This window comes from Bombina bombina, chromosome 2, assembly GCF_027579735.1.
Source record: "Bombina bombina isolate aBomBom1 chromosome 2, aBomBom1.pri, whole genome shotgun sequence".
Lineage (NCBI taxonomy): Eukaryota > Metazoa > Chordata > Amphibia > Anura > Bombinatoridae > Bombina > Bombina bombina.
Genome location: NC_069500.1, coordinates 1,376,338,460 through 1,376,482,638, shown reverse-complemented (window position 1 = coordinate 1,376,482,638; position 144,179 = coordinate 1,376,338,460). Strand labels below are relative to the sequence as shown.

Genomic DNA, 144,179 nt, shown 5'->3' with positions numbered 1-144,179 from the left:
GAGGAATGGGTTTCTTCTTCACAGTGTTCATAATGGGGGGAGTAGAATCTAAAGAAATTAAAAAAACAATTTAGAGAAAAATATTGAGATCCATTTCACGATTCATACCCTTTGGGAACATACAATCTAACTTACAGATCCACATAGATTCTCTTTTCTTTAAGATTAACTCTCTATTCCCACCTCTACGAGGAATAGGAACATGGTCTATGATTTGAAACTTCAATTGAGCATTTTGTTTAGATAAGGCTTTTCAAAATGGTATAATTGATGATAAGACTAGGAAATTTCTTTTTATTGAGAATGGGATAATACCTGTTTTCTATATCTTACCCAAGGTGCATAAGCAAATTGAGAGACCACCTGGGAGGCCAATTGTGGCCAGCACAGAATCTATCTTTTCAAATATTTCAATCTATCTAGACAAAATTTTAAGGGGCTATGTAAAACAGTCAACCTCATATGTAAAAGACACTGGAGATTTCCTTGATAAAATTAAGACCATGGAGACACCAGATAGATGCATTCTCTATAGCCTTGATGTGGTTAGTCTATACACCTCAATTGAGCACGAAAGTGGAATTGGTGCAATAAGGAATATATTGATTACAAGCGGTGTATATACTGACTCACAGCAGGACTTTTTATTGAATTTGTTGACCATAATCCTATATTGTAACTATTTCTTGTTCGAGGACAATTATTATATGCAGGTGAAGGGTACGGCGATGGGGTCCAATGTCGCCCCTACCTATGCAAACTTATTTATGTCTGCATTTGAAGAAAAATTTGTCTACCAAAATGAGATGTTCCATCTATATGGCGCCACCTGGTGGCGCTATATAGATGACATCTTTGGTGTCTGGTGGGGCAACATTGGATCCCTTCTCAAATTTGTGGATGATTTAAATAGTGCCACTAGACACATTAAATTCACCCTTACCTGGGATGAACAATCCTTACATTTTCTTGACACTATGGTCTACAAAGAAGGCGGTATGTTAAAAACAGATATATATAGGAAAAGTACTTATAAGAATAGTTTATTGCACTTTACAAGTGCTCATCCACCGGCTTTGATTATATCTCTACCCAGGAGTCAAATGACAAGAGTTAAGAGGATTGTGTCTGATAAAGAACTTGTTACTAAAAGGCTTAAAGAAATGGGTCAGAAATTCAGTCCTAGGGGTTACCCAGCTGATCTTTTGCAAAATGAAGTTGAAAGGGCTAGTGATGAGACGTACCAATACCACTAAAGTAAAAGATAAGAAGGATAGAATCATTTTTGTTTCTGAATACAACAATCAAAGTTCCAAGATAAAAAGGATTATTAATAAATATTGGTTCATGTTGAGAGAGTGTCATCCAGGTGTACAATCATTTTCTAATGGCCCTATGCCTGCTTATAGGAAAGGCTCTAGTATTAAAGATTGATTGGTGAGGGCTGATATAGGCAGAAAAAATTGAAACAGACTTATATTACGGAAAAAAATCTGGGTTGTTACCCTTGTTTGGGCTGTGCGAATTGCAACAACATGATAAAGGGTTCTACCTTTGTACATCCACACACAGGCAAAGTGTATAAAATTAATGCTTTTCTCACATGTAACTCTTGTTATGTGATTTATCTCATTAAGTGCCCATGTGGGTGGATCTACATTGGCGAGACTACCCAGAGGGTAAGGGATAGGATTATCCAGCATAAATCAAATATAAGATGCAAAGATCTAAATGCCCCAGTCTCTAATCATTTTCTATCCAAAGGCCACTCAATAGCTCAATTGAAGTTTCAAATCATAGACCATGTTCCTATTCCTCGTAGAGGTGGGAATAGAGAGTTAATCTTAAAGAAAAGAGAATCTATGTGGATCTATAAGTTAGATTGTATGTTCCCAAAGGGTATGAATCGTGAAATGGATCTCAATATTTTTCTCTAAATTGTTTTTTGAATTTCTTTAGATTCTACTCCCCACATTATGAACACTGTGAAGAAGAAACCCATTCCTCCGGATTTGTAACTATTCTAAAAGATGTTTTTCTGTAAAAAATGTTTTTCTGTAAAAAAATCTGTGAAAAAGTGTTCTTGTATACTTCATTGCATATATGTAGCACTGTTAGACTTTTTTCAAGAAACGTATATTGTATGTTATTTTATATACTGACCACTAGGTGGCATTTACACTTAAGAGTTAAATTTTGATACTGGTTAATTAGTAACACCTGTGGTATAAGGTATTTAAGAGAGGTGTGTAGTATGTTTAAGTCATTTGATTAAGGGCATTTGAGCCCGAAACGTCATGGATTTTTGTGTCTTGGTACAATAAAATTGATAATTTTGTACAAGTGGAGATGTTGCTTGAACTTTTTGTATATTCTGATTTGTTTGGAGCTTTGGCAGGAGCTCCTCAGGCTTGCACTCCCATCACCAGTGCTGGAAGATATTACCTTGTTTTATAACTATGTCCATTGCCGCTACCATTAAGCCGATTACTTCCATGCACTGAGCCACCGAAAGGCGCGGAATGGAATGAAGAACACGGCAGGAATTTAGAAGCTTTGATAACCTGGACTCCGTCAGGTAAATTTTCATTTCTACAGAATCTATCAGAGTCCCTAGGAAGGAAACTCTTGTGAGTGGGGATAGAGAACTCTTTTCCTCGTTCACTTTCCACCCATGCGATCTCAGAAATGCCAGTACTACATCCGTATGAGACTTGGCAATTTGGAAGTTTGACGCCTGTATCAGGATGTCGTCTAAATAAGGGGCCACTGCTATGCCCCGCGGCCTTAGGACCACCAGAAGCGACCCTAGAACCTTCGTAAAGATTCTTGGGGCTGTAGCTAATCCAAAGGGAAGAGCTACAAACTGGTAATGCCTGTCTAGAAAGGCAAACCTGAGAAACCGATGATGATCTTTGTTATCGGAATGTGAAGATAAGCATACTTTAAATCCACTGTAGTGATATATTGACCCTCCTGGATCATAGGTAGGATGGTACGAATAGTTTCCATCTTGAATGATGGAACTCTGAGGAATTTGTTTAAGATTTTTAGATCCAAAATTGGTCTGAAGGTTCCCTCTTTTTTGGGAACCACAAACAGATTTGAGTAAAAACCCTGTCCCTGTTCCTCCTTTGGAACTGGATGGATCACTCCCATAACTAGGAGGTCTCGTACACAGTGTAAGAATGCCTCTCTCTTTATCTGGTTTGAAGATAATTGTGAAAGGTGAAATCTCCCTTTTGGGGGGGAAGCTTTTAAGTCCAGAAGATATCCCTGGGATATAATTTCCAACACCCAGGGATCCTGGACATCTCTTGTCCATGCCTGGGCGAAGAGCGAAAGTCTGCCCCCTACTAGATCCGTTACCGGATAGGGGGCCGTTCCTTCATGCTGTCTTAGAGGCAGCAGCAGGCTTTTTGGCCTGCTTACCTTTGTCCCAGGTCTGGTTTGGTCTCCAGACCGTCTTGGATTGAGCAAAAGTTCCCTCTTGTTTGCATTAGAGGAAGTTGATGCCGCACTTGCCTTGAAGTTTCGAAAGGCACAAAAGTTAGACTGTTTGGCCCTTGATTTGGACCTGTCCTGAGGAAGGGCATGACCTTTTCCTCCAGTGATATCAGCAATAATCTCCTTCAAACCAGGCACGAATAGGGTCTGTCCCTTGAAGGGAATGTTAAGCAGCTTAGATTTTGAAGTCACGTCAGCTGACCATGATTTAAGCCATAGTGCCCTGCGCGCCTGTATAGCAAAACCAGAATTCTTAGCCGTTAGTTTAGTCAAATGAACAATGGCATCAGAAAACAAAGGAATTGGCTAGCTTAAGTGCTCTAAGCTTGCCAAGTATGTCATCCAATGGAGTTGCTACCTGTAAAGCCTCTTCCAGAGACTCAAACCAGAGCAGTGACAGGAGCAATGCATGCAAGGGGCTGTAGGATAAAACCTTATTGAATTAACATTTTCTTAAGGTAACCTTCTAATTTTGTATCCATTGGATCTAAAAAAGCACAACTATCCTCGACAGGGATAGTAGTATACTTTGCTAAAGTAGAAACTGCTCCCTCCACCTTAGGAACTGTCTGTCATAAGTCCCGTGCGGTGGCGTCTATTGGAAACATTTTTCTAAAAATAGGAGGGGAAGAGAACGTCACAACTGGTCTATCCCATTCCTTATTAATAATTTCTGTAAACCTTTTAGGTATTGGAAAAACATCAGTACACACCGGCACTGCATAGTATTTATCCAGTCTACACAATTTCTCTGGCACTGCAATTGTATCACAGTCATTCAGCGCAGCTAAAACCTCCCTGAGAAACACGCGGAGGTGTTCAAGCTTAAATTTAAATGTAGAAATATCAGAATCAGGTTACATCATCTTTCCTGAGTCAGAAACATCACACAAAGACTGAAGCTCTCCTTCCTCAGCTTCTGCATATTGTGAGGCAGTATCAGACATGGTTCTTAAAGCGTCAGTATGCTCTGCATTTCGTCTAACCCCAGAGCTATCTCGCTTACCTCTAAATTCAGGTAGTCTGGCTAATACCGCTGACAGTGTATTATCCATGACTGCCGCCATGTCTTGTAAAGTAATCGCTATGGGCGCCCTAGATGTACTTGGCGCCATTTGAGCGTGAGTCCCTTGAGTGGGAGTCAAAGGATCTGACACGTGGGGAGAGTTAGTCGGCATAACTTCCCCCTCGTCAGATTCCTCTGGTGATAATTTTTTTTAAAGACAGAATATGATCGTTATTGCTTAAAGTGAAATCAGTACATTTGGTACACATTCTAAGAGGGGGTTCCACCATGGCTTTTAAACATAATGAACAAGGAGTTTCCTCTATGTCAGACATGTTTGTACAGACTAGCAATGAGACTAGCAAGCTTGGAAAACACTTTAAATCAAGTTAACAAGCAAATATAAAAAACGGTACTGTGCCTTTAAGAGAAACAAATTTTGTCAAAATTTGAAAAACTGTGAAAAAAGGCAGTAAATCAAATGAAATTTTTACAGTGTATGTAATAAGTTAACAGAGCATTGCACCCACTTGCAAATGGATGATTAACCCCTTAATTAAAAAAACGGATCAAAAAAACGATATAGACGTTTGTTAACAGACACAACAAACTACCACAGCCTGCTGTGGCCCTACCTTCCCCAATAAACGACTTTGGAAAGCCTTTGAGCCCTTTAGAGATGTCCTATAGCATACAGGGGACTCCTGAGGGAAGCTGGATGTCACAGTTTGTAATTTTAACTGCACCAACTGTAACTTTTATACTACAACAGTGGAAAGCCTCAGGAAACTGTTTCTAGGCAAAATTTAAGCCAGCCATGTGGAAAAAACTAGGCCCCAATAAAGTTTTATCACCAAAGCATATATAAAAACGATTAAACATGCCAGCAACGTTTTATATTGCAATTTTATAAGGGTATTACCCCTGAAAGTAAGCATGATACCAGTCGCTATTAAATCACTGTATTCAGGCTTAACTTACATTAATCCGGTATCAGCAGCATTTTCTAGCATTTTCCATTTCTAGAAAAAATTGTAACTGCACATACCTCATAGCAGAGTAACCTGCACGCCATTCTCCCGCTGAAGTTACCTCTCTCCTCAGACATATGTGAGAACAGCAATAGATCTTAGTTACAACCTGCTAAGATCATAGAAAACTCAGGCAGATTCTTCTTCTATTTACTGCCTGGGATAAAATAGTACAACTCCGGTACCATTTAAAATAACAAACTTTTGATTGAAGATAAAAAACTAACTATATTTCACCACTCTCTCTTACTACCTCCATGCGTGTTGAGAGTTGCAAGAGAAATACTGGATATGGCAGTTAGGGGAGGAGCTATATAACAGCTCTGCTGTGGGTGTCCTCTTGCAACTTCCTGTTGGGAATGAGAATATCCCACAAGTAATGGATGATCCGTGGACTGGATACACCTTACAAGAGAAATAGCCTTGGTCCCAAACGGACAGAAAATGGAAAAGTGCTGTGGTCATTAAGGGGTTAATATGTCTTAGCAAGCGTTAAATAATTTGAATTGGGAGATATATGTTTCTTTCATTGTTTTTGCAAATCCTTAATAAACACATTAAACAAATGAACAACCATATAAAACATGTAAAACAATTTTTCGAGTTACAAGTATACTTAACCACTATTTTTATTATTTAATCAAGTAAATAGAGTATTTGACCTTGCATCTGAAAAAGATAACAGTATTTTTGTTGATTAATTGTATTATTATTATCATTTTCCTTTTTTTGTAATATGCATTTTGCTAACAAAAGTATTAATTTAACCTTTGATCAGCAACATTAATCATTTTAACAGAAAATAGAACTAATACAAGAGTTATTCATAGGTTAATTACATCTATTTCCATATTATTTAACTGCTCATTGAATGTTTTTAATTTATTCAGATCCCCAACATGTGATAGGTAAGGGAATTATACAGAGCCAATTTCTCAATGTTTAATCAAAAATTGTTTCGAGCAGTAATTATTTTATATTTTTAATGACTTATCAAGGTTACAGATTGAAGTGAATTGCTTGCTGAATGAAATGTGAACCCACTGAATGAATGTATAATTTATGAGATTTATTGTGTTTTTTTAAATTGTATGATAAAATCTATATTACATTATTTAAAATAAATGTTTTGAACTTATTATGTAAATGGAACCAGCATCACCTTCACAGAATAAATACACCACACACCTGTCATTAACAAGAAGGGGTTCACTTATGTCAAATGAATAAACTTTAAAAGTTAATCTTGTAGTCATTGATTCATATTTTGAAACAGAAATTCTTATCTAATTTTAGAAGACTTGAAAAATGATACCAATTTTTCTATGTTAAAAATGGCTTTAATGTAACATTTAATTTAAGAAAAGCTTCCTATAGCATTTAATATATAAATAATATTTAAACAGCCAAATTAACATCTTTGGCACGTTGAGATATATTTGTTCTATAAAAACATTCAACACAAAAGAAATATTCAAGCAGCCCTCATCCCTCATAGTTTTTGTCAATCCATTGGGAGACACTCAGTGATTCCCAGTGCCGAACTAGCATATCTAAACCTTATTATAGTTATAAGGATATTTTCTCCAAAGATGTGATGGATTATGTATTTCTACTTTAGAGGGCTATACAATTCAAAGATCTACTTCTCAACCATGTGTATTGCACCAAGACCAGGGGCGCGATCCGATATACGGCGCAGGTTTTGGCACAAGCATGGAAACCTGCGCCGCCCGTAGTTTCAGCTCGCAACTCGAGCTATCTTATATACGGCGCCGTCAGATGCTAAAGTGCCGTAAGTCTGACAAACCAGCGATGTCCAGAAATCTGCGTAAGTACAAATTTCTGGAGTCGCCAGTGACTTACGGCACTTTAGAAACTGCCGCCGCATAAAAAAACCTGACTTACGGCTAGATTTAGAGTTTTGTCGGTAACAACCCGCGTATCTAACGCTGGCTTTTTTCTGGCCGCACCTTTAAAATAACTCTGGTATTGAGAGTCCACAGAATGGCTGCGTTAGGCTCCAAAAAAGGAGCGTAGAGCATATTTAACGCAACTGAAACTCTCGATACCAGAGTTGCTTACGGACGCGGCCAGCCTCAAAAACGTGCTCGTGCACGATTCCCCCATAGGAAACAATGGGGCTGTTTGAGCTGAAAAAAAACCTAACACCTGCAAAAAAGCCGCGATCAGCTCCTAACGCAGCACCATTGTTTCCTATGGGGAAACACTTCCTACGTCTGCACCTAACACTCTAACATGTACCCCGAGTCTAAACAACCCTAACCTTACACTTATTAACCCCTATTCTGCCGCCCCCGCTATCGCTGACCCCTGTATATTATTTTTAACCCCTAATCTGCCGCTCCGTAAACCGCCGCTACTTACATTATCCCTATGTACCCCTAATCTGCTGCCCCTAATACCGCCGACCCCTATATTATATTTATTAACCCCTAATCTGCCCCCCACAACGTCGCCTCCACCTGCCTATACTTATTAACCCCTAATCTGCCGAGCGGACCGCACAGCTATTATTATAAAGTTATTAACCCCTAATCCGCCTCACTAACCCTATAATAAATAGTATTAACCCCTAATCTGCCCTCCCTAACATCGCTGACTCCTAACTTCAAATATTAACCCCTAATCTGCCGACTGGAGCGCACCGCTATTCTAATAAATGTATTAACCCCTAAAGCTAAGTCTAACCCTAACACTAACACCCCCCTAAATTAAATATAATTTTAATCTAACAAAATTAATTAACTCTTCTTAAATAAATTATTCCTATTTAAAGCTAAATACTTACCTGTAAAATAAATCCTAATATAGCTACAATATAAATTATAATGATATTATAGCTATTTTAGGATTAATATTTATTTTACAGGTAACTTTGTATTTATTTTAACCAGGTACAATAGCTATTAAATAGTTAAGAACTATTTAATAGCTAAAATAGTTAAAATAATTACAAATTTACCTGTAAAATAAATCCTAACGTAAGTTACAATTAAACCTAACACTACACTATCAATAAATAAATTAAATAAAATACCTATAATTATCTATAATTAAACCTAACACTACACTATCAATAAATAAATTAAATACAATTCCTACAAATAAATACAATGAAATAAACTAACTAAAGTACAAAAAATAAAAAAGAACTAAGTTACAAAAAATAAAAAAATATTTACAAACATTAGAAATATATTACAACAATTTTAAACTAATTACACCTACTCTAAGCCCCCTAATTAAATAACAAAGCCCCCCAAAATAAAAAAATGCCCTACCCTATTCTAAATTACTAAAGTTCAAAGCTCTTTTACCTTACCAGCCCTGAACAGGGCCCTTTGCAGGGCATGCCCCAAGAAGTTCAGCTCTTTTGCCTGTAAAAAAAAACATACAATACCCCCCAAACATTACAACCCACCACCCACATACCCCTAATCTAACCCAAACCCCCCTTAAATAAACCTAACACTAAGCCCCTGAAGATCTCCCTACCTTGAGTCGTCTTCACCCAGCCGAGCCAAATTCTTCATCCAAGCGGAGCAAGAAGAGGTCCTCCATCCGGTAGAAGTATTCATCCAAGCGGGGCAGAAGAGGTCTTCTATCCGATTGAAGTCTTCATCCAAGAGGCATCTTCTATCGTCATCCATCCGGAGCGGAGCAGCAGCATCCTGAAGACCTCTGACGCGGAACATCCATCCTGGCCGACGACTGAACGATGAATGACGGTTCCTTTAAATGACGTCATCCAAGATGGCGTCCCTCGAATTCCGATTGGCTGATAGGATTCTATCAGCCAATCGGAATTAAGGTAGGAATTAAGGTAGGAATCAGCCAATCGGATTGAACTTGATTCTGATTGGCTGATTCCATCAGCCAATCAGAATATTCCTACCTTAATTCCGATTGGCTGATGATCAGCCAATCGGAATTCGAGGGACGCCATCTTGGATGACGTCATTTAAAGGAACCGTCATTCGTCGTTCAGTCGTCGGCCAGGATGGATGTTCCGCGTCGGAGGTCTTCAGGATACTGCCGCTCCGCTCCGGATGGATGACGATAGAAGATGCCTCTTGGATGAAGACTTGTTGGGGGGGGTATTGTAATGTTGGGGGGGGTATTGTATGTTTTTATTTACAGGCAAAAGAGCTGAACTTCTTGGGGCATGCCCCGCAAAGGGCCCTGTTCAGGGCTGGTAAGGTAAAAGAGCTTTCAACTTTAGTAATTTAGAATAGGGTAGGGCATTTTTTTTATTTTGGGGGGCTTTGTTATTCTATTAGGGGGCTTAGAGTAGGTGTAATTAGTTTAAAATTGTTGTAATATATTTCTAATGTTTGTAAATATTTTTTTATTTTTTGTAACTTAGTTCTTTTTTATTTTTTGTACTTTAGTTAGTTGATTTCATTGTATTTATTTGTAGGAATTGTATTTAATTTATTTATTGATAGTGTAGTGTTAGGTTTAATTGTAGATAATTATAGGTATTTTATTTAATTAATTTATTGATAGTGTAGTGTTAGGTTTAATTGTAACTTAGGTTAGGATTTATTTTACAGGTAAATTTGTAATTATTTTAACTATTTTAGCTATTAAATAGTTCTTAACTATTTAATAGCTATTGTACCTGGTTAAAATAAATACAAAGTTACCTGTAAAATAAATATTAATCCTAAAATAGCTATAATATAATTATAATTTTTATTGTAGCTATATTAGGATTTATTTTACAGGTAAGTATTTAGCTTTAAATAGGAATAATTTATTTAATAAGAGTTAATTAATTTCGTTAGATTAAAATTATATTTAACTTAGGGGGGTGTTAGTGTTAGGGTTAGACTTAGCTTTAGGGGTTAATACATTTATTAGAATAGCGGTGAGCTCCAGTCGGCAGATTAGGGGTTAATAATTGAAGTTAGGTGTCGGCGATGTTAGGGAGGGCAGATTTGGGGTTAATACTATTTATTATAGGGTTATTGAAGCGGGAGTGAAGCGGATTAGTGGTTAATAACTTTATTATAGTAGCGGTGAGATCCGCTCGGCAGATTAGGGGTTAATAAGTGTAGGCAGGTGGAGGCGACGTTGAGGGGGGCAGATTAGGGGTTAATAAATATAATATAGGGGTCGGCGGTGTTAGGGGCAGCAGGTTAGGGGTACATAGCTATAATGTAGGTGGCGGCGCTTTGCGGTCGGCAGATTAGGGGTTAATTATTGTAGGTAGCTGGCTGCGACGTTGTGGGGGGCAGGTTAGGGGTTAATAAATATAATATAGGGGTCGGCGGTGTTAGGGGCAGCAGATTATGGGTACATAAGTATAACGTAGGTGGCGGTCGGCAGATTAGGGGTTAAAAAAATTTAATCGAGTGGCGGCGATGTGGGGTGACCTCGGTTTAGGGGTACATAGGTAGTTTATGGGTGTTAGTGTACTTTAGAGTACAGTAGTTAAGAGCTTTATGAACCGGCGTTAGCCCAGAAAGCTCTTAACTACTGACTTTTTTCTGTGGCTGGAGTTTTGTCGTTAGATTTCTAACGCTCACTTCAGACACGACTCTAAATACCGGAGTTAGAAAGATCCCATTGAAAAGATAGGATACGCAATTGACGTAAGGGGATCTGCGGTATGGAAAAGTTGCGGCTGAAAAGTGAGCGTTAGACCCTTTTTTGACTGACTCCAAATACCGGCGGTAGCCTAAAACCAGCGTTAGGAGCCTCTAACGCTGGTTTTCACGGCTACCGCCAAACTCCAAATCTAGGCCTTAGTTATTAAATCACCAGTTACTGTCTAACATGCCTCCCAAACATAGCCCGACACGTATACCCCTCTATCCTCAATCCCCCCTCTCACTCCTAATAATAAATATATTAACCCCTAAACCGCCGCTCCCGGACCCCGCCGCCAGCTACATTATCTATATTACCCCCTAATGTGAGCCCTCTACCCGCCGCTACCTACATTAAATGTTTTACCCCCTAATGTGAGCCCCCTACCCCTCCGCCACCTACATTAACTATGTTACCCCCTAATATGATCCCCCTACACCGCCGCCACCTATTTAAACTATATTAACCCCTATTCTGACCCCCTTACACCGCCGCCACCTATATTAAAATTATTAACCCCTAATCTAATCCCCCTTACACCGCTGCCACCTATATTAAATTTATTAACCTCTAAAATATTAAAATTTCCCTACCACTAAACCTAAGTCTAACCCTACAAATAGCCCTGAAAAGGGCCTTTTGCGTGGCATTGCCCCAAGTAACCAGCTCTATTACCAGCCCTTAAAAGGGCCTTTTGCGGGGCATTGCCCCAAAGTAATCAGCTCTTTTACCAGCCCTTAAAAGGGCTTTTTGCGGGGCATTGTCACAAAGTAATCAGCTCTTTTGCCTGTAATCTAAATCCCCCTACACCGCCGCCACCTATATTAAATATATTAACCCCTAATCTAATCCCCCTACACCGCCGCCACCTATATTAACTATATTAACCCTAATTATATTAGGGTTAATATAGTTAATATAGTTATTATATTATATATATTAACTATATTAACCCTATCTAACTCTAACACCACTAACTTAATTATTATTAAAATAAATCTAAATAATATTAATAATATTAACTAAATTATTCCTATTTAAAACTAAATACTTACCTATAAAATAAACCCTAACGGCTAGATTTAGAGTTTTGTCGGTAACGACCCGAAAAGCTAACGCTGGCTTTTTTCTGGCCGCACCTTTTAAATAACTCTGGTATTGAGAGTCCACAGAATGGCTGCGTTAGGCTCCAAAAAAGGAGCGTAGAGCATATTTAACGCAACTTCAACTCTCGATACCAGAGTTGCTTACGCAAGCGGCCAGCTTCAAAAACGTGCTCGTGCACGATTCCCCCATAGGAAACAATGGGGCTGTTTGAGCTGAAAAAAACCTAACACCTGCAAAAAAGCCGCGTTCAGCTCCTAACGCAGCCCCATTGTTTGCTATGGGGAAACACTTCCTACGTCTGCACCTAACACTCTAACATGTACCCCGAGTCTAAAGACCCCTAACCTTACACTTATTAACCCCTAATCTGCCGCCCCCGCTATCGCTGACCCCTGCATATTATTATTAACCCCTAATCTGCCGCTCTGTAAACAGCCGCTACTTACATTATCCCTATGTACCCCTAATCTGCTGTCCCTAACACCGCCGACCCCTATATTATATTTATTAACCCCTAATCTGCCCCAAACAACGTCGCCTCCACCTGCCTACACTTATTAACCCCTAATCTCCGACCGGACCGCACCGCTATTATAATAAAGTTATTAACCCCTAATCCCCCTCACTAACCCTATAATAAATAGTATTAACCCCTAATCTGCCCTCCCTAACATCGCCGACACCTAACTTCAATTATTAACCCCTAATCTGCCGACTGGAGCTCACCGCTATTCTAATAAATGTATTAACCCCTAAAGCTCAGTCTAACCCTAACACTAACACCCCCCTAACTTAAATATAATTTTAATCTAACGAAATTAATTAACTCTTATTAAATAAATTATTCCTATTTAAAGCTAAATACTTACCTGTAAAATAAATCCTAATATAGCTACAATATAAATTATAATTATATTATAGCTATTTTAGGATTTATATTTATTTTACAGGTAACTTTGTATTTATTTTAACCAGGTACAATAGCTATTAAATAGTTAAGAACTATTTAATAGCTAAAATAGTTAAAATAATTACAAATTTACCTGTAAAATAAATCCTAACCTAAGTTACAATTAAACCTAACACTACACTATCAATAAATAAATTAAATAAAATACCTATAATTATCTACAATTAAACCTAACACTACACTATCAATAAATAAATTAAATACAATTCCTACAAATAAATACAATTAAATAAACTAACTAAAGTACAAAAAATAAAAAAGAACTAAGTTACAAAAAATAAAAAAATATTTACAAACATTAGAAAAATATTACAACAATTTTAAACTAATTACACCTACTCTAAGCCCCCTAATAAAATAACAAAGCCCCCCAAAATAAAAAAATGCCCTACCCTATTCTAAATTACAAAAGTTCAAAGCTCTTTTACCTTACCAGCCCTGAACAGGGCCCTTTGCGGGGCATGCCCCAAGAAATTCAGCTTTTTTGCCTGTAAAAAAAAATGTACAATACCCCCCCCCCAACATTACAACCCCCCACCCAAATACCCCTAATCTAACCCAAACCCCCCTTAAATAAACCTAACACTAAGCCCCTGAAGTTCTTCCTACCTTGTCTTCACCATACCAGGTTCACCGATCGATCCAGAAGAGCTCCTCCGATGTCCTGATCCAAGCCCAAGCAGGGGGCTGAAGAGGTCCATGATCCGGCTGAAGTCATCATCCAAGCGGGAGCTGAAGAGGTCCATGATCCGGCTGAAGTCTTCTATCAACGGCATCTTCAATCTTCTTTCTTCCGGATCCATCTTGCAGACCTCCGACGCGGAACATCCTGCTGGCCCGACGGACTACCGACGAATGAAGGCTCCTTTAAGGGACGTCATCCAAGATGGCGTCCCTCGAATTCCGATTGGCTGATATGATTCTATCAGCCAATCGGAATTAAGGTAGGAAAATTCTGATTGGCTGATGGAATCAGCCAATCAGAATCAAGTTCAATCCGATTCTGATTCCGTGTCGGAGGTCTGCAAGATGGATCCAGAAGAAAGAAGATTGAAGATGCCGTTGATAGAAGACTTCAGCCGGATCATGGACCTCTTCAGCTCCCGCTTGGATGATGACTTCAGCCGGATCATGGACCTCTTCAGCTCCCGCTTGGATGATGACTTCAGCCGGATCATGAACCTCTTCAGCCCCCTGCTTGGGCTTGGATCAGGACATCGGAGGAGCTCTTCTGGATCGATCGGTGAACCTGGTATGGTGAAGACAAGGTAGGAAGATCTTCAGGGGCTTAGTGTTAGGTTTATTTAAGGGGGGTTTGGGTTAGATTAGGGGTATGTTGGTGGTGGGTTGTAATGTTGGGGGGGTATTGTATGTGTTTTTTTTACATGCAAAAGAGCTGAATTCTTTGGGGCATGCCCCGCAAAGGGCCCTGTTCAGGGCTGGTAAGGTAAAAGAGCTTTGAACTTTAGTAATTTAGAATAGGGTAGGGCATTTTTTTATTTTGGGGGTCTTTGTTATTTTATTAGGGGGCTTAGAGTAGGTGTAATTAGTTTAAAATTGTTGTAATATTTTTCTGATGTTTGTAAATATTTTTTTATTTTTTGTAACTTAGTTCTTTTTTATTTTTTGTACTTTAGTTAGTTTATTTCATTGTATTTATTTGTAGATATTGTATTTAATTAATGTATTGATAGTGTAGTGTTAGGTTTAATTGTAGGTAATTGTAGGTATTTTATTTAATTAATTTATTGATAGTGTAGGTTTAATTGTAACTTAGGTTAGGATTTATTTTACAGGTAATTTTGTAATTATTTTAACTATTTTAGCTATTTTACCTGGTTAAAATAAATACAAAGTTACCTGTAAAATAAATATAAATCCTAAAATAGCTATAATTTATATTGTAGCTATATTAGGATTTATTTTACAGGTAAGTTTTTAGCTTTAAATAGGAATAATTTATTTAATAAGAGTTAATTTATTTCGTTAGATTTAAATTATATTTAACTTAGGGGGGTGTTAGTGTTAGGGTTAGACTTAGCTTTAGGGGTTAAAAAATTTATTAGAATAGCGGTGAGCTCCAGTCGGCAGATTAGGGGTTAATGTTTGAAGTTAGGTGTCGGCGATGTTAGGGAGGGCAGATTAGGGGTTAATACTATTTATTATAGGGTTAGAGAGGCTGATTAGGGGTTAATAACTTTATTATAATAGCGGTGCGGTCCGCTCGGCAGATTAGGGGTTAATAAGTGTAGGCGACGTTGTGGGGGGCAGATTAGGGGTAATAAATATAATATAGGGGTCGGCGGTGTTAGGGGCAGCAGATTAGGGGTACATAAGTATAACGTAAGTAGCGGCACTTTGCGGTCGGCAGATTAAGGGTTAATTATTGTAGGTAGCTGGCGGCGACGTTGTGGGGGGCAGGTTAGGGGTTAATAAATATAATACAGGGGTCGGTGGTGTTAGGGGCAGCAGATTAGGGGTACATAAGGATAACGTAGGTGGCGGTCGGCAGATTAGGGGTTAAAAAAATTTAATCGAGTGGCGGCGATGTGGGGGGACCTCGGTTTAGGGGTACATAGGTAGTTTATGGGTGTTAGTGTACTTTAGAGCACAGTAGTTAAGAGCTTTATAAACCGGCGTTAGCCCAGAAAGCTCTTAACTACTGACTTTTTTCCTGCGGCTGGAGTTTTGTCGTTAGATTTCTAACGCTCATTTCAGACACGACTCTAAATACCGGAGTTAGAAAGATCCCATTGAAAAGATAGGATACGCAATTAACGTAAGGGGATCTGCGGTATGGAAAAGTCGCGGCTGAAAAGTGAGCGTTAGACCCTTTCCTGACTGACTCCAAATACCGGCGGTAGCCTAAAACCAGCGTTAGGAGCCTCTAACGCTGGTTTTCACGGCTACCGCCAAACTCTAAATCTAGGCCTAAGATAGCTACAATATAATTAATAATTACATTGTAGCTATTTTAGGGTTTATATTTATTTTACAGGTAACTTGGTATTTATTTTAACTAGGTACAATAGCTATTAAATAGTTAATAACTATTTAATAGCTACCTAGTTAAAATAATTACCAATTTACCTGTAAAATAAATCCTAACCTAAGTTACAAATACACCTACACTATCAAGAAATTAATTAAATAAACTACAAATATCTAAACTAAAATACAATTAAATAAATTAAACCAAATTACAAAAACCCCCCCACTAAATTACAAAAAATAAAAAAAGATTACAAGATTTTTAAGCTAATTACACCTATTCTAAGCCCCCTAATAAAATAACAAAGCCACCCAAAATAAAAAAAAATCCCTACCCTAATCTAAATTACAAAAGTAATCAGCTCTATTACCAGCCCTTAAAAGGGCCTTTTGTGGGGCATTGCCCCAAAGTAATCAGCTCTTTTGCCTGTAAAAAAAACAAACAACCCCTCCATTACAACCCACCACCCACATACCCCTACTCTAACCCACCCAATCCCCCCTTAAAAAAACCCCAAGTGCTCCTTAGTCCTTACCTGTCCTGAAGACCGGCGGAGAAGGTCCTGTTCCAGGCGGCGAAGTCTTCTTCCAGGCAGCGACCTCGTCTTCTTCCAGGATCCAGCCGGCGCGGAGCGGAGGAGTTGAAGACCGATGACCACGGAGCTGAAGACCGTCCATCTGGAACTGAAGACCGGCGATGCTGGAACTGAAGATCGGCGACGCTGGAACTGAAGACCTCTGGAACTGAAGACCGGAGCCGGAGCGTGGAGGATCCTCTTCATACGATCGCCACCGTACACTGAATAGGAATTCAAGGTACGCGATTAAAAATGGCGTCCCTTGAATTCCTATTGGCTGATTTGAGCCTTCAAATTCAAATCAGCCAATCGGATGTGAGCTACTTTAATTCTATTGGCTGATTTGAATAGCCAATAGAATAAGAGCTACTGTAATTCTATTTGCTATTCTAATCAGCCAATAGAATTACAGTAGCTCTTATTCTGTTTTGCTGAACTGACAGTTGTAGTTGCTATGCACCAACTAATGCAGTATCTAAGCGATATTAAATATCTGACAGAAATAGATACTAAGGGCCAGATTACAAGTGGAGTGCTATTTAACCCTACCGTTCAAGTGTTAACTCCGCTAGAAGGAAGCTTTTTTGCACACGTCGGGTTGCACTCGTATTACAAGTTGAAAGTAAACTTGTTGAAAATAGTCGAACTTAAAATATCATGCTATATAATATAATCTATTCCCCCATAGAAGTCAATGGTCAAAAAAAGTGGAAAAAAACCTAACACCCTATACAGGGAGTGCAGAATTATTAGGCAAATGAGTATTTTGACCACATCATCCTCTTTATGCATGTTGTCTTACTCCAAGCTGTATAGGCTCGAAAGCCTACTACCAATTAAGCATATTAGGTGATGTGCATCTCTGTAATGAGAAGGGGTGTGGTCTAATGACATCAACACCCTATATCAGGTGTGCATAATTATTAGGCAACTTCCTTTCCTTTGGCAAAATGGGTCAAAAGAAGGACTTGACAGGCTCAGAAAAGTCAAAAATAGTGAGATATCTTGCAGAGGGATGCAGCACTCTTAAAATTGCAAAGCTTCTGAAGCGTGATCATCGAACAATCAAGCGTTTCATTCAAAATAGTCAACAGGGTCACAAGAAGCGTGTGTAAAAACCAAGGCGCAAAATAACTGCCCATGAACTGAGAAAAGTTAAGCATGCAGCTGCCAAGATGCCACTTGCCACCAGTTTGGCCATATTTCAGAGCTGCAACATCACTGGAGTGCCCAAAAGCACAAGGTGTGCAATACTCAGAGACATGGCCAAGGTAAGAAAGGCTGAAAGACGACCACCACTGAACAAGACACACAAGCTGAAACGTCAAGACTGGGCCAAGAAATATCTCAAGACTGATTTTTCTAAGGTTTTATGGACTGATGAAATGAGAGTGAGTCTTGATGGGCCAGATGGATGGGCCCGTGGCTGGATTGGTAAAGGGCAGAGAGCTCCAGTCCGACTCAGACGCCAGAAAGGTGGAGGTGGAGTACTGGTTTGGGCTGGTATCATCAAAGATGAGCTTGTGGGGCCTTTTTGGGTTGAGGGTGGAGTCAAGCTCAACTCCCAGTCCTACTGCCAGTTTCTGGAAGACACCTTCTTCAAGCAGTGGTACAGGAAGAAGTCTGCATCCTTCAAGAAAAACATGATTTTCATGCAGGACAATGCTCCATCACACACGTCCAAGTACTCCACAGCGTGGCTGGCAAGAAAGGGTATAAAAGAAGAAAATCTAATGACATGGCCTCCTTGTTCACCTGATCTGAACCCCATTGAGAACCTGTGGTCCATCATCAAATGTGAGATTTACAAGGAGGGAAAACAGTACACCTCTCTGAACAGTGTCTGGGAGGCTGTGGTTGCTGCTGCACGCAATGTTGATGGTGAACAGATCAAAACACTGACAGAATCCATGGATGGCAGGCTTTTGAGTGTCCTTGCAAAGAAAGGTGGCTATATTGGTCACTGATTTGTTTTTGTTTTGTTTTTGAATGTCAGAAATGTATATTTGTGAATGTTGAGATGTTATATTGGTTTCACTGGTAAAAATAAATAATTGAAATGGGTATATATTTGTTTTTTGTTAAGTTGCCTAATAATTATGCACAGTAATAGTCACCTGCACACACAGATATCCCCCTAAAATAGCTATAACTAAAAACAAACTAAAAACTACTTCCAAAACTATTCAGCTTTGATATTAATGAGTTTTTTGGGTTCATTGAGAACATGGTTGTTGTTCAATAATAAAATGAATCCTCAAAAATACAACTTGCCTAATAATTCTGCACTCCCTGTAGTTAACCAGAGTTCTTAAGACTGTACTTCGATTCTGCTCAAGCAATCACATTTACTTTCAACTTGTAATGAGCGGAAAAACCCGGCATGCCCAAACACCCACGATACACCTCTTAATACTCACACGTAACTGTTAGCACTCCACTCATTATCTGGCCATAACTAGGTAGCACTAGACATAGCTGTCTAAATAGTCAATAAAAAATAACAAATGTACCTTATATCAGAAATCTAAATTAATATTTAATATTTCAGATCTAATTAAGTAATATAAATAAATAAAAACACTGGTGTTAAAAGTTCATTAACATATAATAAAATGAAGTTCATCAACATATAAAAATAATTGTGATTTAAAGAACTATAGAAGAACTTCTAAAAAGATTAGTATGCACTACTATTTATAAAAGGGGTTATGGGTCCACCTCAAGCTAATCTTAAAAAACAGCCACTGCCTAGGACTTTTTATGTTATCACACAAGCTTGTGTACAATTGTTTATTCAGATACCAGTCCCTAATGGCATTTAGCCAAATGAATACGGTTCTCTGTCTCCACCCACTCACTTGACTTCCATAAGCTAATCGCTAAGTGGAACTGTAGTTCATTCACAATTTTATAATCTTCTGGTTATAGTAATCATTATAATCCAATACATTGGTTCCACTAATCTTGATGCTAATATTATTATGTATGTTTATCACAAACAGTTATAAATAGTAGCTTATTGCACAACCATTCTCCTTATTTCTACTGGTGTCTCACAGGTTACCTCTTTTAGCATCTTATAGTATTATGCTAAGAGCCCAAGATTTTGATGCCAGGTATTTATTATGGAGCATGCTTACTACTTCACTTCTCCTGTTTATGTTTCAGAGTTATGTTCCCAAAATCGGCTCCACAGCAGTTACACTAAATTAACTCCTACATTCCTGGACCGCTCTGCTGGTTTGTTGTATCTCCAGAAAAACAACTATCAGGTTATCTATGCATTTCGGTGTTAAGTCTTTGTCAAAACCATAAGCGATAATAAAGATCATTCTTTGAGCTAGATTGATTTATCGAAACAACATATATGTGACAAAAATTGCTCTTCTGTGCCTGAGTCCACCTACATCCCTTTTCCAAAGTTTAGATAAGTCTCCCATTACTTTCACTTTGGGGATCTGGATGTTTCATAATTACTTGCTAGCAATTAGTGATTCAGTGTTTCCTGATTCAAGAAAAACAAAATGTATGCTTACCTGATAAGTTTCTTTCGTTCCGGATATGGAGAGTCCATAACGTCATTCAATTGCTAGTGGGAATATCACTCCTGGCCAGCAGGAGGAGGCAAAGAGCACCACAGAAAAACTGTTAAGTGTCACTCCCCTACCCATAATCCCCAGTTATTTGACTGAAGGGAAATGGAAAAAGAATAACACAAAGGTGTAGAGGTGCCTGAGGTTTAGTAAAAAATAACTGTCTTAATAAAGGGTGGAGTCGTGGACTCTCCATATCTGGAAAGAAACAAATTTATCAAGTAAGCATAAATTTTGTTTTCTTTCCTAAGATATGGAGAGTCCACAACGTCATTCAATTACTAGTGGGAACTAATACCCAGGCTAGAGGACATAGAATGAACAGGGAGGGAGAACAAGACAGGCAGACCTAAACAGAAGGCACCACCGCTTGAAGAACCTTTCTCCCAAAAGAGGCCTCAGCTGAGGCAAAAGTAACACATTTGGAAAAAGTATGCAGAGAGGACCAAGTTGCAGCCTTGCAAAGCTGTTCCACAGAAGCTTCATCTTTGAAAGCCCAAGAAGAGGAGACAGCCCTAGTGGAATGAGCTGTAATTCTCTCAGAAGGCTGCTGTCCAGCAGTCTCATAAGTAAAACAAATCATACTTCTTAACCAGAGGGAAAGAGAAGTAGAAGTAGCCTTCTGACCCTTACACTTTCCTGAGAAACAAGCAAACAGGGCAGAAGACTGGCAAAAATCATTAGTCGCCTGTAAGTAGAATTTTAGAGCACACACAACATCCAAGTTTTACAACAGACGTTCTTTATGAGAAGAAGGATTGGGACAGAGAGAAGGAACAACAATTTCCTGATTAATATTTCTATCTGAAACAACTTTAGGATGAAAACCCAATTTAGTACGAAGAACCGCCTTATCCGCATAAAATGAAAAGGTAAGATGAATCACACTGCAAAGCCGAGAGTTACAAAACTCTCTGAGACAAAGAGATAGCAATAAGAAACAAAACCTTCCAAGATAGCAACTTAATATCTATGGAATGCATTGGCTCAAACAAAGCCCAATGCAAAACTTTAAGAACAAGATTAAGACTCCAAGGAGGAGCAACAGGTTTCAACACAGGTCTGATTCTGACCAGGGACAGACCTTCCTGGAGAAAAGACAAAATTCTAGGAATCTTGACCCTACTCCAAGAGTAGCCCTTAGATTCACACCAATAAAGGTATTTGCTCCATACCTTATGGTACATTTTTCGAGTAACAGACTTGCGAGCCTGGATCATGGTCTCAATGACCAACTCAGAAAATCCACACTTAGACAGAACTAGGTGTTCAATCTCCAAGCAGTCAGCTTCAGAGAAACGAGATTTGGATGGAGGAATGGACCCTGAGTTAGAAGGTCCTTCCTCAGAGGCAACCTCAAAGGCGGCCGAGAAGACATCTTCACTAGGTATGCATACCAGATCCTGTGAGACCATGCAGGAGCTATTAGAATTACCAATGTTCTCTCTTGTTTGATATAAGCAGAAACTCGTGGAAAGGAGCCCAAACGAAGGAAGCAGGTATGCTAGACCGAAATCCCAAGGAACCGCCAGAGCATCTATCAGAGCAGCCTGAGGATTTCTTGACCTTGAACCATACCTTGGAAGCTTGGTGTTCTGCCAACATGCCATCAGATCCAACTCTGGCACCCCCCATTTGAGGGTTAACCTGGAGAACACCTCCGGGTGGAGAGCCCACTCCCCAGGATAAAATGTCTGTCTGCTCAAGAAATCCGCTTCCCAGTTGTCCACTCCAGGAATGTTGATGGTAGATAGACAACAATTGTGAGCTTCTGCCAACTGAATAATCTGTTCCACCTCCTTCATGGCTAAGGAATTCAGAGTTCCTCCCTGGTGGTTGATGTAAGCAACTGAGGTGATGTTGTCTGACTGGAACCTGAAAAACCGGGCTAAGGACAACTGAGGCCAAGTCATCAGAGCATTGTAAATCGCTCTCAACTCCAAGACGTTTATGGGGAGAGCAGACTCCTCCCGAGTCTATAGACCCTGCGCCTTTAACGAGTCCCAGACTGCTCCCCAGCCTAGCAAGCAGGCGTCCGTGGTCACAATCTCCCAGGAAGGTCTCCGGAAGATTGTACCCTAAAACAGATGTTCCTTAGAAAGCCACCACAGGAGAGAGTCTCTTGTCGACTGGTCTAGATCTATCCTCTGAGACAGATCTGAATGCTCTCTGTTCTATTGACTGATTATGTATAATTGCAGAGCTCTCAAATGGAATTGTTCAAAGGGAATGATGTCCATGGAAGCGACCATCAGACCAATTACCTCCATACATTAAGCCACTGATGGCCGAACAGTAGACTGAAGAGAAAGGCAAGAGGAGAGATGTTTGGATATTCTGACCTCTGTCAGAAACATTTTCATAGATTGAGAATCTTTTATGGTCCCTAAGAAAACTACTCTTATAGCAGGAACAAGGGAACTCTTTTTCCAGATTCACTTTCCAACCATGGGAACATAGAAAAGACAACAAGGTCTCTGTATAAGAGTTTGCTTGTTTAAAAGATGGTGCCTGAACCAATATGTCGCCCAGGTATGGCACCACTGCAATTCCCAAGACCTGATCACTTCCTAGAGAACCCCCAGAACCTTTGAGAAAATTCTGGGAGCTGTGGCAAGGCCAAACGGAAAAGCCACAAACTGAAAGTGTTAGTCTAGAAATTGAATCTCAGGAATTTGTGATGATCCCTGTGGATGGGAACATGAAGATACACGTCCTTCAGGTCTATGGTCATCATGAATGACCCTCTTGGACCAAAGAAAGAATGGAACGAATTGTTTCCATTTTGAAGGACAGTACCCTGAGAAACTTGAAGAGGCCCTTTAGATCTAAAATGGGTTGAAAAGTTCCCTCTTTTTTTGGAACCACAAACAGATTTGAATAGAATCCTAGACCCTGTTCCCTTACTGGAACTAGAACAATCACTCATGAGAGGAAAGGTCCTGAATGCAGTTCAAGAATGCCTCTCTTTTTACCTGGACTGCAGATAAACTTGAGAGATGGAATCTGCCCCTGGGAGGGAAAGTTTTGAATTCTATTTTGTAACCCTGAGATACTATGTCCACAGCCCAAGGATCTTGGACATCTTGTCTCCATGCTTGACAAAACAGGAAAAGTCTTCCCCCCACTTGATCCGGACAGGGGGCCAACCGTTCATGCTGACTTAAACTCAGCTGAGGGTTTCTTTGATTGTTTCCCCTTATTCCAAGACTGATTTGGCTTCCAAGAAGACTTGGACTGCTCCTGCTTGGAAGAGGGAGATGAAGACTTTTGACCTTTGAAGTTACGAAAGGAACAAAAATTACTTTGATATCCTTTGTGTCTGTTCTTCTTGTCTTGCGGTAGAAAAGACCCTTTTCCACCCAAAATATCAGAAATTATTCCTGCCAGACCAGGTCTGAACAAGGTCTTCCCCTTGTAAGGAAGCGCCAGAAGCTTGGACTTAAAGGTAATATCAGCTGACCAAGATTTTTAGTCACAATGCCCTGAGGGCTAGGACAGTGAAGCCAGACATATTGGCTCCCAGTCTAATAACTTGCATGTTAGCATCAGAAATAAAGGAATTTGCTAGTTTGAGAGCCTTAATCCTATCTTGTATCTCCTCCAACGGAGTCTCTACTAAAATTGATTCAGACAGGGAATCGCACCAATAAGATGCTGCACTTGCTACTGTGGCAATACAAACTGCAGATTGCCATTGAAGACCTTGATGAACATACATCGTATTCAAATAAGCTTTCAGCTTTTTGTCAATGGGATCCTTAAAGGAGCAGCTATCCTCTATAGGGATTGTATTTCTCTTAGCCAGAGTAGAAATAGCCCCTTCTACTTTAGGTAACATGCGCCAAGAATCTTTAATGGAGTCAGCAACAGGAAACATATTTTTAAATACAGGAGACGGGGAGAAAGGAATCCCTGGCTTTTCCCATTCCTGTGAAATAATCTCCGTCACACGTTCTGGGACCGGAAAAACTTCCACAGAGGAAGGAACATCATAGTATTTATTAAGTTTACTAGACTTTTTAGGGTTGACAAAGACAGAAGTATCGGAGTCATCCAAAGTAGCCAAAACCTCCTTCAACAGTACACAAAGGTGTTCAAGCTTAAAGGGACATGAAACCCACATTTTTTCTTTCATGATTTAGACAGAGAATGCAATTTTAAACATCTTTCTAATTTACTTGTATTATCTAATTTGTTTTAGTCTCTTGATATGCTTTGCTGAAAAGCATATCTAGATATGCTCAGTAGCTGCTGATTGGTTGCTGCACATAGAAGCCTTGTGTGATTGGCTCACCCATGTGCATTGCTTTTTCTTCAACTAAGGATATCTAAAAAAATAAGCAAAATAAATAATAGAAGTAAATTGTAATGTTGTTTAAATTTGTATTCTCTATCTTAATCATGAAAGAAAGATTTTGTGTTTAGTGGCCCTTTAAATCTAAAGTTTACTTCTTCAGAATCAGATGAAGGAATAATACTGTCCAAATCTGAGATTTCACCTTCAGAGACTGGCGTATACTCCTCATCAGACTTATGAGTGAGGGCAACCTGCGTAGCAGTAGGTGGAAGAGAGACCTTACTATCTGAATGTCTAATTTTACTCTTGCGCTTTTCCAGCATAGGAAAAACAGATAATGCTGCAGATACCACAGAAGATACATGTGCAGCAAAATCTGCAGGCAAATAAACTCCTCCAAGAGTCTGAGAGGAACTGCAGGGCACTGTATGTGACGCCAAAGAGGCTTGGGACGTTTGAGAAGAAAGCTTTGGCATTGCCTGAACAGCATCATCCTGAGAGACATTGGGCTCAGAGGGCAACAATGAATCTTTAAATTGAAGTGTTCTAGCTAAGCATGCAGCACAGAATTGCATAGGCAAAACTATTTGTGCCTCTAGGCATAACAAGCATATGTCAAAAAACACAGTCTTGGTCCATGTCCATAATACTAAATAAAAAATTACCCAAATTGTAGAAATGTTTTAAATACACTGTCACTTTAAAAAAATTTAATACCACAATTTGGCTGCCAGAAGTCTCTAAAATGATTGTATAGATCAACACTGAAGAGACTGAAATTCAATGACGCCACTCTGTTCCGTGAATATCCGACAGCAGAGATAAGTCACATGACCGGCAAAGAGAGGAAACTATGCAGCAAGTAAAAGGTGCGCGTTTCCCTCTGCCTACAACATAAGATGCAAGTAACTGCAGCTGGTTTCAAACTCAAGCAGTTAGCCTGTTATAGCTAAGCACGCAAAGAAAACCAACAGCCAAATTTTACGTTTATACATAAATCCCTGTATAAAACATAAGCCGCACATATACTAATAAAGTATTTTTACAAAATTAACACAAAGAGGAAAAATGTCCCAATAAAGGGAAGATTAATCCCTAGGGGCTGATTTATCAACCCTCTGTCCGACATGATCCGATCAGTGGATCATGTCTGACAGTCATCGCTGAATGCAGAGAGCAATACGTATTCGATCGGGTTGATTTGGTGCGATGTCTGTCCGCCTCCTCAGAGCAGGCAGACAGGTTATGGAGTAGCGGTCTTTAGACCGCTGCTTCATTACTGGTGTCTATGGTGAGCATGAAGACTTGCCAGAAACACTGGCCTTCAAGCTCCATACGGAGCTTGATAAATAGGCCCCTTAGTCTCAGCATACATAATGTGTCTGTTCACTGCCAAAGAAAATCCTGTATAAAGGATTTTAAAATTGTCCCCATCTACTGCATATGACATATTCTTCTGAAGTGCAAGTCTCCAAGACCTAGAAGACAAAAGCACTTACCTGCAGTCTTGCTGTCCAGCAGGAAGACAGCTCACAAGGCGTGAAAGGATACATACTCCTTACAGGGACCTGTAGAAAAAGAAAAAACACGAACTCTAGCTTTCTGTACCATGGGCAGCAATATGTTAGGAAACAAAGCAAGGACTACCTCACAACTTCCTAACTGCTTAAAAGCCACCACTTCTCTACTGAAGAGATTTACGTAGACTCAGCTAAACCCAAATCCTTGCTTGCAGGGAAAAGTACCCGAAAAAGGAATTCATTTTTTAAGACACCAAACTTCAACTCCTTCATTGACAGAGGTAAAGAGAATGACTGGGGATTATGGGTAGGGGAGTGACACGTAACAGCTTTGCTGTGGCGCTCTTTGCCTCCTCTTGCTGGCCAGGAGTTATATTCCCACTAGTAATTGAAGGATGTTGTGGACTCTTCATATCTTAGGAAAGAAACATGCACTGCGTATTCACGACCCTGGAGCAGAAGAGACATATTTATTTTGTATAATGATGTTAGTTTGCAGAGCTCCATAACATGTGGGATATAATTCCCGCCACTAGGAGGATGCCAAGAACCCACCAAGAACTTTAATCCCTCCCAATATTATAGCTTGATGTCATAAATCTTTTAGAGCAACTTGACATAGCTTTCTCTAGCATTCATTGAACAATAACAGGTAGTAAGTTTATTGCCCATGCTCAGCAGAGGAAAAAATGTAACTTGAGAACTTACTCATCTCCCTGAGGGCAGTGGCTACAATGAGAATTTGTGAGTGCTTATTTTGCAAGACAAATAGTTTGCTGTTTTTAACACAACCTGTTTCTTTTTTATGTACTTTGATTAAACATATATTTTACTAAAGGAACACTGTTTCACATCCTTTTTTTCATTTTCATTTTACATTATTTTCTTTTTCCTTTCCATGAGAGGTGAGTCCCTGTCTTCCCTAACCCCCCCCCCCCAAGTCTCGGATGTAGCGACTATGGGCTAGATTACAAGTGAAGTGCTAATTTATTGCGCGCCCATTTATGGGTGCTTGATAAATAACCAGTCATTACAAGTGGCTGGTTATTGCTACCTTGAGCTTGTGGTAGTAATTAGCACTCTGAAAATTAACCAGAGATCAGATCTCTGGTTAATTTTCAAAATGTGCCCCAATTGCCCCCAAACATGTTAGGTTCTTTTTTTAATTAAAAAAAAGTAACATCTTTAATTTTTTTTTAAATAACTGCACACAGTAGTTTTTAGGGGTTAAAATGTGTGCGGTTGTGAGGTATTAGAGAAAAAACAGCACTGGAAAGTGCCTTCACATAGTGGTCTATTGGGAACTGTATGTTCTCTAGAAATATATGTGTTAATATGTGCATGCACACATATAAACACATAAATATATATGTACAGTGCCCTTCACTAATATTGGCACCCTTGGTAAATATGAGCAAAGAAGGCTGTTAAGGCTTTAACCTTTTGATCTTTTGTTCAAAAAATACACAAAAATTTCTGCTCTCATGGATATCAAACAATTGCAAACACAACACAAGATTATAAAAAAAGTTAAATATATGTGTAGCAAAATATATAACAGCTCTTTGTCTTCTCTAATAATGCCTGATGAGGTTGGTGAATGCATGGCAAGGGATCTGAGACCATTCCTCCATACAGAACCTGTCAAGATCCTTAAAATGTTGAGGTTGATGCTGGTGGACTCTCCTCTTTAGTTCATCCCACATGTTTTCTATAGGGCTCAAGTCAGGGGACTGAGATGGTCATGGCAGGACCTTGATTTTGCAGTCAGTAAACCATTTCTGTGTTGATTTTAATGTATGTTTTGGATCATTGTCCTGCTGGAAGATCAAAACACTGCCCATTATAAGATCCCTGTCAGGTGTTCATTTAATATCTGTTGATATTTCATAGAGTATATGATGCCATGTATTATAACAAAATGTCCAGGTCCTCTGGCAGAAAAACAGCCCAAAAATATGTAAGAACCACCACCATATTTAACAGTGGGCATGAGGTACTTTTCCATATGGATATCTCTCTGTGTATGGCAAACCCACCTCTGGTGTTTATTGCTAAAAACCTCTATTTTGGTTTTATCTGACCAAAGAACCCGATCTCATTTGAAGTTCCAGTTGTGTCTAGCAAACTGAAGACACTTGAGTTTGTTTTTGGATGTGAGTAGAGTCTTTTTTCTTGAACCATTCCAAACAATTTGTGGTGATGTAGGTGATGCAGGATTGTAGTTTTGGAGATTTTCTGACCCCAAGATGCAATTTACTTTTGCAATTCTCCAGCTTTGATCATTGGAAATATTTTGGCCACTTGAACCATCCTCTTCACCATACATTGAGACAATTTAGACACACAACCTCTTCCAGATTTATTCATAACATTTCAAGTTGACTGGAGCTTCTTAATTATTGCCCTGAGAGTGGAAATGAGCATTTTCAATAATTTTGCTATTTTTGATAGCCATTTCCAATTTTGTGAAGCTCAACAACCTTTTGCTGCACATCACAGCTATATACCTTGGTCTTACCAATTGTGATGAATGACTATGGGAATTTGGCCTATGTGTTACCTCATATTTGTGAAACAGGAAGTCATGGCTTAAAAATGTGCTGTTTCTAGTCACCCAGGTGTACTAAAAAATGTAAATTATCAATAGGAATGTACTTCAACTATATTTTTTTCATATGAATACATAGTGGCGCCAATAATTGTGGCACACATATATTTAAGAAAGATTTTTTGTTGGCTAAATCTGTGTTTTGTTTGCAAATGTTTGATATCCATGAGAGCAGAGTATTTTTGTGTACTTTTTGAACAAAAGTTCAAAAGGTTTAACAATAAAGACAATTTTTTAAGCCTTCTTTCTTCATATTAACCAAGGGTGCCAATATTAGTGGAGAGCACTGTATATATTCATAGATATATATATTTCAAATTTGCTTCCCATCAATGCGCGACTTACCCGCTGCGCTTAGGTTCTGTGCTGTGTATGACAGCATCAGAACAAGGCTCCAATTGGAGCCTATCGAAGCACACTCTCATGAGTGCAGTGCTTCCATGTCTCACATTCACATTGCAGGTCACCGCTAATACCAGCGTACAATTGCGTGCGCTGGTAATATGAGTGGAGCTCAAATATATTGCTTGTGAAAGCGCAATTTTGCTCTCCATTTGTAATCTGGCCCTATGTGAAAATATGAAAATCAGGAATTCAGTAAAAAAGGAGAACAAAATGTATGTTAAGCCTGAATTGAAATATAGTAGGACCGTAAACATATAAACTTTCTGATTATTGGGTATGGAATGCTACTCATCTTACTTTAACTTATTCTCCTCCAGAGGAAATTAATTCTGACCAGTCTGTGCTAGGTGACTTTCCTTGGCCATTTTCACCTCAAGATACATTATTACTGGTTGGGCCTGATATTGAGCTACCAGAAGTACCACCTGTCTGGACTATGTTATTTAATACTTACTTTAGTATTATCATTATAGAGAAATATTTTCTATGCATTTTATTAATTTAGAAGTTAAAGAAGCAATTAAGTGGTTTTAAAAAAAGGGAGAAATGTGGTCTTTAATCTTGATTTCCAAAAGAATAATAAACTACCAAATGAATACTCACAAAATGATTTGCACTGAGAAGTAGTAAAATCAACGCAGGCCTAACAGTCTTTAGCTGACTGTTAGTTAAGAAGTCTCCCAGGATAAAGGAAAGGTGATGATTTCTGAAGAGGTTTTATTCTGCTCCTTTCATTAGATAAAAGGAGAGGACACCCCATGGTGCAGAAAAAAACAAAAGATATCTCCAACAATGTCACAAATGGGTACTCACATGAGGGTTTGCACTGTGAGATCTCATTTGTGACAATTGTTGTAGATATCTTTTGTCTTTTTTTTCTGCACCATGAGGAGCTCTTCTGCCCAATCCGCCAGAAGAAGAGCAGACTTGTGGGTTTTTATTATTATAAATTTCACCTAAATAATTTCTACACTGAAAGACATTTTCATATTCTTATCTCAACTTACCTATTATTTTACATTTTTAATTTCTCATTTATTATTATTGATTGTATTGCTTATTTGTTTTTCTAATATTAATGCATTTATTTGTCTTAGTATAGCACCCTCTGCCTTTTTCTATTTTAGTAAATTTGCATATTACAGAAAAGTGGTCTTGTTTGTTTTGCTGAGCTGACAGTTGTAGCTGGTATGCACCAGTTTATGTAATAGCTAGAAGATAATAAAGATTAGACATGCGCATTTGTTTTTGTCACAAATGCAAATTCATGACAAAAGAGGGATATCCCTTTCATTTACATAAAATGAATATCTGAATGAATGCACCCGAAATGTAAAGAATATTAATAAATACTGACAAAATTTGTCAGTAGTCATGTTTCCTTTAAACAGTTAAAGGGGCAGTATACACAAATTTTCATATAACTGCATGTAATAGACACTACTATAAATAATAATATGCACAGATGTTGATCTAAAAATCCAGTATAAAATCGTTTAAAAACTTGCTTAGAAGCTCCCAGTTTAGCACTTTTCATTAAGTTGATTGGAACACCCAGTGAAAGCAGACACTCCCCCCTTTCTCTGCATATGAAAAGACCCTTTAAACAAACAGTAGCAAGCTGGAGAAGGTATACATCAGTATTCTCCTAAAACTTTGGGGCTTGGTTATAAGTCTGAAAATCAGCACTATGTTATTTAAAAATAAGCAAAACTATACGTTTTTACAAAAAAAACCAAAAAAAAAACCTGTATGGGTTATTTAAATGTATCATCTACAAACATTTATGCAAAGAAAAATCTAGTGTATAATGTCACTTTAAATACCTTTAGCACTCTGAAGAGCCAGGCTAACCTGGTCCTTAAATGGGAGCGGCCATATGCTAAGCCTCCTAGAAGAGGACTCTCCCGCGCTCTAAAGGTATAAAGTATAAAGCTATAGGTGAACTTTTCCCATGTAGCTTTGGAACATTTCGATTCGTGTAACGAAAACGAATGTAAATGTTCTATGAATATTCAGTATTTGCTTTGCATAAAACAAAATGAATAGTGTAGCGAACAAATTGTCAGGTAAACTAATTTCTATGATTTGGTTTTGAGTTAGACTGAGTTATTGACAAAACGTATAGTTCAATGCTACAACTGATCTCTGTTTCATTCAAGAGCAGCCTCTGATTTGGTGAAATCATCAGAGACCAGAATCATGAATTACAATAGTATTTTTGTTGACTACAGCCATAGAGGCCCATTTATCAAGTTCCGAACGGAGCTTGAGGGCCCGTGTTTCTGGCTTGGAAGTTATGACTCTGAGCAAGCGGATAGAGATCGCCACAATTCAACCCGATCGAGTACGATCGGGTTGATTGACACCCCTCTGCTGGCGGCCGATTGGCCGCGATTCTGCAGGGGGCGGCATTGCACCTGCAGCTCACAAGAGTTGCTGGTGCAATGCTGAATACGGAGAGCGTATTGCTCTCTGCATTCAGCGATGTCTGTCAGACCTGATCCGCACTGTCGGATCAGGTCTGACAGACATTTGATAAATAAGCCTCATAGATTGCTCGGTAATATAAAAGCCCTTAAAAATTAGGCATGGGCCTTTTGTTTGGATTTTGGTTCTGTACGGTGCTACATACAAAGATTTGTTCAATTTTAACCCCCAAAAAATTACCGTGCCTACATCAAATTGTGCTAACAAGACAATAGTTTCAAAGGCTTTTTTGTTTTGAGATTTTTAAGATTTTTTTCAATGAACTGTTTAATTGCATATCTATCATCTATCTATCTATCTATCTATCTATCTATCTATCTATCTATCTATCTATCTATCTATCTATCTATCTTATATCTATCATCTATCATCTGTCTATCTATCTATCTATCTATCTATCTATCTATCTATCTATCTATCTATCTATCTATCTATCTATCTATCTATCTATCTATCTATCTATCTATCTATCTATCTATCTATCTATCTATCTATCTATCTATCTATCTATCTATCTTATATCTATCTATCTATCTATCTATCTATCTATCTATCTATCTATCTATTTATATATCTATCTATTGCACAGGGGTGTACTTACTACTGTTGTATAATGTATACATATATTAAAACAAATTTATTTGAATATCCCTTTAAGAGATCAATATAGCAACCATTTAATCAGTATAATGCCCTCCATGATCACTGTATAAATAGGATTTTATAAAATGATTACATGTTGATACTTAGAATACAGTGAGCATATTTTTAGATTATACATGAGCTTCATATAAAAAAAGCACATGGATAAAGAAGATTATGACATAATATAGGTAAGGCGATTATGAAAATAAGCCACGTTGATCCTATTAACAATGACAAATTGAGAATTATCAAATGTACAAATTATATACTAGGCTATAGTAATACAAATCCTCTGAAAGGCAATTTTTCATTTTTAATCAGATAATTTGCTGAACATTTCATTAAAACAGAACTTAATGCTTCCTTTTTGTTTTTATCCAACTATAATAATTATAATAGAAAATGTGTAATTAAATTTAAAATTCTTTGCCATATTCTGCTGTTTTTTTCAAGTTGATTGATTTATCTTATAAATGTGAAATATGATTTATTTTTACTTGTTTAGTATCTGTTATAAAAGTAGAGGCAGAAAAAATTAACATGTTTGATCTATACATGAGAGAAGGCTTAAAATATTAGTATTTATACTATGTTTATTTGAAGTGCAACTATCTTAAAGGGAGACTGAACCCAAATTTGTTCTTTCATTATTCAGATAGAGCATGCAATTTTAAGCAACTTTCTAATTTACTCCTATTATCAAATTTTCTTCATTCTGTTGGTATCTTTATTTGCAATGCAAGAATATAAGTTTAGATGCCGGCCCATTTTTGGTGAACAACCTGGGTTGTTCTTTCTGATTTTTCAAATAACGATAGCAAGAGAACGAAGAAAAATTGATAATAGGAGTAAATTAGAAAGTTGCTTAAAATTGCATGCTCTATCTGAATCACAAAAGAAAAAAAATTGGATTCAGTGTCCCTTTAAATAATCTACATTATCTAAAATGTGCTGCAACAAATAGCACAAAATAAATGTGTTTGATTTATGCGTGAGAAAGTTCTTAAGAAATATGTGGCTATAGAATATTCATTTGAAATGTAACTATCATTAAAAAATCCACATGGACTAAAATATGCTGCAAAAACTGCTACACAGAAAAAAATAATATCCAGGGGGTCGATCCGATAAAAAAGTCGGCGACGCCAATATTTGCGCGGGTTTGGTATCCTATATACGGCGTAACCTAGAAGTTACGCGTGTATATTTCTGCCGTTGCCCGTAGTTTTTTGGGCCATAGGCAGGTATACCAAACCCGCGCAATTTGGTATGCAATATACAGCATAAGGACTTACGTGGCGAAAATGGAGAAATCTTACTCCATTTTCACCTCGCCACAAAAAGCAGCCGTAAGAAGCCTTACGCTGACTATTGGAGCCCCGTAACTCCCTAAACTGGCTGCTAAAATAAACCTAACACCTAACGCATGCGCAATGTCTATCTCCCTGTCAACCACGATCTTCTAAAATAAACCTAACACCTAACGCATGCGCAATGTCTATCTCCCTGTCAACCGCGATCCCCCGCCGCAATCCCTAATAAAGTATTTAACCCCTAAACCGCCGCCATCAACATAAACTAACCCCCTACTGTGAGCCCCTAAAACCGCCACCATCTAACTGATCTATCCCCTAATGTGAACCCCTAAAACCGCCACCATCTAACTGATCTATCCCCTAATGTGAACCCCTTACACCGCCGCTATCTATATTAAAATTATTAACCCCTAATTTAATCTACCTACCCCGCCGCCAGCTATATTATCTATATTAACCCTAAGTATATTATAGTTAATATAGTTATTACATTATATATATTAACTATATTAACCCTAATTATATTAGGGTTAATATAGTTACTATAGTATTTATATAAACTATATTAACTCTATCTAACCCTAACACCCCTAACTAAATTCTTATTAAATAAATCTAATTCATATTATAAACTAAAATATTCCTATTTAAATCTAAATACTTACCTATAAAATAAACCCTAAGATAGCTACAATGTAATTAATAATTACATTATAGCTATGTTAGGGTTTATATTTATTTAACAGGTAAATTGTTAATTATTTTAACTAGGTATAATAGCTATTAAATAGTTATTAACTATTTAATAGCTACCTAGTTAAAATAATTACACAATTACCTGTAAAATAAATCCTAACCTAAGTTACAAATACACCTACACTATCAATAAATTAAATAAACTACAAATATCTATCTAAAAATACAATTAAATAAACTAAACTAAATTACAAAAAACAAACAAACACTAAATTACAAAAAATAAAAAAAAAAGATTACAAGATTTTTAAGCTAATTACACCTATTCTAAGCCCCTTAATAAAATAATAAAGCCCCCCAAAATAAAAAAATTCCCTACCCTATTCTAAATTAAAACAAGTTCAAAGCTCTTTTACCTTACCAGCCCTTAAAAGGGCCTTTTGTGGGGGCATGCCCCAAAGAAAACTGCTCTTTTGCCTGCAAAAAAAAAAACACAATACCACCCCCCAACATTACAACCCACCACCCACATACCCCTAATCTAACCCAAACCCCCCTTAAATAAACCTAACACTACCCCCCCTGAAGATCTCCCTACCTTGTATTCACCCCGCCGGGCAGAACTCCTCATCCGATCCGGGCGATGTGTTCCAGCAAGCGGCAGTGAAGTCTTCTTCCATCCGGGTGATGTCTTGAAGCAAGCGGCAGAGAGTCTTCTTCCATCGGCGACGTCTTCAAGCAAATCGGCATCTTCAATCTTCTTAATTTGCTCCTCCGCCGCGGAGCATCCTTCCGGCATGACGACTTCCCGACGAATGATGTTCCTTTAAATGACGTCATCCAAGATGGCGTCCGTCGAATTCCGATTGGCTGATAGGATTCTATCAGCCAATCGGAATTAAGGTAGAAAAATCTGATTGGCTGATTGAATCAGTCAATCAGATTCAAGTTCAATCCGATTGGCTGAACCAATCAGCCAATCAGATCCGAAATTCCTTCCTTTCTCAAGTCTTAAGCAATACTGACCAATTCAATTGAATTTACAGATTATATCTTGAAATACAGGCTGGTTAAAAGGACAGACAGTGTTACAGAGGTCTGAGTGCAGGGAGAGGAGGAGGTGTCGTAAAAATCATGAGGGGGGCTTTTGTGACAGAGGCAGACAGTGTCCAGTGTAGAAGAACAGACAGGGGAAATATATAGTTTTACTTTGAGCATATACTGACATAAAGTTATATATCAACATGGAATCAATATGTATAAATATATGAATTTATGTATAGAGGGGGAATATAAAATAGTAAAAAAAAAAGGGAATAATAATAATAGCAAAAGTGTGGACTTACCTGTGCACTTATGCATAAAGAATGTGCAATATACAATGCAATTGACTATATGAAAGTACATTACAACATTTTTTGATAATGTGTTAAGAACCCAGAGTTTTTGAAGTTGCCTCTGAGAATCTTGATTTTGAGGTTTTGGATGAAGTGGTCAGGTTGGATGAAATGGTGACCAACAGGGTACAATAATTAGTTTCACAGTGATTTTTGATTCAGTGTGTGTGTAAGTTCATCCAAATGTGTAGTTTTTGGCTTGTTTCTCCAATATAACATCCCACATCACATACAGTGCAATGTATCATGTATTCCACATGTATTGCAGATATACATGAATAAGCCCCTATAATGTTATATTATTTATTCTGGTGAGTTGCTGTGCTGTTAATGTTAACCTAGTTTGCATAGAGCTTTATTGCAGCGCTTGGTTCCATTCTGAGTGTTCTTTTTCTCAAGGGGTAGCTTTCAGTAGACCAGTTTCTGTTTTAGGTTAGGTGGTTGTCTGAGTGCCAGGACTGGGGGTTGTGTAAAGATTTTTTTGAGAGTGTAATCCTCTATAAGTAGTGGCTGTAAGTATTTTATGATTTTTCATATACTTTCCAGAGCAGGGTTGTATTTGACTACTAATAGGATACATGATATGTTTTTCTTCTCCCTGTATTGTAGGAAGTATTCACGTGGAGTATTGAGGGCAGAGTTAATTTTTTTTATTTATAACCCTTGTTTTTTAACCTTTTTGTTTGAATGATTGGGACAGTGTGATGAGGTGTTATGGTACTTGGTATCTGAACAAATTCTGTGATATCTAGTAGCCTGACTGTAGATTATGGATTTTTTATTGTGATTGGGGTGAGAGCTGGAGCGGTGGATGTAACTGCATCTAGCTGTTGGTTTCCTGTAAACAGATTAATGCAGTTTGCCATTTGTGATGAATATTGTTGTATCCAGGAATATGACACAGTCTTTAGAAAGATTAATTTTAAGTGTGATTGATGAAAGAAAAGGAGTAAATGATTTATGAAAATGTTCTAGGTTTTTTTCTCCTTCTGTCCTTATGATAAAATATCATCTATGTAGCGAAAGCATTTGAAAGGTTTGTGAGGGTGAGTGGCTAGGAATCTCTGTTTTAAGTCAGCCATGAATAGGTCTGTGTACTGTGGTGCCATTTTGATGTTCATGGCAGTTCCCATGTTTTGTAGATAGATGGCATTATTGAAGATGAAATAATTGTGGGTAAGTATAAATTCTGTAAGTTTATTGACTGTAGAAGCACTATATGCTTGGCTATGACTTTCGGAGGAAAGAACGTTTAAGCAGGCATAGATACCATCTTTATGTGGAATATTGCTGTACAGGGATATATATATATATATATATATATATATATATATGCATGAGCTGATTCTGGCATGTAACACAAACACTAGGTACTACTTTAACTTTATTTAAGTTTCTGTCCTGCTGACATAAAGATGTTCCCTATGATGACTTTCCATTAATGTTACCAAATTTTGGCCACACCGAACAACCTTATGAGCAAATCTATGTACAGTAATTTTTTCATAACAAAAAATTATTCCAAACAATTTGTTTTTTGTGTCTGCATATGTCTAATAATTACATACATACAGTGAGATTTTGTATATATTACAAAGTACAGTAACAGTTTTTAAATAATATTCCATTAATTATGATTATATATATATATATATATATATATATAATACAAAAAAGAAAATAAATCTTTCTCATTGATACTTGAACCATTCTGAGCTCAGCTTTTTATTTATTAAGATTTTATTTCTGCTTCATAATTAATTTAACAACATATCCAATTTAATTGAAGGGTCGCAAGGAACTCTATAACTACTTATATATAAAATTTCCTTCACAATAAACTGTAGTACAGCCTGAGTCTGAGAAGTATGATTTGATCTTTCCTATTTTTACAAGGAATTATTGAGGATATTGTTCATTAATATGTATTACTTGGTGATAAAGCACTTGTGGACACAAACCCTTGAGGGCAAAGCTTTATTACATTTTTGATTGCTTGGTTTTTAATATAATATTAAAGAACAAAGATTGGAGATCTGAAACAAATTTTCACCTTGAATCACTACAATACGCATAGAGATACCCATAAACCAAAGACAAATATGTTCTGTGTCATTTCAACTTTTCTACTTCCATTTTCCAATAACATTTTTTTATTTTTTTTATTTCACAGGACACAATTTATTCTTTCTTAGCCAAAAATAAATCATATAACAATAATATTCTACAATAACTTTATATAGGCGCTTTTATACAAATAAATTGTTATTTTTTTTCTGGTAGTATCCTAACTACAAAAAAAACTATTTGACAAGTTTCTAGTGACCAATTATAATGTCTGTGCTTCTCTATTGCATTTTAAAGAGATATATTATTAGTGGGAGTTGCAATATATAAAATAAAAATTAAATAAAAAAATGGATCATTTTGATGCACAAATATTATTTTTAAATACTTTATGCAGTGTTTATTTAATTCTGAGTATGTTTTGATGCTGTTAGGTTTACGTGGGTCAAATGTATCAACAACAGGTAATTGGAGGCCGGAGATGGTATGTGAGGAGCATAGATGATTCGCTTGCTCATTTCTGCAGGGCCAAATATGCCCTAATTGTATTGATTTAATTTTAATTTAAGGAACATTATATTGTGAAATTTTCTTCATTTTAATGAGGTCCCAAAGATCTGTTTAACCTGCTGGAGTGTTTTAAAAAGAGAACAGAGCAAGATTACATGTAGCGCATTATGAGTTTGCTGCACGCGATCTGATCTTTTCGCAATCAATTTCCATTGCGCAGGTATTACAAGTCTTTAAAAATCGTGATTGCGCGTATGCATTCGCCTTTTACGCAAAACAATCCTTTCCGTGCTTGAAGAGCTGTAGTTAAAGGGGCAGTAAACCTAGAAAATAATGTTATATAATTCTGAACATAGTGCAGAATTATATAACATTATCTTAGCCAAACTTTATTCAGCATAATATTTCCAGTGAAATTTGATTAAAAAAAGAGAGTTTTTCAGACCACTGCTCTTGCTCTACTGAGCGAGTCTGGTTTTCCCCCTGAGCGCATCTGGGAAGCTGTCTAGTCACAGCCCGGCCCGATCGCGCCATTACACTCAATGCAGCTCACTATCAAACAGAGCAAAATAAAAATTTCACAAAACACTTCAAAAATGCATTACAAAGTACAGTTACACTCATATTAACACTGTCTAATAAAAATTATTTAAAAAAATATTGCACACAAAAGTAATAAGGGCTCAAAGATACAAAAGCTTGGGTGTTAGAAAAAAAAAGCTGGCGCAGTGAGTTTACATTGACATACATACACATACATAGAGAAACATAGATTTATATGTATAGTGAAATGTTTAACTATGGAGATAATGAATAGATTTTACATTACAATCTTATGCACATTAAACATTATCTCAGATATGTATTTTAAATGTGATATTCGCATATAGATCTTGAGATATCTAGACATTTATATATTTATATACATAGATGGCTATAAATAGATATATCAGTCCAAATATCATCAAATATATAGAGAAATGTATTTATTTTATTTATTTAGAAATAAATAGAACATATTTCGTTGCAAAAACATTTTCGCAATATAAAATATTCGCATTTTCATGAACACTTTTCAAGGAGAATATATCATGGGCTTTTCGCAACATATTTTTTTTTTCTATTTGTCTTCTCCATTGACTTCAATGGCGAATATGTGAATGTGCACGTAATTTCGTGGTTTGCATTAAGCGGCTTTATGTGCACGCAAAATAAGTTATTTTGCAACTTGCAATAGCTGCGCAACCCCAAATGCAAAAAAGCCATAACGCGCGCATTGTTTTCGCAAATGATTTCCCGCCCAACTTGTAATCTTGCTCACAATGTATTGAGGCATGATCCTGAGTTCCTTATATTTATTATGGGCTCTTTCCCCCCACCCCCTGGGAGGTTGATTACTGCTGAAGCTAATATCTCTCTCATTTTTCTGTGAATCTTGGAATCTATAAAGATTTGTACCCACCCTTCTTCACAACAGCAAGTGAAAAGTTCACATTTATCTTGAAAAACTTTTGGCAGGTAGAATGAGTTTTACTGTTAAGGATATGGGCCTCACAAGAATGGCATTCAAAACCTTACAACACAAACAAATGAAAACAGTTCAGGTATCATTGAGCCAGTCACATGCTCGTGCTATGGGGCGGTGGGGCGCTATGGTTTGATTACTTTCTTTTAACTAATATTTAGTTTAGAATTTTCATAAACCAACCACTTTAACAATTTAATTGAATTTTCTAAGTTTTGAAAAATGTATCATTAATAAAATATTATTTAAAAAGAAAAGTTACATACTGACTATAGCAAGGTTGTCTTTGTGACCTTTCAGGTATTGAGAGCATTCTGTAGCATTTAGAATTCATGCACTGAGAGGTTACCATACAGATGCTGTTCTGTTGATTGTAATGGAGAGTCATGCAGCTGGTACAAATCTCATTCAAATGCAACATTTTCACAGTGAGAGTTTCACAAACAGGTCAATAATACCTTAAAGGGACACTCAAGTCAAAATAAACCTTTATAAATCAGATAGAGCAGCAATTTTAAGACACTTTCCAATTTACTTCCATTATTACATTTTGCACAGTCTTTTTATATTCACACTTTCTGGGGAACAAGATCCTACTGAGCATGTGCACAATCTCACAGAGTACACTAGTCTGTGATTGGCTGATGTCTGTCATATGATACAGGGGGCCGGAAAATGGGAGAAAAAATTATTTGTCAGAAAAAAATTGAAATTCAGAGTAAGTACTATTGTATTGTCTTTTCATTAAGCACTTGTTAATTATGTAATTCTAATGCATTGAGTGGTCCTTTAAGGAAGGGGAAATGTTACGCCAATTGCCAATGAACGTGGTATATTTATGTTTTAAACTGTGTGCTCAATGCACCAAACATACAATCTGCTGCTAATAGTAATTATATTTACTACTACTGTTACTATTACTACTGCTAAAAAAATAATAATGAAAAAAATTCCATAAATGAACAAACATTTCTGAAAACGTATGTACGTATGTATACACAGAAACCACATACAGAAACAAATACACACAAACACAAACTTGCACACAGCTAAAAATGTGTCAGAACAACGGTTTTCTGTAACCATTGCATTTCACTGGGCTTGAATTGAAGTTTTATGTTTTTTTAAAGTATCTGTGTCAATCCTGAAATATTCTACATGGAACTTTTATTAAAGTGGATTCAAATCACTTTGTTGTAGCCTGAAATATTCTAAATGGAACTTTTATTCAAGTGGACTCAAGTCACTTTGTTGTATACTTAGATATTCTACATGGAAATTTTATTAAAGTAAATTAAAATAACTTTTTTGTATACTGAAATATTCTAAGTGGGACTTTTATTAAAGTGGAATCAAGTCACTTTGTTTTATCCTGAAATATTGTACATGTAACTTTTACTAAAGTGGATTCAAGTCACTTTGTTGTATCCTGAACTATTCTACATAGGGGCTTTTATTTTTGCGCAGTTTATATGTTTTAAACTTTTATTAAAGATGATTTAAGTCACTTTGTTTTTTTTATTTTTTGAACAATTTTTTTTTAACTTTTTTAAAAAAAATTTCAGACCCCTAATACTTACAATGGCCTAGATTTAGAGTTGGGCGGTAGCCGTCAAAACCAGCGTTAGAGGCTCCTAACGCTGGTTTTTACCGCCCTCTGGTATTTGGAGTCAGTCAGGAAAGGGTCTAACGCTCACTTTTCAGCCGCGACTTTTCCATACCACAGATCCCCTTACGTCAATTGCGTATCCTATCTTTTCAATGGGATCTTTCTAACTCCGGTATTTAGAGTCGTGGCTGAAGTGAGCGTTAGAAATCTAACGACAAAACTCCAGCCGCAGAAAAAAGTCAGTAGTTAAGAGCTTTCTGGGCTAACGCCGGTTTATAAAGCTCTTAACTACTGTGCTCTAAAGTACACTAACACCCATAAACTACCTATGTACCCCTAAACCGAGGTCCCCCCACATTGCCGCCACTCTATTAAATTTTTTTAACCCCTAATCTGCCGACCGCCACCTACGTTATACTTATGTACCCCTAATCTGCTGCCCCTAACACCGCCGACCCCTATATTATATTTATTAACCCCTAACCAGCCCCCCCACAACGTCGCCGCCAGCTACCTACAATAATTAACCCCTAATCTGCCGACCGCAAAGTGCCACTACCTACGTTATCCTTATGTACCCCTAATCTGCTGCCCCTAACACTGCCGACCCCTATATTATATTTATTAACCCCTAATCTTCCCCCCTCAACGTTGCCTCCACCTGCCTACACTTATTAACCAGTAGAAAAAAGGAAAGCTGGAGTCACAGGAATTGTGTCAAACAAAGTGATAGCTTTTATTAATCCATAAAAACAGGATAACAAAGTGTACTGCTCTTCAGATCATTACAAGCTTACGCGTTTCGGCTGTATGCAGTAGTCATAGCTCGCTAGTAACCCTTAATACTGATGAGCTTTAAAAAGGGTGTAAAAACATTTCATTGGCTGAGCGGCAGTTACCATTTTTAACTCCTTACTTACTTTTTAACACTATATAATGTGTAAGTGTAAATGTAAAGTGTCCTGTTTATTATTTTTAAATTGATTAGTTATTGCATATATTTTTTTCATATATTTGTGGCTGTGCAGTTGGAACATAATCATGATATGTAACTTGTCTATAAGTAAATAACAAAGTGTTATATAACAGTAACCTTGTAATTTTGATTACTGATTAATTCACTTTAACACCAAGTATGCAATTTGTAAAGATTTGCAGAAAGGTTATAATTTGCAAAAAGGTTATAATTTGCAAAAAGGTTATAATAGACTGTTACTCATGGATTTGGCCCCACTGATCTGATTAAATGGCTTATGGTACCCAAATGGGAATACCTAGACATTCTTGCTTATAATGTGTTATTCACATAGTAAAGATTCCTAATTTGATTGAGGCCCTCAAATCCTGTTTGTGAACAGGTTAGCTTATAATGGCCCTTCTTGTTCAATACAAACCCTAAATTTCCCCATAACACCATTATTAGGGAATCATATGGCTCAATATTGCCAAATACATAAATTAGTGTATCGAATATAGGGTATAGGGTTACTTTAATATTCCAAACATGAACTTATATAAGATCAGAAAAGTGTTATTGGCTGGGAGTATGCTATACTACATCCAGTGATTGATTAAATCATAAGATGAATTTAATCCTGTGGGGTACCTTGTCCTCAATTTAAAAATCCAGAACACCTCTTTCTTGGCAAGTGCGGATTCTCTGTCCCCCCCTCTTCGTCCTGCTTCAACTGTTTCAATTATGGTCCATTTAAAATGGGCACTGTCTTTATTGTGGACCAGCTTAAAATGTTGGACGAGTGGGGTAGTCAGCGTACCCGCCTTGATATCCAAGAGGTGTTCTCTGATACGTACTCGTGTCTCTCTTGTTGTCATGCCAACATACTGCAATCTGCAGAGTTCACAACTAGCTAGATAAACTGAAAAGTTACTCCTGCAGTTCATGCACCTTTTATGATTAAAAGATTCATTAGTAACACTGCATCTAAAGCCTTCTCCTATCGATAGATGTTCACATGCTTTACAGGTGATGTTACTACACCTATAAACTCCTTTGAATCTAAGCCAGGAGCTGGGTCTTTCCCTTCTGCTATTTTTCAATTGGGTAGGGGCCAATAGGTTCCCCATAGTGACTCCCTTTCTAAACGAATGCTTGCAACCTTGCTTTACTACTTCAGCCAACGCATTGTCAGCTGCTAGTATTTTGAAATGCTTGTTTACTATTTGGCATATTTTGTTATATTGAATACTATAGTCTGTTACAAAGAACACACTGCCACTTTTCGTGGGCTTATTTTCAGCTTTTTCCAATAATTTTCTCCTATTAATGGAAGTGACCTCTTCTCTTGCTTTCTGTATTTCAAATGTCCTGTACCCTCTCACCTTCAAACGTTCTGACAGTTGTTCAGCATGTTTATCAAATTGTTCTGAGTTGCTGCAATTGCGCTTCAATCTAGTAAATTGGCCCTTCACAACTGATTTAAACACTTGTTTCGGATGACTGCTCCTGACGTGGAGTAGAGTATTCCCAGTTATAGGCTTTCTATAGACCTCGGTTTCAACACCGACCTTGGGGATCCCCCTTAGAGTGAGGTCCAAGAAATTTATCTGACTTTTATTTAGTTCAAAAGTGAACTCCAACCCAAAGTCGTTGTTATTTAACCAATTCACAAAGGTCTCAGCACTTTCCACTATTCCCCTCCACATCAGGAGCAAGTCATCTATGTAACGCCGATAGAATTGTATGTTCTCCCTGAAGGGGTTCCCATCCCCATAGATGCGGGACAGTTCCCACTAACCCATGTAAAGGTTGGCGAAAGAGGGCGCAAATTGAGTACGACATTTGAGTACGATCAACAGGGGTCTGTTTTTGTATATGGACTTCATATAAGAAATTTTCTGTTTTTACAGTTTTGGATAGTGTCTGTTTTCTTTGGTTTTCTCTCTTCTCTTTTTCTTTTTCTTTGTTTTAGAACAACAACTTTTTTGAATGAGATTATGTCTGACATTCAAATCACTGAAAGGTTAGAAATTGTGTAGGGGTTAAATGCTTAAATATCCGGCAGTTTGGCCTGTAAACGTATAAACATCCCAATACAAATTAGGTGATAACAGAAGCTGTGATAACTAAAACATCAAGGCCTAAAGTTTTTTGAGCCCATTGCTATTATGGAATCTATGTTTTGAAATGTTATACATTGAAACAGACTGTGTTTGCAATAATAATGAATGTTTATAAGCTGGGACAACAAATGTAAATAGTGGTATAAAGAGAGAAAAATTAAGTTTTAATGCAAGCCCCTTTATATCTTCAGCAGTGAATCACATATTGATGGGAGAGAAAACAGATTAACTGTATGACTGAGCATCAGGCAGTTTGGCCCATAAACATAAATTATATCTTTATATAAATTGGGTGACAGCATTTGCTGTGACAACTGAATACTTATCATTTAAGGTTTACTATTCAAGGTTTAAGTAGTTTACTGTTGCTATTATGGAGTCTAAGTTTTGAATGGTTATACATGGATACAAATCGTATTTACAATAACATTGAATGTCTATAGTTTGGATATCACATGAAAAAAGTGGCACAAAGAGTAAATAATTTTTTGCTAACATCACTTAAACAGTAGGTGCGGCAGTTAACACTTTCATATTAGCCATAGACAGATTAGAGGACACTTAATAGTACACATCAGGAGAATAAACATTAAAGCAAGCCCCCATATACTCTCTGCAGTGAAACACATATAGATTGGAGATAACACAGATAGACCATATCTATAACAAAACCTCATTATGGAATTAGCAGCCACAAATACAGGGGAGAATTATAATTATTTTTCTCTCAAAACATTACAAGAAAGAGATAAGAGTTTTTTGCACAGATAGATCTAAGTTTACCTTAGGTAAACTCTTCGAGGAAATGGAATTTCTATTGTTGAATGAAAGTAAATTAAGATGGGATATTATGACCCTAAATAAATATCAAGAATTGAAAATCATACTGAGAGGCCTTAGGATAAACAAATTCCCTACGTTTCAGACAGAGGACCGTGATTTCATTAATGAATGGAATATTATATTGTCAGATTGTTCCCTTCGATTAATGGTCCTTCTTGTTGAATACAAAACCAAAGCCCTAAATGTAATCACTATACAGATAGAAACGATTCAGGTGGAATTAAATCAGAGGAGAGGGACTTTGGAGTATCCAAAGTATGACAGCATTTTACAAAAAACCCTAATGGAGTCCAAGGTATTGTTGATTACAACAAAACATAACAAGTACCTTAGAGATCAATCAGACTATGATATGAACAGGGTATATGTCTGGAACAGGAAGGATAGGGCCAAAGGTCGTAGAGCATACAATAGGTCATGAGGTAGGGGGAGAGGCAGAGGTTTCTTCAACAATAGAAACACCAGACAGGAAGATAAGAAGGCAATAAAGGAAGGGGAAGCTGGTTACTACAAGGAGAAAAAGGTACAGTTTTCAGAAAGTGAAGCAGAGTCGTATGACGAAAGTTCAGCGTCAGGTGGGGAGGATAGCAATGAAGTAATCCATCCCCTGGAATCATCAGTTTATGATCAGCAGGTGGTTAAACCAAAGGCTTCCAACATACATATGCCCTCTATATTAAAAAAACAGCAAGGAGGGTCTAAATATATTCCAGATTACACATCCCCTGCAGGACCATCTAATGTTGACAGAGGGGCAATTGTTGATCAAAGGGACAAGCAGGATCTAGAACAGGTTTTTTCCCTTCCCCAAAAGAAACCAGAAGGTGGGGGGAGAGGGAGAGGGGGCCAGTCAGGACAGAAAAGTCAAAACCGTCAATCCACAAGACGGGGCAGACGGGGGAGCAAATACCAGTGAGGGATTATTATCTGATTATATCTTAACTGATATAGAAATAAAGGTGTTAAGTTTGGGACTAGGGTTTGTTCCATCACAAAAATTCAATTTATTCAACACCTTGATTGACGTTAATAAATTGATTAGAGGCTTGACAGTACGAAAGTTCTTTTATAGGGAGGCCATCGAGGACATAAATTTGTCCCCTCTACAGCAGAACAGACACATAACTACTAATGATTTTCCCTTTAATGAGGAATGTGATATCCAAAGCTTGGTAACATTGCTGAATGAGGGAGATACAGATGCAACAGTGTCAGGGGCCCAAATGCAAAATTTAGGGAGGCATCCAAGTTTTACCCTATACACTATAGGGGTGACATATTGGAAACTTTCCAGAAGAGAGTGGAAAGAGACCTGACATGGTTGCATTGGGATACACCCAGCAATCAATATAATTTGAATCAGAAAGAGAGAGAAGCATTGAGAAAACTTTAAAATATTGATAACTTGATCATTAGAAATGCGGACAAAGGAGGCTCAGTGGTAGTTATGACAAGAGATCAATTTATCACAGAAGCGGAAAGACAATTACAAGACAGTAGATTCTATCAGGTACTCCTAATAGGGGATCCCACTAACAGATAAAAAAAGGGAGTTGGTACAGATGATGGTAAGGAGTTGGGGATCCTGGATGAGTCTACCTGTGACTTCCTCCTGGTGGACAATCCGGTGACGCCTATCTTTAACCATCTTCCCAAGGTACATAAATCACTGGAGGGGGTCACAGGTAGACCCATTGTTAGTGGTTTAGGATCTCTCCTCGAAAAGGTCTCGCAATGGGTAGACAGTATTCTGCAACCCATGGTGGGGAAATTAACGAGCTTTCTACAAGACACAACACATGTCTTAGATTTGATGGAAAATTTGAATTGGGAGGAGACTAACATGTGGCTCACCATTGATGTTGGAGCCCTTTATACCTCAATACCACATGAGAAAGGTTTAATGGCTATTGAATTCTTTCTAAGCAGAAATACAGGCTTTAATGATGATTCAGTGAATTTCATATTGAGAGTTGTGCGTTATCTTTTGACACACAACTATTTCTCCTTTGAGGGGGTTTTCTATCTCCAGCGGTGCAGGACAGTGATGGGCGCAAAATTTGCGCCCTCTTTCGCCAACCTTTACATGGGTTGGTGGGAACTGTCCCGCATCTATGGGGATGGGAACCCCTTCAGGGAGAACATACAATTCTATCTGCGTTACATAGATCACTTGCTCCTGGTGTGGAGGGGAACAGTGGAAAGTGCTGAGACCTTTGTGAATTGGTTAAATGACAACGACTTTGGGTTGGAGTTCACTTTTGAACTAAATAAAAGTCAGATAAATTTCTTGGACCTCACTCTAAGGGGGATCCCCAAGGTCGGTGTTGAAACCAAGGTCTATAGAAAGCCTATAACTGGGAATACTCTACTCCACGTCAGGAGCAGTCATCCGAAACAAGTGTTTAAATCAGTTGCGAAGGGCCAATTCACTAGATTGAAGCGCAATTGCAGCAACTTAGAACAATTTGATAAACATGCTGAACAACTGTCAGAACGTTTGAAGGTGAGAGGGTACAGGACATTTGAAATACAGAAAGCAAGAGAAGAGGTCACTTCCATTAATAGGAGAAAATTATTGGAAAAAGCTGAAAATAAGCCCACGAAAAGTGGCAGTGTGTTCTTTGTAACAGACTATAGTATTCAATATAACAAAATATGCCAAATAGTAAACAAGCATTTCAAAATACTAGCAGCTGACAATGCGTTGGCTGAAGTAGTAAAGCAAGGTTGCAAGCATTCGTTTAGAAAGGGAGTCACTATGGGGAACCTATTGGCCCCTACCCAATTGAAAAATAGCAGAAGGGAACAACCCAGCTCCTGGCTTAGATTCAAAGGAGTTTATAGGTGTAGTAACATCACCTGTAAAGCATGTGAACATCTATCGATAGGAGAAGGCTTTAGATGCAGTGTTACTAATGAATCTTTTAATCATAAAAGGTGCATGAACTGCAGGAGTAACTTTTCAGTTTATCTAGCTAGTTGTGAACTATGCAGATTACAGTATGTTGGCATGACAACAAGAGAGACACGAGTACGTATCAGAGAACACCTCTTGGATATCAAGGCGGGTACTCTGACCACCCCACTCGTCCAACATTTTAAGTTGGTCCACAATAAAGACAGTGCCCATTTTAAATGGACCATAATTGAAACAGTGGAAGCAGGATGAAGAGGGGGGGGACAGAGAATCCGCACTTGCCAAGAAAGAGGTGTTCTGGATTTTTAAATTGAGGACAAGGTACCCCACAGGATTAAATTCATCTTATGATTTAATCAATCACTGGATGTAGTATAGCATACTCCCAGCCAATAACACTTTTCTGATCTTATATAAGTTCATGTTTGGAATATTAAAGTAACCCTATACCCTAAATTCGATACACTAATTTATGTATTTGGCAATATTGAGCCATATGATTCCCTAATAATGGTGTTATGGGGAAATTTAGGGTTTGTATTGAACAAGAAGGGCCATTATAAGCTAACCTGTTCACAAACAGGATTTGAGGGCCTCAATCAAATTAGGAATCTTTACTATGTGAATAACACATTATAAGCAAGAATGTCTAGGTATTCCCATTTGGGTACCATAAGCCATATAATCAGATCAGTGGGGCCAAATCCATGAGTAACAGTCTATTATAACCTTTTTGCAAATTATAACCTTTTTGCAAATTATAACCTTTCTGCAAATCTTTACAAATTGCATACTTAGTGTTAAAGTGAATTAATCAGTAATCAAAATTACAAGGTTACTGTTATATAACACTTTGTTATTTATTTATAGACAAGTTACATATCATGATTATGTTCCAACTGCACAGCTACAAATATATGCAAAAAATATATGCAATAACTAATCAATTTAAAAATAATAAACAGGACACTTTACATTTACTCTTACACATTATAGAGTGTTAAAAAGTAAGTAAGGAGTTAAAAATGGTAACTGCCGCTCAGCCAATGAAATGTTTTTACACCCTTTTTAAAGCTCGTCAGTATTAAGGGTTACTAGCGAGCTATGACTATGGCATACAACCGAAACGCGTAAGCTTGTAATGATCTGAAGAGCAGTACACTTTGTTATCCTGTTTTTATGGATGAATAAAAGCTATCATTTTGTTTGACACAATTCCTGTGACTCCAGCTTTCCTTTTTTCTACTTGCAAGTAAGCTGTTGATTTGGAGTCAACATTTATCTTAGAAGCAGTGACCGAGTTCAAGCTACAAATTAACCCTACAAGGTGGAGGAGCAAGAACCTTGGGTTGAAGAGTTTCACCGGATAACACTTACCCCCGTAAGCCGGCACCGGTAGGTGACGTCAGACCTGTGAGCCGGTTGAGTCACTGAGGCTGCGACAAACAGAGAGGCTCATTGAGCGTGGAGGCTCTGAGCGCAGCAAACTGATCGATGTCCACCTAAAGTGGAAATATACTCACGGCTGCTTTGAGGCATAGGCATCACCCAGGACCAGGAGCCGTGAAGAGGGGGTAAGTATGAGATAAACAAGCATTATTTCCACCTTGTCTCTAACTTTTGCTGGAAGGGTATTACCGGTGTCATTATTAAGGGGTACGTTTCTTTCCCTGCATTGGGAATTGGACTATTGCATACACTTATTAACCCCTAATCTGCCGAGCGGACCACACCGCTACTATAATAAAGTTATTAACCCCTAATCCGCCTCACTCCCGCCTCAATAACCCTGTAATAAATAGTATTAACCCCTAATCTTCCCTCCCTAACATCGTCAACACCTAACTTCAATTATTAACCCCTAATCTGCCGACCGAATCTCGCCGCTACTGTAATAAATGGATTAACCCCTAAAGCTAAGTCTAACCCTAACCCTAACATCCCCCTAAGTTAAATATAATTTAAATCTAACGAAATAAATTAACTCTTATTAAATAAATTATTCCTATTTAAAGCTAAATACTTACCTGTAAAATAAACCCTAATATAGCTACAATATAAATTATAATTATATTATAGCTATTTTAGGATTTATATTTATTTTACAGGTAACTTTGTATTTATTTTAACCAGGTACAATAGCTATTAAATAGTTAAGAACTATTTAATAGCTAAAATATTTAAAATAATTACAAAATTACCTGTAAAATAAATCCTAACCTAAGTTACAATTAAACCTAACACTACACTATCAATAAATAAATTAAATAAAATACCTACAATTACCTAAAATTAAACCTAACACTACACTATCAATAAATTAATTAAATACAATACCTACAAATAACTACAATTAAATAACCTAACTAAAGTACAAAAAATAAAAAAGAACTAAGTTACAAAAAATAATAAAATATTTACAAACATTAGAAAAATATTACAACAATTTTAAACTAATTACACCTACTCTAAGCCCCCTAATAAAATTACAAAGCCCCCCAAAATAAAAAAATGCCCTACCCTATTCTAAATTAAAAAAGTTCAAAGCTCTTTTACCTTACCAGCCCTGAACAGGGCCCTTTGCGGGGCATGCCCCAAGAAATTCAGCTCTTTTGCCTGTAAAAAAACACATACAATACCCCCCCCAACATTACAACCCACCACCCACATACCCCTAATCTAACCCAAACCCCCCTTAAATAAACCTAACACTAAGCCCCTGAAGATCTCCCTACCTTGTCTTCACAACACCGGGTCCCGATCTGTCCAGAAGAGCCTCCGAAATCTTCATCCAAGCCCAAGCAGGGGCTGAAGAGTGACGTCCATCCTCCGGCTGAAGTCTGGATCCAAGCGGCAAATGAAGAAGTCCATCTTCGGGAAGAAATCTTCATCCTATCCGGGCAGAAGAGGACATCCGGACCGGCAAACATCTTCATCCAAGCCGCATCTTCTATGTTGTTCTATCGGATGACGAGCGGCTGATCTTGAAGACCTCTGGCGCGGATCCATCCTCTTCGTTCGACGTCCAACTGAAGAATGAAGGTTCCTTTAAATGACGTCATCCAAGATGGCGTCCCTCGAATTCCGATTGGCTGATAGGATTCTATCAGCCAATCGGAATTAAGGTAGGAATATTCTGATTGGCTGATGGAATCAGCCAATCAGAATCAAGTTTAATCCGATTGGCTGATCCGATCAGCCAATCAGACTGAGCTCGCATTCTATTGGCTATTCCGATCAGCCAATAGAATGCGAGCTCAATCTGATTGGTTCCATCAGCCAATCAGAATTTTCCTAACAAAAGTCAATTATTGAAGTTTGGGAGCGCTAAAAAAGCTTTAAAGACAATATGGAGATTTAAAATTTGCACAATATTTATTGCTGGTGGACAATCTAAAAACATATATAAATCAAAAAATCATAAAAAACAATAATATAAACAATATAATCAGTCTAGGGTAGGATGAAGTAGTGCTAATATATTAAAGTATGGGACGTCTCCCTTTTAAACTTTATATTTTTGGGTTTCTCTGTATCTTAACCTTTACGTCTAGATTATTGCAACACTCTAGTTAAACAATGGCTATGTAACCACCTTAATCCACCTTATATTTGCATCTGAAAATGTAGTGTCTTTAAAAAGATATTTTCTTGACTAATTGTCAGAAATAAAATGTTCATAAAAATTGCTTTGATGTTTAAAAGTCTTTTTCCAGTATAAAAATATATTTGTAGTCCAATAAATTTCCGCTATTTCTTAGAGGGGTAACCTTGTAACACTTCAGTCTTTTTTATGCAATTTGTAACAAGTGTTTCTAATGAGCTTACTGGGTCTTCTGACACCTGCTGTGTCTGGCGGTTTGTTTGTTTATCTTACCAGGAAGATGTTTATGCCTTTTCTCTCTCCAATCTTGTACGATACAAGACTAGCCTGTAAGCTTGGTTCTTTGGAGCCTATTTCAGTCTGTGTGGCTCTGATGGTTCAGCACCTTCTGTTCAAAATATCTCTGGCTGTCAGTATTTGGCAGCAGGCTTTCGAGTCAGGTGAATACTTCCGCTACACGCTCCGGCGTGTTTGGCGGTTCCTCCGATACTTAGTGTACAAACGGCCGTTTGTTTCTTTTCTTCTTCCCCTGTACTCAAATTGTGATTGAGATCCTGCAGGGTATATGTGAGCTGTAATGGTTGCGTCTACGCGTTTCGCCGGTTGGCTTTATCAAGACGGATCTTTTTGCTGTAATGGTTGCGTCTACGCGTTTCGCCGGTTGGCTTTATCAAGACGGATATAAGGTGGATTAAGGTGGTTAACAAATATAAGGTGGATTAAGGTGGTTAACAAATATAAGGTGGATTAAGGTGGTTAACAAATATAAGGTGGATTAAGGTGGTTACATAGCCATTGTTTAACTAGAGTGTTGCAATAATCTAGACGTATAGGTTAAGATACAGAGAAACCCAAAAATATAAAGTTTAAAAGGGAGACGTCCCATACTTTAATATATTAGCACTACTTCATCCTACCCTAGACTGATTATATTGTTTATATTATTGTTTTTTATGATTTTTTGATTTATATATGTTTTTAGATTGTCCACCAGCAATAAATATTGTGCAAATTTTAAATCTCCATATTGTCTTTAAAGCTTTTTTAGCGCTCCCAAACTTCAATAATTGACTTTTGTTTGGTTTATACTAAAAATTGGTAATCATAGGGAAGATTACCTGTGAGGGAGCTTAAGGATAATAACTTGGCGCTTATCTTAAATTAACCCACGCAACTAATCAGAATTTTCCTACCTTAATTATGATTGGCTGATAGAATCCTATCAGCCAATCGGAATTCGAGGGACGCCATCTTGGATGACATCCCTTAAAGGAACCGTCATTCTTCAGTTGGACGTCGTTGGAAGAAGATTGGTCCGCGCTGGAGGTCTTCACGATGGAGCCGTTCCTCATCGGATGAAGATAGAAGATGCCGCTTGGATCAAGATGGTTGCCGGTCTGGATCGCCTCTTCTTCCCGGATAGGATGAAGACTTTGGAGCCTCTTCTGGACCTCTTCAGCCGCAGGATTATGGATCGCCAGCCCCCGCTTGGGTTGGATGAAGATTTTGGAGCCAGGACCGATCGGTGATACCCGGTGAGGTGAAGATAAGGTAGGAAGATCTTCAGGGGCTTAGTGTTAGGTTTATTTAAGGGGGGTTTGGTTAGATTAGGGGTATGTGGGTGGTGGGTTGTAATGTTGGGGGGGGGGTATTGTATGTGTTTTTTTACAGGCAAAAGAGCTGAATTTCTTGGGGCATGCCCCGCAAAGGGCCCTGTTCAGGGCTGGTAAGGTAAAAGAGCTTTGAACTTTTTTAATTTAGAATAGGGTAGGGCATTTTTTTATTTTGGGGGTCTTTGTTATTTTATTAGGGGGCTTAGAGTAGGTGTAATTAGTTTAAAATTGTTGTAATATTTTTCTAATGTTTGTAAATATTTTATTATTTTTTGTAACTTAGTTCTTTTTTATTTTTTGTACTTTAGTTAGTTTATTTCATTGTATTTATTTGTAGGTATTGTATTTAATTCATTTATTGATAGTGTAGTGTTAGGTTTAATTGTAGATAATTGTAGGTATTTTATTAATTTATTTATTGATAGTGTAGTGTTAGGTTTAATTGTAACTTAGGTTAGGATTTATTTTACAGGTAAATTTGTAATTATTTTAACTATTTTAGCTATTAAATAGTTCTTAACTATTTAATAGCTATTGTACCTGGTTAAAATAAATACAGAGTTACCTGTAAAATAAATATAAATCCTAAAATAGCTATAATATAATTATAATTTATATTGTAGCTATATTAGGATTTATTTTACAGGTAAGTATTTAGCTTTAAATAGGAATCATTTATTTAATAAGAGTTAATTAATTTCGTTAGATTTAAATTATATTTAATTTAGGGGGGTGTTAGTGTTAGGGTTAGACTTAGCTTTAGGGGTTAATACATTTATTAGAATAGCGGTGAGCTCCAGTCGGCAGATTAGGGGTTAATGTTTGAAGTTAGGTGTCAGCGATGTTAGGGAGGGCAGATTAGGGGTTAATACTATTTATTACAGGGTTATTGAGGCAGGAGTGAGGCGGATTAGGGGTTAATAACTTTATTATAATAGCGGTGCGGTCCGGTCGGCAGATTAGGGGTTAATAAGTGTAGGCAGGTGGAGGCGACGTTGTGGGGGCAGATTAGGGGTTAATAAATATAATATAGGGGTCGGCGGTGTTAGGGGCAGCAGATTAGGGGTACATAGGGATAATGTAAGTAGCGGCGGTTTACGGAGCGGCAGATTAGGGGTTAAAAAAAATATGCAGGTGTCAGCGATAGCGGGGGCAGCAGAATAGGGGTTAATAAGTGTAAGGTTAGGGGTGTTTAGACTCGGGGTACATGTTAGAGTGTTAGGTGCAGGCGTAGGAAGTGTTTCCCCATAGCAAACAATGGGGCTACGTTAGGAGCTGAACGCGGCTTTTTTGCAGGTGTTAGGTTTTTTTTCAGCTCAAACAGCCCCATTGTTTTCTATGGGGGAATCGTGCACGAGCACGTTTTTTAAGCTGGCCGCGTCCGTAAGCACCGCTGGTATCGAGAGTTGAAGTTGCGTTAAATATGCTCTACGCTCCTTTTTTGGAGCCTAACGCAGCCATTCTGTGAACTCTCAATACCAGCGGTATTTAAAAGGTGCGGCCAGAAAAAAGCACGCGTAGCTAACGCACCCCTTTGGCCGCAGAACTCTAAATCTAGGCAAATGTTTGTTATTACCTTTCCAATGGTGGGTCTTGGGGGTCTGTAGCTTTTTAGATGCCTGAGATACAGGCTTCTAAGCAGCATGCCCCCTGCTCCTATACTTAACATTGTTAAGTATAAATAAAATTGCGCGGTGACATCATCACGTTATTGCGTGGTGACGTCATCGCGTTATTGCGCGTGATGTCACCACACAAAATGGGAAGCCGGGGTAGGAGCGGGTGGGAGCCGCCAGATCTCCCTCAAGGTGGGAGAGTGCTAGTGATGGCTCTTAGCACCAGAGTGGGAAACTCTGTGATGGCTCAGAGCCGTCATTAGCACTCAAAGGGTTAAGTGACTGACCGAGCCATGCCAATGCTATGAATAGAGACATCGACTCAACACCAGACATGCCCAAGCCACATCCATAATCCTTTTATCCAGGAGTGAGTGACCCCCCATCCTTGACATGGTCCCACACACAAAATACCTGTGAGTCAGTGTCCACAACTACTTTAACCTCCAACATCCCAGATAGCATCTGGCAAATGTTCTGAGATATGGTGCAGGGAGGAAATAAATAGTGCTGTCCAGAAGCACTAAAACTATCCAGATGTAGAATGCTTGTTTCTATTGCTCACCTTGCAGCTTGTGTAACTCATAACTGTGCAGAAAATATGGCTATGGTGTCACCCCATATGAAGTGAGGGGACTTGTGGATGTTGGCCTACAAGTGTTTCAATGATGAAGCTGAGGGGCTGGACTATGGGTGTAGTTTGGGCAGGGGTGGGTGTGGCATGGCCAAGGTGGGACTAAGTTGAGCTGTATTCTGAGGGAGCAGGGCCAGTCCCTAGGACATTTTCCCTGATGGAGGAAGTTTTGGATAGGAAGAGCTTCCAACCTGTGACATTCCAGCAAGATCTAAGATGTTATATCACATTACTAAGGGATAGAAATATAGCATCAATTGCATTATGTAAGTCTTGTCATTTTCATACAATATAGAAGCTCAGATTGGCACATTCACTGATTACCTAATAAATCTTTTATTGACTACTATTAGAGAAAGAAGTAATTCTGTGTCCGACTGATATAGAAAGTTAACCTAATTTAGGCAGATGTGTTGTGTAAAGTCTTGTGTAAGGCAATATCTGTGGCACTATGCATTCATTTAGAATTATTTTGCAGAATCAATTCTGTTAAAGGAACAATTAAGTCAACATTCAAACTGCTCATTAAAATGTTTAATGAAGGGGGGGGGGGCGGAGCAAGCCTGGAAACTGAACGGTCGCACATTACTTCAGCTCTGCTGAAATAGTATATAATTTTATTCAGCAGACCGTTCAGCCCAGCTTAAATTCACATCACAAGCACACCTAGTTCCTGAGATCACGACAGCGCTTCCTAAGATGTCGAATGGTGACTATAAGAATGAGATGGTTACTGTTTTATGTGCCAACTAACGTACAGCCAACTAGGGGCGGCCATTTTCTCACCCACATGGAAGCTCCCTAATGCTGCGGCTAATCTAGAGAACATATTGTGCAAAGAGCTAGACCAAAGACATCGGGCAAAAGAGGCATGATTACTACTCAACATAGGCTATACTTGTTTGGCCTACCCACGGAGGACCTGTATTACTGCTCTGGAAGTATAACGCCTAAGTGACTAACTCCTATTTGCACCCTGATCACCACAGTGTACTGACAGAGCAGCCCTCGACGATCTACCAGTTGTGACCGGGACTATCCTCATAAGGAAGATGGCTGCTATAGATGACTGGGAATCAATCACTCTTAGCCTCATCGAGACCTCCTTTCAACTCTTTAGGGCGCAGCTGATCAGCGTCCTTATGGAGACAGCACCGCATCGCACCCCGACTCCTCAAGCCATGCAGAGTACAAAAGTTTATGGAAGAATAGAGGATGGATCGAACATAGCTACTATTTACACCGCCAGAGTGGAAACATCACCGCGCAACGCAAAGAGGTACTGGTTACCGAGTGAAGGGAAATGGCAGATGATAGAGCAGCAGACTTTATAGTTACCATCTGTTTCTGAGATCCCTTGTCCACTAAGTTTTAGCAGCGGCTCTGAGGCAGCCCCAGAGTGCACCGGGGGGAGTGAGGCCTTACAACACCGTTCGTGCACCCTGGCCAACACCCTATTTGAGCCTCGGCACTCTTGCAGCAGAGAGATTCTATGTCTGGCTGCATACTCTGATCTTGAGGTAGCTAACATGAGACTGGTAAGACTGGCCTGCTTCACCCTGGGACTGGTGCGCTTGACCCGTAGAGGACTTGGGACATTGTCGATGTCCTCCCTCGCGCTACAGAGGTGTAATTTGCTCAGTCCCCTTGGGGGGACGTCGATAACTCTAACTAAGCCCCAGAGATGCGGAGTGGGCTAGGGCACACAGGTTTTATAAGTCCCATGGGTTATATGCTGGAAGCAGCTTTTGAGATTATCATGGGGGAGATAGACTACTTGAAAGTTGTTATTTTTTCTTTACTTGGGCTACATATACAAAAGCTAGGGGAGCCTCCTTATACCTGTTAGTACCGCTAAAAACCATTTGGCTCAATTTACCATTTATTCATGAAACTACTGCCTTGGGACTGTAATATTTTATACAGACTTTAAAGCCCCTTTCCCCACACCCCTCTTAGAGCTAAGATTGTACTGTCATCTTTATTTTGCCATTATCAATGTGACTGATACTTGGGGGTATAGTGTTTATATCTGTTTAATATGCTCCTTGACTTACATGTCTAGCTATACTATAGTCCAATGCTACTGTACATGTACCTCTGGGTACTATAGACCAATGTTGAGTGTCAATGTTTTGTTATAATCCCATGTATTTTGTTTTATGTTCTCTTCAAGAGTATACTATTTAATTGTGTACCTTTGCTGTTTGTGGAGGACTATCTGACATGCCTATGTGGCTACAATTCTATAGGATTTGCTAGGTTTGGGACTCTTGGCTCACCTAAAGTATTTTAAACATCCTGTGTATCCATATACTATCATGACCCCAGAAAAAGAGAATGTGCAGGTTTACGATATATTTGACAGGGTCCTTATACAATATATAAAATGAGATATCTAGGGAATTTATATTATTACTGCGTTGTCAGCGGCCGAGACAACGCAGTCTAGAGTTTATTTAGATCTAGACTTAGGAATCTCTATAACGTGAAGTATCCTAACCTGCCTTTGACTATACCCTTATATCTACTAACCACTAAGTTAACCCCAATAGTCCTGATGGAGAACAGACCATAAGGTCTAATGTAAATTGATATAAAATTTACATAAATATGTTGGTGACAATGAGCTGCAGTTCCATGATGGTACTTAATCTGGGGTCTTCATTTTTTTTTATCACAGGAGACTAGAGCTTGGGCAATTTATGTGGGGTATGGGTCCTTAGCTTATTTAGTAGTCCACCCTATGTACTTAACTAGCGGCAAAATGGCAGAGATAAACTTTCAATATCTCTCTTAGGAGTTTTGTGAAAACCTTTTCACAGTAATCCCCATTTAGTTTAATTATATATTACCTCCTGCAATTATATTCTCCCTACTGTAAGAATAATTCGAAATCTCAATAACACAGGACAGATGGGTAAAGTATCTCCCCTCACCCTTTCCCACTCTGTGATTCAGAGTGGGTCATATCCAATATCCCTTTTCCGTCTTCGTCCAGTGGTGACATCAACCCCCGAGGGGAGATACAGCATATATCAAGTACAAATATTAGGTTAAAGAGGCCAAAATTCTAGAGGGGTGATATGTCTAACAGAACAATGTAGGGGGTTGAAAATTTATAACTGCATATATAGTCCTTGGTCCAATACTCCAATTATTTGATGCTAATCCCACCCTGGAAAATAGTTTATTTTGGCTTTGCCCTCTACCCTTTCTCCCCCTCTTTCCCATTTCTCCTCTACCCGACATCATCAACATTTTTACTGAGCATTTCCCCCTTCCCCTATATGCTCTCACATTTTATTTATACTTCTCAGACATCCCAAGGGCCCATGCCCGGATGATACAATTTGTTGCTAAATATTATCAATCACTAGTTGGTTTACACTAATACAGGGAGTGCAGAATTATTAGGCAAATGAGTATTTTGACTACATCATCCTCTTTATGCATGTTGTCTTACTCCAAGCTGTATAGGCTCGAAAGCCTACTACCAATTAAGCATATTAGGTGATGTGAATCTCTGTAATGAGAAGGGGTGTGGTCTAATGACATCAACACCCTATATCAGGTGTGCATAATTATTAGGCAACTTCCTTTCCTTTGGCAAAATGGGTCAAAAGAAGGACTTGACAGGCTCAGAAAAGTCAAAAATAGTGAGATATCTTGCAGAGGGATGCAGCACTCTTAAAATTGCAAAGCTTCTGAAGCGTGATCATCAAACAATCAAGCGTTTCATTCAAAATAGTCAACAGGGTTGCAAGAAGCGTGTGGAAAAACCAAGGCGCAAAATAACTGCCCATGAACTGAGAAAAGTCAAGCGTGCAGCTGCCAAGATGCCACTTGCCACCAGTTTGGCCATATTTCAGAGCTGCAACATCACTGGAGTGCCCAAAAGCACAAGGTGTGCAATACTCAGAGACATGGCCAAGGTAAGAAAGGCTGAAAGACGACCACCACTAAACAAGACACACAAGCTGAAACGTCAAGACTGGGCCAAGAAAAATCTCAAGACTGATTTTTCTAAGGTTTAATGGACTGATGAAATGAGAGTGAGTCTTGATGGGCCAGATGGATGGGCCCGTGGCTGGATTGGTAAAGGCAGAGAGCTCCAGTCCGACTCAGACGCCAGCAAGGTGGAGGTGGAGTACTGGTTTGGGCTGGTATCATCAAAGATGAGCTTGTGGGACCTTTTCGGATTGAGGATGGAGTCAAGCTCAACTCCCAGTCCTACTGCCAGTTTCTGGAAGACACCTTCTTCAAGCAGTGGTACAGGAAGAAGTCTGCATCCTTCAAGAAAAACATGATTTTCATGCAGGACAATGCTCCATCACACGCGTCCAAGTACTCCACAGCGTGGCTGGCAAGAAAGGGTATAAAAGAAGAAAATCTAAAACATGGCCTCCTTGTTCACCTGATCTGAGCCCCATTGAGAACCTGTGGTCCATCATCAAATGTGAGATTTACAAGGAGGGAAAACAGTACACCTCTCTGAACAGTGTCTGGGAGGCTGTGGTTGCTGCTGCACACAATGTTGATGGTGAACAGATCAAAACACTGACAGAATCCATGGATGGCAGGCTTTTGAGTGTCCTTGCAAAGAAAGGTGGCTATATTGGTCACTGATTTGTTTTTGTTTTGTTTTTGAATATCAGAAATGTATATTTGTGAATGTTGAGATGTTATATTGGTTTCACTGGTAAAAATAAATAATTGAAATGGGTATATATTTGTTTTTTGTTAAGTTGCCTAATAATTATGCACAGTAATAGTCACCTGCACACACAGATATCCCGCTAAAATAGCTATAACTAAAAACAAACTAAAAACTACTTCCAAAACTATTCAGCTTTGATATTAATGAGTTTTTTGGGTTCATTGAGAACATGGTTGTTGTTCAATAATAAAATGAATCCTCAAAAATACAACTTGCCTAATAATTCTGCACTCCCTGTATCTGTGCGAAAAGGGAGGCAGAGATTACATATCGTACCCTGTGCTGGATAATTTACATTAATAATATCCCCCAAGAGCCATATGATTTACCCGGTGACAAAGTGTAGTTTTATATTTTCGCCGCTAGAGGGGCGTAAAGATTCCCCCTAGAACTTTCTCAACTCCATACTATGAACATTGCCCCAGGCGCATTGTCTGCCCTATAGTCATGAGCTCAGAGGTATTGAAGCTCTGGCTCCGCCCTCCCCCCCCCCCCCCCGGGGTTAGTTTACCAAGTAAACAAAGGAACACAGATTCCCTAGTAATTTTCCCTATTATTTTTTATCTATCTGTTGTAATATAGCGGCTAAAGATGTCCCCCATCCTCCACCACTCTCTATGACATATCTGATCTAGACAATACTATTCTTAAGTTTCTATATTCCCCATATTTCTTTCTGCTTGTCCATGAGTTTCAACCTATTGGTTTGGGAAATAATGTAATAGTTATAAAAGAGGTTAGTATTCCAATATACAGGACCTGTTTATATATCTCCAACCACATGAGTTTATCTTTGAAAATGTTTTTCTCCTCTGTGTGTCAGATGTGAATTATGTACTTTGTTTATTACTCATATTATTGTCGAGACATATGTTTATGTCTGTTATTGTCCTGTAAGCTTGTTTATGTTCAAAGCTGTATGACCTCAATAAAAATGGAAAAAAAAAAAAAATGTTTAATGAAGGAAAATAAAACAATAATATACTTTCATTATTTATTTTGCCTATATTTGCTGTAAAAAAAAGTCAGTTTGTTTCACTTCCTCTCAGAGAGGCTGGAGAAATGTCATTATACTGAAACATGGGGAGTTTACCTGAGGCTGCATCATTCTCTAAAGCGGTTGGTTATTTTAGATCACATGTTCATTTCTGTCCCTAATTGGCCACAGCGAAGGTTCCACCTGGATTATTAAGAAAGATATACATGAACTATTCTTGATTTCAAAAACCTTGTTAAGTGCTAGATAACAAGTGGTGCACTATCGTTAGCGGGGCGTGATATTACAAATTATACATTTAAATAGGAACATAGGAATGTAAAATATGCGTAATGCGATTTGTGTTTCTTGATTCAGCTCTAACGCAGTGTCGAGTTAGCGCACATGAATTATTACTAGTCTTGCATAATGTTATTGAAATATTTCATAACAAAATATTAAAAATAAACAATTATTAAAAATTATTATAGGTACTGTAAACAATATATATATATATATATATATATTTTCCCTATGGCTTTTAGAATGTTTTACAGTATATATGATTATTTTTAATAATTATTATTTTTTGTTAATATTTTATATGTAATATCTCAATAATGCAATGTAAGGTTAGTAATCCTTCATGTTGCAAAAACCTGATATTGCTTGTGCGCAACAGTTAGCGTGCCACTTGTAAATTAGCCCTTTATGGCCGATTACATTCTGAGTTTAATATCCCTTTAATTAAAGAACATATACCTAAATTTACTTAACATAAGAATCTATTTGCAAGCTAACGGTATCACTTAAACCATATATATATATTAATCACTTCCCAATGAAAATGACAGGATATGACATTGTATGAATTATGTAACATGCAACTGGGCAGCATAATCTAGTAACAGAGTCATTTGCAGATTACATAAAACGCTCTAACTTTGCAATTATAATTTCCTGTAGATTTTTTTTTTTTAAGCCCTCATTCAATTTGTGTTCTTCTTCTGTCAAGGCAGAAACTATTGCTGTGCAATTTTACCATTAAAGCATGTGATGTAAAATATTCTTTAATACCTTATTTTTTGTATAATTTATTTTTATTTACTTTTCAGGTTGACAACACATCAAATAATCAATAGAGGAAAAAGTCAAAAGAGGAAAAAAAAAACTGAAAATAATTCATCATCATTATATAACAACTCATACAGTACCAAATGTGATAGCTCAATAGACTTAAAGGGACATAAAACACAATGTTTTTTTCTTTCATGATTCAAATAGAGCGTGTGATTTCAAACAACTTTCCAATTCTCTTCTATTATCTTATTTGGTTTGTTCTCTTGATATCTTGTGTTTAATGGGATACCTAGGTAACCCCAGGAGCTGCTGATCGGTGGCTTAAATCATGTAGATAAAACATGAAATTGAATTATCTGAATCATGAAAGAAAAATGTTGGGTTTCATGTCCCTTTTAAATCTGACTGTGACGAACCAAGGTTATCCAACCCTGCGCCAGTCACTTATTTGGCACAGAAAGGGTTATCAGCCCCCTTTTACTGTCACAAATAGGTCACAATCTAGCCACACCAGGCAAGCTTGTGATTCAGTTTAGTGGGTTCAAGGGTTAACCACACTCCCTAGTCTGTACTAGACATAATAGAAATGCCCAAAACTCCCTTTTAATGCCACCCACAGTAAACCAACAATCCTATAGCTCAAAATACTGCCACCGCTTAAAATTTATTAAAGGGAAAATCCTAAGAAAAAACCCAGACTTTACACATTAACTCTCTAAATACAATTTAGCAGAAAATAACCTAAATTATACAGTTCTAATATTTCAGTCTCTTTCAGTAACGTGGTTCAATTATTAGACAAAGGCCAAACTTAATAAAGGAATTATTTATTATGCCAAAAATATTATGCACAATGCATTATTAATAAAAAGTTGTTACAAATAAAATTACACACGCAAACAGTGTTTTAAAATAAAAAGGAGAAAAACAGAATTGAATACTTTCCTAGTTTCAAGATCTGTGCCAGGGGCTGGCATGAAAATGATGGCTCCTTACTTCTGTAGAACAGCTCCCCTTGTAAGAATGACAATCTTATTGTTAAGAAATAAGATTCTTATACCTATTTCCCATAGATCAGATTGCCTGACCACACCCTCCTGGGCGGGCTAAGAAACCCCCCTGTCTTTATGACCTTCAATAGACTAAGTTCTTGCCTGAAATTATACAATCCATTATAATTTCTGCTAGGTAACTCCACTTCCATATATACCTATCAGGAATCTCCTAGTTTCATTGGGAGAATCACTTTGATACCAGATATGACAGATTTCCCTTCATTTAATGTCATAACAGTTTTAAACACATATATACATAATATGCCAATGTCCTTTTATTGACCTGGTCAGTTTTTGTGATTGAGGCCCTGTTTTGCATCATGCATTCTATTGACAGCCTAAGCCATAAACTCTATCCTGTGTATCTCTGGAACTAAGAGCTTGAGTGGCTTTATGACTCAATGCATACACAATAACATTTGGTGGAGCTATTTAGGAGGCTCCTGGAACTTCAAAGAAAACACGTCACAATTCTTCTTGAAAAACAAGTAACTGTTTTGAGTTCAAGCTACACAGAATTAACCCCTTCTTAGCTAAATCCTGAGGTTTTCGTGACACTGACTAATAAAGCTTATATATTAGTCCAGCGGTCACCAACCAGTGGTCCATAATCATAAGTAGTTTTGAATAATTCCTAACTGGGGAGGTAACTTGGAAGTCTTATGGTGCTTTTAAACATAATTATTTTCCCCCCACTTTCTGCCTCTCTGTTTCCAGCTCAAAAGTCGGCACTCACCCTCCATCTATCATTTGGAAATATTCTCTCAGTTCTGTCATTCAGTTAGTTAATTCCAAAAAAAATTCTTAAAAATGTCTAAATATATACATAATGTAAACTTAGCTATGGTTGTACTAGTTATGTACATTATGTGTGTGTGTGTATATATATATATATATATATATATATATATATATATATACACACACATACATACATTATAGAGGTTTGTACATTTAAAAAATAAAATAAAATCATGTTAGTGGTCCACGGGATTCAAAATTATGAGTTTAGTGGTCCCTGAGGTCCGAAAGGTTGGCGACCCCTGTATTAGTTTATATCTTCCCACTCTCCTCTTATATTTTGATTAAATGAAATATATTAAAGGTCAAGTAAAGGTACAGCATTTGTTTATGTAATCCCAGTCCTTATACTTCAATGAAAAGTTTCCATTTCCCTAGAATAGTTTAAAGGGATACTAAACCCACGTTTCTTCTTTTATGATTCAGCATGCAATTTTAAGCAACTTTCTAATTTACTCCTATTATCAATTTGTATTTGTACTCTTTGTATTTTTATTTGAAAAGCAGGATTGTAACCTTAGGAGCAGGCCCATTTTTGGTTCAGCACCTGGGTAGCGCGTGCTGATTGGTGGCTAAATGTAGTGAAACAGCTTTGCAATACACTTTCATTTAAAATTAACCTTGCTGAAGTATCAAGGCAAACCTTGCTACATATATTTCCCTGATGCATTTATACCATCGCTATGGGCATGGCTAACCTTGTTGTCTGCAGAGTCAACTCTGTATTGGCTCCTCCAAATAAGGCACATGGTGGGTGGAGTTTGGCCACTGATAAAAAAAGTGCAGCAATCAAGATGTTAAATTGTTTTTAAAATGTTTAGACTTGGCTGGTATGTTATTTTATAGAAACACTCCAGATGTGTTGTAATTACAAGGGGATTCATGTCCCTTTAAACATATTCACAGATACATTATTGTTTATTGTTGCATCAATCCTGTTGGTTTTAAACTAAAAACGCAAAATATATGCAAAATGCACAAACTTTAAAATAATTTCCTTTTATAATTATTAAGGGAAAGAAAATATTATATAATAAACAAACATAACCCTCTCTTTCAAAGTGCTACAATTCAAAGGTCACAAAAACGGATGCTGACCTTTCAGCTTACTGCATGTTATAGCGTGAGAAATATTTGTAACCCAGCAAAAGTCTGTATAGGTTGGGAGGATTCTAAATATTTGCATAACATATGATTCCAAAGAGTTTAATGCACTAAGGGACAGACATACTACAGTGAAATGTAGTTATTCGTTATCCCCAAAAATATTGCCACCGATTTGCAAACGTTTCTCTTTTAAACTCTTTATTTTCCTGCTGTTATCAGAGGATTTGTGCTCTAAGTGGAATGCACCACTGCATTAAATATGTCACAGTTTGAGCAGTGACAGATTTAAAAACTGTTATTTAAACAAATACCAGACGTTTTTGTAGTCTTTAGTATGTGTGTCAGAGGATCTTAGAAAAAAATGTTGTAAAAGCATAGTTGAAACATATATATAAAAAACACGGAAATGGATTGCATTTTTAAATCAGAGTGAGTACATATCACAAGCTACTGCACTCATAAACAACTGCATTTAATCCCAGTGACTGAGGAAGATAACTCACTGCAAATTTGGGTGCAAAGTCCATAGGAAAAAATATTTTAAAATATATGTGTCGCTATAGGTTAAGAACCTAGGGAGGAAGAGTTCTTGATGTGGTTCTGAGCCTGTTACCATTTGCATGAAACAATATATCAATCCTGCTGCAAACAGGTCATTTTAATAATATGTTTGGTACAGAACAATTGCAATATTAGAAATAAAACAAATTAAAGGGTCAGTCACAAGTTACTTCTAATATTGAGGCTGCACTGTAACAAACATGCTATTAATATATAACATGAAAACCACAATCGACATCCTCACACTCAAAGAAACGGACCTTCCATTGAAAACAAATCAATCCTTTATTCAAAAAGTTAAAAGCATGTAAGTAGCAGGTTCAGCCAAACGCGTTTTGTCAGACATGACATGACTTTCTCAATGGCTCCTTAACCTGAATAGCCGGCACAGGTGATTTATAGAGGTATAGGTACTATTAGTCCCTCTTCCTACAATCCTTTAACTCACAAGTGCCCGGTATATTCAGGATAAATGGATGCTTCCAAGCATTGTGTTAGATATTATATGCATATATATATATATATATATATATATATATATATATATATATATATATATATATATATATATATAAATACCCCACAGGATCCCACACTCACTGCTCCATATCCAGCTTCCGGGGTGCACTTTAAACAATTGATATAACAAAAAGAATAAGAAAGGCACTCTCCGTAATCAATAGTGAAATAACTTTACTTCGGTGAACGTTTTCGGGGTCGCCCCCTTCCTCAGACCTTACAAAACAACTTAACAGTGAACTATTTAAGTGCTTACCCGGTGACGATCCTGCCAGAGTCTGTGGCGTCCTCCTAGCGCAACTGCGCATGCACAAGAGTCAGTACAGAAGCCCTGGAGGTACAAAAAAGTCACCCAAGCAAAAAACTTTTTTGGTACCACAAAAACATAAAAACATAAAAACAACAATACCAACATGTGAATTTAAAATCGTATGTACACAGAACACAATATCGTAGAGATGGTAAATACTAACTAGTAGGTATGATGTAGAGAACTGTGTTTACATGATGTTAGTGATAGCGGTATCGACTACCTAAAAATTCTATATGTAAAACGGCTAGGTTGTCTTACAGAGGATGTGTCAGAAAAAACACTCAACACCTTATAACAGGGTAACGATACTCAGATGGTTACCACCCAAGTAGATAAGTATATATATCGGCAGACACATTTCGAATGTTGCTAAGCAACCCTGTACACAATCTTACAAAACCTAACCGGTAAGTCGCAACTAGACTTAACATATCTAGTCAATCGGATAATCAAAATTAGTATAAAGTGTATATCCATAACCCACAATTCCCAAGGCAGAAGAGGAAAACATAATTCGGCAAACATATCTCCAATGTTGCTAGGCAACCCTGTATACAATCACACACAACCTAACCGGTAATGCGCAACTAAACTTAACATATGCAGTCAATCGGATAATCAAGCTTGCTATAATTGTATATTCATTATCCACAGCACGCAAAGCGGAAAAGAAAAAATCAAGTATTGAAGCATCAACGCAACAAACATAAAGTATAAAAATAAAAATAAACATTGTTGCTAGGCAACCATTTATGAGCCACTCAGCATTAAACACATCAGTTATACTACAACACTATGTGTAAGGTGATCGAGGTAGCCAACCTGCCCCTCAATAATCCTATCAAATGATAAAGTATTTTGTACACCATCACCTATTAAGGGACTGTATTCAACCACATATAAGATTTATACATGCGAGATGCCTAGTGGTGTAGATATAACTACTCATACTATATAGTGGATAATATAGAAACCACAAAGCCACAAACCAAGCCATATACCGCAAACTATCCTTAGTTCACTGACCTAGCCAGTGGTACCAACCATACTAGAAAGGGAACAAGAATTCAATCTGCATCAGATGGGGAATACAAGTACAATTAGACCGGTGACTACACCAGATATTGGATCAGTAGATCCTGTAGGGGTCCTAAAAACCATATCCAATAATGCAGTCCTCACAGGAAGCACTGCATATCAAAATGGACATTTAGCCCCTTGGGGACCAAAGTGTCAAGTGTGAAAATCCAGCGACTTTCCCTCTGTAAGAGTACCCTACCTCTGTCACCACCCCTCATTAGGGGTGGGACGTGGTCAATAATAATAAACCGTAAATCTGTATTTTGTGTCTTGCCTGCAAGAAATGTCTGGCAACTGGTTGGTCGGATTTGCCATTCTCAAGTGCTGCCCTAATGGCCGACCTATGGTTGGCCATCCTGGTGCGGGCATCGTCCTGTGTCTTACCGACATAGAACTTGCCGCACGGGCAGTGGATCATGTATATGATGTAACATGTGGTGCATGTGACTCTATGTTTGATAGTAAATTTTCTGTTGGTCCACGGATGTGTGAAAAATTTACTCTGGGTCATCCCACTACATGTAGTGCATCCACTGCATCGGAAGCACCCATTTTTGGTGGTGTCTAACCATGTTTTAGACTTGTAACTAAGTCTGTTGTCGGGTCGCATCAGATAATCTCTTAAAGAGGCCGCCCTCTTATAACCAACCATAGGTAAGTCCATAGACTCGCAGTTCAGTTTTTTGTCTGTAGAGATGATGTCCCAATTTTCTCGTAGAATGTTGGGTAGAGTGACCTTCTCAGGAGTAAAAGTGGTCGTCATTATCAGCCGTTCCCTGGATGGTGTCACAGGTACTGTCTTCTTTAGAGCCTCATTTTGTGTAATGGTATGGGCTTCACTGAAAGCCACATCCAGATGTTCTTTATTGTATCCCCGCTGCTCAAACTTCATCCTCATCTCATCAAGTTGTATAACCTTGTTCTCTATGTCACTATTATTCCGTGTGACCCTCTTGAATTGGGATTTGGGCAGCGCTTTTTTCAAAAAAGGTGGATGACAGCTTGTACCTTGGAGGATTGAATTTCTGTCCGTTGGTTTTTGATATAACGTGGTCTTCAAGCCTTCACCAGATTTGTATATCCTTAGATCTAAGAAATCCACTGTTTGTTTATTGTGAGTCATCTTGAATTTTAGGTTAGTATTAGCTTGGTTCAGTTCATCAAACCAACTCATCAGGTCTTGTTGCTCTCCCCGCCAGATCAAGAATAGATCGTCTATGTATCTGTGGAAACATATTATTCGTGGATCCTTGAATAACATCGTACCCAGGGTCTCAAACTCTGCCATGTACAGATTGGCATAGGATGGGGCCACATTGGCCCCATCGCTGTGCCCGATATCTGTAAATAGAACCCTGCCTCAAATTTGAAGTAATTCATCTTGAGACAGTACTCCAATAATTGTAGTACCGCATCAACCGGTGGACCAACATAGGGAAATTTAAGAAGAGTAGATTTGATCGCCGCCATACCGTCCTCGTGTGGTATAGCCGTATAGAGGCTGGTTACGTCCAGGGTAACCAGCACATCATCCCCAGTCAGGTTTTTGATACCCTGTAGTAATTTCACCATCTCGATGGAGTCCAGAAGGAAAGAGTCCATCTGCCTGACTAGTGGTTGCAGGATATCATCAACATATACAGCCAATGTTTGTAGTATCGATCCCCTTGCTGATACAATTGGACGTCCTGGGGGTCGCACCGGATCTTTATGGACCTTAGGTAAGGTGTATATGATAGGGGTTATAGGGAAATCCACCAGCAGAAATTAATATGTAGCCTTTGATATAATATTAGTTGTATATAATATATCCAGGTATTTATCAATTGTTCTTTTGAATTCAGAGGTGGGATCCTGTGTTAATCTACGGTAAGTCTTGTTATCACCAAGCTGGGATATTATTTCATCCCTATAGTCATGGTAGTCCTGTAGGACCACTGCACCACCCTTATCCGCATTACGGATTACCAACTTGTGATTCTCCTTCAACCCCTTCAAGGCCTTCCATTGTGCTTTAGAAAAGTTGTTTCTTGTAGGATGCTCTTTATCCAATGTATCTTCAAAGTTCTCTTTTATCATCCGTATATAAGTGCTGATACTTGCACTTGAGGATTTTGGATCGAATCTACTTGGTCTCTTGAATTTTTCAACCTTAGCGTCTGTCTGCCCAAAATGCTCCTTAAGGCGAAGTTTCCTATTAAACTTATATAGGTCGACATGCAGATCAAATCTGTCCAATTTAGCAGTAGGTACAAAGCTAAGACCTTTCTCCAATATTTCAATTTCAATAGTTGTTAGTTGGTGGGAGCTGAGATTGATTATATTGCTCAGTGCCACCCCCGGCGCCATCGTCGGGGTGGTCTCCCCCTGGAGGATCCCCTTGCGCTTGTGACCACTTCTCCTGGGGTGTGGCCTCCCCCGTAGGCGTTTTTTGACCGGGTGGTCATGGGTTGAGAGCCTGTGGTAGTGCCCATAGCTACTACCTCACCTTGTTCAGGGTCAGAGCTATTGTCACAACTTTCAACTGTATTCAAACTTCTGGGTTTAAATACCCGTGGTCTCCTGTTCCTAAAGACAACTCTTCTTTCCTCTGGGCCTAATAGCCATTTATAAACTCTTTTCTCTCGGTAGTCACTAGTTACGGCCTCCCATTTACGTTCCTTGAAAGAGATAAGTTCTTTCTCATATTGGTCCACCTGGTTCTTGATCTTTGTTAGCCAGTCTTCCTCTCCATCATTCAATAATTTATCATGGTGCTGCGTTTCAAAGGTCTGTGTTTCATTTTCTACTTGTTTTAAGAGTGTAGAAACTTCCTCTATTACTAATAGAACCAAATCAAGTGAACATTTGTTAAAAATCCCACACCACTTGACGCAGAAGATAGTATTGTTGCGTCCAATGGTGGGGACATTTTTGACCCTAAATCCCTTAGGGATAAATGATTTCCTGTGATAGTCAGACAGGTAGCAGCCATGTAATTTTAAATCAATTGCTCTTTTCTTCAGTTTAACCAAATGGTTATGCAGCTGCTCAGGCTGCTCTCTCTTGGTTCTAATGGCTACTTCATCAAATCTTATTTTACTGGCATCAGCCTCACTGAATTGAAATACTGAAGCTCCCTCCACTCCATCAGGTTCACCAACCTGCTGCGGTTGTGTCTGTGACATGTTATGTGTTCAATCACCACACCAAGTGATGTGTGATGTTAAAAACAAAAATATCCCTCTTAACAAAAATTGTCAAGCAAGCATATGCCAAAAATAGTCCAGGTATATGTAATAATTACAGGGTGCAGAGATCAAACATTTAATGTAAATACCCCACAGGATCCCACACTCACTGCTCCATATCCAGCTTCCGGGGTGCACGTTAAACAATTGATATAACAAAAAGAATAAGAAAGGCACTCTCCGTAATCAATAGTGAAATAACTTTACTTCGGTGAACGTTTTCGGGGTCGCCCCTTTCCTCAGACCTTACAAAACAACTTAACAGTGAACTATTTAAGTGCTTACCCGGTGACGATCCTGCCAGAGTCTGTGGCGTCCTCCTAGCGCAACTGCGCATGCGCAAGAGTCAGTACAGAAGCCCTGGAGGTACAAAAAAGTCACCCAAGCAAAAAACTTTTTTGGTACCACAAAAACATAAAAACATAAAAACAACAATACCAACATGTGAATTTAAAATCGTATGTACACAGAACACAATATCGTAGAGATGGTAAATACTAACTAGTAGGTATGATGTAGAGAACTGTGTTTACATGATGTTAGTGATAGCGGTATTGACTACCTAAAAATTCTATATGTAAAACGGCTAGGTTGTCTTACAGAGGATGTGTCAGAAAAAACACTCAACACCTTATAACAGGGTAACGATACTCAGATGGTTACCACCCAAGTAGATAAGTATATATATCGGCAGACACATTTCGAATGTTGCTAAGCAACCCTGTACACAATCTTACAAAACCTAACCGGTAAGTCGCAACTAGACTTAACATATCTAGTCAATCGGATAATCAAACTTAGTATAAAGTGTATATCCATAACCCACAATTCCCAAGGCAGAAGAGGAAAACATAATTCGGCAAACATATCTCCAATGTTGCTAGGCAACCCTGTATACAATCACACACAACCTAACCGGTAATGCGCAACTAAACTTAACATATGCAGTCAATCGGATAATCAAGCTTGCTATAATTGTATATTCATTATCCACAGCACGCAAAGCGGAAAAGAAAAAATCAAGTATTGAAGCATCAACGCAACAAACATAAAAGTATAAAAATAAAAATAAACATTGTTGCTAGGCAACCATTTATGAGCCACTCAGCATTAAACACATCAGTTATACTACAACACTATGTGTAAGGTGATCGAGGTAGCCAACCTGCCCCTCAATAATCCTATCAAATGATAAAGTATTTTGTACACCATCACCTATTAAGGGACTGTATTCAACCACATATAAGATTTATACATGCGAGATGCCTAGTGGTGTAGATATAACTACTCATACTATATAGTGGATAATATAGAAACCACAAAGCCACAAACCAAGCCATATACCGCAAACTATCCTTAGTTCACTGACCTAGCCAGTGGTACCAACCATACTAGAAAGGGAACAAGAATTCAATCTGCATCAGATAGGGAATACAAGTACAATTAGACCGGTGACTACACCAGATATTGGATCAGTAGATCCTGTAGGGGTCCTAAAAACCATATCCAATAATGCAGTCCTCACAGGAAGCACTGCATATCAAAATGGACATTTAGCCCCTTGGGGACCAAAGTGTCAAGTGTGAAAATCCAGCGACTTTCCCTCTGTAAGAGTACCCTACCTCTGTCACCACCCCTCATTAGGGGTGGGACGTGGTCAATAATAATAAACCGTAAATCTGTGTTCTTGTGTCTTGCCTGCAAGAAATGTCTGGCAACTGGTTGGTCGGATTTGCCATTCTCAAGTGCTGCCCTAATGGCCGACCTATGGTTGGCCATCCTGGTGCGGGCATCGTCCTGTGTCTTACCGACATAGAACTTGCCGCACAGGCAGTGGATCATGTATATGATGTAACATGTGGTGCATGTGACTCTATGTTTGATAGTAAATTTTCTGTTGGTCCACGGATGTGTGAAAAATTTACTCTGGGTCATCCCACTACAGGTAGTGCATCCACTGCATCGGAAGCACCCATTTTTGGTGGTGTCTAACCATGTTTTAGACTTGTAACTAAGTCTGTTGTCGGGTCGCATCAGATAATCTCTTAAAGAGGCCGCCCTCTTATAACCAACCATAGGTAAGTCCATAGACTCGCAGGGCAGTTTTTTGTCTGTAGAGATGATGTTCCAATTTTCTCGTAGAATGTTGGGTAGAGTGACCTTCTCAGGAGTAAAAGTGGTCGTCATTATCAGCCGTTCCCTGGATGGTGTCACAGGTACTGTCTTCTTTAGAGCCTCATTTTGTGTAATGGTATGGGCTTCACTGAAAGCCACATCCAGATGTTCTTTATTGTATCCCCGCTGCTCAAACTTCATCCTCATCTCATCAAGTTGTATAACCTTGTTCTCTATGTCACTATTATTCCGTGTGACCCTCTTGAATTGGGATTTGGGCAGCGCTTTTTTCAAAAAAGGTGGATGACAGCTTGTACCTTGGAGGATTGAATTTCTGTCCGTTGGTTTTTGATATAACGTGGTCTTCAAGCCTTCACCAGATTTGTATATCCTTAGATCTAAGAAATCCACTGTTTGTTTATTGTGAGTCATCTTGAATTTTAGGTTAGTATTAGCTTGGTTCAGTTCATCAAACCAACTCATCAGGTCTTGTTGCTCACCCCGCCAGATCAAGAATAGATTGTCTATGTATCTGCGGAAACATATTATTTGTGGATCCTTGAATAACATCGTACCCAGGGTCTCAAACTCTGCCATGTACAGATTGGCATAGGATGGGGCCACATTGGACCCCATCGCTGTGCCCGATATCTGTAAATAGAACCCTGCCTCAAATTTGAAGTAATTCATCTTGAGACAGTACTCCAAAAACTGTAAACACAGTTCTCTACATCATACCTACTAGTTAGTATTTACCATCTCTACGATATTGTGTTCTGTGTACATACGATTTTAAATTCACATGTTGGTATTGTTGTTTTTATGTTTTTATGTTTTTGTGGTACCAAAAAAGTTTTTTGCTTGGGTGACTTTTTTGTACCTCCAGGGCTTCTGTACTGACTCTTGCGCATGCGCAGTTGCGCTAGGAGGACGCCACAGACTCTGGCAGGATCGTCACCGGGTAAGCACTTAAATAGTTCACTGTTAAGTTGTTTTGTAAGGTCTGAGGAAGGGGGCGACCCCGAAAACGTTCACCGAAGTAAAGTTATTTCACTATTGATTACGGAGAGTGCCTTTCTTATTCTTTTTGTTATATCAATTGTTTAAAGTGCACCCCGGAAGCTGGATATGGAGCAGTGAGTGTGGGATCCTGTGGGGTATTTACATTAAATGTTTGATCTCTGCACCCTGTAATTATTACATATACCTGGACTATTTTTGGCATATGCTTGCTTGACAATTTTTGTTAAGAGGGATATTTTTGTTTTTAACATCACACATCACTTGGTGTGGTGATTGAACACATAACATGTCACAGACACAACCGCAGCAGGTTGGTGAACCTGATGGAGTGGAGGGAGCTTCAGTATTTCAATTCAGTGAGGCTGATGCCAGTAGAATAAGATTTGATGAAGTAGCCATTAGAACCAAGAGAGAGCAGCCTGAGCAGCTGCATAACCATTTGGTTAAACTGAAGAAAAGAGCAATTGATTTAAAATTACATGGCTGCTACCTGTCTGACTATCACAGGAAATCATTTATCCCTAAGGGATTTAGGGTCAAAAATGTCCCCACCATTGGACGCAACAATACTATCTTCTGCGTCAAGTGGTGTGGGACTTTGAACAAATGTTCACTTGATTTGGTTCTATTAGTAATAGAGGAAGTTTCTACACTCTTAAAACAAGTAGAAAATGAAATACAGACCTTTGAAACGCAGCACCATGATAAATTATTGAATGATGGAGAGGAAGACTGGCTAACAAAGATCAAGAACCAGGTGGACCAATATGAGAAAGAACTTATCTCTTTCAAGGAACGTAAATGGGAGGCCGTAACTAGTGACTACCGAGAGAAAAGAGTTTATAAATGGCTATTAGGCCCAGAGGAAAGAAGAGTTGTCTTTAGGAACAGGAGACCACGGGTATTTAAACCCAGAAGTTTGAATACAGTTGAAAGTTCTGACAATAGCTCTGACCCTGAACAAGGTGAGGTAGTAGCTATGGGCACTACCACAGGCTCTCAACCCATGACCACCCGGTCAAAAAACGCCTACGGGGGAGGCCACACCCCAGGAGAAGTGGTCACAAGCGCAAGGGGATCTTCCAGGGGGAGACCACCCCGACGATGGCGCTGGGGGTGGCACTGAGCAATATAATCAATCTCAGCTCCCACCAACTAACAACTATTGAAATTGAAATATTGGAGAAAGGTCTTAGCTTTGTACCTACTGCTAAATTGGACAGATTTGATCTGCATGTCGACCTATATAAGTTTAATAGGAAACTTCGCCTTAAGGAGCATTTTGGGCAGACAGACGCTAAGGTTGAAAAATTCAAGAGACCAAGTAGATTCGATCCAAAATCCTCAAGTGCAAGTATCAGCACTTATACACGGATGATAAAAGAGAACTTTGAAGATACATTGGATAAAGAGCATCCTACAAGAAACAACTTTACTAAAGCACAATGGAAGGCCTTGAAGGGGTTGAAGGAGAATCACAAGTTGGTAATCCGTAATGCGGATAATGGTGGTGCAGTGGTCCTACAGGACTACCATGACTATAGGGATGAAATAATATCCCAGCTTGGTGATAACAAGACTTACCGTAGATTAACACAGGATCCCACCTCTGAATTCAAAAGAACAATTGATAAATACCTGGATATATTATATACAACTAATATTATATCAAAGGCTACATATGAATTTTTGCTGGTGGATTTCCCTATAACCCCTATCATATACACCTTACCTAAGGTCCATAAAGATCCGGTGCGACCCCCAGGACGTCCAATTGTATCAGCAAGGGGATCGATACTACAAACATTGGCTGTATATGTTGATGATATCCTGCAACCACTAGTCAGGCAGATGGACTCTTTCCTTCTGGACTCCATCGAGATGGTGAAATTACTACAGGGTATCGAAAACCTGACTGGGGATGATGTGCTGGTTACCCTGGACGTAACCAGCCTCTATACGGCTATACCACACGAGGACGGTATGGCGGCGATCAAATCTACTCTTCTTAAATTTCCCTATGTTGGCCACCGGTTGATGCGGTACTACAATTATTGGAGTACTGTCTCAAGATGAATTACTTCAAATTTGAGGCAGGGATCTATTTACAGATATCGGGCACAACGATGGGGTCCAATGTGGCCCCATCCTATGCCAATCTGTACATGGCAGAGTTTGAGACCCTGGGTACGATGTTATTCAAGGATCCACGAATAATATGTTTCCGCAGATACATAGACAATCTATTCTTGATCTGGCGGGGTGAGCAACAAGACCTGATGAGTTGGTTTGATGAACTGAACCAAGCTAATACTAACCTAAAATTCAAGATGACTCACAATAAACAAACAGTGGATTTCTTAGATCTAAGGATATACAAATCTGGTGAAGGCTTGAAGACCACGTTATATCAAAAACCAATGGACAGAAATTCAATCCTCCAAGGTACAAGCTGTCATCCACCTTTTTTGAAAAAAGCGCTGCCCAAATCCCAATTCAAGAGGGTCACACGGAATAATAGTGACATAGAGAACAAGGTTATACAACTTGATGAGATGAGGATGAAGTTTGAGCAGCGGGGATACAATAAAGAACATCTGGATGTGGCTTTCAGTGAAGCCCATACCATTACACAAAATGAGGCTCTAAAGAAGACAGTACCTGTGACACCATCCAGGGAACGGCTGATAATGACGACCACTTTTACTCCTGAGAAGGTCACTCTACCCAACATTCTACGAGAAAATTGGGACATCATCTCTACAGACAAAAAACTGCCCTGCGAGTCTATGGACTTACCTATGGTTGGTTATAAGAGGGCGGCCTCTTTAAGAGATTATCTGATGCGACCCGACAACAGACTTAGTTACAAGTCTAAAACATGGTTAGACACCACCAAAAATGGGTGCTTCCAATGCAGTGGATGCACTACATGTAGTGGGATGACCCAGAGTAAATTTTTCACACGTCCGTGGACCAACAGAAAATTTACTATCAAACATAGAGTCACATGCACCACATGTTACATCATATACATGATCCACTGCCCGTGCGGCAAGTTCTATGTCGGTAAGACACAGGACGATGCCCGCACCAGGATGGCCAACCATAGGTCGGCCATTAGGGCAGCACTTGAGAATGGCAAATCCGACCAACCAGTTGCCAGACATTTCTTGCAGGCAAGACACAAGAACACAGATTTACGGTTTATTATTATTGACCACGTCCCACCCCTAATGAGGGGTGGTGACAGAGGTAGGGTACTCTTACAGAGGGAAAGTCGCTGGATTTTCACACTTGACACTTTGGTCCCTAAGGGGCTAAATGTCCATTTTGATATGCAGTGCTTCCTGTGAGGACTGCATTATTGGATATGGTTTTTAGGACCCCTACAGGATCTACTGATCCAATATCTGGTGTAGTCACCGGTCTAATTGTACTTGTATTCCCCATCTGATGCAGATTGAATTCTTGTTCCCTTTCTAGTATGGTTGGTACCACTGGCTAGGTCAGTGAACTAAGGATAGTTTGCGGTATATGGCTTGGTTTGTGGCTTTGTGGTTTCTATATTATCCACTATATAGTATGAGTAGTTATATCTACACCACTAGGCATCTCGCATGTATAAATCTTATATGTGGTTGAATACAGTCCCTTAATAGGTGATGGTGTACAAAATACTTTATCATTTGATAGGATTATTGAGGGGCAGGTTGGCTACCTCGATCACCTTACACATAGTGTTGTAGTATAACTGATGTGTTTAATGCTGAGTGGCTCATAAATGGTTGCCTAGCAACAATGTTTATTTTTATTTTAATACTTTTATGTTTGTTGCGTTGATGCTTCAATACTTGATTTTTTCTTTTCCGCTTTGCGTGCTGTGGATAATGAATATACAATTATAGCAAGCTTGATTATCCGATTGACTGCATATGTTAAGTTTAGTTGCGCATTACCGGTTAGGTTGTGTGTGATTGTATACAGGGTTGCCTAGCAACATTGGAGATATGTTTGCCGAATTATGTTTTCCTCTTCTGCCTTGGGAATTGTGGGTTATGGATATACACTTTATACTAAGTTTGATTATCCGATTGACTAGATATGTTAAGTCTAGTTGCGACTTACCGGTTAGGTTTTGTAAGATTGTGTACAGGGTTGCTTAGCAACATTCGAAATGTGTCTGCCGATATATATACTTATCTACTTGGGTGGTAACCATCTGAGTATCGTTACCCTGTTATAAGGTGTTGAGTGTTTTTTCTGACACATCCTCTGTAAGACAACCTAGCCGTTTTACATATAGAATTTTTAGGTAGTCGATACCGCTATCACTAACATCATGTAAACACAGTTCTCTACATCATACCTACTAGTTAGTATTTACCATCTCTACGATATTGTGTTCTGTGTACATACGATTTTAAATTCACATGTTGGTATTGTTGTTTTTATGTTTTTATGTTTTTGTGGTACCAAAAAAGTTTTTTGCTTGTTTGACTTTTTTGTACCTCCAGGGCTTCTGTACTGACTCTTGCGCATGCGCAGTTGCGCTAGGAGGACGCCACAGACTCTGGCAGGATCGTCACCGGGTAAGCACTTAAATAGTTCACTGTTAAGTTGTTTTGTAAGGTCTGAGGAAGGGGGCGACCCCGAAAACGTTCACCGAAGTAAAGTTATTTCACTATTGATTACGGAGAGTGCCTTTCTTATTCTTTTTGTTTTATATATATATATATATATATATATATATATATATATATATATATATATATAAAATCATTATAGCATACAAAAAAACTATTATAAATATAGATATACATTTCTCAAACATTACCATATATTGACTAAGATGAAAAAGTACAAATTTAGATAAAATGCATATTATATTGGAAAATAAATGTTGATATTTATCTAAACTAAACAACAATGCAATTTCACTGTCAATATAGTAAATATTCAGTAAATGTGATTTATATTCTCTTTCTCAACCAAGTACACTTCTAAGGGATTAATGCACCAATTGACCCTATTGTATGTTTATTCAATGAACATTTTAACATCCCATTCCGAGTTGTATCCTAAAGGAACTCCTGTTCCTAAATGGAAGATCCAAAAGACCTCCTGTTTTCTCAGGATTTTAACTCTTTCTCCTCCTCTTGAATGCCTTTTAATATGCTCTATACCTTGAACTCTCAATAGTGAGCTGTCAGAATTATGATAATTGTGAAAATGTAGTGCAATAGGAGTTGTGGATTCAGGATCTTCTATTGCTCTTAAATGTTCTAGAAAGTGATCCTTCAGGGATCTGGTCATTAGACTTACACTCTTTTTTCCACACCCCATGCAAGTTATTAAATATATTACATATTTAGTATTGTAATTGATATACTGTCTAATCCGATATACTTTCCGCTCATCCTGGGTGGTGAACTCATTACCTAGCTTAAGATATGAACACGTTTTGCACCGTCTGCTTCCACTTTACACAGGATGAGCAGAAAGTATATCGGTATATGGTATACCATATATGGTAATGTTTGAGAACTGTATATCTATATTTATAACAGTTTTTTGTATGCTATGATGATTGTATATATATGCATATAATATCTAACACAATGCTTGGAAGCATCCATTTATCCTGAATATTCTGGGCACTCATGAGTTAAAAGTAGGAGGAGGGACACTAATAGTACCTATACATCTATAAATCACCTGTGCCAGCTATTCAGGTTAAGAAGCCATTGAGAAAGTCACGTCATGTCTGATGCAACGCGTATGGCTTAACCTGCTACTTAAATGTTTTTAACTTTTGGAATAAAGGATTGATTTGTTTAGTTTGTTTTCAGTGGAAGGTCAGTTTCTTTGTGTGCAAGGATGTTGATTGTGGTTTTCCTGTGTTGATCTGGAGGCGGTGGTGAGGCTTCCATTTGTTCCTGGGCACTATTGTTCCCGGAGAGACACTTTCTAGAGCACACAGAGCGTACAGCGTGAAGAACGCGGTATGATGAGTCGGGGCAGTGATTGAGTACGGAACACTTTCCAGTGGATATTTATTAATATATAACACTTGTGTTTAATTAGGGATAGTTGTGAGTGAACTAATTCTGCGATCACTGTTCAGAATCTTTCAGAGTCATAGAGCTGTGGGGCACTATAAAAAACATTGTTTCAAGAGTCAAAATGACAAGAAAGCAGGCAAAATAAATGATAAAACATTTTGACCTTTATTACACATATTGAGCTTAAAGGAACATGAGAACCAAATGTTCTCATTCAGATAGATAATACAATTTTAAACAACATCCCAATTGACTTCTTTTATCTAATTTGCTTCATTCTTTAGATATCCTTTGTTGAAGAAATAGCAATGCACATGGGTGAGCCAATCACACGAGGCATCTTTGTGGAGACACTAATCAGCAGCTACTGAGCCTATTTGGAAATGTTGTTCAATAAAGGATATCAAAGAAATGAAGCAAATTAGATAATATAAGTAAACTGGAAAATAATTAAAATTGCATTCTCTTTGTAAATCATGAAAGAAAAAATGTGGGTTTCATGTCCATTTAACTGATAACGCACTAGTCTTGGCACAAGCGCACACACTTGTGCAATGTTACATTTTGGCAGCATTTTACTGCCCCGCTAGCCGATACACCAGATGGAAAGGTTGGGAGTTGACCAACCACTATTGTGCCATCCGAATTATGGCTTGAAAAGCATATGCTGTTATTGCTTATTACTGTACATTCAGAAACATGGAAGGTCTATTACAAATTTGTTAACCAATAACTCCACCTCTTGAGGGAACTTTGTGCTTCATTGATTTAGTGTTTAAATGACATATCATACAACATGAATTTTAGTATCACCCTCACAGAAATCTAATATCAGGAATGAACACACCTGCACTATATGACATCAATACTACTGTGTGCATGATATACAGTAGATTAACCACTGATTTGTATTACCAGAGCAAAAATGCAAACAATAAGGTTTGCGCTCCATGGATCTCCACTTGTAATCTGATCCTTCATGGTGTTTTACATTTTGTGCTTAAAGGGGAAGTCTGTTCTATAAGTTGTATTGTTTAAAAAGATAGATAATCTAGTTTTTACCCATTCCCCAGTTTTGCATAACCAACACTGTTATATTAATACACTTTTTACCTTGTATCTAAGCCTCTGCAGACTGCCCCTTATATCAATTCTTTTTACATACTTGTATTTTAGTCAATAAGTGCTGACTCTTAAAGGACCAGTAAATACAGTAGATTTGCATGATCAAGAAATGCAAGATAACAATTAAATGCAATAACACTTAGGGGTATATTTATTATAGTGTGAGCGGACATGATATGATGTAGTGTATCATGTCCACTGCACATCGATAAAGGCAGCATACGCTCTCGGCATTTATCATTGTACCAATCGTCAGCAGGCAGGGGTGTGTCAATCAACCTGATCGTATTCGATCGGGTTGAGTTCTGTCCGCCGCTTCAGAGGAGGCGGACAAGTTATGGAGCAGCGGTCTTTAGAACAGAGCTTGATAAATTGACCCCTTACTCTGAATTTCAAATGAGTAGTAGATTGTTTACTAACAAATTTCAAAGGTATGTCTATTTCCGCTCCCCCTGTACCATGTGACTGTCATCAGCCAATCACAGATGCATATATGTATATTCTGTGAATTCTTGCACATGCTCAGTGGGAGCTGGTGACTCAAAAAGTGTAAATATAAAAGATTGTGCATATTTTTTCTAATTGAAGTAAATTGGAAAGTTGTTTAAAATGACATGCTGTATCTGAATCATGAACACTTAATTTAACCTGAGTGTCCCTTTAAAGGGACAGTATACAGCAAAATGTTTATTGTTTAAAAAGATAGATAATCCCTTTATTACCCATTCCTCAGTTTTTCATAACCAACCCAGTGATATTTATATTTGTTTTACCTCTGTGATTACCTTGTATCTAAGCCTCTGCAGACTAGTCTCAGTGCTGATCTCAGTGCTTTTGTCAGATATGCAGTTTAGCCAATCAGTGCATACTCCTAAATAAACTCCAAGGGAGTGAGCACAATGCTATCTATGTATATGGCACACATGAACTAGTACTCTCTAACTGTGAAAACTTTCAAAATACTCTGACCTAAGAGGCGATTTTCAATGGTTTAGAAATCAGTTTGAGCCTACCTAGGTTTAGCTTTTTAAACATACCACGAAGTGAACAAGGCAAATTTAATTATAAAAGTCATTTGGAAAGTTGTTTAAAATGTCATACCCTATCGGAATCATGAAAGTTTAATTTTGACTAGACTGTCCCTTTAAATAACTCCATGGGATTGAGCAAGATGTTATCTATATGGCACACATGAATAAGCACTTTCTGACTGTTAAAAACTGTCAAAATGCACTTAGATAAGAGGCGGTTTTTAACAGTTTAGAAATAAGTGTGAGTCTACCTAGGTTTAGCTTTCAGCAAAGAATACCAACAGAACAAAGCAAATTTTATGATAAAAGTAAATTGGAAAGTTGTTTAAATTTGCATGCCCTATCTGAATTATGAAAGTTTAATTTTGAGTAGACTGCCCCTTTAATGCTTAATACAATATTCCAACCCCATTTGACTTTGAGTTGTGAATGCACTGACTCTGATATGCCGTTGATAAATAGTACAAAATGTACACATTCTACATCATTAACAAATGGACCTGGAACAGCAATTTAGCACCATTTTTTGTAAACATTCCAGATTGACAACCCGTCTGCTCCTGCAGCCTCTAAATGTCTTTCACTCACATCCTCCTTCGGTCTCTCACAATCCACCCTATTCCCTACTCACCATGATGGACACTCCATTGACCTGTTATTTTCCTACCTCTGTTCTATATCTGACCTCACCTGTCTCCCTGTACTCATTTCAGACCTTCACCTGGTCACCTATAATATTAATGCAACAGCTAAAACTCACTTCTCCATCCGCCCCCGCACCTGTAGAAATCTACATGCTGTGGGTCCGCTTCAGTTCCACTATTACCTGCTCTGATCTCGCTACAGCCCACTATAACAAAACTCTCTCCTCTGCACTAAACACACTTGCCCCTCCCCAACTGTGCAAAACATCACGCCGTCAGTTACAGCCCTGGCACTCTCAGCAAACACACTCGGCTAGATTTAGAGTTTTGTCGGTAACGACCTGTGTATCTAACGCTGGATTTTTTTTCCCCGCACCTTTTAAATCCCGCTGGTATATAGAGTTCACAGAATGGCTGCGTTTTCAGTGCGTTAGGCTCCAAAAAAGGAGCGTAGAGCATAATTTACCGCCACTGCAACTCTCGATACCAGCGGTGCTTACGGACGCGGTCAGCTTCAAAAACGTGCTCGTGCACGATTCCCCCATAAGAAACAATGGGGCAGTTTGAGCTGAAAAAAAACAAAACACCTGCAAAAAAGCAGCGTTAAGCTCTTAACGCAGCCCCATTGTTTCCTATGGGGAAACACTTCCTAAGTCTGCACCTAACACCCTAACATGTACCCTGAGTCTAAACACCCCTAACCTTACACTTATTAACCTCTAATCTGCCTCCCCCGCTATCGCTGACCCCTGCATATTATTATTAACCCCTAATCTGCCGCTCCGTACACCGCCGCAACCTACATTATCCCTATGTACCCCTAATCTGCTGCCCATAACACCGCCGACCCCTATATTATATTTATTAACCCCTAATCTGCCCCCCACAACGTCGCCTCCACCTACCTACAATTATTAACCCCTAATCTGCCGACCGGACCTCACCGCTACTATAATAAATGTATTAACCCCTAATCCGCCTCACTAACCCTATAATAAATAGTATTAACCCCTAATTTGCCCTCCCTAACATCGCCGACACCTAACTTCAAGTATTAACCCCTAATCTGCCGACCAGACCTCACTGCTACTCTAATAAATGTATTAACCCCTAAAGCTAAGTCTAACCCTAACCCTAACACCCCCCTAAATTAAATATAATTTAAATCTAACGAAATAAATTAACTCTTATTAAATAAATTATTCCAATTTAAAGCTAAATACTTACCTGTGAAATAAACCCTAATGTAGCTACAATATAAATAATAATTATATTGTAGCTATTTTAGGATTTATATTTATTTTACAGGCAACTTTGTATTTATTTTAACCAGGTACAATAGCTATTAAATAGTTAAGAACTATTTAATAGCTACCTAGTTAAAATAATTACAAAATTACCTGTAAAATAAATCCTAACCTAAGTTACAATTAAACCTAACACTACACTATCAATAAATTAATTAAATAAAATACCTACAATTATCTACAATTAAACCTAACACTACACTATCAATAAATTAATTAAATACAATACCTACAAATAAATACAATTAAATAAACTAACTAAAGTACAAAAAATAAAAAAGAACTAAGTTACAAAAATAAAAAAATATTTACAAACATTAGAAAAATATAACAACAATTTTAAACTAATTACACCTACTCTAAGCCCCCTAATAAAATAACAAAGACCCCCAAAATAAAAAAATGCCCTACCCTATTCTAAAATTAAAATAGAAAAGCTCTTTTACCTTACAGCCCTTAAAAGGGCCCTTTGCGGGGCATGCCCCAAAGAATTCAGCTCTTTTGCCTGTAAAAAAAAACCATACAATACCCCCCCAACATTACAACCCACCACCCACATACCCCTAATCTAACCCAAACCCCCCTTAAATAAACCTAACACTAAGCCCCTGAAGATCTCCCTACCTTGTCTTCACCACACCGGGTCCGATCTGTCCAGAAGAGCCTCCGATGTCTTGATCCAAGCCCAAGCGGGGGGCTGAAGACATCCATCCTCCAGCTGAAGTCTTGATCCAAGTGGGCAGAAGAGGACATCCGGACCAGCAAACATCTTCATCCAAGCCGCATCTTCTATGTTCTTCCATCCGATGACGACCGGCTGATCTTCAAGACCTCCAGCGCGGATCCATCCTCTTCTTCTGACGACTAGACGACGAATGAAGGTTCCTTTAAGGGACGTCATCCAAGATGGCGTCCCTCGAATTCCGATTGGCTGATAGAATTCTATCAGCCAATCGGAATTAAGGTAGGAAAATTCTGATTGGCTGATAGAATCAGCCAATCAGATTCAAGTTCAATCCTATTGGCTGATTGGATCAGCCAATCAGATTGAGCTCACATTCTATTGGCTGATCGGAACAGCCAATAGAATGCGAGCTCAATCTGATTGGCTGATTGGATCAGCCAATCAGATTGAACTTGAATCTGATTGGCTGATTTTCCTACCTTAATTCAGATTGGCTGATAGAATCCTATCAGCCAATCAGAATTCGAGGGACGCCATTTTGGATGACGTCCCTTAAAGGAACCTTCATTCGTCGTCTAGTCATCGGAAGAAGAGGATGGATCCGCGCTGGAGGTCTTGAAGATCAGCCGGTCGTCATTGGATGGAAGAACATAGAAGATGCGGCTTGGATGAAGATGTTTTCCGGTCCGGATGTCCTCTTCTGCCCGCTTGGATCAAGACTTCAGCTGGAGGATGGATGTCTTCAGCCCCCCGCTTGGGCTTGGATCAAGACATCGGAGGCTCTTCTGGACAGATCGGGACCCGGTGTGGTGAAGACAAGGTAGGGGGATCTTCAGGGGCTTAGTGTTAGGTTTATTTAAGGGGGGTTTGGGTTAGATTAGGGGTATTTGGGTGGTGGGTTGTAATGTTGGGGGGGGTATTGTATGTTTTTTTTTTTACAGGCAAAAGAGCTGAATTCTTTGGGGCATGCCCCACAAAGGGCCATTTTAAGGGCTGGTAAGGTAAAAGAGCTTTTCTATTTTAATTTTAGAATAGGGTAGGGCATTTTTTTTATTTTGGGGGTCTTTGTTATTTTATTAGGGGGCTTAGAGTAGGTGTAATTAGTTTAAAATTGTTGTAATATTTTTCTAATGTTTGTAAATATTTTTTTATTTTTTGTAACTTAGTTCTTTTTTATTTTTTGTACTTTAGTTAGTTTATTTAATTGTATTTATTTGTAGGTATTGCATTTAATTAATTTATTGATAATGTAGTGTTAGGTTTAATTGTAGATAATTGTAGGTAGTTTATTTAATTTATTTATTGATAGTGTAGTGTTAGGTTTAATTGTAACTTAGGTTAGGATTTATTTTACAGGTAATTTTGTAATTATTTTAACTAGGTAACTATTAAATAGTTATTAACTATTTAATAGCTATTGTACCTGGTTAAAATAATTACAAAGTTACCTGTAAAATAAATATTAATCCTAAAATAGCTACAATATAATTATAATTTATATTGTAGCTATATTAGGGTTTATTTTACAGGTAAGTATTTAGCTTTAAATGGGAATAATTTATTTAATAAGAGTTAATTTATTTCGTTAGATTTAAATTATATTTAATTTAGGGGGGTGTTAGGGTTAGGGTTAGAATTAGCTTTAGGGGTTAAAACATTTATTAGAGTAGCGGTGAGGTCCGGTCGGCAGATTAGGGGTTAATGCTTGAAGTTAGGTGTTGGCGATGTTATGGAGGGAAGATTAGGGGTTAATACTATTTATTATAGGGTTATTGAGGCGGGAGTGAGGCGGATTAGGGGTTAATACATTTATTATAGTAGCGGTGAGGTCCGGTCGGCAGATTAGGGGTTAATAAGTGTAGGCAGGTGGAGGCGACGTTGGGGGCAGCAGATTAGGGGTTGATAAATATAATATAGGGGTCGGCGGTGTTAGGGGCAGCAGATTAGGGGTACATAGGGATAACGTAGGTGGCAGCGGTGTGCGGTCGGCAGATTAGGGGTTAAAAATTTTTAATAGAGTGGCGGCGATGTGGGGGGACCTCGGTTTAGGGGTTTATAGGTAGTTTATGGGTATTAATGTACTTTAGAGCACAGTAGTTAAGAGCTTTATGAACCGGCGTTAGCCCAGAAAGGGCTGGAGTTTTGTTGTTAGATTTCTAACGCTCACTTCAGCCACGACTCTAAATACCGGCGTTAGAAAGATCCCATTGAAAAGATAGAATACGCAATTGACGTAAGGGGATCTGCAGTATGAAAAAGTCGCGGCTGGAAAGTGAGCGTTAGACCCTTTCCTGACTGACTCTAAATACCAGCGGGCGGTAAAAACCAGCGTTAGGAGCCTCTAACGCTGGTTTTGACGGCTACCGCCAAACTCTAAATCTAGCCGACTGTTTGCAAAAATGCTCATGTACTGCTGAGCGTGTCTGGAAGAAAACTCACTCTGAACCTGATTTCATACACTATGAGCCCCATTTATCAAGCTCCGAATGGAGCTTGAGGGCTCGTGTTTCTGGCGAGTCTTCAGACTAGCCAGAAACAGCAGTTATGAAGCACCGGTCTAAAGACCACTGCTCCATATTGCTGTCCGCCTTCTCTGAGCAGACGGACAGAGATCGCCGGAATTCAACCCGATCGAGTACGATCGGGTTGACTGACACCACCCTGCTAGCAGCCGATTGGCCGCAAATCTGCAGGGGGCGGCGTTGCACCAGCAGCTCACAACAGCTGCAGGTGCAATGCTGAATACAGAGAGCGTATTGCTCTCCGCATTCAGCGAGGTATGTCAGACCTGATCCGCACTGTCGGATCAGGTCTGACATACCTTTGATAAATATCCCCCTATAAGTTTATTCTTCATTCATACACTTCTGCCCTTCACTTAGCCAAGCAAACCTACTTCTCTTCTCTCCTATCTACTTTTTCCTCAAGCCATAAATTACTCTTCTCCACCTTTAACTTTCTCCCCTACCCACCTGCTCCACCCCCCCGTCTGTCTTTAGTGTGCAAGACCTGGCAGACTACTTTTTAAACAAAACACATACTATCTGGAGCAACATCCCAACACCAACCTGCAATATTCCATCAACATGCCCAGTTACTCCCTCTGCCACCCTCTGCATCTTCCATCCAGCCGCTGAGAATGAAGTTTCTTCCTTACTATCTTCCTCACACCTCACTATCTGTCCGCTCAACCCTATCCCTTCCCATCTGATACCCTACCTATCTTCCACCCTCACTCCTGCTCTTACCCACACCTTCAACCTATCTCTCTTTACCGGCTCATTCCCATCTTCTTTCAAACACGCAAAAGTCACTCCTTACTCAAAAAAACCTCCCTTGACCCTAATTCTCCTGAAAGCTACTGTCTCATATCACTGCTTCCAGTAACATCAAAACTTCTTGAAAAACTAGTTTACAATCGCCTAACCCACTTCCTGTCCACCAACTCCTTTCTTGACCCTCTGAAATCCGGATTTCGCCCCAAACACTCAAATGAGACTGCCCTTACCAAGGTTACTAACGATCTTCTCTCTGCTAAAAATATTGGCCACTACTCTATACTCATCTTACTTGACCTCTCAGCTGCCTTTGACAAAGTTGACCACCCCCTCCTCCTACAGACCTTAGCTCTTTTGGCCTCTGTGACACTGTTCTTTCCTGGATTCACTCCAATCTTTCTCACAGGTTCTTTTCTGTGTCATTTGCGGCGACTCCTCCTCTCCAATGCCTCTGTCTGTTGAAGTACCTCAAGGATCTTTTCTGGATGCTCTACTCTTCTCCATTTATACTTCTTCGCTGGCTAAAATTATCAACAGTTTTTACTTCAAATATCACCTCTATGCTGATGACACCCAGATCTACCTTGCCTACCCTGCTCTCTCTCACTCTGTCCTTTTTCATGTCAGCAAATGCTTATCTGGTATTTCTTCCTGGATGGCCTCTCACCACCTAAAGATTAACATGTCCAATATTGAGCTCCTTCTTATCCCCCCTCAAGCTTTACGCCAACTTCTCTATCCCTGTTGATGGCATAACCATTTCCCCATCGCCTCAAGTCCGCTGCCTCGAAGTTACACTTGACTCAAATCTATCCTTCCTCCCCAATATCCAATCGCTTTCTACATCCTGCCGCAACCATCTACGCAATATTTCAAAGATTCAACCTTTTATGAGTGCTAACACCACAAAGCAAATAATCCACTCCCTTGTTATTTCCCAACTTGACCACTCCAATAACCTACTTACTGGCCATCCTCTTTACCACCTCTCACCCATTCAATCCATCCTAAATGCCTCTGCCAGGCTGATCCACCTTTCCCATTGCTTTGTATCTGCTGCACCTCTCTGCGAGTCCCTTCTTTGGCTTCCCATTCACAGCAGAATTACATTCTCACCCTTACATACAAAGCTCTCACCAATGCTGCTCCCTTCTACCTATCCTCTCTAATAAACAAGTATACTCCAGCCCGCCCATTAAGATCCAACAATGACCTGCTCCTTACATCCGCGACTATCACCTCTTCTCATGCTAGACTGTAGGACTTCTGTCGTGCAGCACCTACCTTCTGGAACACACTCCCTTGTGCTGTCAGGCTTTGCCCTAATCTTTCTTACTTTAAATGCTCTCTGAAGACTCTTCTGTTCAGAGCCTACCACCCAACTCATAGATAGAAGATGCCGTCTGGAAGAAGACTTCTGCCGGCTTGGATGAAGACTTCGGCCCGCTTGGATGAAGACTTTTGCCGGCTTCAATGAGGACTTCTGCCCCTTCATTGTGGATGGATGTTTTGTCTTCAAAAACTGTAAGTGGATCTTCGGGGGTTAGTGTTAGGTTTTTTTAAGGGTTTGTTGGGTGGGTTTTATTTTTAGCTTAGGGTTTGGGTGGAAAAAAAGCTAAATGCCCTTTTAAGGGCAATGCCCATACAAATGCCCTTTTCAGGGCAATGGGGAGCTTAGTTTTTTTTAGATAGGATTTTATTTGGGGGGTTGGTTGTGTGGGTGGTGGGTTTTACTGTTGGGGGGTTGTTTGTATTTTTTTTACAGGTAAAAGAGCTGATTTCTTTGGGGCAATGCACCGCAAAAGGCCCTTTTAAGGGTCATTGGTAGTTTATTGTAGGCTAGGGGTTTTTTATTTTGGGGAGGGGCTTTTTTATTTTGATAGGGCTATAAGATTAGGTGTAATTAGTTTAAATATTTGATCATTTCTTTTTTTATTTTTTATTTTGTGTAATTTAGTGTTTTGTTTTTTTTTGTAATTTAGTTAATTGTATTTAATTAATGTAATTTATTTAATTGTAGTGTTAGGTTAGGTGTTAGTGTAACTCAGGTTAGGTTTTATTTTACAGGTAAATTTGTATTATTTGTTTATTTTATAGGTAAGTATTTAGCTTTAAATAGGTATTATTTAGTTAAAGAAAGTAATTTTTATTTAGATTTATTTTAATTATATTAAAGTTAGTGGGTGTTAGGGTTAGGTTTAGGGGTTTATAACTTTAGTATAGTGGCGGCGATGCTGGGGGCGGCAGATTAGGGGTTAATAAGTGTAGGTGGGTGGCGGTGACATTGGAGGCAGCATATTCGGGGTTAATAACTGTAATGTAGGTGGCGGCGATGTCGGGGGCAGCAGATAAGGGTTATTTAGACTGGGTTTATGTTAGGGTCTATGGGGAAATCGTGCATGAGCACGTAAAACTAGCTCAAAGCAGCGCTGCTATTGGAGTGCGGTATGGAGCTCAATTTTGCTAAATGCTCACATATTGCCTGCTAACGCCGGGTTTATGAAAACCTGTAATAGCAGCGCTATAGGGAGGTGAGCGGAAGAAATAACTTGCAAGTTAGTACCGAGCTGCTCTTACCGCAAAACTCATAATCTAGCTGATAGATGTTAATGGCAGATAAAAACCATAGGCCTAGCAAGGCCCAAAATCTCCTAAAAGCATAAAGTTATCTAGTCTGTATGAAAGTTTGAAGCTTGCGGTATAAGATGGAATTTAGGCCCAAAACTAAAACTTTTATGAAACGTTAACAAAGAATGAAAATAATCTTTCATGAATTAGATAGAACATACATAGGGATGACAGCTATCCTCCACAAAAATCCATAGGTGATAGGCATATTGTGTTAAAAACAGCAAACAACATACTTGTTTCCTTGCTAAATTAGCACTTAGAAAATCCTACAGCTAAATACATAAGCAGACATTGCATAACGAAGGTTCTTGATTGAAGGCAATAATCTGATTGCAGCTGGATTAGATGTCTTCTTGCAACACTTCAAAGGAAAATCTGCTAACTTGCCTTCCTGTAGAGACTCCGGCCCTTTTGTGGGACTGTGACAAGAAGCATTAGACACTGCACAAAAAAAAGAATAAAAAGTAAAATCCCTTTTAAATGAATACATAATACCTAATGTAATGATTTATATTAAGTATATCCCACTCCTTTTTTTCTTTTCTTATAACAATGAAACAGACTGTTTTATATCCCTTTACCAATGGACATTTAAAGGGATAGTCTAGTCCAAAATAATTTACTTGTATTACCAATTTTGCTTTGTTCACTTGGTATTCTTAGTTGAAAGCTAAACCTATTCATATGCTAATTTCTTAGACTTAGAAGGCCACCTCTTATTTGAATGCATTTTTACTTTTTTTCACGGCTAGAGGGCATTAGTTCATGTGTGCCATATAGATAACATTGGACTTATGCACGTAGAGTTACATAGGAGTCAGCATTGATTGGCTTAAAAGCAAGTCTGTCAAAAGAACTGAAATAAGGGGGCAGTCTGCAGAGGATTAGATACATGGTAATCACTGAGGTAAAACGTATATTAATATAACTGTGTTGGTTTTGCAAAACTAGGGAATGGGTAATAAAGGGATTATCTATATTTTTAAACAATACAAATTCTGGTGTAGACTGTCCCTTTAAGTGTTTAGCATTTCTGAGAAAATTTTACTGGGCAGTCTGCGAAAATACTGGACACCTGGAAATCCTAAGCATACAACTACTATCAAAGCGTTTTTTTCACTTGGTTGTCTTTTACTAAAACTTAGCTTTTTCCCATAACATCTAAATCTACTCAGGACTGTACACATTGTAAACACAATGGGGCCTATCTATTAAGTCTGAGTCTTCAGACTCGCCAGAAACGCAAGTTATGGAGCAGCAGTCACAAAGACCGCTGCTCCATAACCCTGTCCGCCTGCTCTGAGCAGGCGGACAGGAATTGCCGGAATTCAACCCGATCGAGTACGATCGGGTTGATTGACACCCTCTGCTGGCGGCCCATTGGCCCCGAGTCTGCAGGGGGCGGCGTTGCAACAGCAGCTCTTGTGAGCTGCTGGTGCAATGCTGAATACGGAGAGCATATTGCTTTCCGCATTCAGCGATGTCTGTCGGACCTGATCCGCACTGTCGGATCAGGTCCGCAAGACATTTGATAAATAGGCCCCTATATATCACAAATGCTTTCAACAATGTTGTAAGTACCCCAGTACTGACTGGTAAGTATGCTCTGTAGGTAAAAAAAAAAGTATATAATTGGCTTCCATGTCCCTTTAATGCTCAGGGGTTTCAGCTGTTTTGTTTTTTTTCAAGATGCAGACTCAATGACATCCAAAATAAAACAGGTAACAGACTTTTTGACTAATGCTATAGGAGTGTTTTTCTACTGAAGTACCCATGAATAAATCCAGGACAGATTCAGATTGACAAACAGTAAACTCCATTTACCAAAGATCGAGCAGACATGATTTGCTACCGCTCATTGCGAGCAGGGGCGCCTCTCTGGTGGCCAATCAGCTTTGAGCATGGACTGTCAATCACTCCGCCACATTTTAGGTAGCAGAGATGTTAAGCAGCCGCAGTCTTAAAACCACGGCAACTTAACTAGTGTTTTCAGGAAGCCTGAAACTATGGGCCCTGAAGCTACTTCTGCAGCTTGATAAATGGGGCCCTATATGTTAAATATAAACAAAATATATTTAATTACAAATGCCAAAGGAAATATCCTGTTCAACCCATTCACCAATACTAACAGATTCTTTTAACAAACAAACAGAACATTAGACTTTTCACATCTTTTTTGTGATTTAAATTTTGTCTTCGTACAATACAATTTTCTATTTTCTATTCTGCATACATACATACAAGGATGATTTGTATGGCAAAATGTGCAGTACCATCACGAATGTAGTTTATGGTCCTTAGTGAGATACACATGTCTCAGTTTTAAATGTACCTTTAGATCTTTCCAACATAGAAATTGTAGAATTGACAGATATTTTTAGATCATGTTGCCTGTTCAGACAACTTTAGATCATTAAGCCCTAAAAAATAGGGGCTCATGATAGATGCTTTCTATGACCATCCATAAAATATGCACATATCCTGTGAGGTCCCTTGCACCAGTATTCAAACACCAGACCTTCTTAGAGAGTCAACAGTGGCTTGTATGACTGCAATGATGTCATCAGAAGTAATACACACAACCGCCAGCAATCAGAACAGGTATGACGTTTGAATTCTGGTGCGCAGGCCCTCACAGGATATGTGCATATGCCACAGAAAAACAGTAATAAGTTTTACTTGAAGCATTTCTGATGACAAAAGTATATTACATAAATGCTTCTATTTCAAAGTGAAATGCACTCATGCCAATTTCATTTTTACCGTTTCTATCCCTTTAAAATCTTCATGTTTTTTGCATTCAGCGCTTGGACATCTATGTACTTAGTATCAGCTTCTTACCATTTGTATCCTGTTTACCTGTCTGAATTTGGATCCCTGAACCTGGCTAACCTTCCTGGATTCTTAATTTTCTTTATCCCTTTTGTTGTGATGTTGGATTAAGGACAGATTGCTGTGTTTGACCCTGGCTAGTTAACTGGACTCTGATATCTGTACTTTGTTGTAGGATTTGTTTATGGTATATGGGCCTGCTACTGTATTTCCTTAAAGCTATATCTCCTGCTGAGATACGTATTTGGATTTATTCCTGATTTTGACCCTCTGGCCTGAACAGATTCATTACCAAACAAAGGTCTAGATTTCGAGTGGAGCTCTATTAAGCAAGTTGAAAGTAAAAAGTTCACGTGCAAGCATAAACCCGGCGCACGCAAAAATATCCCAACCGTGTTAACTTATTCTCCCATAGACTTCAATGGAGAGTGAAAATAAATAAAAAATAAAAGACTTTGGTGCTAACCTGGCCGTGAAAATTCAAGAGCACTAAACTCAACATGAAATATTAATATTTCACATAGAGCATGCAATTTTAAGCAACTTTCTAATTTACTCCTATTATAATTGTTTTCATCATTCTTTTGGTATCTTTATTTGAAATAGAAGGAATTTAAAGGTTAGGAGCCAACCCATTTTTGGTTCAGCACTTCGGTAGCGCTTGCTGATTGGTGGCTACATTTAGTTTAATTTTGACTAGACTATCCCTTTAAATACATATTTATATTTATATGTATATACCTATATATATATATACAGTGAGGGAAACATGTATTTGATCCTCTGCTGATTTTGTACGTTTGCCCATTGACAAATAAATGATCAGTCTATAATTTAAATGGTAGGTTTATTTGAACAGTGAGAGACAGAATAACAAAAAATCCAGAAAAACGCATTTAAAAAAAGTGATACATTGATTTGCATTTTAATGAGTGAAATAAGTATTTGCCCTCTTTGCAAAACATGACAGTACTTGGTGGCAAAACCCTTGTTGGCAATCACAGAGGTCAGACATTTATTGTAGTTGGCCACCAGGTTTGAACATCAAATCCCTCCTTTTTGTCCCACTCCTCTTTGCAGATCCTCTCCAAAACATTATAGGGGCAGTCAAGTCCAAAAAAAACTTTCATGATTTAAATAGGGCATGTAATTTTAAACAACTTCCCAATTTATTTTTACCATCAATTTTGCTTTGTTCCTTTGGTATTCTTAGTTGAAAGCCAAACCTAGGAGGTCCATATGCTAATTTCTTAATCTGAATGCATTTTGACCACTAGATGCCATTAGTTCATGTTTTTCATACAGATAACATTGAGCTCATGCACGTGAAGTGACTTAGGAGTGAGCACTGATTGGCTAAAATGCAAGTCTGTCAAACGAACTGAAAAAAGGGGGCAGTCAGCAGAAGCTTAGATACAAGGTAATTACAGAGGTAAAATGTCTATTATTATAACTGTGTTGGTTTTGCACAACTTGGGAATGGGTAATAAAGGGATTATCTTTCTTTTTAAGCAACAAAAATTCTGGTGTTGACTGTCCCTTTAAGGTTTTGAGGCTGACGTTTGGCAACTCGAACCTTCAACTCCCTCCACAGATTTTCTATGGGATTACGGTCTGGAGACTGGCTAGGCCACTCCAGGACCTTAATATGCTTCTTCTTGAGCCACTGCTTTGTTGCCTTGGCAATGTGTTTTGGGTCATTATCATGCTGGAATACCCATCCATGACCAAAATTTGATGGTACATAGCCCCGTCCATCATCCTTTTGATACAGTGAAGTTGCCCCCCCCCCCCTCTTAGCAGAAAAACACCCCCAAAGCATAATGTTTCCACCGTCATGTTTGACAATGGGGATGGTGTTCTTGGGATTATAGGCAGCATTCCCAAAGAGCTCGATTTTGGTCTCATCTGACCACAACACTTTCAGCCAGTTCTCCTCTGAATCATTCAGATGTTGTCATATTCCGGTGTATATGTGCTCAGGACACAGACCCTCGGGGCAGTGTTAGGGAATTGGATACACCGACTCCTGACCCAGGGAAGAGTATCCTGGACATGGATAGATGATATTCTGCGATTCATAGTTGCAAGAAGTTATTGTAGAATTCATGGAGAGTGAAACATATGTATACAATATATTCTGGCTTCAATGGAAACATAAATTGATACTGTGACATAGTTAATAAGAGTAGCAGCAGGATTCATGAATGGAAAAATATAGCAATGTAATGCAAAGGTTTGTTGCAGGTTCACAGTACATAATATTATATAGAGCTTTATGTCAGTAATAAGCAGAGCAGCACAGGTGATACTGTTTGTGCATATATTGGAGAATCACAGGAAAGATGTTTAACTGAACACTTAGATGCAGAATTCTGAATATATTAACATATTTGCAGGAGGATATTTCAGCTATGACAACTTGTAGCAGAGAATAGTTATATAGTTCTGAGTAAGATGCTGTTGTAGTGATTATAACCAAATGCGTAATTTAGAATAAGTTCAGAGTTTGTTAAGTAGCAGTGTCAAGGAAACAAATGGATTTATATGGATACTTGCAATTAGATGATTTTAAGCATAGCTAAAAGGAAAAGCTGTAGTTTGAATATGCTGGTAAAATCCATGCTGGAACAGTCACAGACCTCCATTGTTCTGGAACAAAACTTTAAAGCTAATGCAATGCACATTAGGGGGCCTATCTATCAAGTCCGCGGCTGCAGACCTGAATACGATCTCAATATTTATCAAAAAAGCCGGCAAAAAGCAGTGCACCAAGTACGGGACGATGAGCAGCAGACTGTTGTTAACTAGCAGTCATCGATCTCGCTTATTTGGGGGGGGGGGGATTGGTAAAAAGCTATTCGGCTTTTTACCTACTTTATTTATACCCTGTCACTAAACACCGCCACTATACTAAAATGTTTAACCCCTATCCCGCTGCTCTCGGATCTCGCCGCAACTTTAATAAAGTTATTAACCCCTATCCCGCCACTCCCGGAACGTGCAGCAAATTTAATAAAGTTATTAACCGCTATCCCGCCGCTCCCGGACGCCGCGGCAAATATAATAAAGTTATTAACCGCTATCCCGCCACTCCCGGACCCCGCTGCAAATTCAATAAAGTTATTAACCCCTATCCCGCCGCTCCCAGACCCCGCCACAAATTTAATAAAGTTGTTAAGCCCTATCCCGCCGCTCCCGGACCCCACCACAACTAAATAAAAGTATTAACTCCTATCCCACCGCTCTCTGACCCCACCGCAACTAAATAAAAGTATTAACCCCTATACCGCCACTCCCGGACCCCACCACAACTAAATGAAAGTATTAACCCCTAAACTCTTGGGTGGGTTTTATTTTTAGGTTAGGGTCTGGGCAATAAAAGAGCTAAATTCCCTTTTAAAGGCAATGCCCATACAAATGCCCTTTTTTTAATTTCTTTGGGGCAATGCCCCGCAAAAGGCTCTTTTAAGGGCCGTTGGTAGTTTATTGTAGGCTAGGGTTTTTTTATTTGGGGGGGGGGGGCTTTTTATTTTGATAGGGCTATTAAATTAGGTGTAATTCTTTTTTATTTTTGATACTGTGGTTTTTTATTTTTTGTAACTTAGTGTTTTTTATTTTTTGTAACTTAGTGTTTATTTTTTGTAATTTAGAAATTTTTAATTGTAGATTTAAATAATTTGAGTAGGGTTAGGTTTTTAAATATGTAATATAGTTAATTTAATTGGTAGTTTAATGTAATTTTAATATTATAGTTAGGGTAGGTTAATTAATAGTTTAATATAGTTTAATTCTAAAGGTAAGTTTAAATTTATTATAAGATAGGGATGTTGCAATTTTAATGTAAAGTTAGCGGGTTGTTAGGTTAAGGGGTTAATAGCTTAATTTAGTTTATGCGATGGGGGCTGGTGGTTTATGGGTTAATAGGTTTAGTAAGTGGTAGTAATGTGGGAGGCCAGGGGTTTAGGGGTTAATACTTTTATTTAGTTGCGGAGGGGTCCGAAAGTGGCAGGATAGGGGTTAATACTTTTATTTAGTTGTGGTGGGGTCAGGGAGCGGCGGGATAGGGGTTAATACTTTTATTTGGTTTCGGTGGGGTCTGGGAGTGGCGGGATAGGGGTAATAACATTATGTAGGTGGCGGCAATGTCGGGGGGCAGATTAGGGGTGTTTAGACTCGGGGCTTATGTTAGGGTGTTAGGTGTAAACGTAACTGGTTTTCTACCATAGAAATCAATGGGATATCTGGCAGCATCGAACATAAGCTTTCACTGCTTTCAGACTCCCATTGATTCCTATGGCATCCGCGGCCTCCAGGTTGGCGGATTGAAAACCAGGTACGCTGGGCCGGAATAGCCGCGAGCGTACCGGTTAACTATTTGTTAACTTTGAAAAAGTGTCAAATAGTGGCGAATGTGTTTTCAGAACATCTGTTATGACGTAAGCATCGATCTGTGTCGGATTGAGACTTCAGGATCGTATGCTACTTCACAGATTTCAACTTTTGCCGGTCTGTAGGCTTTGATAACTAGGTCGAATCAAGCTCGCCACAATTACGCTGCGGAATTCCAGCATATTTCAGGTTAACGGCTGGATAAATATCCCCCTAGGCCTGAGATGGTTTAAAAAGATGCTGAGGGAATCAGGTGCATGAATGATTAATTAGGCAGGTAAGTTGAATGCAGATACTGCCCAAACAGTATGATTGTCAATAGCAAGGAAGGCAGTCTTAAAGAGACAGTGATATCAGGCAGGCATATGTTACAGATGTTCATTATCAAATTTCAGACGGTCCTGTACATGTGCTTTCTTGAGCAGGGGGACCTTTGCGTGTGCTGCAGTATTTGAGTCCTTCACAGCGTATTGTGTTACCAATTGTTTTCTTTGTGACTATGGTCCTAGCTGCCTTGAGATCATTGACAAGATCCTCCCGTGTAGTTCTGGGCTGATTCCTCACTGTTCTTGTGATCATTGAAACTCCACAAGGTGAGATCTTGCATGGAGCCCCAGACGAAGGGAGATTGACAGTTCTTTTGTTTTTCTTCCATTCGCGAATAATCGCACCAACTGTTGTCACCTTCTCACCAAGCTGCTTGATAAAGGTCTTGTAGCCCATTCCTGCCTTGTGTAGATCTACAATCTTGTCCCTGACATCCTTGGAGAGCTCTTTGGTCTTGGCCATAGTGGAGAGTTTGGAATCTGATGGATTGATTGCTTCTGTTGACAGGTGTCTTTTATACATCCCTTTAAGAGAGTGCTCCTAATCTCAGCTCGTTACCTGTATAAAAGACACCTGGGAGCCAGAAATCTTGCTGATTGATAGGGGATCAAATACTTATTTCAATCATTAAAATTAAATCAATTTCTAACTTTTTTGAAATGCGTCTTTCTGGATTTTTTCTGAACGTTGAACTTTGTATCATGGCACTGCAAGTCGTGCAGCTTCGACATCTATATGATCCTTGTTTTTTCTTTTCAACCACTGTTCCTGCCTGTAGCAGTGTTTTGGATCTGTTTTCATCAGAAGATCTTTTAAATTGCTGTTTCTTTTGTAACCCATTCTTGGCATTGTGGTATCTGCGAATGGTAAAGTGCCCCCCCCACACATTTATTCCCTTGGCTTTAGAAACATAGCGTTGTGAGGGGTATCTGTTTCCTGGGAATCCCTGTTAGACACTATTCTGCTCTATGACTGCCTGGTATCAGCAATTCTGATCATAAGCCCCATTGATAGCTGTTTTCTATTTGCTAAAACTGGTATACGATACACGCTCAGCTATTGGCTAGTCTGAAAAGCGTCACAACTATAAGCGTTCTGATCATGCAGGTTAGCTCTGCCCCCTTAAGCACGCAAAATCGGCTGGAGACCTACACCTGTGACATGATATGGATGGCGTCCTGGGCTATAAACTGATCACTATATGGTCTGTAAATAAACCTCTTATTGGCATACTTTTTAAGATAAAATTGTGTACTACTACACACTGTTTCCCGATTACTATTCAGATGAGTAAGTAAGTCCTTTATTCAATCCTTTATTCTGGCCTTTCAACATTACGCATAATATGAGCTTGTATAAAGGCAATGCAGGTACACATTTAAACACACGCACCTATACACACTGTTAGTAAGGTCTGTACATATATGTATTTATTTATGATTAGCTGTGCACACATAAATATGACTAGGTTGTATTTCCTGCTTATTAACAGGAATATTAATAAGTTGTGATATAATTTTTATGGCACAACACATGGTTATGTTGATTAGTATGTTGATTGATATGTTAAAAGGGTTAACATGTTATTGTAGGAGCACTGTGGGGAGGGGCTTTTGTTTGTCTTTATATTGTTTCATTGTTCACTGATTTTTTGTCTGAGGAAGGGGTGAAAACCTTGAAACATCACGTAGTGAAGTTTGGTGAATTTATAAATCCTTCATTCATTTATATATATATATATATATATATATATATATATATATATATATAAATATATTACAAAAAATCATCATATATATATATATATACACCTGTATATATATATATATATAGAAATATCTATTTAACATTATGGGGCCTATTTCTGAAATGCCTGTCAGACATGATCCTATTATCGGATTATGTCCGACAGACATCGCTGAATGCGGAGAGCAATACGCTCTCCGCATTCAGCATTTCACCAGCAGCTCTTGTGAACTGCTGGTGCAACGCCGCCCTCTGCAATCAATCAATCGGCCGCTAGCATCGTATTTGATCGGGATGATTTCACACAATCTCTGTCCGCCTCCTCAGAGCAGGTGGACAATTTATGGAGCAGCGGTCTTTAGACCGCTGCTTCATAACTGGTGTTTCTGGTGAGTCTGAATGCTCGCCAGAAACACGTTCCTTCAAGCTCCATACGGAGCTTGATAAATGGGCCCCTATGTGAAGAACATTGGAATGTGAAATATGCATAATTCATGTCTGATTTAGCTCTCTTAGTTTCAAAGTGATTGGGTTAGCGAGCAAGTATAGTTGTGAGTTTTTTTCAGTTTGCACGCTACATTACAGTCAATGAGAATACACATTAACTCGGTCGAGATATCCAAAGTCCAATTTGCGAGCAACCTTTTTACCTCCAACATGTAATACGCGTACTACCCCGACGCTCACAAAAAGTTAACTTCTAATGAAGTTAACGTTTGAATGGGATTTCTCTGTTTTAGTTTACAAGTTAATATTTGAAACAATTTTAAAATAAAGCAAATTTTCTCCTATGTGTGCAATACTCAATTAAATGATATACAGGTAAGGCAATAGGCTTGTGTTTGAGCAGTTTTGGTGATGAGCAATTGAGGACTTTCTTGCTATCTACCTTTAATTGAAATACAATTATACAGAATTTACCTTTTGGACAAATAGAGAATATGCCAATACAGTTTATTCTTTTTGAGGAAACAAACAATAAATGCACAAGGCACAAAACACAATTATTTCAAAGTTAAACTTGAAAGTTCTTGTCCTTTTTATGTCAGTAGAATGGCTAGACGTACAGAATGTTCTTTACTCTTTATTCAGTTCTGCCTATCAACTTACAGCAATCGGTGTTCTGAAACATTTCTTAGCGACAAGAATAAACTAGAGAATAATAAGTAAAGCCCTGTGAATCATTATTTTCCAGCCTACATAAGAAAAAAAGGTTTTTTTAAGCATAAAGACAAAATGAGAATTATTTGTAGTAAAATAACAGAGATACATAAAACAGAAGAGCTTACAGGTTGAAGATGGGATACATAAGGTTTGGGGCAGCTTGGCACATGGATTGTATTTGTGGGAGTAACACATGGTAGTTCAAGACTTATTCTGGTAAAGATGAAAAATAAATTGTCGGGGAGAATTTCCCCAGAGGAATTTACCATTGCACGTGAGCGCTATTTTGCGCTCGCGTGCAATCCTGCCCGCGCACAACCAATCACGCACGGGCAGGAGCTGTCAATCTCCTCGGTTGGACTATACCGTGGAGATTGAATTTCACCACTGTTGAGTTGGCGAAAGGTTTTAACAAGCAGAGGTCTGATGACTGCTGCGTGTTAAATTTGGCGTGCAGGTTCTCTCGTGAGAACCTGCAGCAGTAGAATTTCAAAGGCTGGCAAAAACCTTTGATAAATCAACCCCTATGTGTCTCTAATTAGGTCTGGTTTTTATAGAGCACCTGAAACTTCACAAGGTTGTAGACTGCGTGATGGAGTGGAGTAGAGAGTTCCAGAGGATAGGAGCAGCAAGTCCTAGTGGTGGGAGAGGAAATTATTAGTAGGACTGGATATTTGTTACTATAGTTAAAGCATAGGGTAGCAACCAGATTGGAGGGGATCAAGTAAAGCATTATAGAAGAGATAATGTGATCATAGAGTAAGCGCTCCAATACTTTAGCAGCAAAGGAAAATAAGGACAATTGTAGGAGGAAATAATTTGGTTGAGCAAGTTTTGTTTTTTATTAGTGCCTATGTGAATGAATCAGGAACTATTCCAGGGCTAATACTGGGTAAAACGTTTTTTATTATTATTATTATTATTATTATTATTATTTAAAAAGATAGATAATCCCTTTATTACCCATTCCCCAGGTTTGCATAACTAGCACAGATATATTAATATACTTTTTACCTCTGTAATTAACTTGTTATCTATATGGCACACATGAACTAACACCCTTTAGCTGTGACAAACTATCAAATTAATTAAGATAAAAGGCGGCCTTCAAGGGCTTAGAAATTAGCAAATTGACCTACATAGGTAACCTTTCAACTAAGAATACCAAGAGAACAAAGCAAATTTGATGATAAAATTAAATTGGAAAGTTGTTTAAAATGACATGTCCTATCTGAATCATAAAAGTTTGATTTTGACTTTACTATCCCTTTAAAGACATTGTGAGAGGGAAGATGTGGACAGGTTGAAAGGTGAGAAGAAAAATTGAGTAACAGAGTGTTTCATTAAAAGGACACTCAATCAAAACTAAACTTTAATTATTCAGATAGAGCAGCCGTTTTAAACAACTTTCCAATTTACTTCCATTAACTAAATGTGCACAGTCTTTTTATATTTAAACTTTTTGAGTCACCAGCTCCTACTGAGCATGTGCAAGAATAAGTGTGTATGCATTTGTGAATGGCTGATGGCTGTCACATGGTACGTGTATGCATTTGTGATTGGCTGATTGCTGCCACATGGTACAGGGGGAGTGGAAAAAGAGATAACTTTTAAAATTGTCAGAAAAAAATCTACTAGTCATTTGAAGTTCAGACTAAGTGCTATTGCATTGTCTTGTTATCTTGCATTTGTTGATTATGCAAATCTACTGTGTTGACTGGTCCTTTAATAGACTGGGTGAGTAGAAGGGCTGGGAGGGAGAGATGTTTCTTCTAATTTTGTCAATTTTATTCATAAAGTGATCTGTGATCATTTGGGCTGTGAGTTATTTAGTGGGTTGAGCTGCATACATCAGAGGAGGGTATAGAGGTTAAAAAAAGTATTCTGGAATCAGACAAAGGAGTTGCACAAGGCAACAAAAATAGAATTGCTTTGCCAGGTTAAAGGGACATGGAACCCAAAAATGTGATTTTGGGATTCAGACAGAGCAAACAATTTTAAAGAAGTTTTCAATTTACTTCGTTTATCAAATTTGCTTTGTTCCTATAATATTCTGTGTTGAACAGATACCTAGGTAGGCATCTGGAGCAATACAAGGCAGGAAATAGTGCTGCTATCTAGTGCTCTTGCAAATGCATAACATTCTTGCAAAACCGCTGCCATAAAGTGCTCCAGACGCAAACACACACCTGAGCTTATGTCCATTATTTTCAACAAACGATACCAAGAGAACAAAGGCAATTCAATAATAGAAGTAAATTAGGAAATTGTTTAAAATTGCATGCTCTATCTAAATCCTGAGAAAAAAATGTTGGGTTTTATGTCCCTTAAGGGCAAAGTTGTATGACGTGAGGATGAATTTGAAATGCTTATACGTTATTCAATCACAGGAATACCTGAAAGTTTAATGTAGAAATAGCTTAAAGGGACAGTTCACCCAAAAACTTTCTCCCCTTTAAATTATTCCCAATGATCCTTTTTACCTGCTAGAGTGTATTAAATTGGTCGCAAGTAGCTCCTTTACTCATATTTCAGCATTTGAAATAGCTGATTTAGCTTGTGGTTTCCCAGCCTATACTGAAAGTTTTGATACTGGCGTATACGCTATTGACAAGCCTAAGTAAACACAGCCAGCAGAAGAGATTACACTCCCAGTGGGATGCAGGATAGTTAAGTAATAAAATGATAATTTTCCATTGTTCTCTCTATGTATTGAGTTTTGGTGTTCCAGACAAATATAAGATAAGGAAGCAAGTCTGTGTACATGAAAGTGATAACATAATGAGATCTGATATTACCTGAAGCTCAACCCATTGTAATAGGCTGTGGTTTCAAAGCACAAAACCAGCTACTTCAGATACACAAATAAACCCAAAAATGCAATTTCTCAAATATTTTATACTCTGCAGTTGGTATAACAAGTCATTTAAAATACATTAATGGAAAAACAATTTTACATTGTACTGTCCCTTTAATGTTGCCTAATGTGCAACGAAAATGTACCTAAACTTCTATCAATTGCCTCTAAAGTTTGCAAAAGTTTATTACTGCCTAAGCCTATTCTAGGAGTTAAACAGACATGAAACCCAAACATTCTCTTTCATGATTCAGAGCATATAATTTTAGACAACATTCCAATTTACTTCTATTATCTAATTTGCCTCGTTCTCTTGGTACCATTAGTTGAAAAACATACCTTAGTAGGCTCAGGAGCTAGCTGCTAATTTGTGGCTGCACATATATACATCTTATTATTGGCTCATCAGTTTGTTCAGCTAGCTCCCAGTAATTCATTTCTGTTCCTTCAACAAAGGATACCAAGAGAATGAAGCTTTTGGGTTACATATCCCTTTAAGTGACGTTTTAGGAAGTCCTTTCACTTATGCGAAATAAAAAACAGCGCTGAAGCATGTTGACATATTTATTAAAGAATCAACAACAAAAAGGCAGCACCCGGTTAATCCACACGTCCAAATAACAGGATACTATAGTAAAAATACAAATAAATTTAATAGGCATTATTAAACATGGTACACATAGTACACCTCACAGCAGAAAAAAGGTCAAACATGTATCGTTATTCACATATTGCACTTCCTCAATGACCCATAATAAGCAACTGCTAACACGTCCTATTTAAAGGGCCACTAAACCCAAAATCTTTCTTTCATGATTCAGATAGAGAATAGAAATTTAAACAACATTACAATTTACTTCTATTATTTATTTTGCTTAATTTTTTAGATATCCTTAGTTGAAGAAAAAGCAATGCACATGGTGAGCCAATCACACGAGGCTTCTATGTGCAGCAACCAATCAGCTGCTACTGAGCATATCTAGATATGCTTTTCAGCAAAGAATATCAAGAGAATAAAGCAAATTAGATAATATAATTAAATTAGAAAGATGTTTAAAATTGCATTCTCTTTCTAAATCATGAAAGAAAAAATGTGGGTGTCATGTCCCTTTAAGTATCTTTACTCCTCCCCCTTACAAGTTAACCTCCTATCACAAACCTGAGTCAATAAAATTACACACCTGTATCTATTAATCATTATGATAGTTATACTAGCTCTGGTATTTCAGTATGATTGGCAGAATGAACATAATCTAAGAGGGGAGTAAAATTAAATATGATATGATATAAAGCACAGATTTTAGATAAATAATTACAATGACTGTTAGAACTAAATTATAGCAAATGAAAAAAGCAAACATCTCATATAGTTAGATTGCTCAAATTATACAAACAATTTAACATCCCACTCTGAGTTTAAACCTTTTGGTATTCTAGTTTCCAGATGGTAAATCCAAAAGACTTCTCTTGTCTTAAGAGTTCTTCCTTATTCCCCCCTCTGAGATGCCTTGGAATAACCTGGATACACTGGAATGCCAAAAGTGAACAATCAGCATTATGTTCCCTCTTAAAATGTAGAGAGATTGGTTTAGTAGACTCTGGATCCTCAATTGTTCTAAGGTATTCAAGAAAACGATCCTTAAGATGTCAGAAGGTATATTGCAAAACAGAAATTACACGTTGAGTATTATCTTATTTGATAAACTTTTCTTGTTACCTGGGAATTGAACTGCGTACCAAAAACGGCATATGAGCAGGACTTACATTGATTGCTATGACATTTAAATAAACCTGGTTTCAAAGAAAGCCAATTCTGTTTAGCACACCCAGGTATCATGGGCGGTGACAATGTATTGCCCAAAGTTTTAGCTTTTCTGGATACAAAAGTACAGCCTGTTTGTATAATATCCCTTAGTTTATCATCTGTTTCCAAAATTGGCAGTGAGTCTCTAATAATACCACAAATATTATGACACTCACTGCTATAAGTAGTGATAAACTTAGGTTTATTCCCCATATTAGTACTTCTATTTCTGAGGACAAACAAAGAATCTCTTTCTACAATATCTACTTGTTTCTTGATGCTTTCCAGGCTTTCTTTCTTATATCCTCTCTCAATAAACCTGCTAGTTAATTCTCTAGCATGATGATCATAATCCACAGGGTCAGTACAATTACACATAACCCTCATGTACTGACTTTTGGGAATAGCATTAACAGTATGTTTTGGGTGACAAGACACTACATGCAATAGTATTGCCTGCTACTTCTTTTCTATACAGTTCTACTTCAACACAGTGTTTTTGGGAATATTGGATTTTAACTTTCTATCCAAATAGGCTATACTCTCTTTACTATGAGTATATGTAAATTTTAAATTCAGATCATTCTCTTGTAGATAACCCAGAAAAGAGGGAATCATTTCATCCGGACCTTTCCATACAAATAAAAGGTCGTCGATATAGAGAACAAAAAAGAGAATGTTCTCCCTGAAGGGGTTAGTATCTCCAAAGACGCGGAAAAGCTCCCACTCAATTACTTCAATCTGTCTGATAACATCACAGGTATCTTTTATATAGCTCTTCAAATTCAAAGCTAGTAGTTGCAGATAGGTAGCAATGAATTCCGACAAGGTCTCAATCAATGACCCTATTCCTGCCACTATGGGCGTCCAGAAGGGCAAATAATAAAATATTGCTACTTTTGGATACTTAACCATTAAAAAATTCACATTTTTCTGTGTTATGACCCCATTGTGTAGAGCCCAATCAAAAATGGAGGTCAGTTCCCTCTGATATACAAAGGTGGGATTATATGGCAATTTCATGTATACCTCTTTGTCAGATAATTGTCCAACTGCTTCCAATATGTAGTCACTTCTATGGAAAACCACTGTTTTGCCCCCCTTATCTGAACCACAAATTACAATCTCTTTGTTACTCTGTAATTTCTGTAATGCAAAGTATTTATGTTTGGTGAGATTATCACCCCTATGACAACCCCTATTTCAACTCCAATCAATGTTATCATGGGGATCCTTCAATTTTAATTCTACAGTTTTCTGAAAAACTTCTACAGCACTTGATCTAGTTTCTACTGGGTAAAAATCTGACTTAGCTCTTAATTTGATATTATCTGTTCTAATAGTTTGTACATCAATAGTAGATAACTTCTCTTTATCCAAGGACAGTAAATCAAGTTCTGCACATTTATCTAAGAAGTTGAAATTCTCTTTTGAATCAGTTGTTACCAAAACATCCCCACCCTGTGTTTCTTTATCAACCTCCAAAAATGTTTCTTCAAAACTAATATTCTTACAAATCTATTTAGATCTACAATGGTATTGAAGAGGTTAAAATGAGTTGTAGGGGCAAAATTGAGACCCAGAGAAAGAACATAAATTTGACTTTTAGTCAGAGTAAAGGAAGACAAGTTTACAACATTGCTGCTGTCTAAATATATTTCCTTGTCTGATTCGCCTTCTTCCTCTGGGGGTACCTGTGCGTCTTGTTTTGCACTACTGTCTGTGTTACAGTCCCTTCTCTTATATCTGCGCCCCCCTCTACATATTTTTTTCGAATTGGTTTGGGGGGGCCCTTCTGTTTTTTTTGACTGTGTGTTAGTCTGCATTTCTTGTGTATCATCTTTGTTATGTCTGTTGGGTTGTTTCTCCCATAACCTCTAAATCTTACGAGTCATAGTCATATTCTGTATCAGTATCCCCAAAGGTGACCTTTTTTAAAGACTGAATGTTACCCCGCTTATACTGTCTACCTCTCCTCCTGTTATCAGAGAAGGAAAACGTACACCCTTTATCATTGTCATAGTCCTGTTTATCTCTTAGTATTTTTTGTTTTTTAAAATGCCACAGATTGTTTTTAAACTCTGTAATGACTTTCTGTATTTTCTCATCATATATCTTAAAATCTGGCAAAATACGTAGAGGGGGGCGCAGATATAAGAGAAGGGACTGTAACACAGACAGTAGTGCAAAACAAGACGCACAGGTACCCCCAGAGGAAGAAGGCGAATCAGACAAGGAAATATATTTAGACAGCAGCTATGTTGTAAACTTGTCTTCCTTTACTCTGACTAAAAGTCAAATTTGTGTTCTTTCTCTGGGTCTCAATTTTGCCCCTACAACTAATTTAACCTCTTCAATACCATTGTAGATCTAAAAAGATTTGTAAGAATATTAGTTTGGAAGAAAGATTTTTTCAAAAGAGAATTTCAACTTCTTAAATACATGTGCAGAACTTGATTTACTGTCCTTGGATAAAGAGAACGTATCAAGTATTGATGTACAATTTATTAGAACAGATAATATCAAATTAAGAGCTAAGTCAGATTTTTAGCCAATACAAACTAGATCAAGTGCTGTAGAAGTTTTTCAGAAAACTGTAGAATTAAAATTGAAGGATCTCCATGATAACATTGATTGGAGTTGTCATAGGGGTGATAATCTCACCAAACATAAATACTTTGCATTACAGAAATTACAGAGTAACAAAGAGATTGTAATTTGTGGTTTGGATAAGGGGTGCAAAATAGTGGTTCTTAATAGAAGTGACTACATATTGGAAGCAGTTAGACAATTATCTGACACAGAGGTATACATGAAATTGCCATATAATCCCACCTTTGTATATCAGAGGGAACTGATCGCCATTACTGATTGGGCTCTACACAATGGGGTCATAACACAGAAAAATTAGGATTTTTTAATAGTTAAGTATTGAAAAGTGGCAATATTTTATTATTTGCTCACAATCGACAAAAGTTTACATAACCCTACTGGACGCCCCATAGTGGCAGGAATAGGCTCATTGATTGAGCCCTTGTCGGAATTGATTTCTACCTATCTGCAACCACTAGATTGGAATTTGAATAATTATATAAAAGATACCAGTGATGTTATCAGACAGATTGAAGTAATTGAGTGGCAACAAGGCTTTTCATTTATATCTGTAGATGTAGTGTCACTCTATACATCTACCCCCCATGAAAAAGGTATCAAGGCCATTTCATTTTTTCTGAATCATCTTTCTACTTACATTGAGGAAGTGAAAGAGTTTATTCTGAGATCAATTTATTTTCTCTTGTCACATAATTTCTTTATGTTTGAGGGCGAATATTACCTCCAGAGACGTGGAATGGCAATGGGAGCAAAATTTGCTCCCTCCTACGCCAACCTGTGTTTGGGTTGGTGGGAGCTTTTACGCGTCCCCTTTAGAGAGAACATTCTCTTTTTGGTCGCTATATCGACGACCTCTTATTTGTATGGTCCGGATAATATTATTCCCTCTTTTCTGGGTTATCTACAAGAGAATGATCTGAATTTAAACTTTACATATACTCATAGTAAAGAGAGTATAGCCTATTTAGACATAAATTTGAAATCCAATATTCCCAAACACTGTGTTGTAGTAGAACTGTATAGAAAAGAAGTAGCAGGCAATACTATATTGTATGCAGTGTCTTGTAACCCAAAACATACTGTTAATGCTATTCCAAAAAGTCAGTACATGAGGGTTAAGCGTAATTGTACTGACCCTGTGGATTATGACCATCATGCTAGAGAATTAACTAGCAGGTTTATTGAAAGAGGATATAAGAAAGAAAGCCTGGAAAGTATCAATAAACAAGTAGATATTGTAGAAAGAGATTCTTTGTTTGTCCTCAGAAATAGAAGTACTAATATGGGGAATAAACCTAAGTTTATCACTACTTATAGCAGTGAGTATCATAATATTTGTGGTATTATTAGAGACTCACTGCCAATTTTGGAAACAGATGATAAACTAAGGGATATTATACAAACAGGTCTTTATTTATCAATGTCTGTCGGACCTGATTCGACAGTGCGAATCAGGTCCGACAGACATCGCTGAATATGGCGAGCAATATGCTCGCAGTATTCAGCATTGCACCAGCAGCTCACAAGAGCTGCTGGTGCAACGCCGCCCCCTGCAGACTCGCGGCCAATAGGCTGCCAGCAGAGAGGTGTCAATCAACCCGATCGTACTCGATCGGGTTGATTTCCGGCGATGTCTGTCCGCCTGCTCAGAGCAGGTGGACAGGTTATGGAGCAGCGGTCTTTGTGACCGCTGCTTCATAACTGCTGTTTCTGGCGAGTCTGCAGGCTCGCCAGAAACACAGGGCATCAAGCTCCATTCGGAGCTTGATACATATGCCCTATAGGCTGTACTTTTTTATCCAGAAAAGCTAAAACTTTGGGCAATACATTGTCACCGCCCATGCTACCTGGGTGTCCTAAACAGAATTGGCTTTCTTTGAAACCAGGTTTATTCAAATGTTATAGCAATCAAGGTAAGTCCTGCTCATATGCCGTTTTTGGTACACAGTTCAATTCCCAGGTAACAAGAAAAGTTTATCAAATAAGATAATACTCAACGTGCAATTCCTGTTTTGCAATATACCTTCTGACCTCTTAAGGATCGTTTTCTTGAATACCTTAGAACAATTGAGGATCCAGAGTCTACTACACCAATCTCTCTACATTTTAAGAGGGAACATAATGCTGATAGTTCACTTTTGGCATTCCAGTGTATCCAGGTTATTCCAAGGCATCTGGAAACTAGAATACCAAAAGGTTTGAACTCGGAGTGGGATGTTAAATTGTTTGTATAATTTGAGCAATCTAACTATATGAGATGTGTTTTTTTTTGTTTGTTATAATTTAGTTCTAACAGTCATTGTAATTATTTGTATATAATCTGTGCTTTATATCATAGAATATTTAATTTTACTCCCCTCTTAGATTATGTTCATTCTGCCAATCATACTGAAATACCTGAGTTAGTGTAACTATCATAATGACTAATAGCTACAGGTGTGTAATTTTATTGACTCAGGTTTGTGATAGGAGGTTACCTTGTAAGGGGGAGGAGTAAAGGTACTTAAATAGGATGTGTTAACAGTTGCTTATTATTGGTCATTGAGGAAGTGCAATATGTGAATAACGAAACATGTTTGACCTTTTTCTACTGTGAGGTGTACTATGTGTATCATGTTTTATAGTGCCTATTAAATTTCTTTGCATTTTTACTATAGTATCCTGTTATTTGGACGTGTGGATTAACCGGATGCTGCCTTTTTGTTGTTGATTCTGGATTTCTGTGTGGAGCGTTGATGGAGGGCTCACTCGTTTGGCTAGCACCGGTGACCTCATCATCTGGCGACCGCCTGTATTGAGAGCGTGTTACTGAATGTATTCTAGCATGAAGACAGCTGTCTCTCAGTGTGGGCTGCAAAGCGAAGCTAAGGAGACTTTCCTTTGAGCGCTGCTCTGTCTTGTTGTCACATTTGACATATTTATTGCCTGAATAAACATAAAGTAAAAGATGTCTAACATATTATTATCAGCTGTGCACTTCCTACAAAAGTAAAAGTCATTCCTTATAATGGTCAATGTTTTCACTCTTGTGCTGGTTCAGTGATAGGGATGGGCGAATGTGTTTATATTCAAAGTTGAATTTTATACCGAATGTTATTGTAGAAATTCGATTTACTTAATCAAATGTTGATAAGAACGAATATTATTAAAAATTCTATAATTGAATGTTATATACAGTTTTCGAATGTCACTTTCGAATTCGAATGTCACTTTCGAATTTGAATGTCACTTTCGATTTCAAAAGTCACATTTAAATTCGAATGTCACATTCGAATTTGAATATTGCATGTATAAAACACAGTTGTAGACTAGAAATAATATTACAAGTTCGAATTTGACATTCAAATTTGAATGTCACATTCAAATTTGAATATCACATTTGAATTCGAATATTTCATTTATAAAACACAGTTGTAAACTAGCAATACTATTTCAAATTTGAATGTCACATTTAAAAAACACAGTTGTAGACTCGCAATACTATTTCATATTTGAATATGACATTCGAATTCAAATGTCACATTCAAATTCGAATATTACATATATAAAACACAGTATTAGACTAGAAATAATATTTTGAAATTGAAATGTAATTCGAATATTTAATTTCGAAATTGAATGTGCTATAAAATACATAGCTAAACATTCTATTATTCGAACAAATATTTTCTAATGTTATTAAAAAATTTGAAAACGAAAATTGGAAAATAGAATGTTAGAATGTTATATAAACATTTGAAATTTGATTTAAACGAACTATATATCGAAATTCATTTTAAACTTCAAATTTTTTTAAACATTCGCCCATCCCTATTCAGCGAGTAAGAACATCAGACAATGAGCATAAGTAGGAAGTACATAGCTGATACAGCTACATTAGTTTCAGTTTACATTTTAAAAACTTTTACTTCACCTTCACATTTTCATACAAAAAAAATAGATATCCAACAAGCTGTTTTTTGATGGATATTGTGTTTCATTTGTGTTTGTAGTTACTATTTCAGACTTTGATAAATGCGAATGTACATCAAAATGAGTAAATGATAAAGAACCGTTTAATTAGGCAGAATAGCAGTGAGTAAAATCGTTTATTTGCTGAGGAAGCTTTTGGCCTTTAACAAGCATCACTAAAGGGTATATTTATTAATGTGCGAGCGGACATGATACGATGAAGCGCATCATGTCCGCCGCATATTGATACAATGCCACCCCCTGCAGATTTGCAGCCAATTGGCCACTAACAGGGGGTGTCAATCAACCCGATCGTATCCGACCGAGTAGATTTTTGTACGCGGCCTCATAGCAGGCGGACAAATTATGGAGCAGTGGTCTTTAGATAAATTGGCCCCAAAGTCTCCAATTGATTGAATGAACCATTGAGCTCCTAATTGAGGGACACGTGATTTGTTACGTGAGTGGAATCTGGTGGCCTCTACCCACAAACATTGCTAAGTCTACGGCTTTCTCGATAAGCCGTTGAGCCCTATATGAGGGTCATGCAACAAGACACGTGAGCAGGATCCGGTGGCATCTTTCCAGCAATACCAAGGGGCAGTTGCCAAAAAGAGCATCGAGCAGATCACTCTGGAGATCTATTTGATTTTAATTAAGTCTCCAGTTGGAATACCGTTGTGCCCCTCAATGTTTGGATTTTTTATGACAAACCAGATAACTAGGAGTTGGTGAGTTTTTATTAACTATCTCACAACAGATTATTTGGAGGACAGTTATTTTAAAGGCATGCAAATATTTTTGTACAATCTAAAAAGTTCCTTACTGCATGATCATTTTTATAAAATCATTATATTATATTTTTTTTATAGTTATTGCAGTTATCATTCGATTTTTAAGTTTACAATTTAATAAAGATTTTTATTGAATCTCACATACATATTTGCCCTAATCTTTCTTCCTTTAAATGTTCCCTGAAGACTTTTCTGTTCAGGGAAGTCTACCACCCAACTCAATAATAAATAAATTTCACTTACCTAACATTTCCCTCCTCTAACTCTGCATTAACATCTTTCTCAATCTTGCAGTCCTCACCTCCTGTTTCTCAACCTCCTACCCTTCTAGATTGTAAGTTCCCACGGGAATAGGGCCCTCGATTCCTCCTGTATGTGTTTGTAAATTTTGTCCTGTCTCTTACAAGTCTTATATTGTTTTATTTAAATGATTGTATCCATGGACAGCGCTGCGGAATATGTTGGCGCTTCATAAATAAAGTATAATAATAATATATATATATATTAAAGGGAAAGAAAGGTCAAAATTGAAATACTGTATGCATGGGTTAATTTCCATTAGCAAAAATGCTTCTAGAACAAATTATTGCTGTTTTTCTGCAGCATACACACATATGCTGTGAGAGTCTTATTGTGTATTTAAACACTACACCTTCTCAGAGAGTCAGTTGTGGCTTGTATGACACAAATGGCATCTTCTGAAACAATACGCACCACTACCAACTCTCTGAACAGGCATGGGGGCCTATCTATCAAGCTCTTCAGACTCGCCAGAAACGGCAGTTATGAAGCAGCGGTCACAAAGACCGCTGCTCCATAACTTGTCCGCCTGCTCTGAGCAGACGGACAGACATCGCCGGAAATCAACCCGATCAAGTACAATTGTTTTGATTGACACCCCTAGCTGGCGGCCCATTGGCCGCGAGTCTGCAGGGGTGGCATTGCACCAGTAGCTCTTGTGAGCTGCTGGTGCAATGCTGAATACGGAGAGCGTATTGCTCTCCATATTCAGCGAGGTCTGGCGGACCTGATCTGCACTGTTGGATCTGGCCCGTCAGACCTTGTTAAATAGAGGCCATGGTGTTTGAAAACTGGTGCACAATGCCCTACAGGATATGTTTGTATGGTGCAGAAAACCCATAATAACTTTCAGTAGGAGCATTTTTGGTAATGGAAGAATATTGCAAAAATGCTTCTATTTCAAATTGAAAATGTATTGGTGGAGATTTCAGTTTTGACTTTTCTATCTTTTGCTTTTTTAGCACAGCTTTTCTCTCTCTTTTTTTCTGATTATTTTACCCTACTTGTTGTTTTGGGAACAAGTTGTTTAAGCTGCTAATAAAGTTTTTTCACCTGTGAGATTTTGGTTTACGTATCATACATTGGGCACGATACTCAGCTAAATATTGTACTGAAAATAATGGCCACTAACTAAAATCTGAAAAAAATCAATCATATGGTCATTTATTTAAATAGTTTTCATGAGATTTATTTCAAAGTTTTAGGGTGTATTTGTCCTTTTAATTGACATTGAATCCAGAATTATTTTCAATGTCCCTGCTGTATTCAAGAGTTAAATCATTTAAAAAATAATAAAGTTATATTTTTAAATAAATTCATATTCCCTATCCAAATTGCTGTCTACTGCAAACAAAATTCTGCTTAGTTTCCATTTATTTTGATTGATTTTAGTCACAAATATTGAGTTATATTTAGATATAAGTTCCAGTCAGTAATGATTTGCTAATCAAACTCTTAGCAAATTATCTAGAAGGATAACAAAATAAACTTTGTTCTTCATACTCCATTTATTTAAGTGGAGCCCCAGGGTAGATGGATGATGTCTTATAAAGTAGCACTTAAACTAGTAACATTAATTAAGAAGTGAATATTCAAGATATTTTACTACAGGCAGAGGGTGGCAAAATGATTAGCCTAAAATTTATTGTTTGAAGTTTTAAATCACAGCAGGATTACCTTATCAAAGATAGTCAGAAATCTGAGTAAAAATGTGGAGTTAAATAATGTTTTGTGTGGGCATAGTTATTAATTAATGTAAAGTTTTAAATGCAGAGATATATAGGGCTAGATTACAAGTGGTGCGCTAATTGTTGCGCATGAGCAATATTGTTTTTTTGCTTGTTAAATAGCCTGCATGTTACAAGTTGAAAGTAAACATAATCGCTAGAGCGCAATCGCATTTTATGCTCGTAGAGTTAGCCTGACTGAAACCCTTGCATAAAATGTAATGTGTTAAAAAAAGTTGCATAAAACACATCATAAAGAGATTGGGATGATTTATCAAGGGCCGAATTGCCACTGATTCCCCTGTTTCCGCGCGAGCCTTCAGTCTTAAGACCACTGCTCCTTAACTAGTCCGCTGCCTCTGAGGCGGAAGACGGCAATCAACCTGATCAGATACAATCGGGTTGATTGGCACCCCCTGCTGGATGCAGCATTGCACAAGCAGTTCACCAGAACTGCTTGTGCAATGTTAAATGCTGACAGCATATGCTGTCGGAATTCAGCGATGTGAGGCGGACATGATTCGCCACAATTTGGTAAATCGGCCCCATTGAATGTTACAGTTACACTCATATAAACACTATCTGATAAAAATGATTCATCTAAATATTAAAAAAAGTTAAAAGGGTTAAAAGGTATATAGTATATGAAAAGGTGTATTATATATGTGTGTGTCTATGTGTACATATGTATTTATGGGTTGTACTGTATATTTACTGTACATATTTCCCATTCCAATGTTCTTCACATACAGGATAATGTAATTTTTATTGAAAATACACATTCCTTTATATATTTGTATATTCCTTTACCTATATATCTATTCCTATATATATATATATATATATATATATATATATATATATATATATATATATATATATATATATATATATATATATATATATATATATATATATATAGGCAAAATGAGTCAGTTGCACTCTCACAAACAATTTTCCAAGGGCCAGGGTGCTAGAGTAGGTGAAATGTAGTAGTGAAGTGTAGACCGGGGTCTGATGAAGGGGAGCATTCCCCGAAACGTTACCTATTAAACTATCTGTTTAAATTTAAGTCCAGAGAGTGCTGTTTTCTACTCTACTATATATATATATATATATATATATATATATATATATATATATATATATATATATATATATATATATATATATATATCTTTAATTATAAAAATGAAAAAATTCTATGTGAAAAACATAGGAATGTAAAATATGAGCATGGCGCTTCACATATGGCTCTTTAGGTCAAACGTGGTATCCGGTTAGAGCACATGAAGAAATACTAACCTCAATGCAAATGTATTAAATATAAAATATTCAAAAAATGATTAATTATTTTTAAAAATTATTCTACATACTATAAAAAATAAATATATTCTATGGATTATTTGGAATTCATTTCGGGTTAGTGCTCGAGCAAGAGGTGTTTTTCTGTGCTCTCCATTGACGTCTATGGGGAGTAAACGTTAATGCGGTTGCAATATTGTGAGGTCCTTTGGTTAGCACGCTTCGGCTTTCGATAGAGCACAAATTTTTTACTTTCAAATTGGAATTAGCGTAATTTTATCAAAGTTTATTCTCAAGCAAAAGTACTAAATATAACTTGTAATCTATGAAGAATAACTTTAAAGGTACTAGCTATATATTTTTGAAATCCTCAAAGGACACTGGACTTTCATTAATTATTCACTTTTGCTATCATTTAACTTTGAAAATGGTGGTTTTCAAATTCTGAGAACTGGAAGTGCATACTGTATATATGTGTCAAGCAGAAGTAGCAAGCATGTTGCTCAAACAAAGTTCAGGATAATGTGCTGTGAGAGGCTGTCACCTTCGCAACATGTGGTGTTAAGTGTGCGGGCAAACCAGATAGCGATAAAACAAACTTTAACCAGATCAAACAGGTCATGTGACTTTCCTGAGAGTAATGATAGGGCTGTATATTCGTAATGTCTTTAAGCAATACTTTTACATGCCGGCCGATATTCCAAAGGTCAGCATAAGCAAACAACCGCTCACCAGATGGCCCGTTATTGTATAATTGGAGAGAAGTGGATAGTGATATTAGTAATAGCCTGTCAGCTCGAGTACATCTGTAGCGTTAATCACTCTTGCGATCAACACACTACCATACCTCCGTAGTGAACGGGTATCAATAGATAAGTCCATGCATCACAAATAAGCCCATATAGGCATACTCACAGTAAGATGCTCCGTTGTCATCTGTTTCCCTGCAGCAGTTCAGTTTTCGGTAGTTCCGTACAAACACGCTTAAGCACTACTCAGCCTCTCTCCTTGCAGCACACCCTCTCTGGTCAGCTGAAATCATCCAGATCAGCTGTAATCCGTGTCAGTATGGATGTACAGGCGGAAGTGGAGTCCCTGTACTCCACGGTAAATGAAAAACAAAGCAGTATCCAGGGTACATCCAAGTGCGGGAGAAAGAAGTCAATTGTGCTCCAGTTCCATATGTAAAAAGCAAACTTTATTTGGGTATTCAAGGATAAAACATGCAGTAAAACTCTCAGCAAGAGAGACAAGTGGAAAGTCTGACCGGTTTCGGCCCAGTATGGCCGTAGTCATAGACTGTGTCAGGTATACAAGGAATACACCTTATATACCTATTAAACACTCCCCATACGTGGGTGGTAGCAAATTAGCTCGAGTTAGTTAGATTAAATTAAAAACACCTTGTCACTCATGACTGTATTGGGAAAACAATAAATGTGTATACATATATACAAAATATATATATAATATAATATGCAATATACAATTTGGGAGAGAACATAACATAGTATATAACATAATAGCGAAAATGCATAAATAGGTTAACTTTGGGCATAAACTTTAGACTTCAGGTATATATAACTATTACATATGTAAAAGTGTCAGTATAGGGAAAAGACAGAATCAAGCAGTAAGGAACAGCAAAAAGGCTTCTGGAGTGGTAAATACTTAGTCTATAGACTGCAAATTACTGTTCATAAATTTCAACATACTAAGGAGCCATTTGAAGCATTTATTGTTATTAGTAGTGTATTAAAATCTAAAAAACCATAAAGTTAAGTGTTAATTTTATTATCTCATAAACTATCCTAAAATGCATAAAATATAAAAGTGGGAATGTATGTGGTTAGAACTCATGAACAAATAGTTAAATGTATAAATAGTTATTTACCTAAAAAAGATGATGTATGACCCATAGAATAGTGGATATCAAGAAGATTATATAAATATATCTTAGCCAAATCCATGTAAAACTATCTGTGCCAGTAGTTTATAATATCGAATTCCGAGTTGAAACCCTCAGGTATCAGGCTACCGAGCTTATGTATCCAGTAAATCTCTTGCCTGGAGAGGATATGGAATAAATCCCCTCCCCTAGGTGGTCTGGATACTGACTCGATAGCCCGCCACCTGAGGGTTCCAACATCTCCCATGTGTATCTCCAAGAAATGTTTAGATAGGGCAGAAACAGCCCTTTCTTGGGAGACATAGGACAGGTGCTCCCTGATCCTCTTACCCACGGGCCTGGTGGTTCTGCCTACATACTGTTTTTTACACTGGGTGCATTCAATCAAGTAGATGACGTATCTACTGCTGCATTTGATGCAACCCCTAGTGTCAAAAACCTCCAGTGTTTTGGTTGAAGAGAAAGTCTTTGAAACAACCATGTGGTCACATGACTTACATGTTTTCTTGCCACATTTGTATGTTCCCTTGACTTTTAACCATGAGCTACCGCTGTCCTGTTGGGGCAACATACTGGGAGACAGAATGTTACCCAGGGTTAGATTACGCTTATAGATGAAGTTACATCCATCCTCCATGATCTGTCTCAGTACTGTGTCGCCTCGAAGTATAGGCAAGTTCCTTTCAATAACTTTGCAGACCTTATCAAATTGGTTGGAGAAAGCTGTGACTAGGGTGGGTTTGATTCTGTTGGGGGTATCACTCCCCAATCTGTTATCCCTTGTCCGCCCTTGGTTACATCTCATGTCCATAGCAGATACTTCCATAAAGGTCTTATTAACCAAATTTTTGGAGTAACCTCTTTCTCTCAACCTCACTTTCAAATCCTCGCTCTCTCTCAGGAAATCCTCTCACCGTGAACAATTCCTTTTTATCCGCATAAACTGTCCTTTAGCTATTCCTTTGAAAACATGTCTAGGATGGCTACATCTGGCATGTAACAGCGTATTCCCGGAGATAGGTTTCCTGTAGAGTGACGAGGATACCCCTCCAGTATCACCGTCAAACCTGAGGGTGACATCTAGGTAATTTATATTGGTCTGATTCCACTCAAAGGTGAAACGTAGACCAATACTATTGAGATTGAGCGTGTCAACCAAGGAATCCAATTGGTCTTTACTGCCTGACCAAATGACCAGCAGGTCATCAATATAGCGTAGGTATTTGTGTCTATGTGTACATATGTATTTATGGGTTGTACATTTACTGTACATATTTCCCATTCCAATGTTCTTCACATACAGGATAATGTAATTTTTATTGAAAATACACATTCCTTTATATATTTGTATATTCCTTTACCTGCTAGAGTAGGTGAAATGTAGTAGTGAAGTGTAGACTTCGTCTGATGAAGGGGAGCATTCCCCGAAACGTTACCTATTAAACTATCTGTTTAAATTTAAGTCCAGAGAGTGCTGTTTTCTACTCTACTATATATATATATATATATATATATATATATATATATATATATATCTTTAATTATAAAAATGAAAAAATTCTATGTGAAAAACATAGGAATGTAAAATATGAGCATGGCGCTTCACATATGGCTCTTTAGGTCAAACGTGGTATCCGGTTAGAGCACATGAAGAAATACTAACCTCAATGCAAATGTATTAAATATAAAATATTCAAAAAATGATTAATTATTTTTAAAAATTATTCTACATACTATAAAAAATAAATATATTCTATGGATTATTTGGAATTCATTTCGGGTTAGTGCTCGAGCAAGAGGTGTTTTTCTGTGCTCTCCATTGACGTCTATGGGGAGTAAACGTTAATGCGGTTGCAATATTGTGAGGTCCTTTGGTTAGCGCGCTTCGGCTTTCGATAGAGCACAAATTTTTTACTTTCAAATTGGAATTACTTCACTACCTGATGCGCAAAAAGCGTAATTTTATCAAAGTTTATTCTCAAGCAAAAGTACTAAATATAACTTGTAATCTATGAAGAATAACTTTAAAGGTACTAGCTATATATTTTTGAAATCCTCAAAGGACACTGGACTTTCATTAATTCTTCACTTTTTCTATCATTTAACTTTGAAAATGGTGGTTTTCCAATTCTGAGAACTGGAAGTGCATACTGCATATATGTGTGTGTGTGCGTGTGTGTCTAAATAACCTCAGCTGAGGTGGTAAAATGGCATTGTTTAAGCCTTGTCATCTTTAGTAATGACTTCTTATTGGCCTCTCTAAATAAGGTAGTTATTGGGAGGAATTTGGCATATTTCAGAATGGTTGGGAGCTTTTTGTATGCAAAGAAAGTAATGTGAATAAAGAATATTGTTTTTTATATTAGGGAAGTGAGAGTTATTTTTTTTAATAACATGCAAGTAATAGTAAATTGATCTATCTATCTAGCATCTATCTATATATTTTTTATAAGACAAGCAAGCAGTGGTTGTAAAGATCCCTTGTAATCCCTGTAAGAAGTTTGAAAATGTTCTTTCTTTCATACAGTGGTTCAAGTCCACAAGCCATTATCTTTGGATTCAACTCCTTCCTCACTAGGGGGAAGCAATGATTCCCAAAGCTCTATGAGCACTTAATAATCCCTCAAACCTCTCCTCTATTCCAGTCTTATACTTGCCTCCCAAGAGGAAGGTAAAGAATTGAGATTCTCCAGATTGTTGAGAGGGGTCCTTAGAAAGATTTGAGGGTCATCTTTCCTAGAGAGCTTCTACTGACTGAGAGACAGATAGGAGATTGGAGTATGGTTAGTGACACAATTACTCCCAGTGAAGGAGTTAGTCACAAGCCTGTCTCAGGTGTCGCAGGTACCGGTCCTTTAGTCCTTAATGATATTAAAAAGGGATCCATCACCATTTTGAGAAAGCCAGTTAAATATTCCAAGCGTCTGACATTAGTGCTTTAAGTCAGCATCGCCGTGTTTAAACCACCCAATTGAAATGCAAGGGCACCCCTATATAAGGGGAACGTTGCATTCAATTTTCAGCATGCTGCGGTGATAGCATGAAGATGGATTGGGTGGAAGAAAAGAAGAGGACTGCCAAAGAAGATCGAGGAGCACCACCATGGACCCACTACTGCCCCCAATGGAGCCGGATTCAGGATGGTAAGTATAACATTTTGGGTTTAATGTTAGGTTTTTGCAAAATAGTTATAATCACTTTTGCAAAAGAGATATAATCCTATGCCTGCTGAGTCTCCTGCACTTGCTGTATCAGTGACAGCTTATATGAATCCTGCTGTACCAGCTGCATATATCTTGTTTCCTGTAACAGCCTCACAAACAGTATTAGCTGGGTATTCTGTGCCTGCTGAGTTTCATGTACTTGCTGTGCAAGTGGCAGCCTACTGAGATCCTGTTGTTACTACTGCATTTATCTTGTATCCTGTGTCAGTCTGTCCACCAATATCTACTGGACAATGCTCCTGCTTTCCCTCTTGATACCTATTTACTATACTAATCTCACTGTACCTGCCCATTGGCCTGTTTCTAGACCCTGCTCTTGTTTACCTCTTGGTACCTAGTTGCTGGACTGATCTCACGTTACATAATCATTGGCCTATTTCTGGACTCTTCTCTTGTTTACCCCTTGGTACTTAGTTGTTGGACTGATCTCACATTACCTGACCATTGGCCTATTTCTGGACTCCTCTTGTTTATCCCTTGGTACTTAGTTGCTCGACTGATCTCACGGTACATGACCATTAGCCTGTTTCCGGACTCTTCTCTTGTTTACCCCTTGGTACCTAGTTGCTGGACATAACTCACTTTACTTTACTCTGCTCTTTTTTTATACCCTTGCTGTTGATCAATTCTAAGTTTTTGATTGACTTGCTTTATTTTAGCCTTTTTAGAATAAATTTTGGTTTCCTGTACATTTGTTCCTGCAGTCGAGTTCCACTCACCTTAATCCTCACATCTTCTCAAAAAAAATTGTATTTGTACTTCGTCTTGACGTTCTATTTTCCACTGTGTCTGGAGGAAAATTAACTTTTCTCCCTCAGGACAAGACGTCTCAGGGAGAAAAAAAAACAAATCTTCCTCCTCCTTATTGTGTCATGAATCTTCAAGGAAGTTTAATCCAGTTGGAACAAATCCAAGTAGTGTATGAACCTTCTTCTTCTTCCAAATCATCATTCATATTTTTTTCTGGTAGGGGCTGTTTACGCTGTTTTAGAAGGCCTATTGCAGTCTGTCCAAAATCTCTGGTTTCTAAATAGTTTACAAGGATTACTGAATAGGTTTCAAATCAAGTCTTTTTCGTGCAAGCAAAGAAGGGTTTATCACAGGTGTTTGTGCGCGTCAGATTTACTGCTCATATTGCAAGTTGAAAGTAAATGCAAACGCGTAAGCACAATCACAATTTAGGCTAGAATGATTTCCGTGTCCTCAGAGCTCTGGTTAAATGTTTTACGGAAAAAAAAGTGTGACAAAATCCATGAAAAATACCTTACAAATACAGTTACACTCATAACACCATCTACTAAAAATTATTTATAAAAAAAATGTTTCAAGGGCTCAAATATATGAGGTCTCAGGTGTTAGACATACATACATATTAATGTCTAAAGATGTATATGTACGTATGTACCCGCTCAATAAGGATATATTGTTAATAGTAATGGAGCACCTGATTAACCAAATACTCTCAGGCGCTCCAGTGCACAGAACCCAAAAGTAATATAATATGGATTATGTAAGAGAAAGATCTAGTTGTGCCAATCCAGCACAGACTAATAATAAACTCTAGAATACATTAATTGCATTGTAGTGTAAAAATTCACAAAATACTCCAAGTAGGTTCAGAAAAAAAGAGATAGTATTTATTATTCCCTATACAATTAGATCCTAATGTCACACCTATTAATTCAAATACAGGCAACAAACAGTCTATGAACTAAATCATAGAACAGAATATAAAGTAATTAATATGTGAGCAATACTAATACTTCGATCAGTAAAAAGCCATATTTCAATTAGCATGCTGGTATATATGACACCACATTAATGTACCAAAATGAACATCAAAGATACAATGCAATTGTATATATATATATATATATATATATATATATATATATATATATATATATATATATATATATTAATCGTGAAGTACAGTATATCCAAACGGTATCAAGTGAGACAAATCCCATAGATATTAACAGTCCCACAGTACAGCATAGACTTAAGCTGAAATGCAAGCACAGTTACACAGTCTCAAGTGTGTTAGATACTCCTTGTCGAATGTATTAGTTATTATTGCAGAACTCAGCCGTTCATCAAACGGTATCAAGTGAGACAAATCCCATAGATATTAACAGTACCACTGTCCTGCATAGACATAAGCTGAAATGCAAGCACAGTTACACAGTCTTAACGGTGTTAAATACTCCTTGTCAAATGTATTAGATCTTTCTCTTACATAATCCATATATATATATATATATATATACAGTTGCAAGAAAAAGTATGTGAACCCTTTGGAATGATATGGATTTCTGCACAAATTGGTCATAAAATGTGATCTGATCATCATCTAAGTCATAACAATAGACAATCACAGTCTGCTTAAACTAATAACACACAAAGAATGAAATGTTGCCATGTTTTTATTGAACACACCAGGTAAACATTCACAGTGCAGGTGGGAAAAGTATGTGAACCCCTAGACTAATGACATCTCCAAGAGCTAATTGGAGTGAGATGTCAGCCAACTGGAGTCCAATCAATGAGATGAGATTGGAGGTGTTGGTTACAGCTGCCCTGCCCTATAAAAAACACACACCAGTTCTGGGTTTGCTTTTCACAAGAAGCATTGCCTGATGTGAATGGTGCCTCGCACAAAAGAGCTCTCAGAAGACCTATGATTAAGAATTGTTGACTTACATAAAGCTGGAAAGGGTTATAAAAGTATCTCCAAAAGCCTTGCTGTTCATCAGTCCACGGTAAGACAAATTGTCTATAAATGGAGAAAGTTCAGCACTGCTGCTACTCTCCCTAGAAGTGGCCGTCCTGTAAAGATGAATGCAAGAGCACAGCGCAGACTGCTCAATGAGGTGAAGAAGAATCCTAGAGTGTCAGCTAAAGACTTACAAAAGTCACTGGCAAATGCTAACATCCCTGTTAGCGAATCTACAATATGTAAAACACTAAACAAGAATGGATTTCATGGGAGGATACCACAGAGGAAGCCACTGCTGTCCAAACAAAACATTGCTGCACGTTTACAGTTTGCACAAGAGCACCTGGATGTTCCACAGCAGTACTGGCAAAATATTCTGTGGACAGATGAAACCAAAGTTGAGTTGTTTGGAAGAAACACACAACACTATGTGTGGCGAAAAAGAGGCACAGCACACCAACATCAAAACCTCATCCCAACTGTGAAGTATGGTGGTGGGGGCATCATGGTTTGGGGCTGCTTTGCTGCGTCAGGGCCTGGACGGATTGCTATCATCGAAGGAAAAATGAATTCCCAAGTTTATCAAGACATTTTGCAGGAGAACTTAAGGGCATCTGTCTACCAGCTGAAGCTCAACAGAAGATGGGTGTTGCAACAGGACAATGACCCAAAGCATAGAAGTAAATCAACAACAGAATGGCTTAAACAGAAGAGAATATGCCTTCTGAAGTGGCCCAGTCAGAGTCCTGACCTTAACCCGATTGAGATGCTGTGGCATGACCTCAAGAAAGCGATTCACACCAGACATCCCAAGAATATTGCTGAACTGAAACAGTTCTGTAAAGAGGAATGGTCAAGAATTACTCCTGACCGTTGTGCAAGTCTGATCTGCAACTAAAGGAAACGTTTGGTTGAAGTTATTGCTGCCAAAGGAGGTTCAACCAGTTATTAAATCCAAGGGTTCACATACTTTTTCCACCTGCACTGTGAATGTTTACATGGTGTATTCAATAAAAACATGGCAACGTTTCATTCTTTGTCTGTTATTAGTTTAAGCAGACTGTGATTGTCTATTGTTGTGACTTAGATGATGATCAGATCACATTTTATGACAAATTTGTGCAGAAATCCATATCATTCCAAAGGGTTCACATACTTTTTCTTGCAACTGTATATATATATATATACTGTATATGTTTGTATGTGTGTACAAATGTATTTATGCATTTATATTTGCATATATGTATTTACAGACATATATAAACATATATACAAATAAAAACATATGTACACACATATATACTCACATATACGTGCATTGGAGCCCTTTGCAGTTAAATAGATGAAAACAAGTAAAAGCGTATGTATGCAATATTCATTTTTAATAAAGTGTTATACTGTGTATTTCCTGAAAATATTTCATAATACAATGTTCTGCTAATAGCAGAATATGTCCAATGCATTTATAAATAGATATTACTATATCTATCTGTATATATCTATACCTATATATAATTATATATATATACAGGCAGTCCCCGGGTTACGAACATCCGACTTACGTACAACTCGCACTTACGAACGGAGCCTTACATGTTTGAGCCTCTAGTATTATCGCCTGTAAATCAAGCCCCACAAGCAAAGTGAATACAGTACAGTACAGCAATAAACACTTACTGATGTGTTCAGTGCTGCTCGGTCCCTAAACATCACCGAGAGTGCCGTCGCTCCGTGCCGTCGCTCCTATGTGTCATCAAGGGATTCCCTCCTCAAGTCGGCTCATCACCTCCGTAAGAACTGACGTCTGCACTCGCCGGTCACATGACCTGTACACACCCCTCTTCTCATTGGTCTGTGGATGCGTCTCCCTAGAAGAACTAGAGACCGGCAAAAGTAGAATTTTGTGACGTAAGCTTCGATCCGCCGGACTCAGTCCGACACAGATCGATTCTTACGTCACTTCAGATGTTCCGCACACAAGTGCGGCACAATCTGAATACTTTTGCTAGTTATCAAAAAACTAGCAGGTACGCTCGGCACTTTTCCGGCCCAGCGTACCTGGTTTTCAATCCGCCACCCTGGAGGCGGCGAATCCCATAGGAATCAATGGGAGTCTGACCATAGCGAAAGTACAAGTTCGCTGCTGCCAGACATCCCATTGATTTCTATGGGAGCTGTCTACACCTAACACCCTAATATGTACCCCGAGTCTAAACACCCCTAAGCTGTCCCCCCCCTACACTGCCGCAACTAAATAAAGTTATTACCCCCTAAGCCGCCGCTCCCGGAGCCCACCGCAAGCTACTCTATACATATTAACCCCTAAACCGCCGCTCCCTGACCCCGCCGCAACTATAATAAATGTATTAACCCCTAAACCGCCGCTCCCGGACACCGCCGCCACCTACATTATACCTAGTAATCCCTATCCTGCCCCTCCTATACCGCCGCCCTCTATAATAAAGTTATTAACCCCTATCCTGCCAATCCCGCACCTTGCCGCAACTAAATAAATAGTTTAACCCCTAAACCGCCGCTCCCAGACCCCGCCGCAACCTATATTAAACTTATTAACCCCTAATCTGCCCCCCCTACACCGTCACCACCTATAATACATTTATTAACCCCTATCCTGCCCCCCCTACACCGCCGCCACTGTAATAAATTTATTAACCCCTAAACCTAAGTCTAACACTAACCCTAACACCCCCCTAACTTAAATATTAATTAAATAAATCTAAATAATATATCTATTATTAACTAAATTATTCCTATTTAAAACTAAATACTTACCTGTAAAATAAACCCTAAGATAGCTACAATGTAATTAATAACTACATTGTAGCTATTTTAGGATTTATATTTATTTTACAGGTAACTTTGTATTTATTTTAGCTAGTTAGAATAGTTATTAAATAGTTATTAACTATTTAATAACTACCTAGCTAAAAGAAATACAAAATTACCTGTAAAATAAATCCTAACCTAAGTTACAATTAAACCTAACACTACACTATCATTACATTAATTAAATAAATTAACTACAAATAACTACAATTAAATACAATTACATAAACTAACTAAAGTACAAAAAATAAAAAAAGCTAAGTTACAAAAAATAAAAAAAATAAGTTACAAACATTTAAAAAAATTTTACAACAATTTTAGGCTAATTACACCTAATCTAAGCCCCCTAATAAAATAACAAAGCCCCCCAAAATAAAAAAATTCCCTACCCTATTCTACATTAAAAAAGTTCAAAGCTGTTTTACCTTACCAGCCCTTAAAAGGGCCTTTTGTGGGGCATGCCCCAAAGAAAACTGCTCTTTTGCCTGTAAAAGAAAAATACAACCCCCCCAACATTAAAACCCACCACCCACATACCCCTAATCTAACCCAAACCCCCCTTAAAATAACCTAACACTAATCCCCTGAAGATCATCCTACCTTGAGTCGTCTTCACTCAGCTGAGCCACTAATGGAACTGAAGAGGAGATCCGGAGCGGCAGAAGTGATCCTCCAAGGGGCGCTGAAGAAGTCTTCCATCCGGGTGATGTCATCTTCCAAGCGGCGCTGAAGAAGTCTTCCATCCGGGCGATGTCATCTTCCAAGCGGGGTCTTCAATCTTCTTTCTTCAGGATCCATCTTCATCCCGCCGATGCGGAACATCCTTCTTTCCCGACGGACTACCGATGAATGAAGGCTCCTTTAAGGGACGTCATCCAAGATGGCGTCCCTTCAATTCCGATTGGCTGATAGGATTCTATCAGCCAATCGGAATTAAGGTAGGAAAAATCTGATTGGCTGATTGAATCAGCCAATCAGATTGAGCTCACATTCTATTGGCTGATCGGAACAGCCAATAGAATGTGAGCTCAATCTGATTGGCTGATTGGATCAGCCAATCAGATTTTTCCTACCTTAAATCCGATTGGCTGATAGAATCCTATCAGCCAATCGGAATTGAAGGGACGCCATCTTGGATGACGTCCCTTAAAGGAGCCTTCATTCGTCGGTAGTCCGTCGGGAAAGAAGGACTACCGACGAATTAGTGTTAGGTTATTTTAAGGGGGGTTTGGGTTAGATTAGGGGTATGTGGGTGGTGGGTTTTAATGTTGGGGGGGGTTGTATTTTTCTTTTACAGGCAAAAGAGCAGTTTTCTTTGGGGCATGCCCCACAAAAGGCCCTTTTAAGGGCTGGTAAGGTAAAAGAGCTTTGAACTTTTTTAATGTAGAATAGGGTAGGGAATTTTTTTTATTTTGGGGGGCTTTGTTATTTTATTAGGGGGCTTAGATTAGGTGTAAGTAGCTTAAAATTGTTGTAATATTTTTTAAATGTTTGTAACTTATTTTTTTTATTTTTTGTAACTTAGCTTTTTTTATTTTTTGTACTTTAGTTAGTTTATGTAATTGTATTTAATTGTAGTTATTTGTAGTTAATTTATTTAATTAATGTAATGATAGTGTAGTGTTAGGTTTAATTGTAACTTAGGTTAGGATTTATTTTACAGGTAATTTTGTATTTCTTTTAGCTAGGTAGTTATTACATAGTTAATAACTATTTAATAACTATTCTAACTAGCTAAAATAAATACAAAGTTACCTGTAAAATAAATATAAATCCTAAAATAGCTACAATGTAATAATTAATTATATTGTAGCTATCTTAGGGTTTATTTTACAGGTATTTAGTTTTAAATAGGAATAATTTAGTTAATAATAGAAATATTATTTAGATTTATTTAATTAATATTTAAGTTAGGGGGGTGTTAGGGTTAGTGTTAGACTTAGGTTTAGGGGTTAATAAATTTATTACAGTTGCGGCGGTGTAGGGGGGGCAGGATAGGGGTTAATAAATGTATTATAGGTGGCGACGGTGTGGGGGGGGCAGATTAGGGGTTAATAAGTTTAATATAGGTTGCGGCAGGGTCCGGGAGCGGCGGTTTAGGGGTTAAACTATTTATTTAGTTGCGGCGAGGTGCGGGATCAGCAGGATAGGGGTTAATAACTTTATTGTATAGGGGGGCAGGATAGGGGTTACTAGGTATAATGTAGGTTGCAGCGGTGTCCGGGAGCGGCGGTTTAGGGGTTAATACATTTATAAGAGTTGCAGCGGGGTCTAGGAGCGGCGGTTTAGGGGTTAATACATTTATAAGAGTTGCGGCGGGGTCTAGGAGCGGCGATTTAGGGGTTAGTAACTTTACTGAGTTACGGGGGGATCCGGGGGCGCCGGTATAGGGGTTAGAACAGTGTAGTTTAGTGTGGGTGCTTAGTGACAGGCTAACAAGAAAGCTGTCAAAAAGCCGAAGAGCAGCGAGATCGGATGAGTGATAACTATCACAGTCCGCTGCTCATTGCCCCGTACTTGGTGCGCGGCTTTTTGACAGCTTTCTTGCTAGCCTGTTGAGCTGAGGGAACAAAAATACTGTACTTACACAGGAAGTTACTGTACAGGAAGTTACAGGACAGTACGTACTGCATACATTACCTGTTCTGTACAGTACAGTATTGTACAGTGTTTTTGTACCCTGCAAAAATGCCTCCTAAAAACAAATCTGCCTCCCAACCAAGTGCTGGTGATACAGCAAAAAAAATGAAAAACCATCACCATGGAACTGAAAGTAGAAATAATAAAGAGATCAGAGAGAGGTGAAAATCCATCATCCATTGGCAAAGAATTGGGTTACAGTAGGTCAACAATTGCAACAATTTTAAAAGATAAAGGTAGAATAATGGACCATGTGAAAGGCTACACCCCAATGAATGCTACAATTATTACTAAGCAACACAGTGGTTTAGTTATCCAGATGGAAAGGCTGCTGACAATTTGGATAGAAGACCAAAATCAGCATAATATACCTATCAGTCTTTCTTTAGTGCAAGAAAAGGCTCAAAGCATTTTTAATGATTTAAAAGCTGCAGGTACACCTCATACAGCAATTGAAGGTGTTTGTAATGAAGAATTTGTTGCAAGTAGGGGTTGGTTTTATCGCTATAAAAAAAGAGCAAATTTGCATAATATTAAAGTTCAAGGCGAAGCAGCGAGTGCTGATGCAAGTGCTGCAAGTGATTTTAACAAGATATTGGAAGATATTATTGACGATGGAGACTATTTGCCAGAACAAATCTTTAATGTAGACGAAACTGGCTTGTTTTGGAAAAAAATGCCTGAGAGGACATACATTTCAAAAGAAGAAAAAAGTGCACCAGGACATAAGGCATCAAAGGACAGGCTGACTTTATTACTTGGGGGTAATGCATCAGGGGATTTAAAGCTCAAGCCTTTGCTAGTGCATCACTCCCTAAATCCGAGGGCACTACGTAATGTCACCAAGGCATTTCTTCCTGTTATTTGGAGGGCAAATTCAAAGGCTTGGGTTACATTGGCACTCTTTGAAGAATGGTTTTTGAACCATTTTATCCCTGCTGTTGAACGTTATTGCTTAGCCAAAAACATTCCTTTTAACATTCTCCTTCTCCTTGACAATGCCCCTGGACATCCAACCACTTTAGATGACATGCACCCCAATGTAAAGGTGGTATTTCTGCCCCCCAACACCACATCACTTATTCAGCCAATGGATCAGGGAGTCATAGCCTCCTTTAAGGCCTATTATTTACGGAGAACCTTCTCACAAGCTGTCAGGGCTACCCAAAATGATGAGATGACCTTAAGGGATTTCTGGAGAAATTATAACATTTATGATGCCATCAAAAATATTGCTGATGCTTGGAATGAAGTGAAAGAGACAAATATGAGAGGAGTTTGGAACAAATTGTGCCCCCAATTGACACAAGAATTTCTGGGTTTTACGGATGATGAAATCGTTGAAACCAGGCAAACTGTGGTTGCTATGGGTAATCAACTGCAGTTAAACATCACTGAAAATGATGTCATCGAGGTTCTCGACTCCCATAGCCAGGAACTAACCAATGAAGACCTAATGGAACTAGGGCAGGAGATAGAACTGAGGGAAGAAACCCAGGACATAGAAACTCCACAACTGAAAAAGTTCCTTACAAAAGAGTTAGCTGATGCTTTTCGTCTTATTGAAGCAGGAATGGCAAAGTTAGAGGAGCAAGATTCTGATACAGAGAGGTTTGCAAAAGTTTACCGTACAGTTACTGAAGGTCTGAAATGCTACAGGGCTATTTATGATGAGAAAAAGAAAAGTTCTATACAAACCTCCCTTGATGCATACTTCAATAAATGAACTCCAGTAGCAAAATCCAACTCTCCAACAAGTCCATCATCCTCTACCAAGATTGTTTAAGGTTGTACTGCAATATTTGAAAATGTTTGTTTAAGGTTGTAGTGTACAGTAATGTACTGTACTGTACAATACCTGTATTTGAAAATGTTTAAGCATTTATATGCACAGTTAAAAATAAATAATATATTAAGACAAACATCTGTCCAAGTTGCATTTGTTGCATTTCCTGAGTAGAACGCCATTCAATTTAGTTCTGGTGAGTATGGTATGGGGTTAGAGCCACTTGAGGTTTCACTGCTGTCTGTATCCTCATTAGAAAGATTGTTTGGCTAGAGTTTCACCTAAAAAAGTGCCTGTTCTGACTTACATACAGATTCAACTTAAGAACAAACCTAAAGTCCCTATCTTGTACGTAACCCGGGGACTGCCTGTATATATATATATATATATATATATATATATATATATATATATATATATATATATATATATAGGTATTGATATATATTGTACCAAAATACCAATGATCATATATATGTAGAAGTATGTATTTATGAATAAATAGAACATACTCTGCTATGTAAAGAACTTTGGAATGGGAAATATTATCTGGTTAGCGCACTTGAGAATATACAATCATATTTACATGCAAGTAGGGTGTAAGATTTTTTTACTTTTTTGCTCCATTAGTAATCATATGAATATGCACACGATATTCTAACTTTTGCTTTGTGTGGGCATCAGGTTAGCGCTCATGTAAAACAATTTACTTTCAACTTGTAATATGAACGCTACCTGACGTGCGCAAAAAGCTTTCTCCTAGCAGAGTTAGTGCGTGAGTGTGAGCGTTAAATAACACTCTACTTGTACTCTGGTCCATTATTAACTGCAGTTTAAGTTTTGGAACAAAAAAAAGCCTAGGATTTTATTTATTCCTTTTTCATTATGTAAAATAGTAACAATTAGGGCAATTCTACCCCTTATTCGACAAGGTCAATTTATGTAACGGCTGTATGTAAAGGATACCTTCCCATTCCTAGACAATCTCCAGTTTTTTAAATTTGTCTTTCAGGACATTTTTTTTCTGTTTGTGGCTCTTATGTTTGTTCTGTATACAGTTTCCAGAATTTTTACTAAGCTTCTAGGAACTCTCTTGCCTGTAATAAGAACTAATTTAGTTCACTGGCTCTATACCTGGATGACATATTGGTTCATGCTTAATTTTTTCCTTTAGTTGTATTTCTTATCAACAGTCTACTGCTGACTTTTTTTTAGGAGTCATTAGGGACTCAGTGACAATGCAGCTTTCCCTAATGGATCAGGGATCAAAGTTACAATCAGTTTAATCACAACTATGTGTGACATCTGTAGCACAATGTATTGAATTGTTAGGTCTGATGATTGCACAGTTCCATATGAGACCTCTTCAACTTTGCATGCTTCAACAATGGTAAAACAATTTCAGTTAACTATCTCCTAGAATCCTATGGGATTCTTCAGTGAGGCAATCTCTGTCCTGGTGGATAGTTTTCCAATCTGTTTTTCTTGGGGGATTGCTTCATTCACCAAACTTGGAAAACAATTTGCTGCAGACACCATTCTTGGATTGGGGTTCCATCATGGGGTCCAGGAGAGCACAGGGAGTTTGGTTTCCTCAGGAGGGGAAGTTACCAATAATTATCTTGTCTTGCAGTCTTTGGGTCCATTCAGGGCTGTCCTCTTCCGAAAGGAGATACTTATCCGAGTTTTTATGCAGACAATATTACAGCTGTAGCATATATCAGTCATCGAGGGGAAACTTGAGGATTCTTAGCAATACTTTAGGAAGTTTCAAGGTTATTCGAATGGACACAGAAACTTTTTCTATATTTTTCCTCCCAGGAAGGGAATCTGTAAAACAGATTTCCTTAATAGCTAATCCCTTCCACAGGATTGTTTTCTCCTTCAAGTAGTTTTCTACTAGATTGTGGATTAATGGGGTCTCCCAGATATAGACCTCATGACTTTTATTCAAATTGAATAGAGAATTTCAATAATTCTTCTTATTGCAAGTTGGTCAGATAATGGGGCAAATTTAACAAAGGTCGAGCGGACATGATTCGCTGTAGCTATACGTCAGACTTGAATACCATAAGGGTGGGAAAGATTAAGTTCTCTTAGAGCTTGGGGAATCTTTGCCTCCTCCTAGTGGCCAGGAGTTGAATCCCAGGAGTAATGTCTTGTGGACTCTCATCACCATTAATTAAATACATTTATCAGGTAAGCATACATTTTGTTTTGTGATTTAGGTTAGTCAGTAAGTTAATCAGAATTGACAAACCCAATCTATGTAGGATTTATTTAACTCAATAATTCTTCTTTGGGCAGGCACAGAGCTTTTTGAATGGAATAGAATCAGTAATCTACATCAGGGGTTGATGGCTAGTAGCCTTCTTTTGTCAAATAAGTGTATGTCCCTCCTAGGGAAAGGGTTTAGGGAGCTGATGTCTCAAGGTTCTTGTGTGAAGTATGAACTAGATGTCTAAATAGTTCATAGGGGCAAAAAGTAGATGGAAAAATGCATGCCCCTTCATTTCCTTACTCTAAAGCTGGGCCATCAATGTAGTTAGGACTAGATTACAAGTAGAGTGCAAAAATATTAGCGCTAACACCGCTCATGTTAAATCAGTAGGGCTCTTATTCTTTCGCTCATATTACAAGTTTATATATACCACATACTTTGATTCATGTGTTATATAAACCTCATACTTTTTAATACATGTTAAAACATTTAGCACTAGATGCCAAGTGCCCTAAAGCCGAACGTGCATTAATAAATACTTGAAATGGCATTGTTCTTCAGTCAGAAGAAATTTTTATTTTTATTTAATATATATATATATATATATATATATATATATATATATATATATATATATATATATATATATATATATATATATATATATATAAAATATAAAAAAAGCACACTCCCACTCGCTCTTAGGATAAGGACCAGGGTGCAAAAAATTCCAAATACCACAGTCCAGTAATTGCACTCTCTGGATTTAACTCAAAGCAAACTTTATTGTGAACATTTTCTGAGCATTCACTCCTTCCTCAGACAATGAAGTTTGCTGTGAGTTAAATCCAGAGAGTGTAATTACTGGACTGTGGTGTATATATATATATATATATATATATATATATATATATATATATATATATATATATATATATATATATACATACATACAGAGAGAAGTGCACTCACAGGAATGAACAACTGGCTCAATACCATTGTTAGCCTGTTCTATGGCGATTTACCACCTGGGTGCAACTTTTTAGCCCAGTAATGCTTTTTACAGAGTGGAACTTTCCTGTAGTATATCAGTCTGATCCCACCTATGACGGTCAGTCCAGCGCCGAAATACCAGGCAATTCCTCTCTGAACAAGGAACACAGCAACCCCAGATGATCGTTTTGGCCTTCATTGGGCCTCGTCAGTGAGGTGTAGCCATATTCCTCTAAGCACACTGAGCAAGGAGTCCACATCTGGTTGCCCCTTTTTTCCCCATAGGGAAACTAAATATATACAGAGAGAAGTGCACTCACAGGAACGAACAACTGGCTCAATATCATTGTTAGCCTGTTCTATGGTGATTTACCACCTGGGTGCAACTTTTTAGCCCAGTAATGCTTTTCACAGAGTGGAACTTTCCTGTAGTATATCAGTCTGATCCCACCTATTATGGTCAGTCCAGCGCCGAAATACCAGGCAATTCCTCTCTGAACAAGGAACACAGCAACCCCAGATGATCATTTCTGCCTTCTTTGGGCCTCGTCAGTGAGGTGTAGCCATATTCCTCTAAGCACACTGAGCAAGGAGTCCACGTCTGGTTGCCCCTTTTTCCCATAGGGAGACTAAATACATACAGAGAGAAGTGCACTCACAGGAATGAACAACTGGCTCAATACTATTGTTAGCCTGTTCTATGGTGATTTACCACATGGGTGCAACTTTTTAGCCCAGTAATGCTTTTCACAGAGTGGAACTTTCCTGTAGTATATCAGTAGTAGTTTCCTGTAGTATATATATATATATATATATATATTTCTTTCAATGAAAACTCACACATTTTCATCTCTTCCATTTATTATTCCATTCTAACTAAAAAAATCTCCTTGCCTTCCTATCACTCCCTCTCAAATAGCTCCTTTACCTAAACGTTGCCATTTGAAATAGCTGATTCTGCCCGTGGTATTTGTACCTATACTGTAAATGTCTATACCAAAGTATACTAAAGTATTGGTTATAAAAAAGCTGTGTAAGCATAGCTGGCAGAAAAAAATGCACTACCATTGTGGGGTAGAAGAGATAAGAAATACAAGGTTAATTTTTAAAACTTCTTTCTATGTATTGGACTTTGGTATACAGACAGAGATAATATAAAGCAACTGTGTGTAAAGAAAATGATCAAATAAAGAGATCTGATTTTCCTGCAAGCTCAACCCATTTTAATGGATTTTGGTTTCAAAGAACAAAACCAACTATTTCATATACAAAAATCAACCCAACAAAGTAATTTCTCATACATTTTATACTCTTCAGTTGGTTTAACAAGTCACTGGAAATACATTAAGGGAAAAACAATTTAAGAGTACTCTGTCCCTTAGGCAACATTATAGGAACTAAATGAGAACAGTCCTTGGATGATGCCCCATTAGGTTTGTAGTATAAGGTCCTTATTTTCCTCTATATTTATATACTCACTTTAAAATGCCTTTTTTTTAATATGAGTGTGATTTTTATTTAAATAAAATCGTTAGTTAATTTAAATGCACAGACTTTCACTAAGAAAATCAGGTTATTTCTCCAGAGAATACAAAGAAAGTTCTCTTCACAATAAGTAATTAAGAAAGAACTACAGAAAATTAGCAGATCCAAGAACACACATTTCCCAAGGTTATAATTATGTAGAGCTGTGTCTTTGTGTAATCTTATATTAGAGCAATACCTGATATTGCAATGCCTTATTCCTTTAACACTTCAGTTTATTAACTATTTGTAGATCACCATTCTCAATAAATGTCTCTATTTTATCCATGGTTAAAGTGCAATGTTTAAGTATTGTAAATGTGAAACTCATTAGACAAAAAATAAATAAATACATATGTATATATATATATATATATATATATATATATATATATATATATATATATATATATGTGTGTGTGTGTATTTACGTAATATAAACTGAACGCAAGGACAAGTCAAGTGGGGTAGAAAACAGTTCTTCCACTCCACTGTCATAATTTGACTACTGCAAAGCGAAACATTTAAGGGGATTGTACATAGCATGTGAACAAGCTGTGTAAATAAATAGGACTTTCATTAATTTTTTTTATATTTGTTACTAATACTAAAGTTATTACCGCCATCTCGAGTACATCCGAGTGTCTCATATTCCTCCTGGCTCCGTATCTGCTTTTTTTTCCCCCTTAAAATTTTCAGGGATTAAACCAATTGAAATCCAGGCCATTAGGCGACCACGACTGAACCAAATCTGCCCCCTTGCTCAATAGCGCATGTGCAAGCTCTTATTCAGCCAGGCTAAGTAAATGCTTGTTCCAGTGTGACGCATGCGTGTTAAGCCACAACTCAAAACGATACCGCACGCAACTCATAGCTCCAGCAAATCAGTAAATCATGTGATTCATTGTTTACATTCTGATATAGATCGGAGAGTTGTACATGAGCACAACTGACTTACCTGGGGAGCAAGTCTGGATGACTACTTAGAAAGAGGGTGGGACCACTCTCTACATCACACAGCTTCTAGAACAGGAAACACAAAGGGGGCGGAGAAAGGTGCGGCAAGAAGGATATTATAAATTATATATTTAAAATATTGTATTTTGCATTATCAAATAAAAAAAAACTTAGCGACTTGACTACATTACACATATGCTGCTGACAGAAGTGCTCAACAAGGTTCAACTTTACAATCACTTTAAAGCTTTGTAAACTTCAGAATGGAGTTATTATATTGTCATCATCTTTTTTTAATGGCTATTGGTCAGGTGAAAATAATTAACACTAGTGATGTCGCGAATAGTTTGCCGGCGAATAGTTCCCGGCGAACATAGCATGTTCGCATTCGCTGCGGACGGCGAACATATGCGATGTTCGGGCCGCCCCCTATTCCTCATCATTGAGTAAACTTTGACCCTGTACCTCACAGTCAGAAGACACATTACAGCCAATCAGCAGCAGACCCTCCCTCCCAGACCCTCCCACCTCCTGGACAGCATCCATTTTAGATTAATTTGGAAGCTGCATTCTTAATGAGAAGAGGGACAGTGTAGCTGCTGCTGATTTAATAGGGAAATCGATAGCTAGGCTAGTGTATTCAGTGTCCACTACAGTCCTGAAGGACTCATCTGATCTCTGCTGTAAGGACAGCACCCCAAAAAGCCCTTTTTAGGGCTAGAACATCAGTCTGCTTTTTTTTTTTCCTGTGTAATCTAATTGCAGTTGCCTGCCTGCCAGCGTGTGTGTCAGGCTCACAGCGTATACTGTGCCCACTTGCCCAGTGCCACCACTCATATCTGCTGTAACAGTAGTGTACATTTAAAAAAAAAAAACACTTTTTTGACTGTGAAAAAATAGCAGACAGCTGCCAGTACCCAAGATGGCCGCCAATAAGGCAGATGGGGAGGGTTAGAGAGCTGTTTTGGGGGGGATCAGGGAGGTTGGGGGCTAAGGGGGGATGCTACACCACAGCATATGTAAATATGCTAAAACAAAAATTAAAAAAAAAATTAAAAACCTTTTATTTTGGTACTGGCAGACTTTCTCCCAGTACTTAAGATGGCGGGGACAATTGTGGGGTGGGGGAGGGAAGGGAAGGGAGCTGTTTGGGAGGGATCAGGGGGTCTGATGTGTCAGGTGGGAGGCTGATCTCTACACTAAAGCTAAAATTAACCCGCAAGCTCCCTACAAACTACCTAATTAACCCCTTTACTGCTAGCCATAATACACATGTGATGCGCAGCAGCATTTAGCGGCCTTCTAATTACCAGAAAGCAACGCCAGAGTCATATATGTCTGCTATTTCTGAACAAAGGGGATCCCAGAGAAGCATTTACAACCATTTGTGCCATAATTGCACAAGCTGTTTGTAAATAAATTCAGTGAGAAACCTAAAATTGCAAAAAAAATTTAGTTTTTTTTAAATTTGATCGCATTTGGCGGTGAAATGGTGGCATGAAATATACCAAAATGGGCCTAGATCAATACTTTGGGTTGTCTACTACACTACACTTAAGCTAAAATTAACTCTACAAGCTCCCTACATGCTCCCTAATTAACCCCTTCACTGCTGGGCATAAAACACGTGTGGTGCGCAGTGGCATTTAGCAGCCTTCTAATTACTAAAAAGCAACGCCAAAGCCTTATAAGTCTGCTATTTCTGAACAAAGGGGATCCCAGAGAATCATTTACAACCATGTATGCCATAATTGCATAAGTTGTTTGTAAATAATTTCTGTGAGAAACCTAAAGTTTGTGAAAAAGTGAACATTTTTTTTTTATTTGATCGCATTTGGCGGTGAAATGGTGGCATTAAATATACCAAAATGGGCCTAGATCAATACTTTGGGTTGTCTACTACACTACACTTAAGCTAAAATTAACTCTACAAGCTGCCTACATGCTCCCTAATTAACCCCTTCACTGCTGGGCATAAAACACATGTGGTGCGCAGTGGCATTTAGCAGCCTTCTAATTACCAAAAAGCAACGCCAAAGCCATATAAGTCTGCTATTTCTGAACAAAGGGGATCCCAGAGAAGCATTTACAACCATTTGTGCCATAATTGCACAAGCTGTTTGTAAATAAATTCAGTGAGAAACCTAAAATTGCAAAAAAATTTAAGTTTTTTTTAAATTTGATCGCATTTGGCGGTGAAATGGTGGCATGAAATATACCAAAATGGGCCTAGACCAATACTTTGGGTTGTCTACTACACTACACTTAAGCTAAAATTAACTCTACAAGCTCCCTACATGCTCCCTAATTAACCCCTTCACTGCTGGGCATAAAACACGTGTGGTGCGCAGTGGCATTTAGCAGCCTTCTAATTACCAAAAAGCAACGCCAAAGCCATATAAGTCTGCTAGGTCAAGGGTCCATCTGACCACTGATACCTGGTCTGCAAAGCATGGTCAGGGCAGGTATATCACCTACACTGCGCACTGTGAAGCGGGCGTAACCCTTACACTACCTGATCGATACAACATCATACCTGATGTTTTAAAGCACGTTATTCCAAACAATTTAGGAATGTTAGGTGATTTATGCCCTTTATGGATTAAAACCAGACTCTGCATCAACTATGTAATTTTCCATGGGAGTTTTGCCATTGATCCCCCTCCGGCATGCCACAGTCCAAGTGTTAGTCCCCTTGAAACAACTTTTCCATCACTATTGTGGCCAGAAAGAGGCCCTGTGGGTTTTAAAATTCGCTTGCCTATTGAAGTCTATGGCGGTTCGCCCGTTTGCAAATTTTTGCGGAAGTTCGCGTTTGCCGTTCACGAACCCAAATTTTTATGTTCGCGACATCACTAATTAACACCATCAATGTACATTCAGCTATAGTTATTTAGGATCAGTAATGTAAAAATGTCATACCCTAATGAATTAAAGAATGCGACACTGGCAACACTGATATGGAGGAAAATATGCACTTAAAATGGAGGATAGTACTTTTAAAATTAGAAATTCCCGACAATGGCCTAGTTTCCATTGAGGTGGTAAAGATTGGAAAATGGTGGTAACAAAAAATTATCCATAGACTTTAATGGAGATAAAAAAAATATTGCCAGTTTCCGGAATTTACTGTCTTATTGGAAACTAGGCCAATGATTCCCACTAAAATACAGGCTACTCCCATGGAACACCCATGAAACTCACATGCAGCACTTAAATAGGCCTAGTTTCCATTGAGGTGGTAAAGTGTAGATACTAGTGGTAACATAAAAAATCTCTATAGACTTTAATGGAGATACGTTTTTATCACAAGTTTCCACAATTTACTACATCAATGGAAACTAGGCCATAGTCTCTAGATATGCAACAACATTGAGTTAGTTTGCATTGAGGTGGTAAAGTTTTGAAAACTAATGGAACCATAAAAATTCTCCATAGATTTTAATGGAGATTAATGTTTTACCAGCAGTTTCCAAACTTTAGTACCTCAATGGAAACTATGCCATTGTTAGTAAAGAACAAAAATAAAAACCTTAATAATAGGAGCTTGGGTAGGGTGACCATATTGCCGCTTTAAAAAGGGACACATATGAAAAATACATATGTCAGGGCTGTTGTCAGGGCTGTTTAAAGAAATGTTTTGTATAGGAACCCTGACATATGTATTTTTTATATGTGTCCCTTCTTAACGCGGCAATATGGCCAGCCTAAGCTTGGGAGATGTGGGTATATTATACATGTGTGTATACTGTGAGTAGTATAACGTAAAATGCTATAATATGTATGCAAAGATAACTTTAGCATGTTTTTTTCTTTTAAAGAAGAGTTCATAATGAAAGATATTATCATCCAATAGATTTTTTAACGAAGTACTACTGCACTGTGTAAAAAAAATAAAATTAAACTGAGGTTTTTTGTGAACAAACATATTATTAATATAGAACACTTTTGTTTGAGTGCAGTTGCAATATAAAGTAAAAAAAACCTGCACTTTAGTAAAACAAAACAAAAAAGTTGCAGCTATTGTCTTCTATGGGATATTAATATCGCAAACAAATCTTCCTCCCAAAAAGTAAAAACATACCAAACGGTAAAAAGACATTTATTTAAATTTGTTATACTATTATATAATACATATATGTAAATTATATTGACGTTCAATACTGTGTAAATGTATCATTTACATTACACCTTTAATACAGGTGGCAATACTGCTTTTAAAATTCTGCTTGTGTCAGAGTAGTATCACGGCCCACAGAGAAGTGTAGTAAAACACATATTGGTGGCACTGCCCTCAAACACTGATTTCTGCCCTTTATAACATTTCACAGCCACTCTCGATAGCAAGACAGATCTTTTTTTAAATATCACCATTGGGGGCATGTCCGGGCGACGGCCATGCTTGGTCATAAAAACAGAAGTTCCTGATATCTCACAGACAAGCCGCCAATTTTCTGAAAATATACTGCTCATCTATCCAACTATTTGGACTAACGGTTTGCCAGGCAATTCAGGAATACCAAGTCTTAGACACTCATCCGTACAGAACATTGTCGGTCAGCTGAAATGGAGGCAGTGGAACAGTGGGAGCAAAGGATCCAGACACACATTGATCAGCATTTTGCGATCTGCAAGAGAGTATAAGAGGTGTATTGACACTGGCGGAGCAACATGTGCTGGGGAATCATGCCCTCCCGCAGAGAGAGAGAGACGAGACACCCGCTTTCCTGTTGAATGTGCCTTCTTCAGCCCTGCATAATACGCTACAGGTCTCCCCACATGTGGAACCAAGATCGGAAGACTACTATACACTTGACTGCCCATGAGAAGAGGAATAGCATGGAGTCCAACTCACATCCTCGCTCCTCAGTCCCTCATCCACCTGATATAACGCTGCACATGCAACAGATGAAAGATGTTGGGGAACATCAGTATACCATTACGCAGCGTTATGGGATATCGCTACCAGTCGAGACTCGACCCATCACTTATGGGGGCAAGACCGGGACACTGCTATCATGGATCCCATGCTAGTAGTGAAAAACTGTAAAAATTAGTGGCAGCCTTCATGGAAGGTCTAAGAAATTAGCATATGAACCTCCTAGGTTTAGCTTTCAACTAAGAATACCAAGAGAACAAAGCAACATTGGTGATAAAAGTAAATTAGAAAGTTGTTTAAAATGATATGCCCTATATGAATCATGAAAGTTTTTTTTGGACTTGACTGTCCCTTTAAATACAGCAGAATTCTATATATGGCCAGACTGTTTAGTTTTACCATTTTGGTTGAAGACTATTGAATACGTTTCATATTATTCTTAAGAAGAATTTTTAAATAGTATTGGTCTCATATTTTATATTTCAGTAACCGGTCAATCTTTTATATGTAATAAACTTTAATGTTATCATTTGTACTTTTTATTTACACTTTTTAATTTAATACATATAGGAACAGTACTTACTTTTTTGCGCTTTATATCCTCCCTGTTTTTATAATGTTTCCTTTTTTGAAACCTAGAGAGGACAGTTTCTAATATAGAAAGTTTATAGGATTGTGAGTGTCTGAGCTTTTGATTCCCCTCCCTTTTTTGTTTTATCGAATTTAAGCAATCAAAGAAAATGGCATTTACATTTTTTGTTTTGTTTATTCAATAGGGTTGCTCTGAATTGGAATTTATTCTAGACTTGTGCAGTGCCAAAAAATTTGGTTTGTCGAAATTTTTCGGAACGAATATTCGGGGGAAATTTGTTTCCCTGAATATTTATCTTCTACATGTTTGTTTTATTTTAAAGTAAACTAAATTAATACTGAACATTCTTGGAAAATTTACATTAGTTTTCGTTAAACAAATGTAAATGTTCCTTTGCTAAAAGTTTGTAAAAGTTCACCTGTAGCGTCATACTTGCCTTTTCCAAGCTGCGCTAACCCCGATTCTTCTTCCCAGAGCCGAAGGCTGCTTAGCGCAGTAGATCCCAGGGCCTGTGTTAAAGGAACTTCTCCTATGCTAAGCCTCCTATAAGCACTCTGAGAAGAAGGATTGGGGTTAGAGCGGCTCTCCAGCATGTTTAAGTTAAGTATTTAACCCCTTAAAGGGACAGTCAAGTCCAAAAAAACCTTTCATGATTCAGATAGGGCATGTAATTTGAAACAACTTTCCAATTTACTTTTATCACCAATTTTGCTTTGTTCTCCTGGTAGTCTTAGTTGAAAGCTAAACCTAGGAGGTTCATATGCTAATTTCTTAGACCTTGAAGGCCGCCTCTAATCTAAATGCATTTTGATAGTTTTTCACCACTAGAGGGCATTAGTTCACGTGTTTCATATAGATAACATTGAGCTCATGCACGTGAATTTACCATATGGAGACAACTCTGATTGGCTAAACTGCAA

The 144,179-nt window shown here is 38.0% G+C and overlaps 1 protein-coding gene across 1 annotated transcript; it reads left to right on the top strand.

Moving 5' to 3' along the window:
• Window positions 1-130,428: 130,428 nt before the first annotated feature.
• LOC128647575 (tigger transposable element-derived protein 1-like) lies at window positions 130,429-132,033 on the top strand. The gene has a single exon (XM_053700332.1). The coding sequence runs from the start codon at window positions 130,429-130,431 to the stop codon at window positions 132,031-132,033; it is 1,605 nt and encodes a 534-aa protein (XP_053556307.1).
• Window positions 132,034-144,179: the final 12,146 nt, after the last annotated feature.

Bases quoted from the DNA above. Each gene is read 5' to 3' on its own strand.
- LOC128647575 (XM_053700332.1), top strand. From the start codon at position 130,429: ATGGAACTGAAAGTAGAAATAATAAAGAGATCAGAGAGAGGTGAAAAT.